Source organism: Salvelinus namaycush, chromosome 16 (genome assembly GCF_016432855.1).
Source record: "Salvelinus namaycush isolate Seneca chromosome 16, SaNama_1.0, whole genome shotgun sequence".
In the NCBI taxonomy this organism is placed as follows: Eukaryota; Metazoa; Chordata; class Actinopteri; order Salmoniformes; family Salmonidae; genus Salvelinus; species Salvelinus namaycush.
Window position 1 is genome coordinate 23,639,571 of NC_052322.1, and position 144,179 is coordinate 23,783,749.

Below are 144,179 nucleotides of genomic sequence, written 5' to 3' on the forward strand. Positions count from 1 at the left end.
CCAGATGGGCTAGTTTTAGTTTAAGAGAACTTGGCAGGTCTGAGCAGAGATGAGGGAGGTTCTCCTTGGCCCTGAGCTGTGGAGAGGTTAGGGAGAGGGGTGCTGGGGGTTTGGTTCAGCTGAGAGGGGAGGCCTTGACAGTTTGGGCTAGACATATGAGAGAATGAGGAGGTTAACAGAGAAAAAGGCCTGTGGTAACAGTGCTGACGCACGAGGGAAACATTAAGGGAGGGCAAATGGAATCCCTTGCAGGAGTCTCTAATCCCAGTGTTGACGGGGTCATGGAGCCGCTGGCGACAGCATGAATGTACTTTGCAACCCGCTGAAGGGGGAGAGAAACTAGCACTCTGATTGACGTAGGTAAGTAATTCATAGGTAACTGATAGTTATCAGCTAAGTGCCGGCCTCTACCCAAACAAAGTGTTCCTTGGACCAGGGAAAGGGATAGACTCTAGCTCTTTTTAAAGGTCTGATAACTATCAATGTCTTATGAATGATTTACCTCTGCATATGTGCTAGTGACCCTCGACCCAGAAGAGCGTTCCATGGAGGGTTTATTAAGCTGTAGCTCCAGGAAGTATGATAGGTGGCCAAGCAGCAGGAGCTAAGGAGACAGACTCAGCAGTGGAAAGCAATGGAACTTTGATTTCCGACCCCACAGCACAGCAGCCCCCCGTCCGCCTTTCCCCTCTGTAGCTTGGGGTGGCACGACGCTGCTTGGTGGAAGAGTCTCCGAGAAATTGTTCCTTTAGAGGGAAATGCTATCAGTCACACTATCGACTGTGCTCAACACTTCCTTGCTTTACTATTGTGTGTGGGAGATCCATCACATATGGGTAGATCAATTTAAATTCAATCACTTTTTTACAGCATTCCTTTTGACATGAATGAAACCTTCAATACTTATTTGCCCATTGTAAAAGTGATCAGCAAGTGACTTTTTGGACCTGAAGGCCAAAACACACAGTACCAGTCAAGTTTGGACACACCTACTCATTCAAGGGATTTTCTTTATTTTTACAATTTTCTACATTGTAGAATAATAGTGACGACATCAAAACTATGAAATGGCACATATGGAATCATGTAGTAACCAAAAAAGTTTTAAACAAATACATTTTAGATTTCAGATTCTTCAAAGTATGCACCCTTTGCCATGATGACAGCTTTGCACACTCTTGGCATTCTCTCAATCAGCTTCACCTGGGATGCTTTTCCAACAGTCTTGAAGGAGTTCCCACATACGCTGAGCACTTGTTGGCTGCTTTTCCTTCACTCTGTGGTTCAACTCGTCCCAAACCATCTCAATTGGGTTGAGGTCAGGTGATTGTGGAGGCCAGGTCATCTGATGCAGCACTCCATCACTCTCCTTCTTGGTCAAATAGCCCTTACACAGCCTGGGTGTGTTTTGGGTCATTGTCCTGTTGAAAAACAAATGATGAGCCCAAACCAGATGGGATGGCGTATTGCTGCAGAATGCTGTGGTGGCCATGCTGGTTGTGTGCCTTGAATTCTAAATAAATCACTGACAGTGTCACCAGCAAAGCACCCCCACGCCATCACACCACCTCCTCCATGCTTCACGGTGGGAACCACACATGCAGAGATCACCTACTCTGCATCTCACAAAGACACAGCGTTTGAAATCAAAAATCTTTCATTTGGACTCATCAGAACAAAGGACAGATTTCTACTGGTCTAATGTCCATTGCTTGTGTTTCTTGGCCCAAGCAAGTCTCTTCTTATTTTTGCTGTCCTTTTAGTAGTGGTTTCATTGCATGAATCAAGCCTTCATGGTCGAATTGTTGCAGTCTCCTCTGAACAGTTTGATGTTGAGATGTGTCTGTTACTTTAACTCTGAAGCATTTATTTGGGCTGCAATTTCTGAGTCTGGTAACTCTAATGAACTTATCCTCTGCAGCAGAGGTAACTCTGGGTCTTCTTTTCCTGTGGCGGTCCTCATGAGAACCCATTTCATCATAGCGCTTGATGGTTTTTGCGACTACACTTGAAGAAACGTTCAAAGTTCTTAATGTTCCGGATTGACTGACCTTCATGTCTTAATAAAGTAATAATGAACTGTCGTTTCTCTTTGCTTATTTGAGCTGTTCTTGCCGTAATATGGACTTGGCGTTTACCAAATAGGGCTATATACCACCCCTATCTTGTCACAACACAACTGATTGGCTCAAATTCATTAAGAAGGGAAGAAGGCACACCTGTTAATTGAAATGCATTCCAGGTGACTACCTCATGAAGCTGGTTGAGAGAATGCCATGAGTGTGCAAAGCTGTCAAGGCAAAGGGGTAGCTACTTTGAAGAATCCCAAATTTCAAATATATTCTGATTTTTTTTAACACTATTTTGGTTACTACATGATTCCATATGTGTTATTTCATAGTTTTGATGTCTTCACTATTATTCTACAATTTAGAAAATAGTAAAAAATAAAGAAAAACCCTTGAATGATTAGGTGTGTCCAAACTTTTGACTGGTACTGTACAAAACATAAAGGTTTTCAAAGTTGAGCCATTTTGCATACCATACCATGAGACATCCATGTCTTTGTCACTGGAAAAGATAAACCGTTGAGATTGATAGCATTTAATAGCTTACAAACAGGGTTGTCAAAGTATTTTATCATTTCTAATATATATATATATACACACACCAAAAAAGTTTTTAACCTTTTTAAAGTCACTTGTCAAAAAATGTGTAAACTCAATGTTTTTCTAAATGTATGTTGTGTTTTAGATTTTTTTTTTTTTTTTTTTTTACATCTAAGGTTTTTGTGCTCTGCCCGCCATCGGTTGAGACACAACATGCTCTTGAATACAGGGTGGGTGTCATGTTTTAGCGGATAAATGTACCAAAGTGGGAATAACATTTGAAATGGTTCCTTGAAGGTGGTTGGAGGTCCACACATCTGAGAATGTTGACTTGAATAGGAATATCAGTTTTAATTGACACTATCAATCCTCCCTAGTAAACCTATTGAAATCATAGAAATATAGATAATAGAATAGACATGACCATTTAAGTTGACATTCAACGATGTGTGGACCGGTGGTCATCTTTGTGGTAGTAATTAGAAGTAAAAATGTCAATCCAATGTAATTTTCAATGGTGTACGAGCTAAATTGCAGTAGTCTCAAGAAATGGGTCCATTCTATGAATTATATTTCTATGATTGAAATGACACACACCCTGTATTCAAAAGCATGTGTCTCGACCAATGAGGGGGACAACACAAAACCTCAGATGTGAAATTGGGTTTAAGCTACAACATATGCGAATATGAAAAAAGTCTGAGTTTGTTTTTAGATAATCCCCCCCCCCAAAAAAAACAACACTTTAAGCTTTTAAATGATCTCAAACTCAACCGTTTATCTTTTCCAAATGATGAAGACATGGGTGTCTTGTGGTGTAGTATGCAAAATGAGTCAACTTTGAGCACCTTCATCACCTGAATGTTATGGCATTTAGGTCCAAAAAGTCCCTTTCTGACCACTTCTTTCATGGGCAAACATGGAATGTTTTGTTGCTGTCAAAGTGATTAAATTCAAATGGATTTCCCCATATGTTATTGGTTTATGTTGTGCTCATGTTTTTTCTTGCTCTTTACAGCATTTGTGTTTGTGTATTCATGTGTTTGTATTGTGGAACTGATCAGTCTCTATATAGTGTTTAAGTGTGCTGGTTTACGTTGTATGTTTGTGACTGTCTGACAATGTTTGTGCGTGTACGTGCCCACTCTGGAGCGGGTCCAGTGGCTGTTATTTATAACCCTGCTGTCAGTGCCTGGCTACAGTCAGACCGTGGGAATGTGGTAAAGGATTTCTGTGGTATTTTTAATGTTTGTTATTAAATATCCCCACACGGGACCATGACCAAACCCTCTGCCCCCTTCTATCTCTCCCCCTTTGCCGCCTCCTCCCCTACACATTTTTGCGTCCCGGAGAGAAAAAGCATCCTGGATCCGATAACAGCGTGGCTCACATTACCGTGGAGATCCGGGAAGAGCAGCAGACAACTGTTGCTTCAGCTGGAGAAGTGAAGCGGCCATTGTTACTGCCAAGAGGCAGACTGACTGTACTGTATACCGACCCCACCCTAAACACAAGCTACAATATAGCTGCTATATCACTGGCTTGCAGTGGGGCGGAATATGTCTGAAAATGAACGCCCAAAAGACACCCTCTGTCTGTGTTTGTGATACCACAGTCTGTCTGTGTTTGTGATACCATAGTTTGTCTGTGTTTGTGATACCACAGTCTGTCTGTGTTTGTGATACCACAGTCTGTCTGTGTTTGTGATACCACAGTCTGTCTGTGTTTGTGATACCACAGTCTGTCTGTGTTTGTGATACCACAGTCTGTCTGTGTTTGTGATACCACAGTCTGTCTGTGTTTGTGATACCACAGTCTGTCTGTGTTTGTGATACCACAGTCTGTCTGTGTTTGTGATACCACAGTCTGTCTGTGTTTGTGATACCACAGTCTGTCTGTGTTTGTGATACCACAGTCTGTCTGTGTTTGTGATACCACAGTCTGTTATTTCAGAGATGTTTCCCAGATTACCCAGTGGCATTCTCAGTTAGATATGGAGCGACAGGTGATACTGTGTCCGTTAGCCAAAACTGAGAGAACATCATTTAACACACATCAGCAGATTAGCAAGTGAGAGCAAAACCTCCTCTGACTCTTTCTGATGGTCACAGCCAGCATATGGATTTTGTCTTTTTTTTAGGGCTGTCACACGATAAAGGTGTTAATTGCAGGATTTGCTGTGATTAATCACAAATTCTGAATTTGATCAAATTAAACTGCATTTTAAGATTTCCGTACATAAAACCTTACAAGAATATTGACGTCATTTTGTCTGAAGTAATGGTTAGCACAATTTGTTAAATTGAGAAAGCACACTAACTTCAATGTCAACTTGGTTTTACATTGCATTGTTGTTTTTGGCTGTATAGGTTATGTATTTGAATGCCTTCAGACAATGCGATTAATCACGATTAAAAGAAGTGTGCACTAAAATTCCAATAAGTTGACTCTAGTTAATTAAGTCTGACTGCCCTACGTTTCTTGCATGTGTATATTAATGACTTCTGTTTCTATCGTTTGCATCACACTTTATGATTTATGATCTTCATATGGTGGAACTTGTTACTTGGCCTTTGAGTTTTTGATTTCATTATTATAGATTTCCTTCTGGGTGATCTATGCTTTTGCAGTATTCATCCTTCCTTGCATGTTTACAATCTAAATTCCAACTCATTGTTTTCTCTGCTGACACTCAATGCCAGGAAGTCATTTACTTCATCATCCACTAACTTGTTTCTTTTCTTTCCATCGTTTCCCGTGACTGCCCCTCAACTACCAATTTGTTTAGGAAGCACAATCACAGAGACAGAAGAAAAGCTTTTCCACACAAGCTGCCAAATGTATCCTTGTGATTTTCTGTGTTTATGTTAATTTCTGGAGGGACAACATATCTGTGGAAAACCAAAAGCTCAGGGCTGGTGCTTTCCCTCTAGGGAGTGTAATGGTGGTAAAAATAGGAAATCTGTTTTTGGGACTGGAATTGCGATTGAAGTGTGTATCCCAGGGGTTTATTCTTATTGCATGATGGGGAATCAATCATTCTCCTCTCACTCCACATAATAAAAGCCCACAACAATTTCCCCCTCTTAAGAAAATAGGAACTGACACTTTGTAATTGCCCATTTGATATACCGTGTAACTGTCACATACTGTATATAACTTCAATATGGAAGTTGTGGCTCTTTTTCTCAGTTCCACACTTGCACTGCTCTCCATACCTCCAGCTGAAGACATGTTGATGGCTGTAACTGTAGGAAGTGTGTGTGGGTGGAGGAGAATTCTGTCATTGGAAAATCCTCCTCTGCTCTGACTTTTGGTTTGAACTACGTTAAACACAATCTGCTACATAGATCCACATGTTACTACTGCATGAAAAGGATTCATTTTAGCTCCTACTGCCTGTCATAAAATAAATCCTCTACCTCCGTACCGCCGGGAGTAGTCTTCATTCATTCTTTCATTAATTCAGTCTTCCATAGCCAATGCCACTAGGGACACAGCGGCACAACAAATACCAATTTACCCTGGCTAACTGGAAGTCTGGGACTGGCCTACTGTACCATGTGAACCTGAGTTAACAAAGGTGAATTCTATAGGAATCAGAGGCCCATTCTACTACAAGGTATTCCTAATTACAATGTCTGTAGTCAGTGTCTGTCAGTCTCTCGGTCACCCTGTCCACTCTCTGTCTAGGTCCAGATTGCAGACCTGGCCCAGCCTCCACAGCCTATCATTTCACTGCAGCAGCCTGAGGGAGTGGAGAGAGATGGCTGTCACTGCTGGACCAGTGACTGGATGTTCTGTTGAAGTCTCTCTGCTGCTCCTGGATGTGAGGAAGACCTGGCTGTGGATAAAAGGTTTGTATTTGCTCAGTGTAACATGTAAAGGCTTGTCTCCGTTAGTGACAGTAGTTCCCTCAATGACTTTTCATCTTCCTCAAAGACAGTAGTTTTCGGCAGCAGTCCGTTGTCCGTCAGGGTGCGGTTGGTCGGTCCTCTGCAGGGGCCGGCCAGATAGTGTAACTGTGACTAACAGAAAACAGGGAATCATACAGCGTGCACAAACCGAGATGTGCCTGTATGTCGCCAGCGCTGGGAATGGCCCAGATGATTAGCTACAGGAAGAAATAATTGCCACATTTGCCGCTCCATTTCATATAGAAAGGGTTTGTATGTATGTGTGTGTGTTTGTTCTGCATGCCCTTATTTTCTCCAGTTGTAGGCCTATACTGCCTATACTGCCTATACTGCCCTACCAAAAAGGCAGTAACTGCTCATTTGGTTGAAAATGAGTTAGTCATTTTTGCTACATTAAAGATATGTTTAATCATGTGGACAAGTATCCTGCCTCTATTGTGTTATAGAGAAAATTGGGGTCATGTTAGCAGTAACTGCATAAAGTTACTGTGAAACCAAGGTAAATAAAAGCCATTTTTCTCAGTTCCATTCTATGAGCAGTTACTGCCTTTTTGCTTGGTAGGGCAGTACATGTCTTTCCATTAGGTCAATTGGAGAACATTAAAAGGAAGGGGGGGGGGGGGTGCTACAGTATGGAGTACTGCAGTCATGACTGGAACCAGGCAGCAGGCTGCCAGAGAGTCAGGGCTGTGCTGTGTGTCTTAGAGGAAATGACTTCACGAGCCGCTGGGGCCTCCACACTGCCCCAGGGTTGGTCTCTCCGGGCGCCGGCCAACTCCCTCAGCCAGCCTAAGTGTGTTATTTATTTTAGTTTGCCTGTGAGAGTTAAAAATGGAATGTTTCAGCAACATAAAACGTTTCCTGTTTTGACGACTCCCCCTCGGAAAGCATTCCCTCTGCAGAAAGTTTCCTCAAAAGGGAGCGGTGATAGTCTGCGAGAAAACGTATGCACGTGTACTGTGTATTTTTGTTCTTAAAATGCCCATATCTTTGCGTGTGACAGGGTAGATTAGATTGCTTCATCAGTAGTGTCTCTATGCAGTTGCAGAATTCCTCTGACTCCAAAGAACCCACTATAATTCATTTTCTCAGAATGAGAGAGTAAAAGAGAGGTGTGAGAGAAGGAAAAAATACAGAATGCTAGAGAGGCACAGATCTAGAAGATAGTGGGAGTGAAGAGATGAGAGTTACAGCATGCACTAGAGTGACGAGAAGAGGATGGGGGTCTATGTTGACAACGTGTTGGCTTCCGGCTGTGTGCAGGTGCATTCTACCAGAACTCTAAGCCCCACCACCCCCTGCCGTCCGCCTCCGCTCACCTGACCACACACCACAAAGATCCTTAGATATGCATCCACCGCTCAATCTGAAGGTTGTTACTTTGTGATGCTCCTACCCTCTGTTTCTTTGTTATAGAGTTGTCATAATTCTGCACACATGCAACTGCGCTTAGAAATTGTGTTCATGCGGGTGGGGGTGGTGGGAAGAGAAAGGTATTAGGGTAAATGAGACAGAGGGAAGATCTCAATTGCATACTACTCACGTCCTATCTCCTCGTCTCCTTCTCAAAACCCGTTGGATGAGAAAGCCAGAGGTCCCGCTCCTCTGAACTTCTCCTCCAATGGGTTTTGAGAAGGAGATGATGCGAGAGGACGCAAGGAGTATGCAATGGAGATCTTCCCAGTGTGTAAGGCCTCATTCTACAGGCGTAATGTGCTACCTTTGTCACTCAAGGGACAGAAGCACAATATTGTCAGTGATGACTCATGGATGCACCCCCCCACTCCAAATTTCCCCCAGTGTAACACTGTAACTCACCTCCAACACCATCCTCTACCACCACTCATTCCTCAGCTCTGACCCCTCCACACCCTTTTTCCACTCTGTGATGAGTTGTTCCTCACCCCACTCAGCATATCTGTCTGCACACCCCCGGCCAGGCCCTCTGGGAGCCTGCTGCTGCTTACCTAGTGAATGGGGGACTGACTGTGTCTGGACTGAGCCTTGGTCCCTGTCTCCCTGTTCTGGGTGTGTCCCTCCGCCCTCCTCACCCTCCCTCCTCCCTGAGCTGTGCAGCTGCTCTTATTCATGCTGCTGCATACTACAGACATCCAGATCTACGCCAGGACTCTTCATCTGTGTGTGTGTGTGCGCGCATATGAGAGAGTGAGACGAGAGAGAGAGCAAGCGAGACAGGGAATATAATATAATTTGGGGGGATTGGATGGAGGTTGTTATATGCTTAGTTTGTTGGTGGTACTGTACATTATCTTTTGTGTGTTTTCATATGGCATTTACCAACTGTGCTAATCTGCCAAATCTCTTAAATATCCATGTTTGCTTGATGTTTTGATCATTATTTTTGAAAAATCTATGTTTACTTGGCTGAGGCCCTGAAATGGCTGTGTCTCTGACAGACAGGCCACAGCTGACTGGAACAGCAAATCTCCCATCAACCCCCAAACCCACGTACACTCACAAATGTCTTACTGTGTCTAAAGCACATTTCGTCTCCAATCCAAAGCCTATTCTGATGCCTTCCTAAAACCCTTCCTTTTTCCTCTATATTTAGTCATGGCTCGACCGGACGATGGGGAGAACCCTTCCCAATCAGCCACCACATTCCCTGAGACAACTGGCCTTACTGGCCCGTTGGCCTCTGTAAAACCCATCCTCTGGTTCCTGGCTGCCATGTTCCTTCCTCTATAATCCCCCGTTTCTCCCACATTCCCTCTCTCCATGGGAATTTCAGTCACAGGGAAAAGGGAATTTCTTCCTGACCAGAAGTAGCCTACAGCAATGTCTACTGGTATAAAATAATGAAAGCTGATGTGCACAGACCTAAGCAGATGATCACAATCAAGGTGAATTAATAGCGTGTTAATACATCAACGTTAGGAGGAGGATCAGAGAAGAGAATGGTGTGTTTCTGCTCTTCAGAGGGTGGTGCCCCCACCCCAATGCATCCCCGGGCGCACACTGCCTGCCCTCCAGTACCCCTACAGCACCCGATATCACAGGAAGGCCAAAAATATCATTGACATCAACCACCCTAGCCACGGCCTGTTCACCCCGCTTTCATCCAGAAGGAGAGGTCAGGTGCATCAAAGCTGCGACGATAGACTGAAAAACAGCTGCTATCTCAAGGCCATCAGACTGCTAAATAGCCATCACTAGCCAGCCTCCACCCAGTAACCTGCCCTGAACTTAGTCACTGTCACTAGCCGACAACCACCCGGTTACTCAACCCTGCACCTTAGAGAATGCTGCCCTATGTACATAGACATGGAACACCGGTCACTTTAATAATGTTTACATACTGTTTTACCCATTTCATATGTATATACTGTATCCTATATCCTATTCAACTATTGCTATATATATATATATACTATTCTATCCTATGTATTCTAGATACACTACATATTCTATCCCCCTACTGTTCATAATGTCTATACTTCCCATCACACACATATGTTCCGGACTCTGACATTGCTCATCCTAATATTTATACATTTCTTAATTCTGTTCATTTACTTTCTGGTTTGTGTGTATTGTTGTGAATTGTTAGATATTACTGCACTGTTGGAGCTAGGAACACAAGCAATTCACTATAGCCAGCAATATCTGCTTAATGTGTATGCCTCCAATAAAATGTGATTTGTACTGTGTGTGTGTGCTAGTGAGAGTATATGTGTAGACAACCATACGCTCTAGTTGAGCTCTACCCTGTAGGGGAGAGAAAAACATGACCTTTGTGGCGCACTACTCCCTGAGAGGCCAGAGTCAGTACTTAACCCCTGGGACCGACCAGTCAACATGGAGTCATTCATCACATAACGCAAGACCCAAACACTCCTCCTCCTGGTCTGTCTGAGAACTCACTCCCCCACAGCCCCTAGTCCCAACCCCTTCACATACATTATGTGCGTCATACAAATATTTTCATAGCTTCTTACATAATAATTTTGACCTTCATCAAGTGGTTATTCTAGTCTGCTCGTCCACAATTGGTCTCTTATTTATTACTGGAAACCAAGGTAACCTCGCTCATAAGACAACCTATTCGTCATTGATACAGTGACAAATGTTGAGAAACCAGAGAATTGCGCACATTCACAATCTAAAAGTAGGTCAATATTAAGTGTTTTTTAAGTCTTTTCCATAAACCTGCTGATGTAATGGTGACCTACAAAAGCAGATGGGGTTGGGGGCCCTCTGCGGTCGCCTGGCTGCTCCAGCCCAAACGCCTGGTGACTCTACAGGAGGAAAGGAGCACCGGCCCTTTAAGAGCGCCTTCTCAACACAGCTTTATGTTTTATTCAAGTTTTTTTCTTTTCTTTTTCTTCTGCTTGAGTTCCAGTTCCGGATGTGCCAAAATAAAAGTGGACGAAAAGTATTTCAGAGAAAATTCCTCCTGCTCTGTGAAACAAAGCCATAATAGAATAAAATGTGTATCCAATTGTTGTTCTTTTTTCCAACAGCAGGCAGATGTGTTCCATTTGATATAACAGGGTAGCCTCTCCTCTGAGTGAGCAGCAGCATTGTTACATTACTAAGTTCAGAGGGTAATGTTTGCTCTTACATCACGACCAGCGCTATCCGGCGTTGTCCACCATGACCTCTCAACTCGACTTTCTAAACTCTCAGGACCAGACCAGGTCGATCAGACCTGTGGTCAACCATGGTTTGACCATGTGATCCAGTTTATGACATCAGAGGCGACATTATGTACCAGATTTTAACCCAAGAAACAGTCCTGTGGAGATGTTAAACATCCTCTTGTGTGGCTCATCTATTGGGGTCTCTAATACAAGGTGCAGAACCGTTCAAGCATGCTGTTAAACCCACCACTATGTCCTTGAGCTAAGAGCTCTGTCTGATACAATCATTCGATATGGCCTCAAAGAGAGAGATTTGAACCCAGGCCCAGGCAAGCATCTGCAGCCTGGGCAAAAGGCAGGGGTGGATGGAGAGTGGGAGGTGAATTGGACATGGAGGAGGAGAGCTTGCATTCTTGCTCTGTTCTGGTTGCATGTGAAGCTGAAAGCTACATAGCATTACTGTGGGTCTGCGTGCTGTGGTGAGTTAGGCCTGTTTCCCAACAGCACCACATACAAAGCCGGACCAGACCAGACCACACAGACACCAGGACCCAGCTGGGGCCCTCAGCCCTCCTCTCACAGAACTTCACTCTCACTCCACTGCTCTATCCCTGACTCGCTTTCTCCCCCCTGTCTCTTCTCCCTTATATACCGGACTCTGTGTCTCTCCCTCTCTTCTGCTCTATCCCTGCTTCCTCTCTCTCTCCTCTGTCTCCATGTACTTCTCTGTCTCTCCTCTGTCTCCATGTACTTCTCTGCCTCCTCTCTCTCTCCTCTGTCTCCATGTACTTCTCTGTCTCTCCTCTGTCTCCATGTACTTCTCTGCCTCCTCTCTCTCTCCTCTGTCTCCATGTACTTCTCTGTCTCTCCTCTGTCTCCATGTACTTCTCTGCCTCCTCTCTCTCTCCTCTGTCTCCATGTACTTCTCTGCCTCCTCTCTCTCTCCTCTGTCTCCATGTACTTCTCTGCCTCCTCTCTCCTCTGTCTCCATGTACATCTGTCTCCTCTCTGTCTCCATGTACTTCTCTGCCTCCTCTCTGTCTCCATGTACTTCTCTGCCTCCTCTCTGTCTCCATGTACTTATCTGCCTCCTCTCTCTCTCCTCTGTCTCCATGTACTTATCTGCCTCCTCTCTCTCTCCTCTGTCTCCATGTACTTCTCTGCCTCCTCTCTCCTCTGTCTCCATGTACATCTGTCTCCTCTCTGTCTCCATGTACTTATCTGCCTCTCTGTCTCCATGTACTTCTCTGCCTCCTCTCTGTCTCCATGTACTTATCTGCCTCCTCTCTCTCCTCTGTCTCCATGTACTTATCTGCCTCCTCTCTCTCTCCTCTGTCTCCATGTACTTATCTGCCTCCTCTCTCTCTCCATGTACTTCTGTCTCCTCTCACTCTCCATGTACTTCTGTCTCCTCTCACTCTCCATGTACTTCTCTGTCTCCTCTCTCTCTCCATGTACTTCTCTCTCTCTCTCCTCTCTGTCTCCATGTACTTCTCTCTCCTCTCTGTCTCCATGTACTTCTCTGTCTCCTCTGTCTCCATGTACTTCTCTGCCTCTCCTCTGTCTCCTCTCTGTCTCCATGTACTTCTCTCTCTCTCCTCTGTCTCCATGTACTTCTCTGCCTCCTCTGTCTCCTCTCTGTCTCAATGTACTTCTCTGCCTCCTCTGTCTTCTCTCTGTCTCCATGTACTTCTCTGTCTCCTCTCTGTCTCCATGTACTTCTCTGCCTCCTCTCTGTCTCCATGTACTTCTCTGTCTCCTCTCTGTCTCCATGTACTTCTCTGCCTCCATGTACTTCTGTCTCCTCTCTGTCTCCATGTACTTCTCTGCCTCTCCTCTGTCTCTTCTCTGTCTCCATGTACTTCTCTCTCTCTCCTCTCTGTCTCCATGTACTTCTCTCTCCCTCCTCTCTGTCTCCATGTACTTCTCTGTCTCTCCTCTCTGTCTCCATGTACTTCTCTCTCTCTCCTCTCTGTCTCCATGTACTTCTCTGCCTCTCCTCTGTCTCCTCTCTGTCTCCATGTACTTCTCTCTCTCTCCTCTGTCTCCATGTACTTATCTCTCTCCTCTCTGTCTCCATGTACTTCTCTGCCTCCTCTGTCTCCTCTCTGTCTCCATGTACTTCTCTGCCTCCTCTGTCTCCATGTACTTCTCTGTCTCTCCTCTGTCTCCATGTACTTCTCTCTCTCTCTCCTCTGTCTCCATGTACTTCTCTCTCTCTCTCTCCTCTGTCTCCATGTACTTCTCTCTCTCTCTCCTCTGTCTCCATGTACTTCTCTCTCTCTCTCTCCTCTGTCTCCATGTACTTCTCTCTCTCTCTCCTCTGTCTCCATGTACTTCTCTCTCTCTCTCTCCTCTGTCTCCATGTACTTCTCTGTCTCTCCTCTGTCTCCATGTACTTCTCTCTCTCTCTCCTCTGTCTCCATGTACTTCTCTCTCTCTCTCTCCTCTGTCTCCATGTACTTCTCTCTCTCTCCTCTCTGTCTCCATGTACTTCTCTCTCTCTCCTCTCTGTCTCCATGTACTTCTCTCTCTCTCCTCTCTGTCTCCATGTACTTCTCTCTCTCTCCTCTCTGTCTCCATGTACTTCTCTCTCTCTCCTCTCTGTCTCCATGTACTTCTCTGCCTCCTCTCTGTCTCCATGTACTTCTCTGTCTCCTCTCTGTCTCCATGTACTTCTCTGCCTCCTCTCTGTCTCCATGTACTTCTCTGCCTCTCCTCTGTCTCCATGTACTTCTCTCTCTCTCTCCTCTGTCTCCATGTACTTCTCTCTCTCTCTCCTCTGTCTCCATGTACTTCTCTCTCTCTCTCTCCTCTGTCTCCATGTACTTCTCTCTCTCTCCTCTCTGTCTCCATGTACTTCTCTCTCTCTCCTCTCTGTCTCCATGTACTTCTCTCTCTCTCCTCTCTGTCTCCATGTACTTCTCTCTCTCTCCTCTCTGTCTCCATGTACTTCTCTCTCTCTCCTCTCTGTCTCCATGTACTTCTCTCTCTCTCCTCTCTGTCTCCATGTACTTCTCTCTCTCTCCTCTCTGTCTCCATGTACTTCTCTGCCTCTCCTCTGTCTCCATGTACTTCTCTCTCTCTCCTGTCTCCATGTACTTCTCTCTCTCTCCTCTGTCTCCATGTACTTCTCTCTCTCTCCTCTGTCTCCATGTACTTCTCTGTCTCTCCTCTGTCTCCATGTACTTCTCTGTCTCTCCTCTGTCTCCATGTACTTCTCTGTCTCTCCTCTGTCTCCATGTACTTCTCTCTCTCTCTCCTCTCTGTCTCCATGTACTTCTCTCTCTCTCTTCTCTCTGTCTCCATGTACTTCTCTCTCTGTCTCTCCTCTGTCTCCATGTACTTCTCTCTCTGTCTCTCCTCTGTCTCCATGTACTTCTCTGTCTCTCCTCTGTCTCCATGTACTTCTCTCTCTCTCCTGTCTCCATGTACTTCTCTCTCTCTCCTCTGTCTCCATGTACTTCTCTCTCTCTCCTCTGTCTCCATGTACTTCTCTGTCTCTCCTCTGTCTCCATGTACTTCTCTGTCTCTCCTCTGTCTCCATGTACTTCTCTGTCTCTCCTCTGTCTCCATGTACTTCTCTCTCTCTCTCCTCTCTGTCTCCATGTACTTCTCTCTCTCTCTTCTCTCTGTCTCCATGTACTTCTCTCTCTGTCTCTCCTCTGTCTCCATGTACTTCTCTCTCTCTCCTCTGTCTCCATGTACTTCTCTGCCTCCTCTGTCTCCTCTCTGTCTCCATGTACTTCTCTGTCTCTCCTCTGTCTCCATGTACTTCTCTCTCTCTCTCCTCTCTGTCTCCATGTACTTCTCTCTCTCTCCTCTGTCTCCATGTACTTCTCTGCCTCCTCTGTCTCCTCTCTGTCTCCATGTACTTCTCTGCCTCCTCTGTCTCCTCTCTGTCTCCATGTACTTCTCTGCCTCTCCTCTGTCTCCATGTACTTCTCTCTCTCATCTGTCTCCATGTACTTCTCTCTCTCTCTCCTCTGTCTCCATGTACTTCTCTCTCTCTCTCTCCTCTGTCTCCATGTACTTCTCTCTGTCTCTCCTCTCTGTCTCCATGTACTTCTCTCTCTCTCCTCTCTGTCTCCATGTACTTCTCTGTCTCTCCTCTGTCTCCATGTACTTCTCTCTCTCTCCTCTGTCTCCATGTACTTCTCTCTCTCTCCTCTGTCTCCATGTACTTCTCTCTCTCTCTCCTCTGTCTCCATGTACTTCTCTCTCTCTCTCCTCTCTGTCTCCATGTACTTCTCTCTCTGTCTCTCCTCTGTCTCCATGTACTTATCTCTCTCTCTCCTCTGTCTCCATGTACTTCTCTCTCTCTCCTCTGTCTCCATGTACTTCTCTGCCTCCTCTGTCTCCATGTACTTCTCTGTCTCTCCTCTGTCTCCATGTACTTCTCTGTCTCTCCTCTGTCTCCATGTACTTCTCTGCCTCTCCTCTGTCTCCATGTACTTCTCTCTCTCTCTCCTCTCTGTCTCCATGTACTTCTCTCTCTCTCTCCTCTTTGTCTCCATGTACTTCTCTCTCTCTCTCCTCTCTGTCTCCATGTACTTCTCTCTCTCTCCTCTCTGTCTCCATGTACTTCTCTCTCTGTCTCTCCTCTGTCTCCATGTACTTCTCTCTCTCTCCTCTGTCTCCATGTACTTCTCTCTCTCCTCTCTGTCTCCATGTACTTCTCTGCCTCCTCTGTCTCCTCTCTGTCTCCATGTACTTCTCTGCCTCCTCTGTCTCCATGTACTTCTCTGTCTCTCCTCTGTCTCCATGTACTTCTCTCTCTCTCTCCTGTCTCCATGTACTTCTCTCTCTCTCTCTCCTCTGTCTCCATGTACTTCTCTCTCTCTCCTCTCTGTCTCCATGTACTTCTCTCTCTCTCCTCTCTGTCTCCATGTACTTCTCTCTCTCTCCTCTCTGTCTCCATGTACTTCTCTCTCTCTCCTCTCTGTCTCCATGTACTTCTCTGCCTCTCCTCTGTCTCCATGTACTTCTCTCTCTCTCCTCTCTGTCTCCATGTACTTCTCTGCCTCCTCTGTCTCCATGTACTTCTCTCTCTCCTCTCTGTCTCCATGTACTTCTCTGCCTCCTCTGTCTCCTCTCTGTCTCCATGTACTTCTCTGCCTCCTCTGTCTCCATGTACTTCTCTGTCTCTCCTCTGTCTCCATGTACTTCTCTCTCTCTCTCCTGTCTCCATGTACTTCTCTCTCTCTCTCTCCTCTGTCTCCATGTACTTCTCTCTCTCTCCTCTCTGTCTCCATGTACTTCTCTCTCTCTCCTCTCTGTCTCCATGTACTTCTCTCTCTCTCCTCTCTGTCTCCATGTACTTCTCTCTCTCTCCTCTCTGTCTCCATGTACTTCTCTGACTCTCCTCTGTCTCCATGTACTTCTCTGACTCTCCTCTGTCTCCATGTACTTCTCTGCCTCTCCTCTGTCTCCATGTACTTCTCTGCCTCTCCTCTGTCTCCATGTACTTCTCTGCCTCTCCTCTGTCTCCATGTACTTCTCTGTCTCTCTCCTCTCTGTCTCCATGTACTTCTCTCTCTCTCTCCTCTCTGTCTCCATGTACTTCTCTCTCTGTCTCTCCTCTGTCTCCATGTACTTCTCTGTCTCTCCTCTGTCTCCATGTACTTCTCTCTCTCTCCTCTTTCTCCATGTACTTCTCTGCCTCCTCTGTCTCCTCTCTGTCTCCATGTACTTCTCTGCCTCCTCTGTCTCCTCTCTGTCTCCATGTACTTCTCTGTCTCCTCTCTGTCTCCATGAACTTCTCTGCCTCCTCTCTGTCTCCATGTACTTCTCTCTCTCTCCTCTCTGTCTCCATGTACTTCTCTGCCTCTCCTCTGTCTCCATGTACTTCTCTCTCTCTCCTCTGTCTCCATGTACTTCTCTCTCTCTCCTCTGTCTCCATGTACTTCTCTCTCTCTCCTCTGTCTCCATGTACTTCTCTCTCTCTCCTCTGTCTCCATGTACTTCTCTCTCTCTCCTCTGTCTCCATGTACTTCTCTCTCTCTCCTCTGTCTCCATGTACTTCTCTGCCTCCTCTGTCTCCATGTACTTCTCTGTCTCTCCTCTGTCTCCATGTACTTCTCTGTCTCTCCTCTGTCTCCATGTACTTCTCTGTCTCTCCTCTGTCTCCATGTACTTCTCTGTCTCTCCTCTGTCTCCATGTACTTCTCTCTCTGTCTCTCCTCTCTGTCTCCATGTACTTCTCTCTCTCTCCTCTTTCTCCATGTACTTCTCTGTCTCCTCTCTGTCTCCATGTACTTCTCTGTCTCCTCTCTGTCTCCATGTACTTCTCTGCCTCCTCTCTGTCTCCATGTACTTCTCTGCCTCTCTGTCTCCGTGTACTTCTCTGTCTCTCTCTCTCCTCTGTCTCCATGTACTTCTCTCTCTCTCCACTGTCTCCATGTATTTCTCTCTCTCTCCTCTGTCTCCATGTTCTTCTCTGTCTCTTCTCTGTCTCCATGTACTTCTCTGTCTCTTCTCTGTCTCCATGTACTTCTGTCTCTTCTCTGTTTATTACTCCCACTGGACTGTTACTTCTGTCATTCTGTATCATCCTTCCCCACTCTATACAGTATTACTATAAACCGCTTTCAATGTTTTTCTTTCCCCGGTCTTTTTATCTAAATGTTAAGGATTCTTTGGCAGTATGTGGAAGAGGAAGCAAATATTATACTAAAACTAAATAGGAGTCTGAGGCTGAATGCAGAGCGATCCAAAAACAATCTAAGTATTGTTAACAATGGGGTAGATTTATTTGACTGGTTGTTAGGGTTGTGTACAGGCCAATATTAAACATGATGGAAGCCTTATTGAAGCAGGAGAAAGGGCGGTTGAGTTGGTTCCATCCCAGAGAATGAATTCCTCCTTCCCAATGGGGAATCATCGCATGTTGAATTTTTTTTAATTATGCATTTTACGAGCAGATCATAAGAGCTCAGTGAAGGGAATGCAAAATAAGACATCAGTGTGCTTCTTCCCCACTAGCCACTGTCATACAGATGTAGTTTTATAAATCCGTGAAGATAATAGACAATAACATCTACAGCAAAAATCCAACAGTAGTTCCAGTTAAGCATCATTCCATTGCCATGGGTTCCACTGCAGACTTCCCAGTCTGACTGATCTGTATCCATCCTGTCAGTGCCGGATTACCTAACGGGCATGTGCCCCGGGGGTCGGGGGCACCCTAAATAGCATATGAACAGCTTTAAAAAGATTACATTTTCTCTCATCCTCATTGCAAAATGTGAAGAATAGCATGAAATGAGCTAGCAAACATCAGGTTGGCATTTATTGTCATGAATGTTACCCTGGAGGTAGCTCTGCAGACTAGTCACTAGCTGGCACGGCCACTAAGTCATCAAATCTGACATCGATTTTTTTCAAGGGAAAAACTGTCTTGCTAAATAAAGGAAAACAGAGGTAGGTGCTCCAGCACCCAAAATGCGTCCGGCCCTGATCCTCTAGTGGCTTTCCCTACTACACTCATATAACAATGACCTATGACCTAGCTCAGCATCCAGCTAGAAAGTATTCATACTCATTGGCTTATTCCACATTTAGTTGTGTTACAGCCTGAAGTTGTAACAGTTGATCTCACCCATCTACATCCAATACCCCATAATGACAAAGTGAAAACATGTTTTTAGATTTTTTGTTTTTGAAAATATCTAATTTACACAAGTATTCACACCCAATTTCCTTTGAGCATCCTTGATATGTCCTTACAACTTTATTGGAGTCTATCTGTGGCCAATTCAATTGTTTGAACGTGATTTAGAAACACACCTGTCTATATAAGGTCATGTAACAGGTCCCACAGCCAATAGTGCACGTCAGAGCAGAAACTATGCTATAAGAGCAGAAACTATAAGTCCAAGGAACTGTCTGTAGATCTCTGAGATACAATTGTGATGAGACATATATCTGGGTAAGAGTATAAAACTATTTCTAGAGTGTTGAACGTTTCCAAGAGCACAGTGGTCTCCATCATTGGGAAATTGAAAAAAATATGGAACTACCCAGACTGCCTAGAGCTGGCCGTCCATCCAAACTGAGAAACCGGGCAAGAAAGACCATGGTTAGGGAGGTGACCAAGAACTCAATGACCACTCTGACAGAACTACAGAGTTCTTTGGCTGAGATGGGAGAATCTGCCAGAAGGACAACAACCTGTACAACACTTTACCAATCTGGGCTTTATGGGAGAGTGGCCAGACGGAAGACACTCCTGAGAAAAAGACACATGACAGCAAACCTGGAGTTTGCAAAAAGCCATGTGAAAGACTCTGAAAGCATTTTCATTTTATTTATTTTAGTTTAACCTTTTTTTAACTAGGAAAGTCAGTTAAAAACAAATTCTTATTTACGATGACTGCCTACCCCGGCCAAACTCTAACCCGGACGAGGCTGGGCCAATAGTGCAACGCCCTATGGGACTCCCAATCACAGCCGTTTGTGATACAGCCTGGAATCGAACCAGGGTCTGTAGTGAAGCCTCTAGCACTGAGATGCAGTGCCTTAGATCGCTGTGCCACTTGGGAGCATAAGGCAAAAGATTCTGTGGTTTGAGGAGACAAATATTTTACTCTTTGGCCTGAATGCAAAGCACTATGCCTGGAGAAAACCAGGCACAGCCCATCACCCATCTAACACCATCCTTACCGTGGAGCATGGTGGTTGCAGCATCACGCTATGGGGATGGTTTTCAGCAGCAGGAACTGGGAGACTGGTAAGAATAGAGGGAACAATGAATAGAGCCAAATACAGGCAAATCCTTGATGAGAACCTGCTTCAGAGTACAAATGACCTCAGACTGGGGTGAAGATTTACGTTCCAACAGGATAATAACCCCAAGCATACAGCCAAAGCAACACTGAAATGGCTTCTAAAGAAAGTCCTTGAGTGGCCCAGCCAAAGCCCAGACTTGAATCGCATTAATAATCTGTGGAAAGACTTGAAGATTGCTGTTTATCTCTGCTCCCCATCTAACTTAAAAGAGCTTAAGAAAATCCCCAAATCCAGATGTGCAAAGCTGATACAGATTTACCTAAGACAACTCAAAGCTGTAATCGCCACCAAAGGTGCTTCTACAAAGTATTGACTCAGGGATGTGAATACTTATGTAAATGAGATATTGCTGTATTTCATTTTCAATCCATTTGCAATTCAACACAACTAAATGTGGATTAAGTCAAAGGGTATGACTACTTGCTGAAGGCACTGTACATTCCACACCATGTACTCTAACAGCAAGAACAGATAGATCTGTCATGAAATCTGGATTCAGAAAATTATATTTTCTAATTACATCGCAACACTCAGATTCAGAGTTGGATTTAGAAATTTTGCAAATACTGTACCTTCTCCATCAACCACACGCCTGCATGGTTTCATTTTATGGTAGTAAATATGTAAATATGTCAGAAGGACATGCATGAAATGTACATTCTTTCCCCATCTCTTTCAAAGCTCTGTACATTGTTAGCAGGGCAACAGGGAGGCTAGTTATAGGCACTTAGCGCCTCCTCTCCTGACAGTTGGATAGCAGCGTTGGATTTTAGGCTTAGCAGAGGGGTTGGTAACCAAAACAGAGGAGGGGAGAGGACACAGAACAATCACTGCATACGTCACACAACCACATCTGGAGGTGTGTGTGTGTGTGTGTGTGTGTGTGTGTGTGTGTGTTACATACTCACCCTTCTGGTGGGACCTCGCCCATGTGTTTAGTCATTTAATGACAAAAACATTCACTGTGTATGCATGCCACGCCGCTCTGCCGACAGTGACACACAGCCTTGTTTTATTATTTATTCATACATAATGAAAAGCCTTCAGAATTAACCTGCAGCCAATTTCTCAACTCATATTACAGTTATGAATGTGAAGGTCTCCGACTATTGTTATTGATGTAACTACTCTCTAGTTTGACCCACAAGACCGCAGGCAAATTAGTCAATCTGACGAAGTCATCAGTTTACTAACAATCATCCATCTACTATCAGCTCTCCACAGTGTGAGGCAAGCAGCTCCACAAGGGGCCGGTTCATCCATGTCCTCCTGGTTCACCTTTTCCCCTAGAGAGGAAATTGAATTAGCATGGTGAAATCCATCCCCTTGTGTGTGCAATCAGACTGGGGACAGAATACTGTCTGTTGTGGCCCAGCAGCTGAGGCTAAACAGAGAGTACTGGGGACGCTTTTCTTATCACAAGGTATGATTACTGTGTGTGTGTGTGTGTGTGTGTGTGTGTGTGTGCACTTCTGCGTGTGTAGGAAAGTCACGGCCGGCCAGCTCATTAGGCAGGATTAGGCGGCCGCCTATGGCGGCAGATTGACAAGGGCAGCATTTTCTGAGATAAACTGTCCAAGAACCTCCAACAACAACACATAAAACTTCACTTAATTCTGCCCAAAAACAATGACATTTTCTCTCAACCAGTGGCATATGGGCTTTTTAGGTAAGTGTTGATGCCGCCATGTGATAAGCCGCGACCACTTTGCCTCTTCAGGCTGCTGTTGGACAATATGGAATGGACAATCACAACTGTTGTCCAGGAGTTTCACCCCATTGTCATGATCAGTGGTTTCAAGTTTGTATCCGTCAATTTTGACAAGCTGATCAAAGCGAAAAATAAAATATTTCTGCATTTCCCGCTGTGCAAACAAATTGCAATTAGGCTCACGATAACTCCTGATAAAGTTGGGTAGCTGATATTCAGAGCATAAATAGCTAAATTGATGAGTCACAGGAATCAGGACTAATAAAGACAATGCAACAGCCTGTTTTACAAATGGTGGGCCTAGCACATGGATGGGCATTCATAAAATTCCATTGCAGACATGGTAGGCTACACCCCATTAAGCACGAACCAAAGTATTTTGGACATCTTTTTTTGGTCCTGTCCGGACTTTGTTTTTTGGTGTTTTACAAACGGTAGGCTTACCACATAGCTGGGCATTCATAAAATGATATTTCAGGAAACACTGTAGGCTACACCTCAGTAAGCGCGGACCGACACGACGCCTTTTGGACGTCTTTTGGTGCAGTTCCGGACCGGCCTTGATTTCCACATCCACGGACATTGGTTTTTGGTCCTGTCTGGACCAAATATGAACCAATCATAGATGTCTATGTTTGGTTCAGATTTTGTTCGTTCTGGACCAGCCTTGATATGGCACAAACATTGACGTCTATAAATGGCTTATTTTCAACTTTCATTCAGAACCAAATATGAGCCTGATCTCAACATCTGAAAATACATGCAATGTCTGTAAAATATGCCTTTTCAACGTCCTGAAAAAATATGCATTTTAAACATACGGAAAATACCTTTTCACCTCTTATTCAGAACCTAAATTCAATGTCTGGAAAATATGTATTTTAGATATATTTTCAACGTCATTTTACTTACTGGGACTATTCTAGTTTTTGCTGGGGGTGGCAGTTTTTGGTCTTGTCTATGGCGGCAGAACAGCAGGGACCGGCCCTGAGGAAAGCTTGCAGTGAAACTAGGACTTTGATATGGGCCTACAGTAGGACTCAAACAGCAGGGCTAAAAATCTCTTATCTTTATCATTTTTGTTTTGTATGTCATTGTTTGCAGTCGAGGCACAGTGCATCATTTGTTTTCCATGTGGATGTCATTGTTTTTGCGCTTTAAAATTATTTTTGCAATGGTTTTTTCCCCTCCTGATAGTGTTTCCTGCCATTGTCTTTAGTAGTCTGCCTCCGGCCTCCAAGCTGTGCCTGTCCCTCCTACCTTAACCCCCCTCTCCCCAGCTCCTCTCTCTCACACACTCTCACTCTCACACACACACACACCACTGCACACACATTCTAATCCTCTTTCTTTTCCTCCACTCGCCGCTTCAGCTTCTGAGGCAACTCTGACATAAGTTACCCAAAAGTCAGTGATAGGGGGGACCAACTGTGAACAGGTTATGCGTACATGTGACTGTGTGTGTTAGAGAGAGAGAGAGTCCACCAGTTAGCTCAGAGTGGTTAATCTGTTTCTCCCTCCCTCTATGCCTTTTGTTGCGGCCCCTCACTTTTCCCCTGCTAGCCTGGATAGAGGGAGCTGACACTGTGCCTGCCTGCTCTGGACTGGATATGGCGTAGAGACACCCTGACGCTATCCTGACTGGATGTTCACCCTACCAGCTGGTAAGACCCTGCTTCAGCGCTACTCTAACTTTACAGCAGTTACGCTTTCATTAAGTGTGTTTTTATGTCTGTTATAGTATGGAAGGAGAATGTGTCTATGTGGAAATGCAACCATGTCTCAGTCCTCTTTTGTGTGTGAGCTGGCTTAAAAATCACTTGTGGATTAAGTTAATGTTCAATATACATTTTGTTTCAAAGTCAGCGCTTCAGAGATTAACATCGTACCCAGTCAAAGTGCTCTCTCACTCTTTTTCTTGCCCTTTCCCCGGTTCCTCTCCCTCTTTTCTCTTCTCCCCCGGCTCATTCTGCAGCCCCCTGCTCATGTTTCCAGCTTCCTCCTGTTGTTTTCTGCACAGGTTTTCTTCTCCTCTCCGAGCGTGCTCCCACGCTCTCTCAAAGAAAGGAAGGAAAACAGTGATAACCATTTGCGGAGCAGCAAGATGGAGCTGCTTTAGTTTTCCCTGTGTCTTTAATAGTGTGGAACATTTAAGTGTGGCTTTTTTTCTTGCTTGTTTTGTTGTTTTTGGAACAAAGTTTTATTTTTGGGGCGGAGGGGTGAGAAAATTGGAAACAGACCCACCCACACTGGAAGTGAGTTAGCCCGCATTTGTGATGTGTTGACTGCCAGAGGACAGACAAATTGTCAGAGAGGACTTTGCTAAAGGCAGAGGGAATATGTTTGGCGTATTCTGTTGTTGTCACTAAATCCCCATAGTTTACATGTGCTTAGGAACCGGAGAGGAGAGGACAGGAGAGGAGAGGTCTGGCCTCTGTCATGGGCTGTTTTGAAAGGGAGGGAGTGGCTTGTGTCCATCTGGGACAATCCCAAGTGCTGAGTGCTGAAAGCTTCCCCACCCTGCTCCCAAACCCTGTTTCCCTCTGCATACACAACTGGTAGGGTTGTAGCAATGTTAACTTGACTCTGAGTGTGGGCTGGGGGAGTCTGTGCATAGTCTCTGACAGTGTTGTGCATGTTATCATCGTAGCTAGGTCACCAGAGATGTTGGTGATACATCGGCTGTGTTTACACAGGCAGCCCAATTCTGATATTTGTTCCCAATAATTGATAGTTTGACCAATTACATCAAATCTTTCCACATCAGATCTTTTCGGTCAAAATACCAATTAGTGAAAAAAAGATCAGAATTGGGCTGCCATATTTAACCACCGTGTGATTGTTATGCATGCAGACTCCATCAATCACTTAGCCTGTTATAACAACATACTGATGCTTTCTTCACTTTTATATACTTCAAATATGTCCACCTTACAGAACAAACTTACAACTACAAGGATGCTGTCAATCTAATCTTCGCTGTGTTTGTCACAGACAGATAGCAGATACTATAATGCATTCCACTTGCCTCACTCCTCATCTACAGTAGCCTATCTTGTATCTCTCTACACCCTTTACATTCCACTCTTTCATTTGCCTCTTTATCAAATACCCTCTCACTTTCTGTCAATGTATCCCTCCTTCTTTTTCTATCTGACTGTCACTGTCTGTTACTCCATCCAGTTCTCTCTCCCCAGCCCTCTTCCTCCCAGCCTGTGTAGTCAGTGATAAGGGGCAGCAGCAGTAGCCCTTCCTGTCCTGACTGGAAGTGTTGATTTCCACTCCAGTCTCTGGACAACCCTGCCCCTGTCCTGTGTCCACTGGGAACCTCCTTCCACTCTGTGTGTGAACAGCTCTCTCTCTCTACACACACACACACACACACACACACACACACAAAAACAGCCACACGCACGCACAAACAGCACCACGTACACACAAAATAATTTTGATCAAAGTGGCTGTGTGATTTGAAGCCTCACTGAGTATCACCACATTCAGACTGGAGGCAGAGCAGTATTTTTCCTAGCCCATTGAGCCTGACTGAACAGATGGGTGAGAAAGGACTCAGTTACTGACCTTGGGTGTGGGAGAGGCCACGGGATGATTGGCTAATTACCTCCAGTGTTGTGGTATACCCACTCCGTTCATATGGGACACCAGGGGTGCCGTTGAGCTTAAATCAACACCAACGACACTCATTCATCACCTAATGGCTTCCATTTACTGTGAGTGGCCCGGGGCGGTGGGGAGGGAGGTGTTGGAGGGTGCACAGTGGCTGTAATGCTGTGGCTGTGGCTGGAGGTCAGGAATGGTTAAGAGGTCACATGGAGCCTAAGAGCAGGACTTCAGGGCAGGATATCCTGTCAGGAAGAGCCATGGTTTTCTCTCCCCTTTATTCCCAGGCATGGAGGGCTAGTGGAGTCAGAGGACACAGTGAAGGTGGGGGCAGGGTGGGTACTGGTCTGGTGTAACATTTCACTCACATCTCAAAACAAATGGAGTGACAGATCTTCCACATGTTGCCCTCCAAGGGTTGTGTATCTATGTCAAACTTGTTTGGTGTATCTAATGTTGGACAATAGACAACGGTAGGCCTGACTGTGCCTATTGAATCAATATGGAAATCATAGCCTAGTCATTGTTTTGTTGTGTTTGGTATTCCAGAGATGTTCTTACCCCTGTTGAGTCCAGATGAAGTCTTTAAGTGAAGAGGTGCTCCAGATGAAGTGGCTGAGAGACCAGGGTTGAGATTAATGAGGCGGAGTTAGAGGGGTCATGGAGAAGATGATGCTAAGGGGCAACAGATGGTTCAGAGGCAGTGGAAGCTGCTGAGGGGAGGACGTCTCATAATAATGTCTGAAAAGGAGCGAATAGAATGCCATGAAACACATGGAAACCATGTGTTTGATATATATGATACCATTCCGCTCCAGCCGTTACCACGAGTACGTCCTCCCCAATTAAGTTGCCACCAACTGTTCAGAGGAGAGATGCAGAGAAAGCACGAGTGGTTTACTACCTTACTGACCGCCCTCCTCTGGTGATACAATGTAACTACAGATGCTGCCACTTTGCTTACAAACTTCAGGCCTGATAACATGTCATAAAATGATTTAAACAATGTTGATTGTTACAATCAGAAAGTGTTTTATTTAACCTTTATTTTAACCGGGAAAACATATGGAGACCTAGGTGTCTTTTACCAATGGGCCCTGTATATACAACATAAATATACACATTATACTCAAACATATACACATTAAAATACAAAAACACAGTCATGGGAAGCATCACAAATCACCCAGAAAAACAGTTACATTCCTCCACAAAATGAGTCCCCAATCAATACTCTAAATTGCCCAAACGGAACCAGAACATCAAGATGAAATGTATTTAGAATTTTGTTCCAGGAATACGGTGCATTAAAACTAAAAGCAGATCTACCTAGCTCGGTGGAGACCCAAGGAACCTCGAGTTATCCAATCCTGTGAACTGGTTACGCAACTCTGGTGTCTATACTTCAACAGCAAAGTTAGATAAGACAGAATTTATGAAGTAGGGCCTAGTAAACAACAGGGGAGTAATGTAGAGATCTATGGGTCTTTAGCGAAGTCCAGCCAACCTTTTGATACAGGATGCAGTGATGAGGATCAAAACTGTCACCTGTCAACAAAACCAAGGGCACTATGGTAGATGGCATCCAAAGGTTTAAGCAGCTGCCCTTTTAATAAATAATATCACCATAATCAAGAACAGATTAAAAGGTTGACTGAATAATCTGCTTCCTACTGCTTAGAGAAAGGCACAATCTGTTTCTGTAGAAAAATACAACTTCTTAGCTTCTTAACCAGCTCCTCTATATGTTGTTTAAACATCAAATCCTTATCAATCCAAATGCCTAAGCATTAATATGCGGGAACACGTTCGATTGGAAAACCACCTAATCAGTGAACATGTAGTTCATCTGAAACATTCTTACGAGAGTTTGAAAACAACATGTAATTGTTTAAATCAGGAAGAGATTCTAAAATAGCTATATAATCTGACTGGTTTTGACACATCCAGATCAACAGTCAGGGCAATTGCATACATAATAGTATCATCCGTATATAGATTAAGTTAAAAAAAAAAAATGGATTGACCAATGGGGTTTATATGAGTAGTGAAGAGAAGAGGTCTCAAAATCAACCCCTGTGGTACACCTTTATGTACTTCAAGAAATTCAGACTTAACCCCATCAATCATGATGGCCTGAGTTCTGTCACTAAGATAATCATGAAACCATGAACAGGCGTCCGAGCTCAGGCCGATCAAGGAAAACTCCTTCAATAAAATAGCATGATCAACAGTATCAAAAGCTTTTGACAGTTCCACAAACAAAGCATCACATTTCATTTTAGTGTCTAAATCATTGACAAGATCATTAAAAACTACAGTGGTTTCTGTAATAGTGCTATGCCCAGGCCTTAACTTAGTACTTGTGTAACATTTTATATACATCTAGGTACATAGAATTTCTTACATTCAAGGACCAGATAGGCAGATAAGTAACTGATACTGTGTGTGCGTAAGATAGAGATGGAAAGGCAGAAAGAGATATAGAGAATGTGACAGGCTATTTTGGGCTTCTCTCCATGTCCTACGCCCACCTCGTTTGTCTTGTTGTTAGTGAGAATAGTGGGAGTTGAGATGTGAGATCTCATTCTGATCGCCGATACCGATATTGAGGTGCCCTCTGGGATTCCCCCTGGGCTGTCTTGCTCTCTTGAACCATCTACAAAAAATGCATGAAATCAGTTTCAAGTTTAATTTGAGAAGGAGATTTAGTTTCCATTGAGCTTTGACTGAAAATTGCCACATGTGGTATCTGTATGAATCAATATTAAAAATAGCAAACATAAGGTATACCATAGTTATTTCCTATAGTATTACTTTATATGAGGTATGTGCTCATGTGAAACTCATCAGACATACCACCTACTACCTAATGTTGGATTGAATAGATTATCAATCTCCATTAAATATATATATATATATATATATGATCACAGTAGAGCTTGATGACTGTTCAAGAGAGAACCTAGTGTGAGCTGTTTTCCTTTGTTTTGGAAAGTGACTGTTTGAACCTGGTGGTGTACTGAACAGAGACACTGATGATGTACAGGATAGAGAGCTCTAACCAACACTTTCCAGTTAGGCCTCTGACACAGCCAGCTGTATGTTTCAGACTCTCGCTCACACAACCACCCACCACGTTAGTGAACGAATGGACACTAAAAACCCATGGAAAATGTGCTATGAGTGTCCCTGTGTATATGTGCGTATTTTTTAGTATGACTGTGTGTGAATTGGATTCTGTACGTGCAGTTCAGGGGGTGTACGACTGATAAGCGAGGGCCAACAGACATTATGCTGGGTCGCAGATAGCCTAGTGGTTAAGAGCATTGGGCCAGTAAATGTTGTTGGTTCGAATCCCTGTGCCGACTGGGTGAAGAATCTGTCGGTGTGCCCTTGAGCAAGGCACTCAACCCTAATCGCTCTGGATAATAGCGTCTGCTAAATGACCAAAATGATCCTGTACTGTAAACCCTGTCCACGCCATCCTTCACTGCTGTTCCTTGCTTATATACAGCACTGCACACTGTTATCCCATTTCTGTCAACCTCTTTCAAACACACACACACATACACTTGCATGTGTGCACAAATACACACACGACTCCACTATTAAACATCTAAACATCCACTGATCCCATTGTAGTATTCACTCTCCAACAAACTGTCCTGTACTCAAGTCCATTCTCCATATGTCTTTCTCTATGCTCTCTCTCTCTGCCATACTGTGAGTGTTATAACGATATGACTGCTCTCTCTCCGCCATACTGTGAGTGTTATAACTATATGACTGCTCTCTCTCTCCGCCATACTGTGAGTGTTATAACTATATGACTGCTGCTCTCTCTCTCTCTCCGCCATACTGTGAGTGTTATAACTATATGACTGCTCTCTCTCCGCCATACTGTGAGTGTTATAACTATATGACTGCTCTCTCTCTCTCTCCGCCATACTGTGAGTGTTATAACTATATGACTGCTCTCTCTCTCTCTCTGCCATACTGTGAGTGTTATAACTATATGACTGCTCTCTCTCCGCCATACTGTGAGTGTTATAACTATATGACTTCTCTCTCTCTCTCTGCCATACTGTGAGTGTTATAACTATATGACTGCTCTCTCTCCGCCATACTGTGAGTGTTATAACTATATGACTGCTCTCTCTCCGCCATACTGTGAGTGTTATAACTATATGACTGCTCTCTCTCTCTCCGCCATACTGTGAGTGTTATAACTATATGACTGCTCTCTCTGCCATACTGTGAGTGTTATAACTATATGACTGCTCTCTCTCCGCCATACTGTGAGTGTTATAACTATATGACTGCTCTCTCTCCGCCATACTGTGAGTGTTATAACTATATGACTGCTCTCTCTCTCTCCGCCATACTGTGAGTGTTATAACTATATGACTGCTCTCTCTGCCATACTGTGAGTGTTATAACTATATGACTGCTCTCTCTCCGCCATACTGTGAATGTTATAACTATATGACTGCTGCTCAGTACTGATTTTTACAACTGCATACTGTCCACACATGTCCACACATGTAGCTAACATAAAGGCCAACAGCGTCTTGATATTAACAGCCTCATGAGGTTTGATTCAGTGGAAAGGTTCTCAACAGCTGGCACAATAACTGTAATCTAGTTATATCTATATTGAATTCAAATGCTCGTATTTACCAACTTTCTGCTTTAGGATGACTTAGTGCTTTGGTTCTCTTTTAATCACAAAATGGAAGTGATTCATGGCAGGAAAACATATTTCACACAAATATGCGGTTTTTAAATATAGATTAAAATGCTCAAATTGAATTTCTAAAAGCTTTATTCTATATTTTGATACTGTCACGTCCTGACCTTAGAGATCCTTTTTATGTCTCTGTTTTGGTTGGTCAGGGCGTGAGTTTGGGTGGGCATTCTTTGTCTGGTGTTCTATGTTGTCCTTGTGTTGTATTTCTGTGTGTTTGGCCTGATATGGTTCTCAATCAGAGGCAGCTGTCTATCATTGTCTCTGATTGAGAATCATATTTAGGTAGCCTTTTCCCACCTGTGTTTGTGGGTGGTTGTTTCCTGTGTTAGTGTTTGCACCATACGGGACTGTTTCGGTTGTTTGTTTGTACTTTTGTTATTTTGTTCAGTGTTCTATTGAGTTATTAAATATCTCATTATGGACACTTACCACGCTGCACATTGGTCCGATCCTTGCTATTCCTCCTCAGACGAAGAGGAAATCCGTTACAGATACAGCAAGAATACAAAATGTGTATTATTTCTTAAACCATAGATGCTGAATTATTGTGGATATTTCAGAAATTGTATCTTGATAATTTGTTGGGTGATGATGGAGTAGGCCACCAGGGTGGTACCATGCACTGTGGTGACCTGCAGGCTGTCTGCCTGATATTTTACACTCAACAACCACCACCACTGTTGGCAACTTCTGGTCTCCCGGTTAGCCCTTTCCCTTGTCATCTTGATCAGACATTATACTAGACATCGGAAAAATAAAAAGTCCCTATTTGTGAGTGTGTGTTGTAGAGTAGATGCATTGAGGTCAGGGCAGGCAGAGAGAGAGTTGTTTCATATGACTGGATTGGCTGGCTGGCAGGCATTCTGGGGCCAAGGGGTTTCAATAACAGGGACAATGACAAAGACACACTTTGTTTGTGTTGTGTGTTGCGTGCCTGATGGAACACTAGTGTACGTTTCTGTACAGTATGTTTGTGTATGACGGTATACTACAGTATATGTGCTTGAAGCTGTATGACCAGTGCTGGGGAAGCTACACTGAAAATCTAGAAGTGAGAATTAGGCAGGTCTGATGCTGAAAAATAAAGAAAATTCTTGCCTACTTCACCCATATTTTATTTTGTTTTTGCCAAAAAACTAGTGTGTAGTTCCAGTAATTAGCTACACCACTACATGGTGTGTTTGCGTGTATGTTTGCGTATGTTTGCGTGTGTGTATGCAAGTGTGCGCGTCTGACTGCCTGCTCAGAGATAATAGCCAGTACTGAGGGTTTAGGCTAGAGGCTGGGCACAGTGTTTACTCTATCCTGTGTGCCACATGGTGTCCCAGTGTGCAGCATGGTGTCCCAGTGTGCTGCATGGTGCCCCAGCGCGGAGCATGGTGCCCCAGCGGGCCAGCTGAGCCCCGTTTAGAACCCAAACAATGGCTGTCTTCATCCTGCCCTCCTCCTCCCTCCGTCCCTGTCACCGTCTGTCTGATGCCCTCCTCCCTCCGTCCCTGTCACCGTCTGTCTGATGCCCTCCTCCCTCCATCCCTGTCCCCGTCTGTCTGATGCCCTCTCTCTCTGGACCACATTGTGATCTTGGGCAGAGGTTACCAGGTCTTGTCCTGAAAGGCCTAAAATAATATCTGTATCTATCTATGTCTTATTGACTTGAGTTGGAATGTACAGCAAAGTTGCAAAAATTCTGTGTATTTTAATGTAATTAAGAGGCATCCCAGGATCTTGCCGTGGAACATGGTTTAGGTTTTGACAGTACTCATCTTGCACTTTTTGGAAGTGTTGTCTTATTTTGTGTATTGATCCTGATTATAATATGTGTGTGAAACTGAGAGTCCTTGTCAGTGAAATTGTGCAGGTGGGAGTCGGAAGTTGGAAGTTTACATACACCTCAGCCAAATACATTTAAACTTAGTTTTTCACAATTCCTGACATTTAATCCTGGTAAAAATTCCCTGTCTTAGGTCAGTTAGGATCACCACTTTATTTTAAGAATATAAAATGTCAGAATAATAGTAGAGAGAATGATTTATTTCCGCTTTAATTTCTTTCATCACATTCCCAGTGGGTCAGAAGTTTACATACACTAAATTAGTATTTGGTAGCATTGCCTTTAAATTGTTTCACTTGGGTCAAACCTTTCGGATAGCCTTCCACAAGCTTCCCACAATAAGTTGGGTGAATTTTGGCCCATTCCTCCTGACAGAGCTGGTGTAACGGAGTCAGGTTTGTAGGCCTCCTTGCTCGCACACGCTTTTTCAGTTCTGCCCACAAATTTTCTATGGGATTGAGGTCAAGGCTTTGTGATGGCCACTCCAATGCCTTGACTTTGTTGTCCTTAAGCCATTTTGCCACAACTTTGGAAGTATGCTTGGGGTTAATGTCCATTTGGAAGACCCATTTGCGACCAAGCTTTAACTTCCTGACTAACGTCTTGAGATGTTGCTTCAATATATCCACATAATTTTATTCCTCATGATGCCATCTATTTTGCAAAGTGCACCAGTCCCTCCTGCAGCAAAGCATCCCCACAACATGATGCTGCCACCCCCGTGCTTCAAGGTTGGGATGGTGTTCTTCGGCTTGCAAGCTTCCCCCTTTTTCCTCCAAACATAATGATGGTCATTATGGCCAAACAGTTCTATTTTTGTTTCATCAGACCAGAGGACATTTCACCAAAAAGTACGATCTTTGTCATCATGTGCAGTTGCAAACCGTAGTCTGGATTTTTTATGCCGGTTTTGGAGCAGTAGCTTCTCCCTTGCTGAGCGGCCTTTCAGGTTATGTCGATATAGGACTCGTTTTACTGTGGATATAAATACTTTGTACCTGTTTCCTCCATCATCTTCACAAGGTCCTTTGCTGTTGTTCTGGGATTGATTTGCACTTTTTGCACCAAAGTACGTTCATCTCTAGGAAACAGAACGCGCCTCCTTCCTGTATGACGGCTGCGTGGTCCCATGGTGTTTATACTTGCGTACTATTGTTTGTACAGATGAACGTGGTACCTTCAGGCGTTTGGAAATTGCTCCCAAGGATGAACCAGACTTCTGGAGGTCTACAATTTTTTTCTGAGGTCTTGGCTGATTTCTTTTGATTTTCCCATGATGTCAAGCAAAGAGGAACTGAGTTTGAAGGTAGGCCTTGAAATACATCCACAGGTACACCTCCAATTGACTCAAATTATGTCAATTAGCCTATCAGAAGCTTCTAAAGCCACGACATCATTTTCTGGAATTTGCCAAGCTGTTTAAAGGCACAGTCAACTTAGTGTATGTAAACTTCTGACCCACTGGAATTGTGATACAGTGAATTATAAGTGAAATAATTTGTCTGTAAACAATTGTTGGAAAAATGACTTGTGTCATGCACAAAGTAGATGTCCTAACCGACTTACCAAAATATAGTTTGTTAACAAGAAATGTGTGGAGTGGTTGAAAAATGAGTTTTTATGACTCCAACGTAAGTGTATGTAAACTTCCGACTTCAACTGTACATACATGTAGTACACAGCTGACCACATCCTGTACATACAGAACTGACATAGAGGCCTCTTCCCTCACATTAACTGACATCTGAACGCGGTAAATATTCTATAAAAATAAATTTCAACATGTTTTAACTGGGCCCTCTGTATGTCCAACCTCTGTTTAAACATTTTGGATACATTTGATTGAATTATATTCTTAGAAATTCTTAGTGTCTTACAGTCACTCTAAAAGGGTGTTTGTATGCATCAAGCCTCTGACACAGCATAATATGGGTAAAATAAAACAGTTTAACATCAGTCTAAACCAGAGCAACAGATTGGTCACTGCTGCCTGTCTTTTACATTTGGGTGTTACAGTGCAGCGTGGCTCACATAGGCCAGCAACTCGCCAATGCGCCTAAATTTCTGCCTGTGTTTGTGATCATGTGTGTGTGCCTAACTGTGGGCTGCTAGCCTGCTGTGCCGTTTCACTGTCACACACACTGTGGTCTTGTTATTTTCAGCTCATACCGGACGTGATTCAGACTGGGGGATTGTGTAATTGACAAGACAAACCACACACACATGCACACACTCATAAACACCCACACTTTGGGAGGATTTCTGGTAAGGGTGCTGGGCTCCCCCTGTGCATACGCATGTGAAGGCGAGTATAACCCACAGCACAGCCTGCATTAGGTTTCGTTCTTGGTGTGCATGAACAGTTTGTTTTACTGTTGAGCTTGAAAACTGCATCACAGAGGTTGAGTGGAAATAAAAGCAGTGCTCAAGTCGGGGAAAACAGCCTTTGAAAGATGGACTAAACTCTTTATCATAGATCACTTTCTGTCATTTCCTGTCCTCAAAACACGCACAGCACACGCAGGTGATGCTCGACTCCTACCTCAAACCCTCATATTGTGTTATTTGCTCCTCTGCAAGAGATGTACACATGTAGGATCTGATTTTGAGTCAGTTTGCTAAAGCAGGAAATGTGCATTATTATGTGGATTATAATTAATAGACATTTTTGTAGGGGTTGATAAAGTTTTCGTAAGGGAAAATCAAGTCTGAAATTCCAACGTGGAAATGACAAACTTCAGAATCCTTTTCAAACCTCAAATACACGACAAGTAAAACATGTCCTGCATTGCAAGAAAGTTTTCCTGCAACAGGGTGATCAAATTAAGATCCTACATCTGTAGACAACTGTGTCATTCGGATGTTTTAATCCAAACATCACTATTTATATTGTTACAGTTAAACAAAGCATCAGGGTCACAGGAAGAGTTAGTGGGAGGTGACAGATAAAGTGCAAAGTGCATGATATGTGCATGGGTTACCTTGTCCAACAGATAGACAGGAAGCCCTTAGTGACTATTAAGATCGCACCATTTCCTAGGAGCTACTGTACGCATTCATAGACATTTCATAGAATTTGTCTGTGAAATTGAAGATGCCCAGATAAAGCTGACAAATTACGTTTTAACTTTCATCTTTTCTCAGAGTTCCATATTTCTCTGCTGTAACCATACATGCTGCTAATTGAGAAATTGAGACATTAACTACTAGAGCACTTGTAAACTCTATATCATACTGTTAGGTTTACTTGATTGATGTCATAAGTTTACATGAAAATGCTACATTGAGAAACATATTGGAACAGAGAATATTTATTATTACACAAGTTATTACATAGCGTTGTCCAAAAAGTACGAGTAACTCTAACATAGTTATTCTCTTGTAATAAACAGTGGTTGCCATGTCAGCAGGTGGAGCTGTAGAAGCCATCTGACAAAAACTGTGAAGTTTCAGACAGTAAAAAGTATTGTGTTCGGATTGGCTACAGAGTGTACCAATAGGAAGCTCCTATGCTGAAACAATGGCAGAGAGAAGTAGTGTGATGTCAACGCTATTTTTGGTGGTACCCGCCTAGATTTCTATTTTCGTCTTCTTCAGGGGCTGGACTTACCAAGTTGCTTGCGACAACTCTTTCTTTCTCACTCTCTTGTACTACTAACGAATCTCATCCTTTGACCCTGGTCCCGTTCCCTGTAAGTCCTTTCACAAATAGCCTAGGCTTCACAGGACGAATCATATCATTGGCTTTTTTGTGGAGGAGTAGCCTGTTTAGAATGTGGAGTTATTTTGTGACTTATCCTTACAAGGTAACACCTTTTCATTCATGCCCATAACTTGCGAGATCTCAGATAATTGTTCGGTGTTATATTGCAGCAGTAGAGTACCCTATATACCTGGGAATGTATCATATTGGTGATGTTTCTGTGCACTGCAGTCAGGTCTGTCATTCTAGAAATAGGTTGGCAACATTTTTAAACAAGTCGATTTAATTGGGGCTACAATCAACCTCTCCTCGCGGGGCCGTCTTGTAAATGTAGGCATATTATTTCTCTCCTTTCTCGTTTCCATGGCATCCCCTCAGAGCAGATGTTCAGGCCAGGGCAACAGGTTTTCTCGGAGTGAGAAAATGAATTCCACTTTTGAATTGTTACAATAAAGTTCGTGATCGTGAAGCGATACTTTTGTCGGAAACAAAATGTTTCTTACTTTTTCTGAAAGCTGTGTAAGCTCCTTTGTTTTAGACAGCCTACACTTTTCATATATATGTTTGAAGTTATCACGAAGATAACATTGATAATTCATTGCTCTGATGATTGTGAATAATACACTTTCTCTCCCGGTCTGCAGATGCAATCACGGCGTCGGGACCTACCCTAGACAAAGACCAACGGGACAGCGTTTTTTCAAGAGTGGCAGGTAGGCCCCCTAAATGTGTCACTTGAGCCGTGAAATAACAATGTAACAACTCATTGCTGCATATCACCTCACGGTCTTCAGAATAGGCCTGGCCTACATATATATATCTCTTTTTCAGAATGAGACCATTTTTAGATGGGCTACATCTGTTTGCATGTCACCAACCCACCCACTATTCAAGTTTCTTTGAACAGGTCAGAAGAGTTATGCAGTTGTCAGAAACCTTCAGATCTAGCCTATTCTGTATGTCTATAACAATCTATGCACTGACAAATATGGAAATATCCTGGAGAAAACATTGTTCTGGGTTGAGCGCTGCTAATGATGACGAGCATGTCATATTTCATGATTTGTCAGAGGAAGTAAAGTATTTTCACTTTAAGCACGTGATTCTCTAGATATATTAACTTTTAGAGCATCACACGCACACACGTACGCACACCACAACACTACAGTAGGGTAGGGGATCCTATGTTGAATAGGGGATCCTATATTCTTATGTTCTCACACCACAAAGTACTCCCAGAATGACAAACACAGTACATATGAATAAGTAAAACATGTACTGTGTATGTTGTTGTTTTGAATCTGATGGGGATGAATCCTGTTTGAACTATCAATCAGTGTTCATTGTAAAGGCTGACATGCTTATTACGTGTGTGGAATAGTTGGCACTGACGGTCAGTCTGAGTGTATGTATTAGCTCTGACTGCTAGCTCTTGCTGTGCCAGGCTTATGTTCCATCCTTTCAAACGAGTCCGATTTCCTTAGAAAAACAGAGTGAGGTCATGGCCGAGGCTGCAGTGTCCAGTTTCATGTGTGTCCATCCAGGCCAACTGACAGGACCCTTCTCCTCTGTGTCCCTCTAATCTGTCGCTATTCATCAGAGGGCTGTGCGTCTCATTCTCCGCTAGCTGCTGCTGTTGCTCTGATGAGACACACAACAAGCCCCCTTAATTGAAGTTAAACCAATGAGGTAATTAAAACTAGGCTGTGGTCCATCAGCGCTGTGCTGTGGTTGTTCCTCAGATCCTCCTGTTGTGATTCTACTGCCACATGCCAGAGGAAAGATACTGTGTCTGTGATGTGTTATGTGCCCAGACGGTAGTGTATCATTCCATAGCAAGAAGCTCAATATCAGTCAAAGATATTTTCTAGCAGTTTGGATTTGGGTCATGACAGCCTATTCAGAGTCTGGAACCGAGTACGTGTCTGTGGTTTTCTGTTTGACAGGACGAGGTATTTGTTGCTTGTGAAACCACATAGTGAAGGGTTGTGATACGGAGAGTGAAGAGGATGAGAACTCACCAACCCTCAAAAAATATAGTCTTACATTTCCCTTAACATACCAGGAAAGGAGGAAAATAGAGATAACAATAGCAAGATTGTTTTGCAAGGAGCTGCAGTAAAGATCACGTTTCCTGTTTCTGGCTGAAACCCGGGTCAGCTGACTCCCTCTTCCCTCCCGTTGCTGTCTTGAGAGAAAAAGCCCAGAGGGTTGAATTGAACTTTTAGTCAGGGAGGCAGAGACTTTTAGTCCTGTATTAGTCCTATATACAACTCGACTGAAGTTGGATAGATTGATCGTTTGCTGTCCTTTAGATCCATGAAATCATTTGATACAGGTAGCGTTTCATATTCCTTGTGGGGACAGACCTTGTTATCTGTGGAACCAAACATTGTTGAATGTGAAATGTGAGTCTGGATCCCTGAGGCAGGCCTGTACATTGTGTCCATAGTCATGCTGTCCAGGAATTGGTTTAATAACGGCAGCATATACATATAGCATTTACCTCTCAGGCCAGTTGGACATGTTAAAAAGTTACCAAGTCACCTTAAGCAAACTCCCAGATCTAGTCAGTTAATGGCCTGATACTCTGCTAATGGTCTCATGCTCTACCTGTGTTAACTTTAAATGCCAGGAACCAAGAAAATAAATCTACTTATAGCTCTGAGGTTTGCTTACTGGATTTGGCCTTTCTAGGGAGTTTTTCCTAGCCACCGTGCTTCTACACCTGCATTGCTTGCTGTTTGGGGTTTTAGGCTGGGTTTCTGTACAGCACTTTGAGATATCAGCTGATGTACGAAGGGCTATATAAATAAATGTGATTTGATTTTGGAGACTGTGGGTTTTGCAGTTATGTATTCAGTGTGTGTGCGTGCGTTTGTGTGTGTGTGTGTACATGTACATGCGTGTGTGTGTTACCAAGAATTTTAATGTCCTCTTCTGTTGTTGTTCATTCAGTCAGAAAAGTGTGACTCTGCATATTCATGGTTTTCCCAGAACAGTTGTTAAAGTTTAAAAGTCTGAGAGAGTTTGCGATAGGGAGAGAGATAGAAAGAAAACATGATAACTGCAGAGGGACACAGGGACTTAAACTTGGCGAGAGACAGGAGAGAAAAACAGAGATGTACGGATGTCAGAAAGATGTCATTATCTGCATTTTTCTGTGCACTCATATGCCGTTTACCTTAACCACTGAATTATACTGTAGCCTCTCCTCTTCTCTCAGAGAGCAGTAAATGTAGCCTCTCCTCTTCTCTCAGAGAGCAGTAAATGTAGCCTCTCCTCTTCTCTCAGAGAGCAGTAAATGTAGCCTCTCCTCTTCTCTCAGAGAGCAGTAAATGTAGCCTCTCCTCTTCTCTCAGAGAGCAGTAAATGTAGCCTCTCCTCTTCTCTCAGAGAGCAGTAAATGTAGCCTCTCCTCTTCTCTCAGAGAGCAGTAAATGTAGCCTCTCCTCTTCTCTCAGAGAGCAGTAAATGTAGCCTCTCCTCTTCTCTCAGAGAGCAGTAAATGTAGCAGAAACTCTCCTCTTTCCTTTCTGTGTCTCTGCCAAGCTGGGCTGGTCATGAATGTTCTGTTTTCATAGTACCTTAGGGTTAGCAATCCAGGGGCCTTTCTTCTCTCCTCTCGTCCCTCTCTCCCCACCCAGGAGCCAGACCAGGGTTCACTACACAACGTCCCCATACTGCTGACCTCTGGGTCAAGTAGCGGAACTTTCGTTTACCTGTCTGTTCTGCTCTCAGGGTGATGCAGGAAATTGTGTTTGACTTTGTAGTCATGGTTATACAGTACAGGTTGCTCCTCCACGGTTCAGTGCAACAGGCTTGTTGAGATGCGCTATGTAGTCCTTTACTGGGTGCATCCTCTTCTTAAATAACATGACAGAGAATGAAACCGCAGTAATTGATGCATGCAAGACAAGTGCAACCTTTCATATCACACCATGTAGCCTACAGCACAGCAACACTTAACGCGACTCAACTGGCTGTCCGTAACAATGTTTGTTTTAGTTTCTTGCTAAGAGATGGTGTGGTGATACGGTGGTGGCATGGCTGAGACAGGTGTGTGTTGTTGTGAGGGTTGTTGATGTGGGTGTGTTGACGTATGTTGGGCCTGGGTGATGAGGGGGCCATGCAGAGTCTCTTTGAGAGAGTTGCTGTGTTGAGTGTCTTATCTCACTGGGGCTGTGGGGAATGTGTTTGATGTTGGAGGTGGATGGAGGGGTGGAAACACACACACACACACACACACACACACACACACACACACACACACACACACACACACACACACACACACTGGCTTTAAGGGAGTGACTAATCAAATAACCTCACCACCCAGCAAACAGGGGACGTCCTGAGGACATTCAGAGACGTTCCCTTTAGGTCCCACAATTCTATCCTCCCGATTCCTGCTTACAAGCAAAAATTACAGCAGGAAGCACCAGTGACTCGGTTTATAAAAAAGTAGTCAGGTGAAGCAGATGCTAAACTACAGGACTGTTTTGCTATCACAGACTGGAACATGTTCCGGGATTCTTTCGATGGCATTGAGGAGTACACCACATCAGTCACTGGCTTTATCAATAAGTGCATCGAGGACGTCGTCCCTACAGTGACTGTACGTACATACCCCAACCAGAAGCCATGGATTACAGGCAACATTCGCACTGAGCTAAAGGGTAGAGCTGCCGCTTTCAAGGTGCGTGACTCTAACCCGGAAGCTTATAAGAAATCCTGCTATGCCCTGCGACGAACCATCAAACAGGCCAAGCGTCAATACAGCGCTAAGATTGAATCGTACTACACCGGCTCCAACACTCGTCTTATGTGACAGGGCTTGCAAACTATTACAGACTACAAAGGGAAGCACAGTGACACGAGCCTACCAGACGAGCTACATTATTCTATGCTCGCTTCGAGGCAAGCAACACTGAGGCATGCATGAACGCATCAGCTGTTCAAGACGACAGTGTGATCACGCTCTCCGTAGCCGACGTGAGTAAGACCTTTAAACAGGTCAACATTCACAAGGCTGCGGGGCCAGACGGATTACCAGGACGTGTGCTCCAGGCATGTGCTGACCAACTGGCAGGTGTCTTCACTGACATTTTCAACATGTCCCTGATTGAGTCTGTAATACCAACATGTTTCAATCAGACCACCATAGTCCCTTGCCCAAGAACACAAAGGCAACCTGCCTAAATGACTACAGACCCGTAGCACTCACGTCTGCAGCCATGAAGTTCTTTGAAAAGCTGGTAATGGCTCACATCAACACCATTATCCCAGAAACCCTAGACCTACTCCAATTTGCATACTGCCCAAACAGATCCACAGATGATGCGATCTCTATTGCACTCCACACTGCCCTTTCCCACCTGGACAAAAGGAACACCTACGTGAGAATGCTATTTATTGATTACAGCTCAGCGTTCAACACCATAGTACCCTCAAAGCTCATCACTAAGTTAAGGATCCTGGGACTAAACACCTCCCTCTGCAACTGGATCCTGGACTTCCTGACGGGCCGCCTCCAGGTGGTGAGGGTAGGTAGCAACACATCTGCCACACTGATCCTCAACACTGGAGCCCCTCGGGGGTGCGTGCTCAGCCCCCTCCTGTACTCCCTGTTCACCCACGACTGCATGGCCAGGCACGACTCAACACCATCATTAAGTTTGCAGACGACACAACAGTGTGATCAACATGCCTGGTCACCGACAACGACGAGACAGCCTATAGGGAGGAGGTCAGAGACCAGGCCGGGGGGTGCCAGAATAACAACCTATCCCTCAAAGTAACCAAGACTAAGGAGATGATTGTGGACTACAGGAAAAGGAGGACCGAGCACGCCCCCATTCTCATCGATGGGGCTGTAGTGGACCAGGTTGAGAGCTTCAAGTTCATTGGTGTCCACATCACCAACAAACTAGAATGGGCCAAACGGCAATTGCTCGGCCTCCGATCGCAAGGCACTACAGAGGGTAGTGCGTACGGCCCAGTACATCACTGGGGCTAAGCTGCCTGCCATCCAGGACCTCTACACCAGGCAGTGTCAGAGGAAGGCCCTAAAAATTGTCTGACCCCAGCCACCCCAGTCATAGACAGTTCTCTCTACTACCGTATGGCAAGCAGAGTGCCAAGTCTAGGACAAAAAGGCTTCTCAACAGTTTTTACCCCCAAGCCATAAGACTCCTGAAAAGGTAATCAAATAGCTACCCGGACTATTTGCATTGTGTGCCCCCCCAACTCCTCTTTTACGCTGCTGCTACTCTCTGTTTATCATATATGCATAGTCACTTTAACTATACATTCATGTACATACTACCTCAATTGGCCCGACCAACCAGTGCCCCCGTACATAGGCTAACCGGGCTATCTGCATTGTGTCCTGCCACCCACCACCCGCCAACCCCTCTTACACTACTGCTACTCTCTGTTTATCATATATGCATAGTCACTTTAACCATATCTACATGTACATACTACCTCAATCAGCCTGACTAACCGGTGCCTGTATATAGCCTCGCTACTGTCATTTTCACTGGCTTTTTACTGTTGTTTTTATTTCTTTACTTACCTATTGTTCACCTAATACCTTTTTTGCACTGTTGGTTAGAGCCTGTAAGTAAGCATTTCAAGGTCTAAGGTCTACACCCGTTGTATTCTGCGCACGTGACAAATACACTTTGATTTGATTAAGTGTTTCGGCGTGACGTTATCCCTCTGACGTTCTGAGAACGTTCTAAGAATGTTGCGTGATGGTCCCAAAGGAACGTTCTCTAGTTGAGTGTCATCCGAATAGCAATGATAGGAAAGATCATGTGAGGATATGACAGAGCCAAGTAACTTGGTGTATAGAGAGAAGAGGGCGTAAAACTGAGCCCTGGGGGACACCAGTAGTGAGAGTATGTGGTGCAGACACAGATCCTCTCCACTTCACCTGCTAGGAGCGGCCTGCCAGGTAGGATGCAATCCAAGATTGTGCAGATCCTGAGACGCTGAGATGAACTCAGCATTCTTGACCGCTGATCAGCAGTTCCAAACGCTGCCAGAGAACTGGAATTCCACATGGGTTGTGTGCGCAGGGTACACTAAATTAGAAGGATTGCAGCCAAGTGGTGGGGAGCGTCTGTAAAGCCTACAGGGAGAGGTGCAAACGGGTGTAGAAAACACACACATAGTTAACAGAGCTACAAAAGACCAAAATGAGATCTGTAATAACCAGATACTCAGGGGAGAGAGTAGTGTGGAGCCTTCCTCTCTTTCCTTCCTCAAACAACTCCACAGAACAATTCGGCAGAACCGTCTTTGTTTCGGCAACGGTCTTAGTTTTACGACACGACCGCCACTGACACGACCATGGCCACCATAAAGGCCTGAATAACTAACACTAATTGCTAATTGCCTAGGAGAGGTGAAACATCTCCCCCTCCCCCAATATAGCCACTGATTACCAAAATAAGTCACAAATTGATCCTAGTTGATGTGTCAACAACTATCTGCAAATTATGAGCAGTCAGCAGTTCACACTCCAAGTAGGCTGCTGGGAAAACAGGCAGCAGTTCACACTCCAAGTAGGCTGCTGGGAAAACAGGCAGCAGTTCACACTCCAAGTAGGCTGCTGGGAAAACAGGCAGCAGTTCACACTCCAAGTAGGCTGCTGGGAAAACAGGCAGCAGTTCACACTCCAAGTAGGCTGCTGGGAAAACAGGCAGAAGTTCACACTCCAAGTAGGCTGCTGGGAAAACAGGCAGCAGTTCACACACCAAGTAGGCTGCTGGGAAAACAGGCAGCAGTTCACACACCAAGTAGGCTGCTGGGAAAACAGGCAGCAGTTCACACACCAAGTAGGCTGCTGGGAAAACAGGCAGCAGTTCACACTCCAAGTAGGCTGCTGGGAAAACAGGCAGCAGTTCACACTCCAAGTAGGCTGCTGGGAAAACAGGCAGCAGTTCACACTCCAAGTAGGCCGCTGGGAAAACAGGCAGCACTTAAAGTATATGGCCCTAGCTAGACAACAACAGATTATCACTCCTGGAGATAGCAGGAGTCCTCTAGCTATAGCATGAGGCAAAGTAATGAAATGGTATCGGAGTTTTAAGGCAAGTGGTACACTGTTCAGCTAAATTAGTGTAAAAGTCTTCAAACAATGACACTATTATTACATTTGACATAATCACTTAGTACTGACTTTTCAATATGACCCCGCCTGGGATTTGAACTCACAACCTATGGATTTGAGGTATCCTAATCTTCCTGCTGCGCTACTAAATCTGTAGAATTTCAGAAGTCTCCTACACATTCATGACCTATAATACATCTCTGTACTTAACAGAAGAGTGCCATCTGCACTGATATTTAAAACCTCTTAAGGATCGGACCCTTTTTTTAAATTTTCGCCTAAAATTACATACCCAAATCTAACTGCCTGTAGCTCAGGACCTGAAGCAAGGTTATGCATATTCTTGATACCATTTGCAAGGAAACACTTTGAAGTTTGTAGAAATGTGAAATTAATGTAGGAGATTATAACACATTAGATCTGGTAAAAGATAATACAAAGAAAAAAAACATGTATTTTTTATTTATTTGTTTGTTCCATCATCTTTGAAATGCAAGAGAAAGGCCGTAATGTACTATTCCAGGTTAGACACAATTTAGAATTTGGCCACTAGCAGTGTATGTGCAAAGTGTTAGACTGATTCAATGAACCATTGCATTTCTGTTCGAAATGTTATATCAAGACTGCCCAAATGTGCCTAATTGGTTTATTAACCTCTAAAGGATCGGTGTGTCCCCCGCGGGACTGCTGAGCTAACGTAGGCTAATGTGATTAGCATGAGGTTGTAAGTAACAAGAACATTTCCCAGGACATAGACATATCTGATATGGGCAAGCTTAAATTCTTGTTAATCTAACTGCACCTTCCAATTTACAGTAGCTATAACAGTGAAATAATACCATGCTATTGCTTGAGGAGAGTGCACTCTAATTAACTTGAAAATGTATTAAATGATCAGTTAATCTGACTATTCTCTCATTTATTTCATTTACTAATTTCAGCATTTTGAGCTTAGTTGTCTAATGTTGGTGGGGCATATTATAAATATAATACTTTTTCTTCAGTGTATTTTTAACAGTGATGAGATTTACTTTAAAGTGCAAAGTGTAGGAATAAGCCTACACGTGAAATCAGTAATTGATAGACATGGTGGAATAGCAGGGAAATCGGAATGCTGTGAACCAAGAGGTTGTGAGTTCAAATCCCAGGTGAAGACATGTTCAATTATAATTACTGTATGACTAAACATATGTAATGTGTGTCAAATATGTAAGTTGAAAACACTATGTTAAAAGCACTGTCTGTGTGTGGATGTCCCTAGCATTGTCAAAAGACAAAGTGTTGTGAGTATACCTGTGGTTCACCAATCAGAGCCTTGTGGACCTCATGCCCTAGGTAGAGGGGGAAAATGTTTATTTGAGCTCATCAGGTGACGTCCCCGGGACAAACAGGGAACTAGACAAAAACCAACAGAGGACCATGACACAATGTCCCAAGAACGTCCTAAAAATGTCCCTGGGACAAACGGGGAACTAGACAAAACCTCCAGAGGACCATGGCACAACATCCTAAAAATGTCCTCGGGGATGTCCCTGGGACAAACGGGGAACTAGACAAAACCTCCAGAGGACCATGGCACAACATCCTAAAAATGTCCTCGGGGATGTCCCTGGGACAAACGGAGAACTAGACAAAACCTCCAGGGGGACCAAGGCACAACATCCCAAGAAAGTCCTAAAAATGCGACCAACCGGGAACTAGAAAAAACCTCCAGTGGACCATGACACAATGTCCTGACGACTTTAGGCGACCATTTCTTGACGTCCTAACGACTCATTACTGTTTGCAGGGCAGCTGCTTTTGAAGCAGAGGGTCTGAAAGGCGCTGACAGCTGTGGAGTCCTTCAGACCCTCAAAAAGAAGGGGAAAAAGAGGGGTTGAGTAAAACAGAGGGAGAGAGAGAAAAAGAGAGAGCGAGAGAGATGGAACTGAGAGAAAGACAGAGAGAGAAGGGGATGTAGAAGTACTGACAGATCAGGGTATATGGGATTGCGGTCGACAGGCACTATAATTAGAGATCCTGGGTTGCACAAGGTTGATTTAGCAACGGTTAAGAGAAAAACACTATCATTGTTTAAAGGCCCAGTGCAAGCAAAAACATGATTTGCCTATGTTTTCAACACTGAGGTTGAACATTGAGGTTGAACATTATGACAATGCCTTTTTAGTTAAAACTGTTTGAAAAGTAGTGCTGAGAGATTAGTGTGTTTTGATGTCGGTTCAGTTTCGGGTTCAATTATTAAAAAATAATCACTGTTTTCGATTTTGGTTTTGATTATTTGGTTTAAATGCTGTAACAACACAGAATAAAACAATTAATTGTCACGACTTCCGCCGAAGTTGGTTCCTCTCCTTGTTCGGTCGGCGTCGCCGGTCTTCTAGCCATCATCGATCCACTTTTAATTTTCCATTTGTTTTATCTTGTCTTCCCACACACCTGGTTTCAATTCCATCATTACATGTTGTGTATTTAACCCTCTGTTCCCCCCATGTCCTTGTCCGGAATTGTTTATTGTAAGTGCACGTTTATCTGGTGTGCAACGGGTTTTGTACCCATTGATTGTTTGTTCTGATTCCGGTGGTTTTTATTATTAAACTGCTCCGTTGTAAACACCGTTTTTGCTCTCCTGCGCCTGACTTCTCTGCCGCCAGTACGCACCCCTTACATTAATAAAAGTCCTGTGATGGTAGTGACTGTCCATTAATGATTATCACTTATTAACCATTATTTATTCACATTACTTTACTTTAATAAAATATTTCAGTTGTTGTATATATTACATTTGTTTTATTTGATGAATGTATTATTTAATTTCAAGTCATCTCATCACTATATACCTGCTGCCTATGCTGTTTGACAAAATCACTATTTTGTAATTCTTCAAAGTAGGTAAGGCAGGTGACTGCTGAATACTAACTATCAATGACTTACAGCCTGTATTTTCAGGTGGAGATACCTCGCAACACAACAGCTGCTCTCTACAGTGCATTCGGAAATTATTCAGACCCCTTCCACTTTTCCACATTTTGTTACGTTACTGCCTTATTCTAAAATGGATAAAATTGTTTGTTCCCCCTCATCAATCCACACATAACACCACAGAATGACAAAGGAAAAACAGCTTTTTAGACATTTTTGCACATTTATAAAAATAATAATTTAAATATTGCATTAAAAAGATTATTCAAACCCTTTACGCAGTACTTTGTTGAAGCACCTTTGGCAGCAATAACAGCCTTGGGTATTCTTGGGTATGACGCTACAAGCTTGGCACACCTGTACCTGGGGAGTTTCTCCTATTCTTCTCTGCAGATCCTCTCAAGCATTGTCAGGTTGGATGGGGAGCGTCGCTGCACAGCTATTTTCAGGTCTCTCCAGAGATGTTCAACTCTGACTGGACCACTCAAGGACATTTTCATCAAGGATCTATCTGACTAGTCTCCCAGTCCCTGCCTCTGAAAAACATCCCCACAGCATGATGCTGCCACCACCCAACTTCACTGTAGTGATGGTGCCAGGATTCCTCCAGTTGTGACGCTTTGCATTTAGGCAATATAGTTATATCTTGGTTTCATCAGACCAGAGAATCTTGTTTTTTCATGGTCAGAGTCCTTTAGGTGTCTTTTGGCAAACTCCAAGCGGGCGGTCATGTGCCTTTTACTGAGGAGTGGCTTCTGCCTGGCCACTCTACCATGAAGGCCTGATTGGTGGAGTTCTGCAAATGGTTGTCCTTCTGAAAGGTTCTCCCATCTCCACAGAGGAACTATGGAGCTCTGTCAGAGTGACCATCGGGTTCTTGGTCACCTCCCCGACCAAAGCCCTTCTCCCCCAATTGCTCAATTTGGCTGGGCGACCAGCTCTGAAGAGTCTTGGTGGTTCCAAACTTCTTCCATTTAAGAATGATGGAGGCCACTGTGTTCTTGGACCTTCAATGCTGCAGACATTTGTTGGTACCCTTCCCCAGATCTGTGCCTCGACACAATCCTGTCTCTGAGCTCTACGGGCAATTCCTTCGACCTCATGGCTTGGTTTTTGCTCTGACATTCACTGTCAACTGTGGGACCTTATATAGACAGTTGTGTGCCTTTCCAAATCATGTTCAATCAATTGAATTTACCATAGGTGGACTCCGATCAAGTTGTCGAAACATCTCAAAGATGATCAATGTAAACAGGATGCACCTGAGCTCAAGTTCTAGTCTCATAGCAAAGGCTCTGAATACTTATGTAAATAAGGTATTTTCTTAAAAACATTTATACATTTGCAGAAATGTGTAAAAACCTGTTTTCGCTTTGTCATTATGGGGTATTGTGTGTACATTAAGTAAAACATTTTTTAAAATCCATTTTAGAATAAGGCTGTAACGTAACAAAATGTGGAAAAAGGGAAGGGGTCTGAATACTTTCCGAATGCACTGTATATCAATCAATCAAACACATGTATTTATAAAGCCCTTTTTACATCAGCAGATGTCACAAAGTGCTTTACAGAAACCCAGCCTAAAACCCCAAACAGCAAGCAATGCAGATGTAGAGGCACGTTGGCTAGGAAAAACTCCATAGAAAGACAGGAACTTAGGAAGAAACCTAGAGAGAAACCAGGCTCTGAGGGGTGGCCAATCCTCTTCTGTCTGTACCGGGTGGAGATTATAAGAGTACATGGCCATTTAAGGCCAGATTGTTCTTCAAGATGTTCAAACGTTCATAGATGACCAGCAGGGTCAAATTATAATCAGTGGTTGTAGAGGGTGCAACAGGTCAGTGCCTGAGGAGTAAATGTCAGTTGGCTTTTCCTAGCCGAGCATTCAGAGGTCGAGACAGCAGGTGCGGTAGACAGAGAAAGTCGAAAACAGCAGGTCCGGGACAAGGTAGCACGTCTGGTGAACAGGTTCCCTAGCCGCAGACAGAACAGTTGAAACTGGAGCAGCAGCATGACCAGGTGGACTGGGGACAGCCAGGAGTCATCAGGCTAAGTAGTCTTGAGGCATGATCCTATGGCTCAAGAAGGGAGGGGGGAGAGAGAGAGAATTAGACGGATCATACTCAAATTCACACAGGACACCAGATAAGACAGTAGAATTACACCAGATATAACAGACTGACCCTAGCCCCCCGGCACATAGACTATTGCAGCATAGATACTGGAGACTGAGACAGGGGTGGGTCGAGGGACACTGTGGCCCTGCACAATGATACCCCCGGACAGGGCCAACCAGGCAGGTTATAACCCCACCCACTTTGCCAAAGCACAGCCCCCACACCACTAGAGGGATATCAACAGACCACTAACTTACTACCCTGAGACGAGGCTGAGTATAGCCCACGAAGATCTCCTCCACGGCACGAGCCCGATCACGCATTATTTGTCTCTTCCGTAGCAGGCGTAAAAGAAACACAGACCTTACAAGTAGATGCGCAATGGATTATGGTCATTGTAGTTAATTACCACTTTTTATGCGCTAAACTATGTAGAATATCGGCCTGTTGGAAACTACAACTCCTTACTACATTGCACAGTTCAGGCTGGATCTGATTTATCTCCAAAGAAGCTGTGCATTGAGCACAAAAAAAAAATTATGAAATTCAAATAATTGAACCGATGTCAGTCAATTAGTTGTTTATAAACTGAAAAAACCCCAGACATTTCGGTTAATCACTCAGCACTATTGAAAAGACAGCCTGAAATGTCAGCCTGCTTTGGTGGGATGGAGTTTTGGCCTGCCTGATGACATCACCGGGCGGTAAATTAGTTAATAGACCAATAAGAAGGAGTTCCAAACCTCTCTGCCAATAACAGCTAGTTTTCTGTTTTCCCCTTCCAACTCAGACCACTCCCAGACAGTCTGAGCAAAATTCTTGCTTGAGAAATTGCTCTTTGCTAAAAACCTATTTTTGTTTCTTTTTGACCATGTTAATTGAAAACGTAAATCTTGCCCAGATATTATTTGATATTGAGATCAAAATGGCTGCATTGGTAACAACAAAATACTAGCCCCATTCAGTTTTCTAGGAGTCAATGACCTGGTTTTTACTTTCAATCCCTTACTAACCTTTCCATCTCTCCTCTCTCTGTTGCTGTTGGTTAATTAGTTTGATGTCCTCAGGGCCTATGGAGTGAGAGTTAGACATTAATCAACTCAGTTGAATGGGTAGCAGCTCCCCTTCAGCCATTTACTGGCTGGGCTATGGGCTGGAGAGGGGAGAGGGGGAGAGGGGAGAGGGGGAGAGGGGACTCCTGCTGGCCCCTGGTCTTTCAGCTCAAATGTAATGTGAGGAAGAAAATATAGCTTGGTCTTGAATAGCTTGGTCTTGAAAATACTGAGCTAGCAGCACATGCATTTGACTGAGCCTGTCTGAATAGTTGTAGAGCTATAGCTTTACACTCATGGTTTATTAGTAGAGACATCTGGTGTACATTCTGTTTACTACTGTTCATCTAAGAACAGTAGTAAAGTGTACATTTAGCATATGTTCTATATTTGATCTGGCGTGTGTATTTGTGTTAATTTGGCCACCGTGAGCTTCGCTTTGGTTATAGCTTTACGGTTCATAAATACCATCTCAACAGAAGTGACTGGCTCAGAAGAAGCTAAACTCTGCAAACAGGAAGTGTCTCTTTCTCTCTCATTGTTGTGTTTTTATCAACTGTGCTTCCTTTTGCCTGCCGTGGTTACTATGGTTACACCAGCCCCCTGATCTCTAGCGGTGTTATAGGATGGCCCAGGGCAAAGCAGAGCTAGGCCATGTCTGTCTGTGAGAGCTGAGACTGAATACAGCCAGTAAGAGCGAGAGAAGAAGAAGGAGTTAAAAGAGGATGTGGTCTGTTCAAAGATGAGTAAAGAGGGGGGTAGCACTTCTGACTAATTATAGCTCACAGAGAGAAGAAGCACTGCTGTGTGTGTTTTCATATCTTTCAGATAGTTTTTGAAGCGTGGTTGGCTTGTTGTTTTGGGCCTGTCTCTGTCCGTGTCTCTTTCTGTCCCTGTCTCTGTCCCTGTCTCTCTGTTCCTGTCTCTGTCCCTGCCCATGTCCATGTCTCTCTGTCCCTGTCTCTGTCCCTGCCCATGTCCATGTCTCTCTGTCCCTGTCTCTCTGTTCCTGTCTCTGTCCCTGCCCATGTCCATGTCTCTCTGTCCCTGTCTCTCTGTTCCTGTCTCTGTCCCTGCCCATGTCCATGTCTCTCTGTCCCTGTCTCTCTGTCCCTGTCTCTCTGTCCCTGCCTATGTCTCTGTCCCTGTCTCTTAGTCCCTGTCTCCCTGTCCATGGCTGGAACCTGAGTTCTAATCACTAGGGCTTCCTTGCCTGAGCAGGAAACCAAACAATAGACTACTTTAAAAAATGATCTCAGGAGGGCAGCTGGTGGGGAAAGCTGTGTGTGTGTGTGTGTGTGTGTGTGTGTGTGTGTGTGTGTGTGTGTGTGTGTGTGTGTGTGTGTGTGTGTGTGTGTGTGTGTGTGTGTGTGTGTGTGTGTGTGTGTGTGTGTGTGTGTGTGTGTGTGTGTGTGTGATTAATTAAAATGTCTGAGAGCTCTTCTGGTGTTGATTAAAGCTCTCTGCATTCTCCCTGCTCTCTGGGGCTCGTATTTGCGCTGCTCCTTCCACAAAACAGAAAGAGAGAGAGAGACAGGCAGAGAGAGAGAAATTGAGGGAACATAGGAACTGGAGAACTGCAGAGGGACTCAAACAGTTAGTCGGGCCACTTTAAGATTGTAGAAGGAGATTTGAGAAGGACCCAGTTCTTAGAGCTTTTGCTCACTTTTTTTATGCTAACCAATCTCACCCAATTTATTCCAGTAGTATTCCAATCACCCATGTTACGTTAATGGAATCTTTCTAATGTTCCGTAGTAACATATACCATATGGAGAGACGTCACAGTGAGGCCTTGGTAATAAATCTCACATTGTGTTGTTTTATCTCGGCACCCCCTGACCCCACTAAAGGAAACCTGAGTTGTTTTGGAAACCCAGGTAAGGACAGTGGAAACTTTAGCCTGGACAGAATGTATAATACATAAACCTCTGCTCCACTGTCAATCCACTGGCCCACAAAGAAAGAGGTAGTCACACACACAAATGCCAAGTTATCTTTACTCATTGTGTATTTATTCCTCGTTAATATTTGTATATTCTTATTTTTTTAAATCATAAAAAGTCTACACCTATTTATGAAACATGTGACAAATAACGTTTGTCACACCGTTTACGAATAGCAAGATGTACTTGGCTTAGCTGAGGAGTTACAGAGATAGTCTCTGTTTTTATTCCGTATTTAAACGGGTCCCTGTATTTCCTTGGAGCAGTCAGCCACTGTGGACAGGTCTACTTCACTTCACTGTGTATGCTGAGCATGTTATACAAGCTGCCATGTGGGCACAATTTTCCATGCTGATTCTCTCTCTCTCTCTCTCTCTCTCTCTCTGTCTAGCAGTCTATCTACTCTCCTATACTAATTCATCAACTGTATAAGTTATTATACATGAACCTTGGACCTCTTTCAGTAACTCTAGGCTTGATGACGTGAAGCTCTATTTGGAATGCTATAAGTAGTTACTTCCACTTGAGAGGACTAGGCCCTGGGAAAGCAGGTCTGACTGACTGAGGAATTGAAGACTAGTGAAGGAGGTAAGGAAGCACATGATATTGAACCAGCACCATGGAAGGAGGAAGATCTCAGTCCACAGGCACGTCATTATGGTCGGCTTCAATTAGGCAACACACACGCGCATACACACTGAGGCACCCATGCACACACATGCAGGCACACACACACACACACACACACACACACACACACACACACACACACACACACACACACACACACACACACACACAGAGAGAGAGAGGTAGGTCTCAGGTGATTTCCATAACGATGAGGGCTGGAAGCACACCTTCCATTGGTAGTCCATAGATAGCTCTCTGGCACATCTGTCCTCCCACACAAACAAATGAGCTGGCCGGATAGGATCACATCACACTATACCAGTCACACGCCACACACACACACAAACGTGTGCGCACACATGCCAGCCTGAGATAAACCATTCACAGGGAGGGCCACATACAATGTCTCTGTTATTCCACAGCTGGTTATTTTGGGCTTGTTTATATTGTTTTTCTATGGGAAAATGTTATTTCACAGTACATACAGTACTTATCTCTGGTGCTTTATCAATCTGGAATTGTTTCTCTTGATTCTGCCTCGAACCATATCACAAAAGTCAACTTTTCATTTTGACCCCAGATTCGAATTCCATGAAAACACAACTCATATCTTTATATTAGCAACACTCTATTTTCCAAGCTCCCTATGTGCTCACATTGTTTTGGAGGTATGTTCTACACATTTTTATTAGTGACAGGTTGATAGATATGCTGGGCCATGATTAACATTCCTGCTGTAATTCCAGACATATTTACCCAGCAGAGGAAGTCTACATACTGCTACTCTGCTCTGCTGTTCTGCTCTCTGTCAACCTTTGTCTTATCTTACCTGTCTGTCTGTTTCTGTCTGTCTGTCCTACTGCTACAGCTCATAGAGATGGGAGGGGAGGAGAGGAGAGGTGAAGAGATAAAGGAAGAGAATGGAGGAGAGGGGAAGAGAATGGAGGAGAGGGGAAGAGAATGGAGGAGAGGGGAAGAGGGGAAGAGAATGGAGGAGAGGGGAAGAGAATGGAGGAGAGGACTGACAGGACATGGAGGAGACTAGTGACTAGTCTGGAACCAACAGGACCCTGAACAGCTTCTACCCCCAAGCCATAAGACTGTTAAATAGTTAGTCCGGGTAGCTATTGGTTAACTATTTAACGATCCGCTTGACCCTTTTTGCACCTTTTGTTTTTACTCATCACATACGCTGCTGCTACTGTTTATTATCTGTCACTTTATTCCTAGTTATATGTACATATCTACCTCAATTACCTTGTACCCTGTGTATATAGCCAAGTTAATCTTTACTCATTGTGTATTTATTATAACTTTTTACTTTTTAGATGATTTCTCTATTTTCTTTCTCTCTGCAATGCTGGGAAAGGCCCATCAGCAAGCATTTCACTATTAGTCTAAACCTGTTGTTAACGAAGCATGTGACAAATATTATTTTATTTTACTTTATTTGACTACCTACCCTGACTGACCTATCCACCTCATTTTTGAACGTTGCTATGGGCACAGCCAAACAACGGAAGTGATGGATTCGACTTCCGCTTTACTTTCCCACTGCAGCACGCTGGTGGCAAACTTGCCAGTGTAAATTATTTGAAAGAGTACATTTACAGAGTATAAAAGTAAAGTAAACATGTATACTGTAAGTGTATAAGTCTAATTTTATATTTATTTAATTCAAGTTAGTTGGGTTGTGTCAGTGTTAAGGCCCGGGTCTTCAACCAAGCCAATAACTATAACGATGATGATAAACAATAGGCTACATAACTATAAAACGTTGGTGAGCATCCACACTAGAAGAAAGTTAATAGTATATCGTTATACAGTCCTACACCTGTTAATCAACTGATCAACGCACCGTACATGCTGCTATTAGGTAACACAAGACCATTCATGAGGTCTCTAACGCACAGATAGTGGTTCAGACCGTTCAGTGCTTTCAAGGTGTGTTCATTGTCATAGTGACAACTGCAAATAATACTTCAATGTACATGTAGGCATAATGAAAATAATATAGTAACTCGTTTTTAAATGTAGCAATTCGACAACAAACACTGTTTACTCTGCTCATCTTTTAGGCCTACATAATGCCATTGCCTCATTGCTCAAGTGGTTTGCAAGTGATTTCCATTTTTCTAATGGTTGTCAATTTCTTTGGGTCTTCTTTTTTTTACAGTGCTCACCTCTGTCTGTCCTGTGCAACTATTTGCAATGCATCAGTGCAACAATGTTATCATAACGGGCCAAAAGGGATCACACCAATGCACTTTCTCTCCTTAACTTTCCCCGACATGCATTTCCTATGCTGTAGGCCTGTTTTACATTCAGCAATTAGCAAGAGCAAGCCTTCTCATTTCCCCGAATAGGCTATTAGGTCTAGAATAAAACACGATCAAAATAAATGTCCTATAGCTTTTGTAGTCTATATCTTTCCCTGGGATTTTATGAGAAGAGGAATGCCCGGCCTATTGCGGAGTGGCTTGCGCACGGGAACAGCTGGAAGAGAGAGGCTAGTGATGTGTAGCCGAAGTAAGAAGCTAAATATTAGCTAGATATTAGGCCATTCAGTAGCTAAATATTAGAGCTATAGGCAAAATATTTGCCTGTCAAAGTGCAAGAAAAATAAGTAACCAGATTATGAAATGGCAGATCTCAAATCAAATTTTAATTGTCACATGTTTCGTAAAACGGGTGTAGACTAACAGTGAAATTCTTTCTTACGAGCCCTTCTCAACAATGAAGAATACAATAAATAAAAAATCATATTTAAAAAAATAGTAACACGAGCAATGATAGCTTGACTATATACATTGGGTACTAGTACCGAGTCGATGTGCAGGGGTATTAGGAAATTGAGGTAGATATGTACAGTACATATAGGTATTAGGTAGGGGTAAAGTGACTAGGCAACAGGATAGGCCTAGGCCAAGGTTTGTAGACAAAATTATTATTCATGTGCTACAACAACACAGTTCAATGAGGAATGTATTATTGTTATCAAGTGAATACACAATTATTGTCCATAGACAGTAAACTTCAGTGATGTGGGCTAATTGGAATAACTGCTCATAAATAAATGTTTCATGCCGAAATAACTGCATAGGCCAATAGACTAGACCTGATCATGCAACCATTTGGTTCAGTTTGGGTCTATTCTCAACAGTTCACAAGGTCCAGAAAGGTGCATTAGTAGGCCACTCACATGGTGTATGTCTATTTTGTCAGGATGTAGCCCCGTGTTAAGATAGGCCTAATATAGGAACATATGGTCTTCTCCTTTCCAACTCCCCCTGCCTGTTAAAGCCTATTTTACATTCAGCAAACAAGCATTCATCGCTCGTCCAATAGGCTGTTAGTAGGCTAAAGAAAATACGTCAAAATAAGTGTCAAACAAGCTTTTGTTGTCTGGCTTTTCATGCCCCTCGACAAGATTTAAAAGGAATAGCTGTGGCAGCGGAGAGGACAGGTGCGTAAATGCACAACAGAACAATTAAGACACACAGGCTCGAAATGTAGCCTATAGCCTAAGTTCGAAGCGTATGCATGTTAGCCCATAATTCATAAGCTCAATGTTAGGCTTAATATTGCAGTGAAAATATCCAGTCAATTTACACCGCGAGAGAAAAAAAGGTTTAGGCTGTCAGATCATAGTTAGCCTACACTATGTGTGCTCCTGAAGCTGCGCTCCTTCCTAGTCCCAGTCCCTGCGGGTACGCAGCACGAAAAGCTACCCTATTGTTTTAGTTTTTTAGGGACAAGAAATGTATCCTACCTAGACTACAATAACAACACAATGTAATGAAGAATGTTATTATTGTTTTTAAGTGAGTACAAAACACTAGTCTAGCCTGTAAACTGCAGTGAATAGCCTATGACATCTGAATAACCGTTCAAAAGCCTGGCATTTTGAATGCATATTCATTTCAAAATAACTGCATCTAGCCTTCCTGATTGGGCAACCATTTGAATCAATTATGGGGGTTTTCTCGGATGTTTAGCCTACAAGGTCCAGGCACATTAGCAGGACAGTAATATGGTGTATTTTGTCATGGTGTATCAGTTAACAGAAACATGCTAATGCAGGGATTTCTGGTGGCTCGCATATGAAGTATGATAATGCGCAAGCATGGAGGAAGTTGTATCCATAGTTTCCACGTTTGGCTTCCGTGTTTTAAAAGCGTTCGAAAATGAGGTGGATAGGCCTGACTAATGAGGCCTGATACAGGCTTCTGTTATCAACAACTGCATTTCATTACAATTATAAAGAATGCCGCTATTTTGTATGAATATTTCGTATGCGTTAAGTCCTCAAGCATTTCTGCAGAGCTATGTTACCTGATGTACCAACATGTGATGTGGTATCCTAGAAATTGAATAGAGGTGACCTTTGTATATGGCAGGAACAACTCCGTTATGTATCCACATGTTGGAAACGGGCAGCTCCTAGAAGTACATAGAGCACAGCTAACTGCAGGCAATCCTATACTGCAGGCAATCCTATACTGCAGACAGGAATGGCAAGCCATGCTGCGCAGCAGGGTTGACCTCGCGCACTAAACACACACACGCTCAGCGACAGGAGGGCCTGCAGGAAGAGGGAAGGAGGTGTTGAGTTGCACTTGTACTGAGAGATGGTGAAAGACTCCTCCTCAGGAGTGGAACACACACACATATAGAGGTTGGGATCATAATGGGATCATAATAACACTGTGGCATGTCGCCTTTTAGGAGGGAGGGAGGGAGTTTGAGATGCCTCAGTGGAGGCTCAGAGAGGGGGGGGCGGGGGGGCTCCCGTGACTTTCTCAGGGGTGTCAGGTTGTCATAACAATCCCCCTGCTCTGACCTCTTTCCCCTTTCCTCTCCTCTCATTTCTTCTCTGTTTAATTATGTCTCAGGAAGTTCAAAGGGAATACTTTAAGCTCCTGGCAGTCTTGCAGAGACTGGTTGTGTCTGAAATCTGTCTTGTATACTACTTACTGAAACTGCATACATACTTTGTACTAATCGTACTACATACTATTTAAAACGTACTGTTTAGTAAAACCGAATGCAGTAAGCACCAAATATCAACATACTAGGCTACTGAGAATGCATCATCTAATGCGTAATTGCGTTTATTCCCGCCATTGGTTAATTTTTCTACAGCCCGTCACCATATCTGATTATCAGCTGTTGTCAAACACGTGAGTCTGAAAAACAATTATCTTCCTCAGTTGGGTGCAGCGAATTCTACTAGATGAAAAGCTGAAATGAGTAGGCATTTAAAGCATACTCAAGTTTTGACATTTTCATGTAGTATAAAACTTTCTTTTCGCATACCCAAAATGCCTTCTATTTATAATGCAAGTATTCAGACACGGTCACAGAATGTAAAGGAACTGAACCTGCATGACTAGGAAATTGCTCATAATGTAGGTGAACCTTTCCACTAAGTAACTTGACTTGTGTTTTAAGCTTGGCCAAGTGTGGGGCTTTTGTAGTGCCTTCATGGAATAAATTCTTTATTAATTTTTTTGGGGAAAAGAGACGGTTGGAGAATTGATGCAGACTGAATGTAGACCAGAGGATACAGTGGTGATAGATAGTGTGTTGTAGATAGGGTTGCACATTTTGGGGAATATTCAGAGGTGGGAACTTTTCGTGGGAATTAAAGGAATATATGGGAATTAACGGAAATATATGCAAATTAATATTAATACCATTTAAATGTAGATATGTTTTGCATTGGATATATTTACCATATCATATGGAGACTGAAATATAATTTTTTTTACCTTATCATAAGTAGACATAATTGCAAATGATTAAATCCTTCCAATGGAAATTTTAAAAACTATTTAGTTACAAATTTAACTTTAATTCAATTAGTTGACTCTTCACATGGGATGATTTCACTGTACAACAAAAGAAAGGAAATATTGAATGATCCCCAATGATCCATCGCATCTCCCAAAAACATTTTCAACATACATCTGTAAAATGATAGTCTAGAAACTAAAGATTTGGTTGTCTTCCTCTCAGGCTTCCATGTCTTCTTCCTGGACCTCCTCAATGTCCACCTCTTGAACATCAGACTCTGAGGCCTCATCTTCACTGTCACTTTCCAACCTTGTTGAGGATGGCTCGTTGTCAGGCTCAAAGAGACTCAAATTTTCCCGGATGGCCACCAATTTTTCAACCCTTGTATTGGTCAGCCTGTTGTGTGCTTTGGTGTGTGTGTGTTCCCAAACAAAGACCAGGTGCGCTCTGAGGCAGCTGATGTTGGTGGGATTTGGAGGATGATGGAGGCAACAGGGGAAAGAGCCTCAGATCCACAAAGTCCCTTCCACCAGGTGGCTGATTAGATATGTTGGCACAACTGCCATATTGCATCCATCCCAAAGCCCTTGCTTGGAAGTGTACTTCGCCAGACTGCCAAGAACCTTGCCCTCATCCAGGCCAAGGTGGCGAGACACAGTAGTGATGACCCCATAGGCCCTGTTGATCTCTGCACCAGACAGGATGCTCTTGCCAGCATTCTTGGGGTCCAACATGTACACTGCGGTGTGTATGGGCTTCAAGCAGAAGTCTTCACGCTTTTTGATGTATTTCAGAACTGCAGTTTTCTCTGCTTGGAGCAACAGTGAAGTGGGCAGGGCAGTACGGATTTCTTCTCTTACATCTGCAAGCAGAGTCTGAACATCAAACAGGATGGCATTGTCTCCCTCAATCTGTGCAATTGCTACTGCTATAGGTTTCAGCAGTTTCAGGCTGCTTACCACTCTCTCCCAAAATACATCATCCAGGAGGATCCTCTTGATGGGGCTGTCCATATCGGCAGAAAAAAAACCATCTGATTCCAGGAGGACCATGAGCTGTCGCTATCTTTAAGGTGTCTGATTCCTCATTTTCACCTCGAATAGAAGTAGAGGGACTTTTGTCAGAGGTTGCTTGTTGTGAGCACTGAGGGAACTTTATGCACTTGGCCAGATGATTCTGCATCTTTGTTGCATTCTTCACATGTGATTTGGCACAGTATTTGCAAATGTACACAGCTTTTCCTTCTACATTAGCTGCAGTGAAATGTCTCCACACATCAGATAGTGCCCGTGGCATTTTCCTGTAAAGATTAGAGAAAAAAAAGACTAAAAATACAAATAAATACAGATAAAGAGTTAAGCAGTTAGATTAAACAACTCCTTTTTAAGACAAATGTTTTAAAATGAAACATGTATGGAAACAGGTGAATTAACACTCCTCAGTTAGCAGGCTCAAGCAAGCTAAAACCCACATGGTAGCAAAAACTAACTAGCAGAAAGTGTTAACAAGTTATAAATGATTTAAACACACTTTGCTGTAGGCTACTTTTTACTAATTAACAAAAAATCATGCATGCATCGTCATATAAAATATATTCACCCCACCCAGTATTGTAATCAAAACTAATCAGAAAGCATGTAGTCCTTGGCTCAGACAGTGTAGTGGTGTGGGCTCAATAGTGTGCAAGATCTTGAGAATCAGCTGTACATGTGATGGAGGAATGCACTGTGCATGGGATAGTTTATCCAAAATATGCTACAAGACCTAGAATTGCCATATGTATATCCCACAAAAAAAGGTTAATTGTTATAAGCTAACTTTTTTAGATGAATTTAAGCAAAATTCCCCAAATTCCTGGGACATTAACCGGAAACTTTCCGACCCTTTGCAACCCTAGTTGCAGACAGTTGTTGTATTCCTGGGTGTCACCACTGGCACCATTCTGTGGACTGTCATCAATCTTTTAGTGTATGCAGAGTGACAAGGCTTATCTACAGGCCCTAAAGGACTGTTTGCACACTCAGACACACACACACACACACACACACACACACACACACACATACATACATACATACATACATACACACACACACATACACATACACACCTTTGCATTAACAAATACATTTATATTTTCAGAATGGTTCCTTTTTTAAAAACTTTATACACATTATGTGCATACATATTCAATACATTTTCCTTGGAGGATGTTGTTTGTGCTACATATCCTCTCGGCCGATGGACAGGACCTCTGATGAGGAGGAAAAACAAAAGTCACCATAGAAATTAGCAGAAGAGCCTGAAAAAAAACATTCCTCCCACCCCAAAATAGATGTAGACATGCCAATTAGAGCCTCCAGTCCAGTCAGCATAAACAAAAGGAGGGGGAGGGAGGAAGGGGGGGGATGGAGGGGAGGGAGGGAGGGGGAGGTGTCTGACCAAAGTGGAGCAGATGTCACTTGGTCAACACTTCCTGTTTTGTTGGCCTTTTTATTTTGAGACGCCTAATTTAGAGGCCCAGCCGGTCTGCCCCTCTCTCTCTGTGGAGCTGGGCCTGAGATTTACACTGACACTTTGGCTCCCATTGTTCCAGTTTCCTTTCTCTCCTAGCAGACCTGACCACAGAGGACGTCACTCAGCTCCAACTCAGCCTCCATCAACACAGACTATAGTGTTGATAGTGTCACCACTGTCTGTTCCCCACGCTTTTCCCCTTTTTCTAACCTTATTCAGAGGATACAAATGTCAGCAGTTGACATGTTTTTTTGGGGGGGTGGGGTGTGTGTACTTACTCCAACTTCATACTACAGTTATGGTACTGTACACATAAGTTATCCGTGCAGAATGTTCATGTCAACTGATGAGTGGAGTGGTAGAGGTTATAAGAGGTAAAGTGTGTCTAGTTACAGAAAGGCTTGGTTTCATACTTACTCAATCAGTCATTCTGTGTTCTGCCTAATCTGGAGGAGGGACCAGAGGGAGAGAGGTTCCCGTACACACTGGCCATACTGGTATAACCGGTCCAGAGCGGAGAACAATATTCTGGGGAAGGCGAGAGGAGGAGGAGGAGGAGAGACTCATTGTCTTCTGTCTGTTCATTGTTCAGTTGGACTCATTATCCCTCAGGCCAGCATGGAACCAGGCTTCAATAACCACATCTCATCATCATCACATCACAGCCAATCAGAGCACAGAGACCATGACTTCATCATCACATCACAGCCTATCAGAGCACAGAGACCATGATTTCATCATCACATCACAGCCTATCAGAGCACAGAGAAGATGACTTCATCATCACATCACAGCCTATCAGAGCACAGAGACCATGATTTCATCATCACATCATAGCACAGAGACCATGACTTCTTCACATCACAGCCTATCAGAGCACAGAGACCATGATTTCATCATCACATCACAGCCTATCAGAGCACAGAGAAGATGACTTCATCATCACGTCACAGTCTATCAGATCACAGAGACCACGACTTCACAGCCTATCAGATCACAGAGAGCATGACTTAGGCTGTAATGTGATGATATAGTGCACTACTTTTGAGCCAGGGATTTGGGTGCCATTCAGGACACTGCCTCTGTCTGTTGTACTGTAATGGTTATTGTATTGTTCTTCCACTGAGTGTTCCTCAGACAGACAAAAAAAACAGACCATCAGGCAGACAGTGCATTTCTATGTGCAGTCCTGCTCACATTTGCTTGACATTTTTATGAGTTTGTCCATCAGCCAGTTTCATATTTCAGACATTCTCAGATGCATAGTTTACCTTTGAGAGGGTCAGACAAACAGGGTATCTTTCTCACAACACAGACAGGCAAACACACACACACACACACACACACACACACACACACACACACACACACACACACACACACACACACACACACACACACACACACACACACAGGCAAACACACACACACACAGGCAAACACTCTCACTCACATACTCATCCCCTTTCCCAGTGGGTTCCATTACTGTGGAAACTAAAGGTGAGGGACAGTCTGGTGAAAAACAAAAGGCTTGTATAGGTAAATGTTGTCTCTAAATATAGCTGGCGGTGGGAGAGGGATGCAAACAGAAAAGGCGCTTGTGTTTTCTGCTGATGAGTGGCCCCCTTTGTTTCCTTTTATGAGTCGCTGATGTTACGTTCCTGGAATAATCCACTTGTTCCTCCTTATTTGTCAGACTCTAGTCAGTGTCTCCTAAATAGTACACTAGTCCCTATATTATGCACAAAAGTAGTGCACTATATAGGGAGTAGGGTGTCATTTGGGATGCACACAGAGAGCCTGTTGATTCCTCGTCAAGAAGGATTTTAATAATTCCAAACATTGATGGCATTCATGCAGCCTCTGTCAAGGTTTTCGCCTTTCTCTTCTCCAGCCTCCTAATATGGAGGCCTTAAGCAGAGGGCTGTGTCAGTACATGTTATGGCCCGGTTGTTACAGCTGCATTTATACACAAACACCAACTGGACTTTAAAAGACAAAAATGTCCGTCAGAAGGCTTCACCCCCATCGCGTCTGCAATGCATGCATTCATTTTTACACAGAAAAACACACTGCCACATGCACACACACACACACACACACACACACACACACACACACACACACACACACACACACACACACACACACACACACACACACACACACACACACACACACACACCTCATCAGCCCGTTTTTAGTCCTACATTAGGATTGTGAAAAGCTCATCTTTCATTCCTAGATAAACACACTTTTGTTGGTTCTCTCTCATTAGCAGTAGGGAGTGATTGATTTAGTTAAACAGTAATAATGCTAGTCGGGTGAACAATGAAGTGTTTGTGTAATGATACAGTATATGTTGACACTGTCCCCAGCTGGCTGTGCACTGTGAGGGCCTGCAAACAGCCCTTGGATTTCCATGGGCGTCCAAACTAAAGCATGAATCACATCATCTGTTGTTCCCATTCGGGATGTGAGAGTACACAGCTGGCTATATCAGTGTGTATGAAAGAGGCTTTTCTCCTCACACACAGGCACTGCACACTACACACCACAGCAGTGTTGTAGGCTATAGAATATATCTATCTTACCCTCAGTCACTCCACATGCTCCTCAACCCAGCTGTGAGATACAGTTCTACTGCCTGCAGGTCCTGACACAAGACAGAAACATTCTCGCTGGTGCTGCTTGGAATTTGGAAGCAGGCCAAGTCAAACTTCATGAAATGTACAGTACATCATTTCACTTTACAAAGCCTCAGACAATTGAGACTTTGTGTGTGTAGTTATCAACTCAACCAAAGACTTGGCAATTATGTCAATAATTGTTTTGAGTCTGTGTCCGTATCCGTGTGTGAGAGTGTGAATGCATGTGTGTGTGTCAGTACTGTGCAGTAAAACCCGCAGCTCTTTCCCAACCCCGTCCTGGATCCTGTTGTAGAGCGCGGCAAGGCAATCTTTCCCACTGACTCACCCATGCAATGCAAATGTCCTGGATTATCATGCAAATCAGACATTTATGTCAGTGAATAATCTATAGTGAGGAGAGACAGTGGAGGGGAGAGGGAAAGGCTGTGAGAGTGGAGGGGAGAGGGAAAGGCTGTGAGAGTGGAGGGGAGAGGGAAAGGCTGTGAGAGTGGAGGGGAGAGGGAAAGGCTGTGAGACAGTGGAGGGGAGAGGGAAAGGCTGTGAGAGTGGAGGGGAGAGGGAAAGGCTGTGAGACAGTGGAGGGGAGAGGGAAAGGCTATGAGAGTGGAGGGGAGAGGGAAAGGCTGTGAGACAGTGGAGGGGAGAGGGAAAGGCTGTGAGAGTGGAGGGGAGAGGGAAAGGCTGTGAGACAGTGGAGGGGAGAGGGAAAGGCTGTGAGAGTGGAGGGGAGAGGGAAAGGCTGTGAGAGTGGAGGGGAGAGGGAAAGGCTGTGAGAGTGGAGGGGAGAGGGAAAGGCTGTGAGAGTGGAGGGGAGAGGGAAAGGCTGTGAGACAGTGGAGGGGAGAGGGAAAGGCTGTGAGACAGTGGAGGGGAGAGGGAAAGGCTGTGAGACAGTGGAGGGGAGAGGGAAAGGCTGTGAGACAGTGGAGGGGAGAGGGAAAGGCTGTGAGACAGTGGAGGGGAGAGGGAAAGGCTGTGAGACAGTGGAGGGGAGAGGGAAAGGCTGTGAGACAGTGGAGGGGAGAGGGAAAGGCTGTGAGACAGTGGAGGGGAGAGGGAAAGGCTGTGAGACAGTGGAGGGGAGAGGGAAAGGCTGTGAGAGTGGAGGGGAGAGGGAAAGGCTGTGAGACAGTGGAGGGGAGAGGGAAAGGCTGTGAGAGTGGAGGGGAGAGGGAAAGGCTGTGAGAGTGGAGGGGAGAGGGAATGGCTGTGAGACAGTGGAGGGGAGAGGGAAAGGCTGTGAGAGTGGAGGGGAGAGGGAAAGGCTGTGAGACAGTGGAGGGGAGAGGGAAAGGCTGTGAGACAGTGGAGGGGAGAGGGAAAGGCTGTGAGACAGTGGAGGGGAGAGGGAAAGGCTGTGAGACAGTGGAGGGGAGAGGGAAAGGCTGTGAGACGGTGGAGGGGAGAGGGAAAGGCTGTGAGAGTGGAGGGGAGAGGGAAAGGCTGTGAGAGTGGAGGGGAGAGGGAAAGGCTGTGAGACAGTGGAGGGGAGAGGGAAAGGCTGTGAGACAGTGGAGGGGAGAGGGAAAGGCTGTGAGAGTGGAGGGGAGAGGGAAAGGCTGTGAGACAGTGGAGGGGAGAGGGAAAGGCTGTGAGACAGTGGAGGGGAGAGGGAAAGGCTGTGAGACAGTGGAGGGGAGAGGGAAAGGCTGTGAGACAGTGGAGGGGAGAGGGAAAGGCTGTGAGACAGTGTTGTATATGTACAGCAGACATTCTTTTTGTATGTGTCGTGTCCAGTGTGGGATCGCCGCTCACATTCATCTAGCCCACATCTATACACTGAGTGGGCTGTGCCTCTGGTCTATTTATCTCCCTCTCTGTCACATCTCTCTTTCTCTCTCTCTTCTCTTTACTCAACAGTACCTCTCTCTCCTATACGGTTAGTTTCTGGGAGTTAAGTGTTACTGCCGTACAATAATTAAACACTTGATCTGAAGTCAAGAGGTTGGAAGTAAGAAATGGATTTTCTGAGAAACTCAACTCTCTCCCCTCCCTCCACTAGAGCCCTCAGTGTCGGCGCCCCTGGGGTCAGTCCCAATGGACCTGCGTGTGACGGAGCGTGTGATGCGGCCGGGTTCGGACACGGCCCTGCTGACGCCCCTGCACCCTCCTCTGCTCCACAGCCCCTTCTCCCACCAGCCCTGCACTACCTTCTCACAGCACCAGCTGCACCAACACATACGGGTACGTACTGCATCGTTAGGCCTGCTCTCAGCACACATTGTTGCCAAACACCGACACACACACTGATGTGAAAGGAACCCATAAATTGCATTACATGTCTGTAATGTTTAATGTGTAATGTTTCTTATACATTTTAGCTCGTATTAATAATGACTTTCATGCCCCATTTACACTCATTAGCCCAAGTCTTTCTGTCACCCATATGTCACACATTCCCAGATCAGAGCGGCACTTTTCCCTGTTTCCACACATACTTTAATGAGTGTCTCGTCGGGTTTCAGTTTAACATGGAACAACGGAGACGTGAGCAGGAGCAGGAGCAGGAGAAACAACAAGAGCTGCAGCAGCTGTGGCACAAGGACAAGAGCCAACAGAGTGAGTTTTACTGTGTGTGTGTGCTTGCGTAGGTATGCCTGTATGCTTGTACACTGTAGTAGGAGAGAGGGTTAAGTTGAGCCAGTGGGTCAAGTTGAGCCAATGGTTAGTTGAGCCACCCCTTGTTTCTAGGAAACCATACACACAATGAATCATGTGACCAAATAGTTTGGAATAGGTCATGGTTTCATGGAGTCTGTGAAGCATGGAAAAAGTGGTAAGCAAGTTAGGTACATTTACTTATATTTTTACCAAGTCAAGTAAATGTATTGTGTTAAAGGTTTCATGATGCTTGTATCTAAACCAAAGTAGATCGTTTTAAGATTGTTCTGTACATCAGTTGGGGTCTCTATCAGCTTCAATAGGAGGTCCTAAACCTAGCATGAAAGTTCATCCTTGTAGCTGTGTGGGCTAATAGAGTCAAACTGTTTGCCTCAGGGTAAGTTGAGCCAATGGCCAGCGTATCCCATACAAATGATGATGACATTTTCTCAGTTTTATTCATAATATGCATTGTATTTTTGCATATGAACTCAAGATCAACGTCAAACAAGCAGAGGTCTAGCCCCCCTTGAAGTTCTTGAGGGAGCAGCCAAGTTAGTGAAAGAAGGGAAGAAGTCCATTTGGGATGAAAAAATAGACTGAATGACACTGAAGAAGTACAACAACGAAACGAACGTGTACCTGTGCAGGAGAGAGGCTATGATAGAGTAGCAGAGGCACACAAGGTCTTATCTGATGACTTGGAGTCTGAGCTTGCTAAACATATCAAGAATATTGTAGACCAGTTTCATAAGCTTTAGTAACCTCAAGTGCAGAGAACTTGCCTACGAATTGGCAGAGCGAAACAACATCTCTGTCCCAGACAACTGGTCAAGACATGGAAGGGTAATATTGAGCAGAGAGATCTATATCTGAATGTACATTTAAGATATAAAATATACCACTCCCATTCCATGAATTAAACTTTGACATACAGGTAACTGCCAAAATAAAGGAAACACCAACATAGAGAGTCTTAATAGGGTGTTGGTCACCACGAGCCAGAACAGCTTCAGTGTACCTCAACATAGATTCTACAAGTGTCTGGAACTCTATTGGAGGGATGAAATACCATTATTCCACAAAACAAATCCAGAATTTGGTGTTTTGTTGATGGTGGTGGAAAACGCTGTCTCAGGCACCACTCCAGAATCTCCCATAAGTGTTCAATTGGGTTGAGATCTGGTGACTGAGACGGCCATGGCATATGGTTTACATCGTTTTCATGCCCATCAAACCATTCAGTGACCACTCGTGCCCTGTGGATGTCATCCTATGGGGACATAGACATGGTAGCCAAAATAATGGCCTGCCCAGTGTTTTCATACATGACCCTAAGCATGATGGGATGTTCTTTGTTATAATGAATACTATATTTCCCGTTGATGTAGTGCTGATTTTCAAAAAATTGCTCAACATACCCCGCTCTCCCCTATCGTTATCCTCATTAGTTGGTGTTCTGCACAATGTTGTGTAAAGTGAAACAGATCCATCAATGTCAAGACAAACATTCTACACACACACACACACACACACACACACACACACACACACACACACACACACACACACACACATAAATGTACATACACTCTACAAATGTAAATATTCTCACCAAACAGCCAAAGAATGCCTTGGGCAAAAACCGACAGGGACACCGATTTGAGAGGCATTTCTTTTTGTCTATTCCCAACAGACTGAGTCATCATAAATAGCACCTAGACACAAATAACACCAAATATCTTGTCTCTTACAACAAGCAGAGGAAAACAGTAATTTAGTGTTCTGTCTTTGCATGTCCATAAATACATCTGTGAGGTCTCTGAGTATTCCTCCAGTCAGACAGTATCTGGTAGGGCCCTGGAGAGAAGGGGAGAGGACAAGAGAAGAGAGGACAAGAGAGGAGAAGAGAGGAGAAGAGAGGAAGGATGAGCTGTAGAGTGCTGTTGTTTTGACCCCTGCCGTGTGGGTCCCAAACCCGGTTCTCTGTGAGTGGCTGTCAATGGACCATTGTGGCTCTGCTCAGAGCAGCTCATCTCTGTGTGTTGTGGGCTGAGGCATGCTGGGAGGGCTGTGGTAGTAGACATCCCGTGTTGCTTCCTCCTCACACAGAGCCCACTGTTCCTGTTGCCTTTCACACACACACACACACACACACACACACACACACACACACACACACACACACACACACACACACACACACACACACACACACACACACACACACACACACACGCACACCACCAGATTATATATAGATCCTCATCCTACTACCATCCAAGACAATATGGGGTTTCACTGTCAGTCATGAACACTGGATATTACTGAATACTATCATGCTACTGTAGGAGGGAGTTTCTGGGCCGGTATTGACTTTTAGAGCAGAACAGACAGAGCTGAGCCGCTCATTTTGGAGAGAGAGAAAGAAGCTCCTCTAAAACCGTGGTTAAAAAATAGCCGAGCTGTGCAAACAGCACCGGTGTCAATATTGACCGTATCAATAGTGACACCTCCTGCCACCTCCCCCTGTCCCCCACGCCCTCCCTAGTCCCCTCCACACACACACACACACACACACACACACACACACACACACACACTGGGACGGCATGGTCACAGCTTCCTAGCATGGGAGCACAGAGGGAGACTGAAATAGAAAGGGATTTTCCCAAATGTTGCCATCTCATCTTGATTCTCTGGCTACAATGTCATGCTCTGGGCATAAAAGGAGTCGTTCTTTCACTTTAGTTACAATGATGCAGTTGATAGGTGGAACACTCTACTAAGCAGTTGTAGGGATTGGTCTGATGGTCTCTATATCTGTGTTGATTGACAGGTGCTGTGGCCAGTTCTCTGGTGAAGCAGAAGCTCCAGGAGGTGATTCTGAAGAAGCAGAAACAACAAGCCCTGGGAAGAACCAGCTCCAACCCTCTCAGTGGTCCCCCTGTGGGCTACAGGTGAGAACTCTTTACACCTTCAGTAGCATGTGGGCTACAGGTGAGAACTCTTTACACCTTCAGTAGCATGTGGGCTACAGGTGAGAACTCTTTACACCTTCAGTAGCATGTGGGCTACAGGTGAGAACTCTTTACACCTTTTGTTGCATGTGGGCTACAGGTGAGAACCTTTTACACCTTCAGCAGCATGTGGGCTACAGGTGAGAACTCTTTACACATTCAGTAGCATGTGGGCTACAGGTGAGAAGTCTTTACACCTTCAGTAGCATGTGGGCTACAGGTGAGAACCTTTTACACCTTCAGCAGCATGTGGGCTACAGGTGAGAACTCTTTACACCTTCAGTAGCATGTGGGCTACAGGTGAGAACTCTTTACACCTTCAGTAGCATGTGGGCTACAGGTGAGAACTCTTTACACCTTCAGTAGCATGTGGGCTACAGGTGAGAACTCTTTACACCTTCAGTAGCATGTGGGCTACAGGTGAGAACTCTTTACACCTTTTGTTGCATTACATCATGTTTCAGTATGTGTGCTGTGCTCAGTCATTTCACCTTGATATCTGTATAGAATTGATTTTCCAACTCTGACTGTGTTGTGTGTTTTGTTTCTGTAGGGAGCTGGCTCCAGACCCTAGTGGGACACCCCAGCCTCTGGTGTCCCCCCCCCCACAGGGTTCCAGAGAGGGCTCAGATGACACCCCTCTACGCAGGGCAGGTGAGACACACAAACGCACAAAGACACAGATAGACAGACAGACACACTAATCCAGGTATTTGCCATGCAAAGTGTATAGTTCTCAGCGCCACGCCTTGTGCCTCTGTGCCTGAAGCTATGAGGATACCATCTACAATTAGCCCATTACATAAGATCCTTGTTTCAGAGTGGTAGAGCTGTCAGCTGTGGCGCGGTTCCCAGCCCGCGCACACATACGCACGCACACACACATACATACGCACGCACACAAACATAGGTACAAACATACACACACACACAGCAAAGAGAGGTGACTGACTGACAGAGTACTGCTTTTAACACAGTTTTGACAGACTGTTATTGTAATTAGCCATGTGGCAGCACACTACTTCATCACTGTCAGCTTGTTCATTATACCTGTTTGAAATCGGATCTTGGCTTCACAGTGCCTGTAGAATCTGTTTTAAAGAGGCTAACAGTAAATCCAAACGTGTTCTAGTACATGATGTACTTCAGCAGAATATACACCTGCTGAAAATGTATGATTGGAGAGGAAGATGTATCTTATAAAGGTGCTGATTCTGATTTCACTTGCCTGGATTTAACATTGTACTCTACTACTAACTTTATTTTGGTTTGGATAGTTTTCTTAGACTGTGAATTTATACTGATGATACTTTCTCTGTCGCTGATCAGCCTCAGAGCCCAACCTGAAGGTGAAACACAAGCTGAAGAAACACCTGAACACTCGTAAGAGTCCTCTGACCCGCAAGGAGAGTGCCCCGTCCCCCATCAAACACCGGGTGCCCGACACTCTGGGTAAGTCCCTCACTTCCCCGAACAGAACACTGCTGCCCACTAGGCTCTGTGGTGCCAGGGCTAATAGAAAATACAAATGTTGTTATGGAATCATTCTCTCTCTCTCTCTCTCTCTCTCTCTCTCTCTCTCTCTCTCTCTCTCTCTCTCTCTCTCTCTCGCTCTCTCTCTCTCGCTCTCTCTCTCTCTCTCTCTCCCATCCTCCCTCTCTCTCTCTCCCTCTTTCGCTCTCCCATCCTCCCTCTCTCTCTATCTCCCTCTCTCTCTCTCCCATCCTCCCTATCTCTCTCTCTCTCTCTCTCTCTCTCTCTCTCTCTCTCTCTCTCTCTTTCTCTCTCTCTCTCTCTCTCTCATCCTCCCTCTCTCTCTCTCTCATCCTCCCTCTCTCTCTCTCTCTCTCTCTCTCTCTCTCTCTCTCTCTCTCTCTCTCTCTCTCTCTCCCATCCTCCCTCTCTCTCCCATCCTCTCTCTCTCTCTCTCTCTCTCTCTCTCTCTCCCATCCTCTCTCTCTCTCTCTCTCTCTCTCTCTCTCCCATCCTCCCTCTCTATCCCTCTCTCTCTCTCTCTCCCATCCTCCCTCTCTCTCTCTCCCATCCTCCCTCTCTCTCCCATCCTCTCTCTCTCTCTCTCTCTCTCTCTCTCCCATCCTCCCTCTCTCTCTCGCTCTCTCTTTCTCTTTCTCTCTCTCTCTCTCTCCCATACTCCCTCTCTCTCTCTCTGCAGACTCATCTCCCAGCAGCAGTAGCACCCCAGTGTCTGGCTGCAGCTCCCCCAATGACAGTCTACCCAATGAGAATGGAGTCCTGCCCTCTGTTGACGGGCTGTCCCATGAGGTTATTATCCGATTGGTATTTACCCACCCTCCCTTACCCCTCCACACACATACACTTATACATTACAAATGCATGAGATAAGGACAGAGGCTTCTTTGTCCTCTCTGGTGGGTTTGTGTGGAAATGGGAGCCGTAAAGCCCTAGTTTCTAGACAGTTGATTTGGTGTGTTTCTCTCAGTTGTTCCTGTCTGGGTAATGAAATGTTTAAAGCAGTGATATTGGAGAAGGACATCTGGCTATAGCCCTGTAGCCGAACGCAGCACCAGATCTGATCATCAAATTCAACTCTCTCCACCTCGTCGTCTTGTCTTGGCTAATCAGCAGAATAAAAAGGCTGTCTCACATGCATTTTGAAAGACTCAAACACTACACAAACATGCAGACACGCAAACAACGCACACTCACTATTTATTTATGCACTTACAAAAAATCACTTAAACACATACACTACATGACCAAAAGTATGTGGACACCTGCTTGTTGAACATCTCATTCCAAAATCATGAGCATTAATATGGAGTTGGTCCCCCATTTGCTGCTATAACAGCCTCCTCTCTTCTGGGAAGGCTTTCCACTAGAAGATGTTGGAACATTTCTACTGGGACTACAAGAGCATTAGTGAGGTCGGGCACTGATGTTGGGCGATTAGGCCTGGCTTGCTGTCAGCCTTCCAATTCATCCCAAAGGTGATCGATGAGGTTAAGGGAAGGGGCTCTGTGCAGGCCAGTCAAGTTCTTCCACACGAACCATTAGTGTATGGACCTTGCTTTGTGCATGGGGGCATTAACATGCTGAAACAGAAAAGTGCCTTTTCCAAACTGTTGCCACAAAGTTGTAAGCACAGAATCATCTAGAATGTCATTGTATGCTGTAGCGTTAAGATTTCCCTTCACTAGAACTAAGGGGCTTAGCCCGAACCATGTAAAACAGCCCCAAACCATTATTTATCCTCCACCAAACTTTACAGTTGGCAATATGCATTCAGGCAGGTAGCGTTCTCCTGGCATCCGCCAAACCCAGATTCATCCATTGGACTGCCAGACGGTGAAACATGATTAATCACTCCAGAGAATGTGTTTCCACTGCTCCAGAGTCCAATGGGGATGAGCTTTACACCACTCCAGCCGATGCTTGGCATTGCACATGGTGATCTTAGGCTTGTGTGTGGCTGTTCGGCCATGTAAACCCATTTCATGAAGCTCCCGATGAACAGTTATTGTGCTGACTTTGCTTCCAGAGGCAGTTTGGAACTCGGTAGTGAGTGTTGCAACCGAGGACAGATCATTTTTACGTGCTATGCGCTTCAGCACTCGGCGTTCCCGTTCTGTGAGTTCGTGTGGCCAACCACTTCTCAGCTGGGCCGTTGTGCCTCTTAGACGTTTCCACTTTACAATAACGCCACTTACAGTTGACAAACTGACTTGTTGGAAAGGTTCACATGACGGTGCCACATTGAAAGTCACTGAGCTCTTCCTTCAGTAAGGCCATTCTATTGCCAATGTTTGTCTATGGAGATTGCATGGCTGTGTGCTCGATTTTATACGGCTGTGGCTGAAATAGCCGAATCCCAAAATGTAAAGGGGTTGTCCACATACTTTAGTATATATAGTGTACATATATATATACAGTACACACAAGGCCTGTGCCTGCTGAGGTACCTATCAGCTTTGAGAGTAAACAGTCTAGTCAATGTAGTTGAATTCATGTTGTGTGTGTCCTCAGGCCCAGAGACTACTGCTCCAGGATGGGTCTCTAGCCCACTTCACCATCCAGAGTTCCTCTGCTCTACCCACCATCACCCTGGGCCTGCCAGCCAATGCCAGGGTAAGCATATCACACAACTTTATGAAAATGACTATGTTATGAATTCAAGCTTTTGTTATTATTATTATATTGCGACAGAGACATGGAAAAAACACTAAGACTCGTCTTTGATAGCAACAAGATCATTTATCGCCACTTTATATGTGTGTATGTGTGCAGAGTGATGGAGACTTGTCCCCTCTGAAGGTGGGCCGGGTGCCTATGGTGGCGGGAGGCCAGTCTGTCTACCTTCCTCTGGGGATGGAGGAGCAGAGTGGGTCGCTGTCGCCCCACCTCCAGCCTGTCCTCATCCTAGAGCCCTCCAGACTGGTCCATACCCCCATGCTCACTGGTGAGACACACCATCGCATTCACATACAATGCTGGCTGGCTTGCAATATGTTTGACTTCCAATAAACATTTGCCTTTGTATACAGCAGTTAAAATTCATTTTGCATGTAATTTGACATAGAACAGGAGAAGTTCTTGCCAGGAATGTGTTCCTTATAAATGTATTACACAATACACAATTGCTAAGCTGGATTCTGTAGGCATTATCACTTTTCTCTTGCCTCATGTGAAAGAGCTAAGAAAAGGTTTATTCTGACACCAGAGGAAATGTGGTACCGCCACCTAGTGGCCTTGACAAATAGTCAGATTTACAGCCATACTCTCCCTGTCTCCTCCTGTCTCAGTTCCAGGCCTGGGCACCGTGCCACTACAGTTTGCCCCCCAGATGGATCGTCTGGCCCCAGGTGGGGGCCCTCACAAGCCTCTGAGCCGAACCCGCTCAGAGCCGCTGCCCCAGAGCCTCAGATCCCTACACCCCCTGCTGCAACAGCACCACAACAGCCAACTACTGGAGAGACTTAAACAGCAGACACACCTGGGCAAGGTGAGTGACTTACACACCTTCACAAATCCCACATTTTCTCACACATACTCTCATACTCACTCATACTCTGTTGTAATGGATTATTGATTTTTGTACAATCCAAGGATGGTTTCCTCTGTCAGCAGCTGTCTTTTTCGAAAATAATTCATTGATTTGAATGGAGTTGGATGAATCTAAATTGATCAATAATTTTGTGTGTGTGTTCCAGCTGATGTCTAAATCCAGTGAGAAGCCTCGGCTCAGACAGATCCCCTCAGAAGACATGGACTCTGAGGAGGTGGGGCCAACGCCCAGCGACACCTATCACGGCCGAGCACGGGTGGAGTCACTGAGGGAAGCGGAGCCTGTGTCTGATTTGGACAGCCAGGGAGAACAGATCAATCTGCAACACACACTCATACTCAACCAGGTAAGATAAAGACACAGATGATAGAGGACCACTAATAAAATATGCCTTCCTTGAACTTCCAGCAGAGGGCAGCAACGTTTTTTTTTTTTTCGTGCTTCATGCAGGATTGACTTTACTTTACTTTCTGCGTGTATAGATTTCTGTGGGTTGAAAATCACGACAGCACTAAACATCTCTCTCTCTCTCTCTCTCTCTCTCTCTCTCTCTCTCTCTCTCTCTCTCTCTCTCTCTCTCTCTGTCTCTCTCTCTCTGGCTCTCTCTCTGGCTCTCTCTCTGGCTCTCTGGCTCTCTGGCTCTGGCTCTGGCTCTCTGGCTCTGGCGCTCTGGCTCTCTGGCTCTCTGGCTCTGGCTCTCTGGCTCTCTGGCTCTCTCTCTCTCTCTCTCTCTCTCTCTCTCTATATATCTCTCTCTCTCTGGCTCTTTCTCTGGCTCTGGCTCTATCTCTCTCTCTATATCTATCTCTCTCTCTGGCTCTTTCTCTGGCTCTCTCTGGCTCTTTCTCTGGCTCTCTCTCTCTGGCTCTCTCTCTGGCTCTCTGGCTCTCTCTCTCTCTCTGGCTCTCTCTCTCTCTGGCTCTCTGGCTCTCTCTCTCTCTCTGGCTCTCTGGCTCTCTCTCTGGCTCTCTCTCTCTCTGGCTCTCTCTCTCTCTGGCTCTCTCTCTCTCTCTCTCTTTCTCTCTCTCTCTGTCTCTCTCTGTCTCTCTCTGTCTCTCTCTCTGTCTCTCTCTCTGTCTCTCTCTCTGTCTCTCTCTCTGTCTCTCTCTCTCTCTCTCTCTCTCTCTCTCTCTCTCTCTCTCTCTCTCTCTCTCTCTCTCTCTCTCTCTGGCTCTCTCTCTCTCTGGCTCTCTCATTTTCTATCTTGCTCCCTCTCTCGCTCTAGTCATTGCTATGGGAGAAACAGAAACAGCTGCAGCAGTTGCGTCGGCAGACAGCCCACATGGAGACGCTGGCGGTACCCATGATGCTTGGCAGTGCCCACCGGCCCCTCTTCCGTACTCAGTCCTCACCAGCCTCCACCTCCCTCACGCTGCCAGACAAGCCCCTGCCAATACCCGCCCCAGAACCACATAGCAAACCACGCTTCACCACCGGTAAGAAATGAACCACACACACCCAGGCACACTGCCACAAGGTAATCTGTTTAGGTGTAGGTTATTATCCCTACTGTGGCTGTAATTCAATTGATCCAATCTGAGGCCTGGTCAAGGACTCTCTGATAAGATATGGGTAGTAAGCAGTTTATATGCTTATATTGCATTTGTTTCATTATCTCTCTTGCTGTGGTTAGATCTGTGTTACAGCTGTTGATTCACCGGAAATACTAACGTTAATGTGTGGCTCTGTTTGGTTGCAGGTCTGGTTTATGACTCTCAGATGCTGAAGCACCAGTGCACATGTGGTGACAACAGCAGCCACCCAGAGCATGCTGGGAGGATCCAGAGTATCTGGTCACGTCTCCAGGAGAGAGGTCTCAGGGGCCAGTGTGAGGTACATAGACCACCGTTTTTACCTCCTTTTTCTTTACCTACCCCCTCGGCACACTGGTTAAATCAACGTTATTTCCACGTCATTTCAATGAAATCATGTTGGACCAACATGGAATAGACGTTTAATTGACGTCTGTGCCCTGTGGGTAGACTCAAGGGACAAACATGACCTTTTCATGTGTAGCCATATTCAATATTGATGTGGGTAGTTGTATCTTACTAAATGGTCCAGTGTCTGCTCTAAGTCTGGTCCATTTTCCCCCATACAGACTATCCGGGGACGAAAGGCCACTCTGGAGGAGCTGCAGTCGGTCCATTCAGAGCGTCATGTCCTGCTGTACGGCACCAACCCACTCAACCGCCTCAAACTGGACAACCGCAAGCTGGCCGGTACGTCCTCACTAAAGATTTGATGATGTTTTCATATAATCTGTCATGCCAATGACAGTTATGCCAGGGCCCCTTGCATAACTGGCAATAGTTTGGCAACAGTAAAGTAAAGCTACTCTCTCTGGTGTCTCTAATAAATAGAGATTTGCCTTTGGTTAATGAATCTAACGATACTTTATTGATAGCACTTTGGAATCTCTTACGTTTAGAAGATAACTCATTCGTGTATTTACAGTTTTTCTCAATCACATACAAGCATTTTTTGGAACAATTTTGTCGATTTTCAAAACAGAGTCCACAATACACAGAACTCTGTACAGTACATAACAATGAACACCGTTTCACACATTTCTCTTCTGATGAAAACCTCGTGTTAATATTCTGGGAATAAAAATGTTGTATTCACTGATGATTTGTATTTAAAGTTTTGCAAAAGCGGTTCTAAGATTTGCGAGGCAGGTAAGCGGTTCTAAGATTTGCGAGGCAGGTACGACGGCAATAAAATGATCAGAAGTTCTGTATTTCAGAATTTGATCATTGCTATTCTGCTATAGATACATTTCAATACAGATCCAAAAATTGCTTCTATGCGATTGAGAAAAACTGTGAGATGTAATTTCACTGATGGTACACAGACAAACGTAATGTCATATGCTAATAAAATGATATGAAAATAAGCTGTTAACACTGATTATTTGTGATGAATAATACCACTCATTGTTCTCCCTCAGGCATTCTCTCTCAAAGGATGTTTGTGATGCTCCCATGTGGAGGAGTGGGGGTAAGTGAGAGGCCCGACACACACACACATATGCATGCACGCACACATGCACATACACACATTTTTCCCCAGCTCTCTCTCTTGTTCACAACACACACCTCTCGATTTCAGTTAGAAATTCTTCCCTCCAAGTCCTTACCAACATGTATATGATATGGTCCATTCAGAGTGATTAGTGATGGGAGTTGTTGATGTTGTTTCACAGAGAGGACCATGAGAAGATGAGGAGGGGATATGAAAAAAGAAAGCATGAGTGGGTTGAGACAATAAATTGCCTGACGATCTCTGTTGGACCAGGAGATTTCAAACTAATAGAAACATGATGCTCATGACAGGGGATTAAAGAAATGCCTCCAATTTCATTGTCTGAGCCAGACAGCTAGAAATACAAGTTTGTGAACAAACGGGAAAAAATGATGAAAGGAAGAAAGGATATGTAGAATGGAGTGGCCAGAAGCATGTTTAAGTCCCTGAGGGAATTCCCTCGTGTGCATGTATGCATTTTCCTCTCCCTGGAAATGTTTGCATTTTCCTCTTCCATGTATGCACCATGTATGCATTTTCACCACGTATGCATTTTCAACATTTATGCATTTTCCTCTCCCTGGAAACAAGTCCTGTTTTTCCCTCTTGTATTTCTCTGTTGCTTGGGTAGCAAATCTCTATGGCACCGGGTGTGTCTGTGTACTGTAAGTATGGTAATATATCAGACAGCTGTTTTATAGTCCCATAAATGATTGAGGTGAGGTCTGTGTGCCTCCAAACTGGTGTACCTGTAGTAATACTTAGTGCCAAACTGGTGTACCTGTAGTAATACTTAGTGCCATTGAAACCATGAAAAGAAAAACACTAGACCTGATCCATATAGCATGTTAGCAGATTCTCAACACATACTAATGACTGGTTCCTTCAAGCTTGGCAGTTGTGCTGTCCTGTCACTCACCCTTGTGTTGTTTTTGATTGGCAGGTGGACAATGACACAATCTGGAACGAGTCTCATACGTCCACGGCATCGCGCATGGCTGCAGGCAGTGTCACAGAGCTGGCCTTCAGAGTGGCCAAGGGAGAGCTCAAGGTAAGACACAGAGATCTGTAATCCCCATCAAATCACACTCCAGACTATCTCTCCAACTGCCTCAGGCAACTTGAGAAAGAATAGTGAATGATCATGTTTTGTTTTGTTTCTCTCCAGAATGGCTTTGCAGTGGTGAGGCCCCCAGGCCACCATGCTGACCCTTCCAACCCAATGTAAGTCTGTCTCATATCGAATGTGTGTGTGTGTGTTTTTGTTTGTGTGTAGTTTTTCGTGTGTACTATACTCCTTGTGGTAGTGCGTGCCCAGGCTAACCACAGCGGCCTCTGCTGAGCGTTGCAGTGTCAGCACGCTGTCTGATGAAAGATATTTATGGGCTGATAGTGAAGCTGGGAAGGAAAAGAACAGAGAGAAGATTTATGCCTCTCCTATTGGTGTGCTGAATCGGCTTTTAGGAATTCCACCATTTTTCTTCCTATCTTAACCACTATCATCTTGTATTGCTAATGTCTGTTTCTCTACCTTTCTTTCACCCCCTCCCTCCCTCCAGGGGTTTCTGCTATTTCAACTCGGTGGCCATCGCAGCCAAGCAGCTCCAACAGAAACTGAGTGCCAACAAGATCCTCATCGTTGACTGGGTAAGGGACTACAGTTGCAGTGATTGTAGCAATAACAGTAGCAACACTATTTTTGTTGGTGGTATCCTCGTCTCAGTTGACCTACTGTTTTGACAATAACTACAGTATTTAGTATGACCCTTATGATATACTGTGTACACATGAAAACATGTATGTATACACAAGTAAACACATGTGAGTTCTGTCTCACATTGCTTTATTTGTTACTATTGGCCAGGTCTAGGATATGACTAAAATAAGCCAGCAGTTATGTGATTTAATGTAACCAAATCTTCTCTTCCATCTCTGTCCTGTTGCCAGGATGTTCACCATGGTAATGGAACCCAGGAAGTGTTTTACAATGATCCCAGTGTGCTGTATATCTCACTGCATCGCTATGACGACGGCAACTTCTTCCCTGGCAGCGGGGGGCCAGCTGAGGTAAGTGACATCATTGGGTCAGCTCTACACCGGGCATTCTGCCAGTAGGACAATGGGCATGACATCAAGAGAAGCTAGAGCAACTAGCTAGGTTCCAAAGTAACAGTGGACAGATGTTTGCTCAAGGGTCTTAGTGTGTTTAGGAGACATTCTATTACACGTGTTGTGCCTCTAGCACCTCTATGTTATTGACCGCATCTCCATGGAGAAAGCATTGTCTCAGTAGGGCTCTCTGTGTTGTAGGTGGGATCTGGTGCTGGAGAAGGGTTCAATGTCAACGTTGCCTGGACTGGAGGTCTGGACCCCCCTATGAGTGATGCTGAGTACATCGCTGCTTTTAGGTACGACAGCTCTGACCATGATCCTTTCTGGTTTAAACATGAATGTCCACCCGTCCCCATTTCTGTAACTATGCAAAAACGAAGGTCTTACCTTGTCACTTTCTAGAAAGGACCCCCTTCTCCCCTCATACGGTATTGACTGTAATTTGCAAAAGTGCAAAAACTCTTGACACTTTTCTGAATCGGAGTCATTTGAAGTGCATGTGTACGGTCCCAATTTTCAATGTTTTATGTGTGAGATTAAATTGTCTCCAGGTTTGGTGGTTGTTGTATTAAACAGACATTTCACTGCCACTTCCTCCATAGCACTTAATTGCCACCGGTGGGTGGTTCAGGTTCTAATGAAGTTTCTGTATTTTGGTTAGGTCGGCTGTCTGGTGGCAACCGTAGGAAACTGTGGCGACCACAGACAGTTGTGGGTGGGCCCCACCTCTAAGCCAGCGTAACAAAATGAGAATGACAACATAGTCCTGGAAAAGTTTCAACAAAAGTTTTTAACTTCAACGTAATAAGAAACCAGGGTTTAATATTCCTATTACACCTCTCTTTTCCACACAGTAGTACACCACCCTTGGAAATAATAATAAAGCCTCTGTTTTTGAATCTGAAAAGACACCACCATTTTGTTGCCACACATGTCTGTCCCACACAGATTTAAAATGTCTAACAAGTTTGTTGGTGAAATGTTCTCAGTCAGTTTCTCTAAACTCCAGGGGCAAGGAATGCACCCCCACCACCTCCTTGTCTCCTCTGTCTCATTCCTGTTCTCCTCCTCTCCTCTCCTCTCTCCTTCCCTTGCTCTGATTGATCTTTAATGAGCCCTCTCCCTCTCTCTCTTGTTCTCCCTGTAGTCTGTCTATAGCTGGGCTCACAGGGGAGTAGGGGAGGTTTTATTGGTCTGCAGGGGAGGCAAGGTTGGTTAGTGTGGTGGGGAGTGGGGGGGGTCTGGGCTGGAGGAATCCAAACGCAGGATAATGAACCCAAATGGATCCCAGATGGCAGGCTGTCAGTGACGTGAGGAGAGTGACAAGCTCCAAATGGGAACCAGACGTGCTTATGGAGGCTTTGAACTCGGGCGGCAGCAGAGATGCCTGCGTTAGCTCCCTCGCTAGCTAGTGGCCCTGCTCAGTTCTGTGCTGTGCTGGTTGACTCTCTATCAGAGAGAGGTGGCTGACGCCAGTCCAGAAAACAACAGGAGGCCCCTGCAGCTCGACCTCAACCCTGCTCTCTTCACTGTCATTAACAGCCAGACAGGGCTGTTTGTGGAGTAAATATTGTTGAGGTGTTGTTGAAATTCTGTTGTTTCTCCCTGCAGGACGGTGGTGATGCCCATAGCTCAGGAGTTCTCCCCTGATGTGGTCCTGGTCTCCTCAGGGTTTGATGCAGCAGAGGGACACCCTGCACCTCTAGGGGGTTACAACGTCACCGCCAAATGTAAGCAAGGCTTTCCTCAAACAGTACATGTTAGACCATGAGCTAGCTTGTACAGTGGTTTCAGAGCTTTGCTAGTTAGTTCTTGATAAATAGAAGGTAAGACATTTATAAGCCTTGACTTCGTACACGCTGACCTGGTTGCATCACTGTTGTAAATCTGTGTGTCTTTATTGATTTATATGAATCTGTGCTGTAAATGTCATTAAGATTGGTACATGCACTGTAGTACAGTGCCTTCAGAAAGTATTCATACTCATTGGCTTATTCCACATTTAGTTGTGTTACAGCCTGAATTCAAAATGGATTACATAGATTTTTTTATCTCACCTATATACACAACATACCCCATAATGACAAAGTGAAAACATGTTTTTAGACATTTTTGCAATTGTATTGAAAATGAAATACAGAAATATCTAATTTGCAAAAGTATTCACACCCCTGAGTCAATACAATGTTAGAATCACCTTTGGCAGCGATTACAGCTGTGAGTCTTTCTGGTTAAGTTTCTAAGAGCTTTGTACACCTGGATTGTACAGTATAAAAAATTAATCTTCAAGCTCTGTCAAGGTGGTTGTTTTTTCATGTCTTGTCATAGATTTTCAAGGCGATTTTAGTCTAAAATGTAACTACACCACTCAGGAACATAACATATCCTCTTGGTAAGCAACTCCTTGTGTTTTAGGTTATTGTCCTGCTGAAAGGGGAATTTGTGTCCCAGTGTCTATTGGAAAACAGATTGAACCAGGTTTTCCTTTAGAATTGTGCCTGTGCTTAACTCTATTCCGTTTCTTTTTATCCTGAAAAACTCCCTAGACCTTGCCGATGACAAACATACCTATAACATGATGCAGCCACCACCATTCTTGAAAATATGAAGAGTGGTACTTAGTGATGTGTTGTGTTGGATTTTCCCCAAACATAACACTTCGTATTTAGGACATACAGTTAATTTCTTTGCCACAATTTGTGCAGTTTTACTTTAGTGCCTTATTGCAAACAGGATGCATGTTTTGGAATATTTGTATTCTATACAGGCTTCCTTATTTTCACTCTGTCATTTAGGTTAGTATTCTAGAGTAATTGAAATGTTGTTGATCCTCAGTCTTCTCCTATCACAGCCATTAAACTCTGTAATTGTTTTAAAGTCACCATTGACATCATGGTGAAATCCCTGAGCGGTTTCCTTCCCCTCTTGAAATTGAGTTAGGAAGGATTCCTCATTATTGTTATTTTATTGTGTTACTTTTTAAATGTTTTACTTTAGTTTATTTAGTAAATATTTTCTGTTGTATTCGGCGCATGAGACAAATACATTTGATTTGATTCTATTGTTTTATTTGTATCTGTAGTAAATGGGTGTATTGATACACCATCTAACGTGTAATTAATAACTTCGCCATGCTCAAAGAGATATTCAATGTCTGCTTTTTGTATTTTTACCCATCTACCCATCTTTGCGAGGCATTGGAAAACCTCCCTGGTATTTGTGGTTGAATCTGTGTTTGAAATTCACCGCTCTTCTGAGGGACCTTACAAATAGTTGTATGTGTGGGGTACAGAGATGAGGTAGTCATTCAAAAAATCATGTTAAACACTATTATTGCACACAGTGAGTCCATTCAATTTATTATGTGGCTTGTTAAGCAAATATCTACCCCTGAACTTATTTAGGCTTGCCATAACAAAGGGGTTGAATACTTATTGACTCAATACTTATTGACTCTTCATTTTAAATTAATTAGTAAAAAAATCCACTTTGACATTATGGGGTAATGTGTGTAGGCCAGTGACACAAAATCTCTATTTAATACATTTTAAATTCTGGCTATAACAACAAAATGTGGAAAATGTCAAGGGGTGTGAGTACATTCTGAAGGCACTGTATATGGCCATGTTGTCAGTCTAGAAAAGGAGTTGGCACACATGCCTCATTGAACATGATTTAGGCTAGTTTATTGACTGTGTTGTTTTTGATGTGTCCATCAGGTTTTGGGTTCCTTACCCGGCAGCTGATGGGTCTGGCTGGAGGCCGGGTGATCATGGCCCTGGAGGGAGGTCACGACCTCACGGCCATCTGTGACGCCTCCGAGGCCTGCGTCAGCGCTCTCCTGGGCATTAAGGTGAGAGACTGGTTTAAGGTACATTAAAGCAGTTTATGAACTACTTTTAAACCCCTTCATAAATCATGTTAAGTATACCACAAAGGAATGTGAAGTCTATAGGAATATTCAATCATATACAGTGCATCCGGAAAGTAATCAGACCCCTTGAATTTTTCCACATTTCGTTACATTACAGCCTTTTTTCTTATCTATCTACACACAATAGCCCATAATGACAAAGCGAAAACAGGTTTTTAGAAATACCTTATTTAAATAAGTATTCAGACCCTTTGCGATGAGACTCAAAAATGAGCTCAGGTGCATCCTGTTTCCATTGATCATCCTTGATGTTTCTACAACTTGATTGGAGTCCACCTGTGGTAAAATCAATTAATTGGCACATGACAGCCCGCTTGAAGTTTGGACTCTGGAGGAGTCTGACCATGAGAGGACTCTGACCATGAGAAACAAGATTTTCTGGTCTGATGAAACCAAGATTGAACTCTTTGGCCTGAATGCCAAGCGTCACGTCTGGAGGAAACCTGGCACCATCCCTACGGTGAAGCATGGTGGTGGCAGCATCATGCTGTGGGGATGTTTTTCAGTGCAGGGACTGGGAGACAAGTCAGGATTCAGGGAAAGATGAACAGAGCAAAGTATAGAGAGATCCTTGATGAAAACCTGCTCCAGATCGCTCAGGACCTCAGACTGGGGCAAAGTCTGTGAATGTACCTGAGTGGCCCAGCCAGAGCCCGGACGTGAACCCGATCAAATATCTCTGGAGAGACCTGATAATAGCTGTGCAGCGACGCTCCCCATCCTACCTGACAGAGCTTGAGAGGATCTGTAGAGAAGAATGGGAGAAACTCCCCAGATACAGGTGTGCCAAGCTTGTAGCGTCATACCCAAGAAGACTCGAGGCTGTAATCGCTGCCAAGGGTGCTTCAACAAAGTACTGAGTGAAGGGTCTGAATACTTAATGTAAATATGACGTTTCAGTTATTTATTTATTTTTGTGCAAAAAAATTATGTTTTTTGCTTTGTCATTATTGTGTATTGTGTGTAGATTAATGAGGAAGAAAAACACTTTAATACATTTTAGAATTAGGCTGTAACATAACATAATGTGGAAAAAGTCAAGGGGTCTGAATACTTTCAAAATGCACTGTAAATAATAGGAACGATATTGATGGCTGGAAAGGAGGATGTTGTTGGTTAGTGGCCTGATGGTTTCCTCTCCCACTGTGTTGTCCATACAGGAGCCTCTGTCGGAGGAGGTGCTGCTGCAGAAGCCCAATGCTAACAGTGTTTGCTCGCTACAGAGAGTCATACAGATACATGGTGGGTAAACAGTCGTTCTACTCCTTATGTCTCTTTCTCATACAGTACACCACTGTCCCTATGTTCCCTCTGTCTCTCTATTCTATTTTTGTCTATCCCTTTATTCTGGTCTGATCCTAATTATTGTGAAATGCAGACTTCCTGAGTACACACAATGATTTAATACATTAGGCTACAAGGCTATTAACAATATTGATATTTCACCATATGGGCCCATACAGTATGAGGGACTAGCTTTTATATCAGTTGGACGATTAGACCTTCTGACTGCAGCAAAAGTGCTCACTGCTCATTCAAGTGTGTGTGCTTACTGGCTCTGGTTTAGGCAACAAAACACACAGAATAAACACACATAATGTAGGGCAGAGTGGGGTAAGTTGAGCCATGTTTTACATTCAGCTTCACTCCGTCAAGGGAAATATAGTATTCTTTTAACAAAGGTATCTACATATATTTCAGGATGTTGTGTATACAGTGGCTTGCAAAAGTATTCACCCCCCTTGGCATTTTTCTTATTTTGTTGCCTTTTAACCTGGGATTAAAATAGATTTTTGGGGGGTTTGTATCATTTGATTTACACAACATGCCTACCACTTAGAAAATGCAAATATTTTTTATTGTGAAACAAACAAGAAATAAGACAAAAAAACTGAAAACTTGAGCGTGCATAACTATTCACCCCCCAAAGTCAATACTTTGTAGAGCCACCTTTTGCAGCAATTACAGCTGCAAGTCTCTTGGGGTATGTTCCTATAAGCTTGGCACATCTAGCCACTGGGATTTTTGCCCATTCTTCAAGGCAAAACTGCTCCAGCTCCTTGAAGTTGGATGGGTTCCGCTTGTGTACAGCAATCTTTAAGTCATACCACAGATTCTCAATTGGATTGAGGTCTGGGCTTTGACTAGGCCATTCCAAGACATTTAGATGTTTCTCCTTAAACCACACGAGTGTTGCTTTAACAGTATGCTTAGGGTCATTGTCCTGCTGGAAGGTGAACCTCCGTCCCAGTCTCAAATCTCTGGAAGACTGAAACAGGTCTCCCTCAAGAATTTCCTTGTATTTAGCGCCATCCAACATTCCTTCAATTCTGACCAGTTTCCCAGTTCCTGCCGATGAAAAACATCCCCACAGCTTGATGCTGCCACCACCATGCTTCACTTTGGGGATGGTGTTCTCTGGGTAATGAGAGGTGTTGTGTTTGTGCCAGACATAGGGTTTTCCTTGATCGCCTTAAAAGCTTAATTTTAGTCTCATCTGACCAGAGTACCTTCTTCCATATGTTTGGGGAGTCTCCCACATGCCTTTTGGTGAACACCAAACGTGTTTGCCTATTTTTTTCTTTAAGCAATGGCTTTATCTTCTGTCCACTCTTCCGTAAAGCCCAGCTCTGTAGAGTGTACGGCTTTAAGTGGTCCTATGGACAGATACTCCAATCTCCGCTGTGGAGCTTTGCAGCTCCTTCAGGGTTATCTTTGGTCTCTTTGTTGCCTCTCTGATTAATGCCCTCCTTGCCTGGTCCGTGGGTTTTGGTGGGTGGCCCTCTCTTGGCAGGTTTGTTGTGGTGCCATATTCTTTCCATTTTTTAATAATGGATTTAATGGTGCTCCGTGGGATGTTCAAAGTTTGTATATTTTTTTATAAGCCAACCCTGATCTGTACTTCTCCACAACTTTGTCCCTGACCTGTTTGGAGAGCTCCTTGGTCGTAATGGTGCCGCTTGCTTGGTGGTGTCCCTTGCTTAGTGGTGTTGCAGACTCTGGGGCCTTTCAGAACAGGTGTGTATATACTGAGATCATGTGACAGATCATGTGACACACAGGTTGACTTTATTTAACTAATTATGTGACTTCTGAAGGTAATTGGTTGCACCAGATCTTATTTAGGGGCTTCATAGCAAAGGGGGTGAATACATATGCACACACCACTTTTCCGTTTTTTATTGTTGTTGAATTTTTTTAAACAAGTGTTTTTTTTCATTTCACTTCACCAATTTGGACTATTTTGTGTATGTCCATTACATGAAATCCAAATAAAAATCGATTTAAATTACAGGTTGTAATGCAACAAAATAGGAGAAACGCCAAGGGGGATGAATACTTTTGAAAGGCACTGACTGAATATATGTAAAAATATAGTTTTGAAAACATAGCTTGCCCCAAAAACGTGGTCTCTTGACATGTCTTACACCGGGTATGGGGTATGTTGAGCCACAGGACAGGGTAAGTTAAGCCCCTACTGAATGAAATATTACCGCTATCTTTTTAAAACCATGTCTATCTTTATTTCCCAAACACAGATCAATCACTTTTAATTAAAAAGCATGACTTAACACCCAACAAACACTTTGTACCTTCTTTAACACTTTTAACATAGGCCCTGTTGTTACCTGATAATGCCTTGCATTAGAAACACTTCAATTTGCTCAACTTCCTCCAATGGCCATTGGCTCAATTACCCCACTCTCTCCTACTGTAGAGCCCAAAATATTCTTTGTCTGTTTTTCAGGTCAGTATTGGCAGTCCCTGAAGACGTTCAGTAGCTCCGTGGGACTGTCCTTCCTGGGTGCTCAGAGAAGAGACTGTGAGGAGACTGATGCTGTCAATGCTCTGGCCTCTCTCTCTGTGGGGGTCCTGACCAGCAAGAGGTACGACAGGAGCACATATACCCAAACACTCTCAAACACTCCTTAACACTCTCACAGTAAAGGGCAGGCTCCCCTGTACAGTACTGTACAAATATGATGCTTTTCCTAACCATCTTCTCTATGTGTTTGCCCCCCCAGCCTCCTCGACGAGCCTATGGAGCATGACGACGATTCCATGTAAAAGATGCTGACTTTTGACCTCAGAGACCTCTCCTTCAGGACGTCCCAATAGCCTTGGAGATCCTGCGCTGTCACACGACGAGGGGGAAGAGTGTAGATTGTGGAACTCTGCCTTAACCAATGAGACCTTAAAGCCACACAGTGCCTCAAAGACCACCGTTCATTCTCCTAAGACTGTATGCAGTGCAACTTAACACAGCGAAGAGTGAACTCAACACAGTGGAACTAATGTAGCCTGCTAAGCCACACCAAAGACCTGTCAGTGTATATGTGAGATAAAAGATGTTCTCTCAAACAACTGATTATTTTACTCTGTCTGTGGTCTAGCCCTAGCAAGACAGAGTCATTTATATTGTGTGTATTCAGAAGGACACGTCCATACCAGCCCTGTGCCGTCATATTGACCACTCTTTGGCCTTTAAAACATGTACAGACATAAAGGTCTTATGGAGGCACTTACAGTAAAGAAATACTTCCCAGCCGTTGTCTTATTTCCCCAGTGTCTGTGAGTAATACAGGCCATAGAGACGAAAGGAAGATGTGCCCTTGAAGGAGGGAATACTTAGCACCAGGTCTGTGGGTGTCTGTTGTTGTGTCAGTGAGCAGAGCAGACCCCAGTCAGTCTGAGGAAGGCCCTGGACAGACAGAGGGAGAGAGAGAGAGCCTAGAGGGGACCAGCCAGCACCTGGCAACTGTTGAATGGCTCAGTCGGTCCTCGATGATGTCATTAATAGTTTAACCACTAAAAAAATACAAAAAATAAGAAGAAAATGAAGATAAGGATGACTGTGGTTTTATCTGTTGTTTTTGTTTTTGCACTGTGCATTCCGTAATGTGAACCGTTGAAAATTCCAAACCTCGGGGAAACTCAAGTTCTAGATTATTTAATTATCTGTTAAACTTTGAAGATTGGAAGATATTGTTGTCCTCTAAAATCCACTCTCACATTCTAAAAAGAAGACTTATGCATTCTACATTTCTACCGGCATGTATACACATTGAGTATTTATACGAAGTGCATTTGCAAAAAAAATCCTGTTTGGCCAGATTGTATTACGAATACTTTCAACTGCTGTTCATAGACAAGTGTCTTTATATATTGTTGGCAGAGACACACACAAACACACACACTCAGAAAGGCATTGTAGACATGCACGCTATTTCCCTTTATGTCTTACCACTGACATGATGAGGACCAAAATTTTACCTCCTGTCTCGAGGATATATAGTATACAAACTGTATGAACAGGAACAATTAAACCAATGAATCTTATGAAGAGCTGAAGACCTACCACTGTCTGGAAGGAAATACTAGTTCTATGTTCATTCCTATGCCATTGTAATGTTTATGATGCTAGTCAAAGGCTCTAATGCACTTCATGGAGATCTCCCAAAGAAATCAGTCTTCAATATGGCTGCAGTGGGACTGTATTACTGCAGATGGACCAGTGTGGTTACGGTGTTACTGTACGTTGATGTTTGTTTTTGCAGGACCAGAATTTTGACCTGTGGATAGACATTTATTGTGTACATTCATTTGACAGTTCAGTTCCCTTGATATTATCCACGGACAGTAATATCAAGCAGAGTTGAATACAGTTAAACTGAGCGTATTATTTTATGTGAAAACTTTCTTTATGGTGTTGCTCTGTACTATTACTGTTAGCGCTATGGAGGTCAGTGGCGGTCGGTGCCATTTAAAATGAGGGAGGACGATTTCTTTTTTTATGAGCATGGCCTTATTTCTATTACATCATATTGGATGACTGTCATTCATTTTCCATTCACACAGTTCACTGTAACAGCGATAGGTTTAGGCTACTACATGATACTCAAATGTTACCTATACCCATCATGTTGCTACAACCTAGCATATGAATGAAAGTTTACAACGTAGGTGCACACAGGTCGAGAGAAACATTTGAGGTGACAGACCGTGACACATGGACACACAGTGACACATTCAATATCGCCTTGCACACTCTTGTCTGCATCTAGCTGATCTAGGGTGTAATCATTAGTCCAACAGTTGCAAACAAGTTTCTATTGGACAAATTCAGGTATGTTTATCCCCATTTCGTTCTGTTTGCTTCCGTTTAAGAAACGTTTTACAGCAGAATGAATACACCCCTGATCACGCGTAAATACAGTTCACTTTCATAGCAGCCACGTTGTATTCCTTCTCGCATCTATGCGCTCTCCTCCTCTCACCTTTTGCTTGTGGACTTCAATGCACAACACATCAGCTGAATGTGACCAGGCAAAAAAAAAAAATCCAAGCCAAACTATCATAACCGCTACACACAGCCTACATCGTTGTCACCATATTAGCTAAAGTAACGTCATAGTCAACATAGCTAATATAACTAATGCTTTAGTAAACCCGCTACAATCATGCAGTAACGTTACAGTGTACAGTCAGTAAGCAGTTTAGCACCTGCACCGGCGGGCCCCGGGGGCAATACATTTGTAAAACCAAAATCTTACCTTACCTTGGAAGAGTTCCAGTGTTTTGTTGGATAGTCATAGCCAGCTAGCTAACATAGCATCCCTCTGTTCGAGAAGAGTATTTAAGCAGGCTAAACTAGCTAGCTGCATAGGCTAGCTAAGTAAGTGAAAGTGAAAAAAATGACTCTCTTGCTTCTCCTATATTTTGGAAGAAATTAATTTGTTCAAAACTGTTCAACTATTGTCTTTCTCTCTTTGAGTCAACTACTCACCACATGTTATGCACTGCAGTGCTAGCTAGCTGTAGCTTATGCGTTCAGTACTAAATTAATTCTCTGATCCTTTGATTGGGTGGCCAACATGTCAGTTCATGCTGCAAGAGCTCAGATAGGTTGGAGGACAAGTCAATGTACCCAGAGGAGGATGAACCATGGTGCTACCCTACAGAGTGCTGTTGAGGCTACTGTAGACTTTCATTGCAAAACAGTGTGTTTTAATTCATTATTTGGTGACGTGAATAGTATAGTTTTATCTAATTCATTAAATTTTATGAAATTCACTGAGGATGGTCCTCCCCTTCCTCCTCTGAGGAGCCTCCACTGATGGAGATGTGGCTTTACTATGATGGTGCATACTTCTCCCTTAGGCCTTGTGTAGGAAGTCTCTCTTGTACTCCAGTTGTATGTATGATGCAGTACTTGACATCATGCTGATTATAGATTTTCAGATATACTGTATCTGCACACATCCAAACTGAAACTAGTTTGTTAACATGTCCTGAGACCTTTTTTGTGTGTTCATGACGTCCAGTGTAGATTGTTGTTGTTGTGAATTGAAATGTGTAGCACATTCCACTTTCGTTTTCTATATTCATTCTGGGGTTATGTAGTTTGTCTTAATGAGCATTTCATCTAGATTGCACTTGTTTTTAGAGGTTCTTCAGTGGATGGGAAAAAACTGCCCACCATCAAATTGAGAAATTGACATTTGTTTTCAGATTCACAATATTATTTTGTATATGACCCCATACTTCTATGGAATGTGGCTAAATGTCTAAATGTATCATAAGCTCTCTATTAATGTGTATTACTGTGTTTTCTCTGTTGAAAATCGAAGAGGAGAGTGAGAGAGAGCATCCACTTCTGACTAACCACTGCAGAAAGAAAGCATTTACAAGGCATATTTTTCAGGAACATACTTTCTCTGCTGGTGCGCCAGTACAGTGGCATGTACGCTGGTGATGCACGTCAATCTTGTCTTAAATAAACATTCTTCTCTAACCTTCGCTTCATCCTCTGCCCTAGTTGTCGTTGAGAGAGAGATAACGATAACCATGCTAACAAGTCTTATAGTCTTTTCTTACTATACTCTGTACCAACCACTGTGAATGGCTACAGATGTAGGATTGTAATTTGATCACCCTGTTACCGGAGAACTTTCCTGAAATGCAGGAAATTTAAACCTTGTAGTGTATTTGAGGAAAGAAAATGAAAAAAGTCTACTTTTAAACAACAAAAAAAAAGTATCAATCTCTACAATACTGTCCGTTAATTATAATCCACATAATTCACATTTCCTGTTGCTGCAGGACTACTTTTGTGCTGTAGCAACTGGTTCAAATAATGTGTGGAGGAGGCCATTGCCCGTTTTCAATATTCATTATTGTTTGTACTAACTATTTGTTTTGGGGTGGTTGTTTTCAAGACTCTGGGCAATGTTTGCCCGTAAGATCCCCTCAAAGACTTGTATAAAAAGAAATAGAATTAACCACCATTATTCATATTCTCGTAGAACAGTGCCTGTGCTCTCTGTTTCGTAGTACACCGGTGGGTATCTGTTGTCTATGAAGTGATGTTGGATACTGTACATTACCTCTCCTGTAAAGACTTCCAGGGGCCTATGGGCAACACTCTTATTGTTTTAGTGACAAGTGGGCCACTCCTCTTGATTTCCTTTAATATTGTCCTTTTTATGCTCTGTTTCTTAAAGTCACTGTAAATAGATACTCAAGACCAAAATACATCACGCATGTGCCTTGAGTCAAGTATTGGTAGCCTTCACTAACTGGAGTTAAGAATAACAGTCTTTTTTTCATACTTTTTATTTACCTTGTGCTCATTTTTTCCTACATATTTCCTATGTATGTATAGAAAGAATGTCTATTTTGTACTGTTTTTCTCTTAATTAAAAAAAATGTATTGTCATTTTTGTGTGTACAGAATTGTAGGTGTGACAACATGTTGGATATACGGTGTACTTTCCTGGTCCTCTAATACATGTATCCACATGTGCTTCTGTGGTTGGGCATATCATAGGATTTCTTTCCAACCAGACAACCAATAAATATTTTAGAGGCCTTATTTTCCCCAAAAGAACAACAGCTTTATGGGCAATTATACCCTGGTCTGCCTGAGCAGACACTTGGCCCTCATTAAGGAAGTCTGTGCTATAGAGCACTAATTTATGCTGACAGGGTAACACGTAGATTATCTGATAACCCAGGTTCTTTTACACACAAACTCAAAGAAGGATAATCGCTGTATTTCTTATGTATTTGGCGTTTAGAAATGTTATTGTGTCATCATCCATCTCCAAATGTTTTGTCATTCATTTTGGATGCTGATGGTGGACTTGTCCATTCTGGTGTAGTGCAGTACAGGGTGTATGCTTTAAGGTGAGATTGGCAATAAGATGGGGCTGAGAAAGATGCTTCAGATGCTCAAATACTCATTTTATTATCTTACACCAACTGATTCCCTTTTAATGAGGAATTGTATGTTGGTTTACAAACAGTTCTGTACTACATCTAGTTACACTACAATAGGAATATTCCCATTAATATCTGCAACTTACATTTGTTTACCAAATTGTTTCCAAGTCACAAGTTGCAATTTCCAGGTCCTAAAACTCTATAGTTGTCCCTCTTCTAGACCTGCTAGTAGCTCTGAATCATTGTCCCATAGATTCTGTGTGGGCTCGAGGAAGCTGAGTCTCTCTACAGTACCTCTCCAGAGTGAGGCCAGGCTCATATCTTTGATTTAGTTGGTCCAGAGGTGTAGGTCCAAACCAGTAAACAAAGGGATTGCAGACCAACAGGTGGAGGCTTCTCAGTCGCCTAGGTGCGGTGCTGGGGAGACAGACACAAGATTCTGTAAGTGCTACGTGCTTCAAACATTCTGCAAGTGTTACGTAATGAAAAATATGCCATTTCCTTTTGTGTTGAAGAAAGCACAAATTATTAGTCCATGATGCCTAACAAAACCCCTCTGCACTCTCTAACAGTTAAACTGGTTCAACTCCTAGGGGAAAAAGTCATGGGCATAAAAACTCCCTTCAGTGTTGAGCTGTTTATGTCCATTTTCCCTGCCCCTGTTTTGTTTGGAGGTCAGGGCTGGGTGTTTTGTTGACCATGTCCTTATAAAATGTGGTATTTCTATTAAATGTAACTGGATAATATCAATGAACATGCATATAAAAGTACAAAAGTAACCTCAAATATAAGTATAAACTTAGAACTGACGGTTGTGTGTGGCAATAAGTTTAGAAACGAGACCAAAGCAGGCTAAAACACCAATGTGTATTTGATCTCCTTAATTAATAAGGAAGCCATTTGACAGCGGTGTAACAACTGGTGAGCTGTAGCGGCCATCTTGAAAGACACGGATAAACATTGATGCCTAAAAAAATCTGTATTTATGTGGCATACACACACACATACCAAAGCAACCACACGGAATAGCAGGGAGAACATGTGTATACTGTATTCACATGTATATGAATACAAAGATGAACAGAAAGGGCTAAGCAGACTAACTGGAGAATACTGCAGGACCCTAATGAGAAAGGAGCAAAGAATGTCTTCCTTCAGAGTCAGCTTGAAGACTGAACCATAACAATGACCATCCCAACAAACACTGTCTGAGAATGCATTTCTCATATCTAGCCGCCTATACAGGCCACTTTCATTTCACATGGTATTAAGTAAGAGATTAAAGGGTATGTAGCTTTCATTCACCTCAAACACAATTTCTAGAGGACAGTATTATTTGTGAATGTCACAGAAAATAACTTGTCAATGTGGGCTAGGTTGTAGGAACACACTGTGCTGAATGTACTATGAAAAATACTTCCCTCAGAAGCATGGTAATGGTACATCTTGTGGACAGTTTAATGATACGTTCTGGGGGTTTTCCTGCATTGGGAATGAAGTGGGTAAAGCAGTGGTTTCAAATGGCAAAAGCCAAATGTGTGGCTACTGGTGAAGGGAGGTACAGCCACTGATGAGGCGTCTGACAGCCGTCTTTAACATGGATCGGTGGAACTGGACGAATCAATGACACCACTTTCATCAAACTCTGTGGTTTGTGGGAGTGCAGTAGACAGCCATCACTTCTCCTTTGATAGCTAACTGCTGCATGGTTTCTCACAACCAGTTTGTTTTTGTTGAGCCTTGTCAAGAACTATCTAATTTTCGTGCAACGTAGCAAGTTTAAGCCAAAATGAAAGGAAAGTATTTCAAAGGAAAGTTTTTGCACCAAAATAAATAAATGGAATTGTTTTTTTGTTGGAAAGTGAAACGTGTAATGTTACTTTTTCCACAATAATTTGGCTTCTAATGTAGATTATTATGAATAGGTCAGTGTCTAGGAAATGTATGAGACTATGGGATACAATGAGTTATGTATGAGACTATGGGATACAATGAGTTATGTATGAGACTATGGGATACAATGAGTTATGTATGATACTATGGGATACAATGAGTTATGTATGAGACTATGGGATACAATGAGTTATGTATGAGACTATGGGATACAATGAGTTATGTATGAGACTATGGGATACAATGAGTTATGTATGAGACTATGGGATACAATGAGTTATGTATGAGACTATGGGATACAATGAGTTATGTATGAGACTATGGGATACAATGAGTTATGTATGAGACTATGGGATACAATGAGTTATGTATGAGACTATGGGATACAATGAGTTATGTATGAGACTATGGGATACAATGAGTTATGTATGAGACTATGGGATAATAACAACATCAAGTCTATGAAGAAGTTGCATATGATTATGTTCATGATTTCTGGTCTAAATTAAATTTGTATGTGTATAGATAATAAAAAGAAGATACCTACTGTATGGAGCGATTTGTCAGAGTTCAACGCTATTTGTTACAAAATGTATGAAATAACAGCTCTACATCTTCCTATTAGGTCCATAGTCCTGATGATAATCATGGGATACATCAAACTACTATTTTATATACATGTTCAATATAAACTGATCTTGTAGAATAGTTACTGTATACCTTGAATGTAAAAAGAGAATTGTGTTAACCTAAGATGTGCTGTCCTATGTACCTCCCTTGTGATTCACTTACTTGGTAATAGTTACTGCGTTTCATTCTGACAAATGTCCAGCATGGCATTCAATACTCCAATAAAACACCAGGTGTTGTCCTATGTTTATATCTGATCACCTCCAGCAGATCTGTTCAATTATTACTTATTTGCATGCAATATAAAACAGTAAGATTTTGCTTTGGAAAGATAATATTGAGTATGTACTGTATGGTTTGTATCTCGGCAGACGGAGTGCATACCTGGTGTAGAATGATAAGAGGAGTTAGATGATGTGAGGATGAGGGTCAGAGAGCAGGGGTCAGAGATCATGGGAGATTGGCTTGGGGAGGGCGAGGGGGCAGGAGAGGAGGGAGGGGGTGTTAGAGAGGTAGGTGACAGGGCTAGTGGGTAGCGGACATGGACCAGGCCCCCTCCATCCTCCACACTGAGAATGCATAGCTGAGTCTCTCGTGGGCTAGGTAGTTACAGCTGGCCAGCTTGGCATCCATCTCGTCGCTCTGCAGGACCTGGTAGAGGAAGTCAATGTAACGCGAGGCCAGCTTTAGGATCTGGATCTTGCTCAGCTTGTCCGAGGGGAGCGTGGGGATGATCTTACGCAGCGAGGCAAAAGCGTCGTTCAGGGACTGCGTCCGTTGGCGCTCCCGTACATTGGCAATCACCCGTTGGTGCTGAGGGTCCTCCAGGGGCTGGCCTGGGATGGGGAGAGGAGACAGGGAGGGCTGGCCTGGGATGGGGAGAGGAGACAGAGAGGGCTGGAGACTCTTCTTAGGCCTCTTAGGTCCTGATGGGATCAAACTGGGAGGCCCTCCTGTTGTTGACTTGTTGTCCTCTGTTGGCGATAAAATGTTGTCTGTCCTGGTGACACTCTTGCGCCCGCCGGCCCCTGGTGTTACCACCACCACAGGGTATTTGATTGGAGCACAGTCTGGCTCCTCCTCACTGGACACCACCCCTCCCTCAGGGTATTCACCACAGCTTGACGGATCCTCTCTCATGGCAGTCTATCTACCTAACCCTGTTTCTACAGCTACACTGTTTCTATCCCACTCCTCTGTTCTCTCCTTAAGGCCCTCTAATGTGCTATGCCCCCTTTAGTTACTCTCTTTTCTGGCAAGCCTGTATATAGAAAATACCCGAAGTGATCTGCCAGGTCTGCTAGCAAGAGAAAGCGAATGGAAAAATAATAAATTCTCAGTATTGGAAATCCATATGTTGCCTATACCTAGACATGACAACAATCTAATACTACAATCTGCTCACTACATTCAGAACAGCAGTTGCATCTAGTATCCTAGATCAATGTAAGACAGCAGCCAACCTGCATCTGGCTTTTTAAAGAAGAAAGAGGATGGAACTTGTAAGTTCCCACCCATCTGTTCCACAGATTGGTCCAGCTGGGTTCTAAGGCACAGCCAGGCCAAGCATAACAGGAAGAGAATGTGTTTGGTGATTGGTAAGGGTAAAGGGATGAGGCGGAGACAAAGGCACACGGGTTGACCAATCAGATGGGGATATTCTGGCGTTTTTTCCCTCATAGAAGTTGTCCAAGTTTATAGGTTCCAGATTTCTTTCAAAACAAGTCGTTCCCCTCCCCTCCCACACACCCTTTTTCCCTTCTAAAGTCTCCACAACTCAACACCATCATCAATTCTTTTGGATTTTGGAACGTAGGAAATACTTGAAAGTCAAAAGAGAGAGGCTTCAAAAGTGCTTCCCTTTACTGTTTGAAACCAAGACAATATTCTGCTTACATGATATACTATAACTCCTCATCAGTGTGCCCAGTTTTCTTAGAATAATTAAAGACTTTGTAGTTTCAGTAGTTTTAGGTGGATAGATACTATGGTACTAGGTTATTGTTATCTTTCATCTGTAGCCTACATAACCGAATCCTCTGCCCATACTCTGGATGGAATATACAACAAATGCACAGTTTGACTGGATTCAGTTCCACAGTTTGACTGGATTCAGTTCCACAGTTTGACTGGATTCAGTTCCACAGTTTGACTGGATTCAGTTCCACAGTTTGACTGGATTCAGTTCCACAGTTTCACTGGATTCAGTTCCACAGTTTCACTGGATTCAGTTCCACAGTTTCATTCGTTTTGTAAATCAGAACAAGCATCAGAGACAGTGTTTTCAGATTGGTTTTATTTTACTGGAGTCTTGGCGCAGTGTTCTGAGCAGTAGGCTAAAGGGGAAACTGGCATACCAGAGTAGCAGTGAAGTCTAATAGCAAAATTAGCTCAAGCAAAGGAAAGAATGAGCGGTTCTGAATCCAAGGGGTGCCTCTGGGAACCTTTGTTTCATCCTCTGTGCCAGAACAAGAACACAGCCTTCAGTTCTACCACCATCAGTAGGTTCTCAAATATGGCAGACATCCACAACAAAGAACAAAATCTATTGTTTGATTTTCAGAGATTAGATTCGAACATGCCTCAGTCCAAAACAGTTCAATGAACGCCCTCCAACTTAAAAGTGCACTTAATATACGTCAGGAATATTGAATTGTGTCGCACTACAGATGCAATGTTATTAAGACATTAAATCACTTGAGTGCATTTAGTATGAGGTTTGGGTTATTCTCTGAAGAAATGTGGAATTCTGCAAAAAGAGACTTCTTGTCTATATACTTACAATAAACAAACAGAAGTCACCTACTACTGTCTTACCTATAAATATATCATTAACATGTGTCAGACTTCCACTGTCCAGCCCAGATGGGCGGTAAAGGCTGTGGATTTTAAATAATTCCATTGGTGTCATCAGGAAACTGACCTCCTGAATGCATACCCAACACTGGTCAATGTATAAGCCTAGTATAACAAACAACATTACCTTCAAAGGGTGTAGATGCACAGCATCTGGACAATTGGGTGTCATTGTTAGGAGGCAGAATGCATTCATTATGTTGTGTATACCATTCAGGAATGTAAAGGTCAATTTCAAATGTAGCTCTTTAAACAAATCAGCTTGTGTGTCCTTTCCGGAGTCATCAAGACACCTGTGAATGATCAAACTATTTATAAATTACAATCCCATTGAACACCCTCACCATAAAAATACATATCTCAGAGCTAATGAAATAATGGAAAATTGATATCAGGGTTGATATAAACACACATATACACAGCACATTTCTAGAGAGGGGCCAAGCATGCTCACAATGGTCTGTGTTGTATGGAAGCCCCCCCCGGAGATAGCCGACGTCTGGAAAAGGGAAGAAATCTCTGCCTTCTTCTGTTTGAACTGCACGCTCAAACGAGGACTTAGCCTAAATATTTCCACTGAGAGAGACGGCAAAATATATTATCCCATGATGAGGTTATATACACACCCTGGCGCATATGCACACACACACATACACACCTACATGCCCTTACACACACACACACACACACATACACACACACACACACACACACACACACACACACACACACACACACACACATGCACCACATGCATAGACAGACATGCATATATACACCAACATCCCAGTAACACAAACATTACTTCATCGTTTGATATATAGATGTGATGACAGGGCATGACTATAACTGATACCTTTATTCAATCAGAGAAACAGTGAATAATCTTCAGTTCAGATTTAAAAGGAGAGGTGTTTAAGAACAGGCAGATATCGTCCTCTGGCTGGTTCTACCTCGCGTGTCACTATGTCATTGTCTCTGTAACATGGAGGAATGCCTGACAGGAAAAACAAGAAGGACCCACGCTCAGAGAAGAAAAAGGGAACGAACGAAGGAGAGAGGCAGGGAGAGAAAAGTCTCCCCAAACAGAACCAGATGGAGTGTGTGGGGCGCTCTTTGATCTCTACTCTGCCTGATTGATGTTGCACATTTCATTTCCTCGTCAGGGATGTGACATAATGTTTCGGCCACTATTTTCTCTTTTTTACTCTCTCTCTCTCTCTTTTCTTTGCAGTGGTCAACACACCAAACAATGAAAAGACATCAAAACTGTGACCATCGAAACCAAAAATGTTGGAAAAGACAACTTGACTGGAAATAGTTCTGAACCCACCAGTTCTGCTAAATCTACTTATAAACGGACTGAAGCAGCTCGCGTATCAGAGTAAGACACAGTGGAACTGCTGTGAGTGAGGGAACATGTCTATATTATAGCATGGCTGACATCCACAGGAATGTCTAATACTTTAGCTGTGACCTCAGTCTACATCTAATTCAACAAAAGAAATGAGCAGTCGTAAAGCAGAGATCTCCAAAGTGTAACCTACTAAGATTTAATGATGACTGCAAACACACTGCTTTGATATCTCATTTCCTGAGAACTAATTTTGCAGTCAGATTCCCTATTTAATATATATTGTGGAAGGTGGTGAGTGAGATATGACTCAACATAGGGAGTTTTCAATTATTCTTGCAACATTTTGTGTGTGAAATGTTGGCAGCCTTGAAGCAAAACTCTATTGCAAGATCAATTATTGTTTGTTTTCCACATGCCAGCTACCTTTAAATAACACTCAAACCAATCCCAAAGAATAGAAGCTAACAAAGTGATGAATTGCACATATTCCAACAGGGACACTATCCTCTCCCTCCTGTCACACAGGCACTGTTCACCCCACTGCCCAAAGCTGTGGGACACCCCCACATCTGGCCTCCATTTCCTCCAGTAAAGAGACACTTCCTGTGGGCAGGCTTTGAGGGGGAAGGGGGCTGCACGTCTAAAGTTTGGGTATGCTGAGCGGGTGCAGCAGGGGCAGAGGTGATATAGATTTGGACACAGGTCAGGGTCAGAGGGGTATCCACTAATGTTATGGTTAGAGCAGGAATGGGCATGGCTTGGATAACAGACAGTTGCAGTAAATAAGCTTTATTGTCTGTGTTTCTGAACAACTGAAATCTCATTGTCTCCTTAACATACTGTATCTAAAAGTTTCAAAATGACAGACAGTTAATTGGCTGCATTCTCGTGATTCCTTAGGAAATGTAGATAGATGTTTGATAGAAATAGGTCTAAAAGGTGTGTTAAGTAAACTACTGTATAGCAAACAGTATGTACAGTATCAGTATGTACAGTAACAGTATGTACAGTATCAGTATGTACAGTATCAGTATATACAGTAACAGTATGTACAGTAACAGTATGTACAGTATCAGTATGTACAGTAACAATATGTACAGTATCAGTATGTACAGTAACAGTATGTACAGTATCAGTATATACAGTATCAGTATGTACAGTAACAGTATGTACAGTATCAGTATGTACAGTAACAATATGTACAGTATCAGTATGTACAGTAACAGTATGTACAGTATCAGTATGTACAGTAACAGTATGTACAGTAACAGTATGTACAGTATCAGTATATACAGTAACAGTATGTACAGTATCAGTATGTACAGTAACGGTATGTACAGTAACAATATGTACAGTATCAGTATGTACAGTAACGTATGTACAGTAACAATATGTACAGTATCAGTATTTTCAGTATCAGTATGTAGAGTAACAGTATGTACAGTATCAGTATGTACAGTAACAGTATGTACAGTAACAGTATGTACAGTATCAGTATGTACAGTAACAATATGTACAGTATCAGTATGTACAGTAACGGTATGTACAGTATCAGTATGTACAGTATCAGTATATACAGTAACAGTATGTACAGTAACAGTATGTACAGTATCAGTATGTACAGTATCAGTATTTTCAGTATCAGTATGTAGAGTAACAGTATGTAGAGTATCAGTATGTACAGTAACAGTATGTACAGTATCAGTATATACAGTAACAATATGTACAGTATCAGTATGTACAGTAACAGTATGTACAGTAACAATATGTACAGTATCAGTATGTACAGTATCAGTATGTACAGTATCAGTATGTAGAGTAACAGTATGTACAGTATCAGTATTTTCAGTATCAGTATGTAGAGTAACAGTATGTAGAGTATCAGTATGTACAGTAACAGTATGTACAGTAACAGTATGTACAGTAACAGTATGTACAGTATCAGTATGTACAGTAACAGTATGTACAGTAACAGTATGTACAGTAACAGTATGTACAGTATCAGTATGTACAGTAACAGTATGTAGAGTAACAGTATGTACAGTATCAGTATGTACAGTAACAGTATGTAGAGTATCAGTATGTACAGTAACAGTATGTACAGTAACAGTATGTACAGTATCAGTATGTACAGTAACAGTATGTAGAGTATCAGTATGTACAGTAACAGTATGTACAGTAACAGTATGTACAGTATCAGTATGTACAGTAACAGTATGTACAGTAACAGTATGTACAGTATCAGTATGTACAGTAACAGTATGTAGAGTAACAGTATGTAGAGTATCAGTATGTACAGTAACAATATGTACAGTATCAGTATGTACAGTATCAGTATGTACAGTAACAGTATGTACAGTAACAGTATGTACAGTATCAGTATGTACAGTATCAGTATGTACAGTAACAGTATGTAGAGTAACAGTATGTACAGTATCAGTATGTACAGTATCAGTATGTAGAGTAACAGTATGTAGAGTAACAGTATGTACAGTATCAGTATGTACAGTAACAGTATGTACAGTAACAGTATGTACAGTATCAGTATGTACAGTAACAGTATGTACAGTATCAGTATGTACAGTAACAGTATGTACAGTAACAGTATGTACAGTATCAGTATGTACAGTAACAGTATGTACAGTAACAGTATGTACAGTAACAGTATGTACAGTATCAGTATGTACAGTAACAGTATGTACAGTAACGGTATGTACAGTATCAGTATGTACAGTAACAGTATGTACAGTAACAGTATGTACAGTATCAGTATGTACAGTATCAGTATGTAGAGTAACAGTATGTACAGTAACAGTATGTACAGTATCAGTATGTACAGGTAGGAGGAATTAAAGTGGTGTGTTCTTTATAATTGACGTTGCTTGAATAGCTGTGGGAAATGTTCCACATTTGAGGAACTTGAAGTTGGCTTTTGTAAAATCCCTCTTAATGTTAGAAAAAACATCTGTTTCTTTACTGTTCCAAGATGGGGGCTTCAGAATCCACTTTTATGGATAAAGTTTATAAACCAAAAAAATATGCATGCCTTACTGATTCTTTCCAAGGATTTCCGACAAATTTCTCTCTCTCTCTCTCTCTCTCTGGAGAAAGGGGTGCAATGAAATTAATAAAGAAAGTGGTGCCACTTCAAAGCTCAGCTTATTTACCAGGAGCTTGGTACCTGTGGTACCACTTCAAAGCCCAGCTTATTACCAGGAGCTTGGTACCTGTGGTGCCACTTCAAAGCCCAGCTTATTACCAGGAGTTAGGTACCTGTGGAGCCACTTCAAAGCCCGGCTTATTACCAGGAGCTTGGTACCTGTGGAGCCACTTCAAAGCCCGGCTTATTACCAGGAGCTTGGTACCTGTGGAGCCAATTCAAAGCCCGGCTTATTACCAGGAGCTTGGTACCTGTGGTGCCATAGGAGTTTTAATATGCACTGGGAAATGGCACATGCCCTCGCAAATCAGGTTTTTCCTTTGTTCTTACAGTAAACTATCAGCCTCTTACTACCTAAATGACAATTTATAAATTACAACTCAAACCTCTGCCATTATAGCACCGCACTATTCTCTTCAAACCACTGTAGCACAGTCAAAGTCAAGTCTGGGCCAGACATCCAGCAGAGGACGCCAATGTCACTCTAACTGTGGATTAGTGGTGGGATGGATGGATAGTGATCCTGGAATGTATTTTTGATACTCTCCCTAACATACTGTCAACATCCAAGATACAATGTATGAAAATTAGTCTGTTTATTGTTTATTGTTGTTATTTTGTGCAGAAACACTTAAACTGCACAATTCCATGATATGAATATACTAAAAAAGATAGGCCTAATGTTTAATTTGTTTCATCAGTCTGCTTGTTGTTTGTTATCTAGGCCATAGGTATTTTGTAATGATGTATGCCATTTTTCATGACCACCAGGAGGGCCACCAGGAGGGCCAACTGACAAGCCCCTGTATGTTATGTGTATATGACAAATAAACAAAATTGAACTTGCTGGGCTTTTTGACCTTTTTTTACTTCCCCTGTTTAGTCTTTAACCCGGGACTGAATTTTCTGTTTGCTTATTTTTAGCGTGCTAAATAAATAAACAAAAAATAGAGACCTCTTCTTATCGACCTCAATTAAACCTTGTAACTTCTGTACAAACATAAAACAAAACACCCATTTTACCAAGAGCTGGGAGACATTTAGAGTGAGGTGTTTACAGTAAACACAGTGCGATTGGACACGTGTTTATACAGTATGTACAATACTGAGTTCCCCCATCTCACTTTGCAGTTTCCTCAATGTGACGGAGCGGTTTCAATCATTGTGACTGACTTATATTTTTGAAAGACTTTTGGTTATTGGATTCAGAACATATTTTAATAACGATGTGTACTGGCAGCTTACTGTCAAGGACTGCCCCTATGGCAGGAATCTTGGGACAATCACCTCTCGGAATGTTGCTCAGCACACATTTCAACTTTGGACAAATATCAAAGCTTACTTCCTTGACTTGCTCTCATTCCCTCTGTCTCTTCAGTGTGTGTTGAGTCCAGTGTGGAGAATTAAACTGAATAAGGAAGGACCATGCCTCTGTCTAAACCAAAGGAGCTGTTAGAACATGAGCTCAGCTGCCCCATCTGCCTGCAGCTCTACACGAATCCCGTGTATCTGCCCTGTGGCCATAACTACTGCCTGGCCTGCATTCAGAAGGCTACAGATGTCAACGGTGGAGAGAAGAGCCTTCCTCAATGCCCTGAGTGCAGAGAAGAGTACGGCGGTACAGAGACACTGCAAAGGAACTTCAAGCTCTGCGGCATCATAGAAAGCTACAGGGCCGTTGCGCCAGCCGACCACCTGAAGAGAGAGCCGCTGAAGGTGCGCTGTGACCACTGCCTGGACATAGAGACACTGGCCATCAAGACCTGCCTAAAGTGTGAGGTGTCCCTGTGTGCCAGGCACCTGCAGCACCACACTGAGAGGGAGTCCTTCAGGACCCATGACTTGGTGGAGCCCCAGACTGAGCTGGGCCAGAGAGGTTGTGCCATCCACGGACGCCTGCTGGAGTACTTCTGCGCCAGCGACATGACCTCTCTCTGCGCCAACTGCTTCATTGAGGGCACCCACCAGAATCATGATGTCCTGGCGTTCGAGGCAGCCGAGGAGGAAATGAGGCGGGCCCTGGAGATTCAGAGCAAGGCGGTGGCCAACAGGCTGCAGCTGACCGAGACCCTGCTACAGAGGGCTGCTGAGGACCAGGGCACCTCTGAGGCTGTGGGAGACAAGCTGCTGTCCAAGTCTGTGGCTTTGATGGACAGCATTGCCGGCCTGGTGAGCAGGTACAAGGACAGGATGAGCCTGCTGCTGGAAAAAGAGAGAGGCCATCGGAGGGAGAGCTGGCAGAGTGGCCTGGGGCTTCTAGAAGAACAGCAGCAGCAGCTGATGGAGGCCCAGCAGCGCACCACTGAGGTCCTCACAGAGACAGAGAAGTGTCTGTTCATCAACAGGTTTCTGCTAATTGAGCCCCAGCTCAGGGAGGTCATGACGGGCACCGTGGCCAGAGTGCCCAACAAGGTCCCTCTGAACCCCAAGCGGCTCCAGGCCAGCCTGAGGATGGAGGACTTCAGGGCAGAGATGGCTCGGCTCCTCCAGTCTCTCCACGTCCTGCTAAACCCTCTGGAGCTGACCTTTAACCTCAGCACGGCCCACACCAGCCTGCTGCTTTCCAACGACCTGCGGACAGTCAAGTACAGCGGTACCAAGCAGGCCTACGCTGATAACCAAGAGAGGTTCAGTACCGCTCCCCAGGTCCTGTGCTCCCAGGGCTTCACCAGTGGGGAGCACATCTGGGTGGTGGAGGTGGGCGACCAGAGCATGTGGTCAGTGGGCTTGTGCTACAAGAGCATGCCCAGGAGGGGTGACCACAGCCGGCTGGGGCATAACACGGCCTCCTGGCGTTTGCAGTGGAAGAACAAGAAGCTGACTGCGTGCCATGCCTCCTCAAACGTGGCGCTGGCCGAGATGGCCAATCAGCCGCTGAGGGTGGAGGTGGCTCTGGACTATGAGGGGGGAACACTGATCTGCCACAGCACCAAGGACCGTCGGGAACATCTGCACACGTTCAGGGCTGTGTTCAGAGAGCCTGTGTACCCTGCGTTCAGCATCCTCTCCACCAAAGAACAGTCCTGGATCACGCTACAGAGTGGAGTGTAACCCTCCCTCACCCTCCACCTTAGTATGTCCACCTGGGCTTGAAATGCCTTTGCTACTGACTAACCAAAGAAATACCTTACTTATTATTATGATTATTACGGATAAATATATGGGTAAAATGGGTAAATCTAAATCTCTGTTTGAAAATATCTATGAATATTCAGAAATGTTGTCCATGCTAGTCCTTTAGTTGCTCCTTTTTGTTGCACAGTACATCATTAGTCATTGTCAGTATATATGTATCTTGTTATTCACAATGAAAGGAATGCCAGCTTCTGATTGAGTTTGTTGCATGGGTAAATTCAGTAAATAGCCATATCTATGTGGTGTTATGTTATTTAGTTGTTTTAGAGCTGATATAGTGCAAAAATAATGTGCCATAGTACATGTGAATATCAGCTACTTTATTTTCAAATTTCACAGTTGTTGACAACATGACAAGAAATGTGTGCGTTGTAATTTCATTTGACAATCAGTCCACTGTGGAATCATAATGTACAGAATAAACAGTTATATTGCTTTTGTGCTTTGCTGAATGTTTGTCTTTGATTCAAGGCTTGTATTGCTGAATCTGATATGCACAGTCCTTTGTTTGTTGTCAAAATTCCATGTCTTTGCATCCTACATGCACACAAACTTGTGCATTGGCCCAACAACCTACTATCAGGAGCTAATGCTATGAAAGATTTAACCTGTATAAATACAAATGAGCAACAGGATGTAGGTCCACAGTTCATTTTAGTTCAAGGCAATGTTCTGTTGTAACCAGACACCAAATTTTTGGCAAAGCTCTAAAACTATGCAAATGGTATTCTCCATCACTAAATACATTGTTATTGATGTAGTGGTATTGTGTTCGAATTATTGTTGATGCACTGTCTATTTAAGCAGATTATATTTGTGTACCTGTTTTTTAAAGCCCCCATGGAGTCGTAATTATTTTTTCAAATCATTACTGTATGTCAAATAAATCACAGTGTGTGCTTATTTAAGGAAAATAATGTATGTCTCTGAGCCTCCTTTGGCTTTTGAAATGGTCAGTTTCATCATGTGGGCGTTAGGAAACACATTTGAAAATATTTACATACACAGCCCTGATTGGCTGATAGGATGGTCTAAATAGTTTGACAGTTGTTTCAAAAGCTGTGCTCCCATAGTAGCTTATTTTCTTTATTTAACTAGGCAAGTCAGTTAGGAACAAATTATTATTTACAATGACGGCCTAGGAACAGTGGTTTAACTGCCTTGTTCAGGGGCAGAACGACAGATTTTTACCTTGTCAGCTCGGGGATTCGATCTACTGGCCCAACGCTCTAACCACTAGGCTACCTGTCGCCTAGCTACTGTCTATTTAGATAACATTCCACTCCTTGTACTCTGTGTCATATGCAAAAGTTGTTTGGCATGACAAGGAGTGGCATGATAGCGAAGCAGACTGGTACCCAGACCACTCCCATAGTGCCTCTTCAAGAACAATAGATGGACCTTGACAAACTGGTTTAAAAAAACATTTCTCACACTAAATTTAATACATGACTTAATGCAGTCAAAAAATAATCTCTTAGCAAAGGGACAGGTGATTGATTGTGCTAATGCGGCTACAATGTAGGGAACCTACCACAATAAAATATGATTGTTTTTAATCTATGGTTGACTAAATGTCCACATCCTCACTAATGATTTCCGAGAAGCAAAGCAGACATTCTTCTTATGATGGAGCAGTAGATGACACGCGATATGACATTGCTTCTCTCTTCCCGACCAACCTGCTTTTCCAGCCGTTCTTCTTCTTTGATATCATGGCGATCTGCAAACAAAAGTTTCAGGTGCACGCCGCCACCTACTGTGCTGGAATGTACAATCAATCATGATCTGTCCAATTCTGTACTACCATTCAAAAAAATTATAAATAAATCCCTATTAACTTATACCTCACCCTCCCCCTAAAAACACTCCCCAACCACCCATAAACCATTCAACTTTATTTATACCATGCTGAAACACTCCACCCCTTAGGATTGTTCAGCATGTCAACAACCATTTCAACAGTAACATCTGTTACCTTCAATATCTCTTTTGCCATCTCCACAATAACCTTCAAACTGGCTTTTCTGCTTTCCACAACTCTAATCGTGTTGATAACCTTACCAATAAAAGCTATGAAGTCAACTTCATTCATTATCAAAGTGTCCTTTGACAGCCCACATTTATGATCCCCGACAGTACAGTAGGTCCAGTTAATACAGTAACATCCATGTAGGCTCCATCTGTCCACACTGTAGTTCTACCAATCTGTTTTACAGTCTCTGTGTAACAGTATAACTTTAAACCGTCCCCTCGCCCCGACACGGGCGCGAACCAGGGACCCTCTGCACACATCAACAACTGACACCCACGAAGCGTCGTTACCCATCGCTCCACAAAAGCCACGGCCCTTGCAGAGCAAGGGGAAACCCTACTTCAGTCTCAGAGCAAGCGACGTAACTGATTGAAATGCTAGTAGCGCGTACCCGCTAACTAGCTAGCCATTTCACATCCGTTACACTCACCCCCCTTTCGACCTCCTCCTTTTCCGCAGCAACCAGTGATCCGGGTCAACAGCATCAATGTAACAGTATAACTTTAGTACGTCCCCTCGCCCCGACCCGGGCGCGAACCAGGGACCCTCTGCACACATCAACAACGGTCGCCCACGAAGCATCGTTACCCATCGCTCCACAAAGGCCGCGGCCCTTGCAGAGCAAGGGGAAACCCTACTTAAGTCTCAGAGCAAGCGACGTAACTGATTGAAATGCTAGTAGCGCGTACCCGCTAACTAGCTAGCCATTTCACATCCGTTACATCTGCGTATGATACATCATGACTGATGTTGATAAAGCATTTACTGGAGACAGGAGATCAAGTTGAGACATAGGACTAGGTGGATATGGTATAATAGAGGCAGTTTATTCAAAGGTAAAGATATCTGGTAAATCGTGCTGCACGGCCCCTTTCGTCTAGCTCGTATGGAACCGTCGGAGAAAGAGGCCCGAAACATATTGTGCAGATTATATATGCAGTAAATGACGTAGGTTGAATCTGGTAGTCTGGCCTTCTGATTGGTCGATCTGGGTCGTGGGTAGTCCTGTTCGGGCCTGGTGTCGACGTTCCATTGGCTCTTAACTTCTTCAGGCTGCAAGCCCGGCACCGGGCGTAATATGACAACAGCCACTTCAAGTGCAGGGCGCGAAATTCAAAATCTATTTTTGTAAAATATTTAACTTTCACACATTAACAAGTCCAATACAGCATTTGAAAGATAAACATCTTGTCAATCCAGCCAACATGTCCGATTTTTTAAATGTTTTACAGAGAAAACACCACATATATTTATGTTAGCTCACCACCAAATAAAAAAGAGGACAGACATTTTTCACAGCACAAGTAGGATGAAGTAGCATGCACAAGCCAACCTAACTAACCTAAAACCAACCTAAATAACCTAGAAAAAACTACCTCAGATGACAGTCCTATAACATGTTACACAATAAATCTATGTTTTGTTCAAAAAAAATGCATATTTTAGCTATAAATCAGTTTTACATTACTGCTACCATCATAGCTACAGTAAGAAATCGCACGGGAGTAGCCAGAGAAAATACAGACACCAACGTCAACTACCTTATTACACATCAGAAAACATTTCAGAGAAATATATGGTGGATAGCTAATGAAAGACAAAGATCTTGTGAATACAGACAATATTTCCGATTTCTGAAGTGTTTTACAGCGAAAACACCACATATATTTATGTTAGCTCACCACCAAATACAAAAGACAGACAGACATTTTTCACAGCAACGGTAGCATGCAATTAGCATGCACAAAGCTAACCAAACTAACCTAGAACCAACCTAAATAACCTAGAACCAACCTAAATAACCTAGAAAAAACTACCTCAGATGACAGTCCTATAACATGTTACACAATAAATCTATGTTTTGTTCGAAAAAGTTGAATATTTTAGCTATAAATCAGTTTTACATTACTGCTACCATCTTAGCCACCATCATAGCTACAGTCAGAAATCGCACGGCAGTAGCCAGAGAAAACAGACACCAACGTCAACTACTAATTTCACATCAGAAAAGATTTCAGAAAAATATATGGTGGATAGCTAATGAAAGAGAAAGATCTTGTGAATACAGACAATATTTCCGATTTCTGAAGTGTTTTACAGCGAAAACACAATATATCGTTATATTAGCTTACTACAATAGCTAACACACAGCAGCATTGATTCTAGTCAAACGCTAGCGATAGCACAGTTCGACAGATATATGAAAAAGCATCCCAAATTGGGTCCTTATCTTTGTTGATTTTCCATCAGAATGTTCTCCAAAGGGTCCTTTGTTCAGAACCGTGTTCATTTGGACCTAGAACGAACGATGTCCCTCTTGAATTAGCATGACACACTGGCCATGCCGTGCTAACCTCTCCGTCTTGACAAAATTCTTGCGTCGCATCACGTCTAAAGTCCAGAATAAATTTCAATAATATAATTAAAGTATATTGAAAAAACATACTTTAGGATGATATTGTGACATGTATCAAAGAAAATCGAAGCTGGAGGTCATATTCACCTATAACGAGTGTTTTCCAGGAGCGCAGTCCAGTTCCTACTTCGCGCCCAGAAAAAAAAATTAAGTGCGCACTTATCACTCAAAGATGTTCTTTTCAGTCCCTGACAGAGATAATCAAGTCATTTTTTCTCTCACTTCCGCATGACAACCAGGGGAAGATGTGTGACGTGTTTCTACAGTCCTAAGTGCCAAGGCCTTTTATAGAGAGTATCTTGAAGAGAGACATAGCTTCTTGGAAATGTCACTTTTTACAGAAAATGGGCTGTAAAAAGAGTTATGTTTCACTTAGAGAAATAATTAAACCTGTTTTAGAAACTAGAAGGTGTTTTCTATCCAAAGGTAATAATAATATGCATATTGTACAAGCAAGAATTGAGTACGAGGCCGTTTGAAATGGCCACCTCTTTCCACTGCTGATACTCACTGCTGATTTTTGAGCCATAAGAGGTTAACATAGTTCTTTGTCTTGAGTCCCAACCTTGGAAAGAATGTGTATGCCTAATGTTGTTTCAGGGGCCTGTTCTGAGTGGGGGTGTGTGTGTGTCTGTGGTTGGTATCTAATGAGACCAGCATGTGTCTAAAGAGAAAGAGGGGGTGGGTGCATGTTGTATAAAAGATAGCTTATGTTGAGAAGTTGTTATAACAAGTTTCCAGTATCTATTACAATTTCTTACAAATCCCCCTCTTCACGTCTTATAGACGTGAATAAACTAGATAAAATTTGTCAGAAGACAAATTTTTGATTCCCCCTCTTCACGTCTCACAAGAGACGTGACATAAAAGTAAAAAAAACAAATGGGTAAAATTTGTCAGAAGACAAATTTTTAATTCCCCCTCTTCACGTCTCACAAGAGACGTGACATAAAAGTAAAAAAGCAAATGGGTAAAATTTGTCAGAAGACAAATTTTTAATTCCCCCTCTTCACGTCTCACAAGAGACGTGACATAAAAGTTTCTTAGTCATCAAATAGATAGACAGGTCCAGCTTCCCCATCATCAAGCAATGGGAACATTTGGGCCCTTTCCTGATTAGGGTCTATGGCGGCAGTGATAACACGGCTAGCAAGCGTGCGCGCACATGGAATGCAACAGCATCCACAAAGTACAAGAATGCCCGCAAAAACGGAAATAGATACTAGGATAGAGGAAACCAGCGTCTTATATTTACCAAAAGCATCCATCCATGAGTCCCACATAGAAGTGTCCACTCCAGAATGCTGTTTCATCTTACCATTAAGGGTACGAAGTCCCTCCAATGCTACAGTCAGACTCCCATCCGTAGCTGTGTTGTTGGGAATGAAAGTACAACACTGCTCACCAAACATGGCACAGACCCCCCCACGTTCAGCCAATAACATATCAACCGCGATTCTATTTTGAAATGCCATCAGGGATGTAGCTGCCAATTGTCCATGGACCGCCTCGAAGCCTTGTTGAGTCCAATTGCCCAGTTTCTGGACATTAAAATGAATGTAATTAATTCTGTCCACATTTTTATTACGTGTACACCACCACCAAAATGATGATTCAAAACCCGCGGCTACTTGGTCAACCAATTTATACTCATCTGGTACCCCCCTGGGGACGCCAATTGCATCAATGTAAGTTGGGTCCCCAGCAGAAGGGCCCACCGTGCGCTTGGTCCTGTTAGGCCAATATTCAGGACCCAGGGCTTGTATACGGGTGAGCAGATCTTGGACGCCTATGGGGTAAACAGAGATGGGCAACAGAAGAGTTACAAGTGCACAGGTACCAGTGGCATTGTGGGGAAGTCTGTCAAACAGACTAGTTCCCCCACACCACCACCACACATCAGCTCTAGACACTGGTTTAAAGATTGCCGTGAGCATGTGAGTGTACAAACACCAACTAACAGGGAGCTTACCCAACAATGTCCCTCCACCTGTCATGGTTATGCATGTGAAGTTAGCTCTAGCCACACTGGAGGAGAATATCGGTTTCTTGACCACCGTGGTGACTACCGGATAAACAGCGTCCCACTGTGAACACTTCTCAGGTGGGTTGTCTTTGTCCATAAGGGGCATTAGACAGTCTCCCCTAATGGCGGCTGGGACTATGCGGAGCAATGGTCTAGCTCCCATGCAAACGACGCAGCTTTGCAGGGTCGTGTTAGCTGCTTGTTCGGTCAATAGGAGCCAATTGTTAGAGAAACCTGAGATTCCGGTGGCAGTAAGAATGGTATCATCAGGGGTGTTAGGAGTGGTGACCATACTAATAGGACCCCAATCACCCTTCCCTTTAGATGATAAAACAGTAAACCGGTCAGAAATAGCAGAGGGCTGAGCCTGTTGTGTAATGCAGATTTTTAATGGCCAGTAGAGTAGATCCTTGCTAGAATCTACATGTGGTGCTAGTATAAAATCCTGACAACCCGTCCCAGTACCTGGTCGGATAATTAGTGATAGTCCCCAATTATGCAATCCAGTCCTAGTCAGTGACAATCTTTGTCGCCAGATAAGAACTGCTTGCCCTGATGAATAACTGGACCAGTCAGGACCAGTCTCAGCGACCAGGCTCTTCCATGACCACTCCTGAAACCCCCCTTTTGTCATATACCAGTTAAATCTGGTGTACTCCAGAGCATGCCCTCCCAGGCCATTCCTAGCTTTTCCCAATACCCCCCAAGGCAGCGTAATGGTGGTGGTCACATTGGTGGGTACACATAAGGTGGTGCTTCTGACCTCTGGTGGAGTGCATGGTTGGTCTGTGGTTGTAGTGCTACGTTTGTGTATAGCGGGACTGGTGAGATCGAGGGTAATGTTAGACGTGACATTAGTAGTTGTATGATGTGAGAGGGGTGGATGTGTGAGCTGTTGTATAAGCCATGTGAAAGTTCCTAGGGACACTCCAGTAATGATTATGAAAATAACAAACAAGGGACCTGAAATTCCCAGTTTCTCCCAGGGATTGAGATATCCCGGTCCTAAGCGAGTAGCCTTAGTTCGTGGAAACTGGGGCTGGCGTCCCATTTTCACCAACTAAGGTTTGTTTGGTTGGAGTCGAATTGAGATTGGCCAAATCGGCCCTGACTTCAGTCAGAGTTCTGGAAGGCGTTGGGGCTGGTGTGCAATGTGTAAGGTGATGCCAAGGTGCGCCCGATTTACCTTTGACCTGGACTGAGTGTGAAGTAACCTCCTTCACTTCGTACGGTCCAGTCCACCTGGGTTCCTGCCACTTTCTCTTGTGGACCTTAACCCTCACCCAGTCCCCAACTTTTACCTTCAATTGCGGCGGATCTCCCGTCAGCTCCCCCTCTTGGACCTTGTGAATCTGTTTGGAGAGAGCTGCAGAAAGTTCCGTCAGTTTTCTCATATATTCAGACATTACAATTTGTTGTACATCAAGGGCGGGCATATGACCTCCCTCCCTTGGTGGACCAGGCATGACTCTACCAGTCATTATCTCATGAGGAGAGAGATGGGTGCCTGCACCTGGCGAGGCTCTCATGGCCATCAACGCCAGGGGCAGGGCTTCGACCCATGTCAACTTCGAACCTGCACATACCTTAGCTATCTTAGCCTTAAGGGTCTGATTTGAGCGTTCCACGAGGCCCTGAGATTGGGGCTTGTACACTGACCCAAATTTGTGTACAATGCCAAATCTTTCCTCCACCTGTCTCAGGTGTTTGTTACTGAAATGGGATCCGTTGTCGGATCGGATTTGCCTGGGGACTCCATACCTTGGTATGAGTTCGGTTTGCAGCCACTTAATGACCGATTTTGCATCCTCCCTTGCTGTTGGTATTGCCTCAACCCATTTAGAGAACCTGTCTACCATAACTAACAGGTACCTTTTTCCATTTGTCACATTGTCTGGCCCCATATCTGTGTAATCTATGCTGATGTCCTGAAAACAAGCGTTAGGGACTGGGTATGAACCCATGGGCGTTTGATATGGTTTCTTTGGATTGTGGCTACCACAAATGCTACACTCGTCACAAAACAAATCTGTCATGTCTTTCATGTGGGGGTGCCACCAGATGTGGGACACCTTCTGTAAAGTCTTTAGTTTTCCTTCGTGTGTGGGCCCATGAGCTTCCCGTATTAGTTCTGGACAGAGGTTTGCAGGGGCCACTAGTCTGCCATCATGGCATCTCCACAGTTCATCAGGTCCTTTGGTGGCCCCTTTCTGTCCCCATACTGAGTGTTCATAGGGTCCTGCTGAGAACTGGAGTTCTTTTATGTGTTGCTCTGTGAGCTCAGTCCGAGCTGGTTGGGTCTGTAGTATCATTTGTCTCGGGGTGTATCCACCAGCTTTCTTGGCTGCTTTGTCAGCTGCATCATTTCCCTCGCTGACTCTGTTTTTCAGTTGTTGATGTCCTTTACACTTCATGATGGCCACCTTCTTAGGTAGTGAGACTGATTTAATCAGTTTTTCCATCTGTGTCTTGTGTTTGATTGGCAGGTTTCCTGTGGTGGTGAAGTTGCGTCTAACCCATTGTGGTCCATCAGTATGGACTGCTCCATGAGCATACGCTGAGTCGGTGTAGATGTTTACAGTCTTTCCTTCAGCCTTTTCCAAAGCTTGTGTTAAACCTATGATTTCTGCCAGTTGGGCCGATGCAGGTTGTGGGATGATGGCAGATTCCAAGGTCACGTGTGACCCGTCTGGAAGCTGTTGTACCACTGCGTATGCTGCTATGTTCCCTTCCTCTCCTCTATAGCAGCATCCATCTGTGTATAACCATAGGTCCGGGTTAGTGAGTGGTTCGTTCCCCAGGTCAGGTCTCAGTTTCAGTTCTTGTGCAGCTCTTTCTGCACAGGAGTGGGGTAGACCTTCTTCAGCATTGAGTGCGTCTGCCATGTTTTTGTCAGTGTTGACAAATGTGATGTGTGATTGTGTGCATTTATTCTGGATTTTCGTTTTTCTTTCAGCGCTGAACGTGAATTCTTTGCTCATCAGATATGCTGCAACCCCATGGTGGGTGTGGATTTCCAATGGATGGCACATTACCAGGTGGGCTGTTTTTTCAATAGCTTTTGCCACTGCAGCTACATACCTGGAACATGTGGTTTGTCCTACTTCGATGTGGTCCAATTTGGAGGAGTGATACATCAACACTCTTCTCTCCCCCTCTTGTTTCTGAAAAAGGATGGATGATGTGAATCCTTCTTTTTCAGAAACATCCAGATGGAATTTGTTTTTGTAGTCAGGTGATGTCAAGGCTGCTGCCACTGAGAGATCTGTTTTCAAGAGTGCAAAAGCCTTTGATGCTTCAGTGGTCCATGTCAATGACGAGTGTAGGTTCCTTGGTCCCGCCTCTCGCACTATTTCTCTCAGTGGCTCAGTTCTGGCAGTGTAGTCTGGGATGTGTGTTCGGCTGTACCCTGTCAAGCCAAGGAAAGACAACATTCCCGACACAGTGATGGGGCGTGGATGATGAAGTATAGAGTCTCTGTGGGTTTTGGAGAGTCCTGCTCCTTCTCCCGAGATTTCTCTGCCAAGGAAAAGGACAGTTCTGCGACAGGACTGGACTTTGCTCATTTTGACTTTGTATCCTTTGACGGCCAGGAAGTCCAGTAATGTTTTTGTCATCTGTAGGCAGAGATCAGAAGTGGGAGCCCCCAGCAAAAGGTCATCTACATATTGGATCAATATCACACCTTCTGGGATTTTCAACTCTGCCAGGTGTGTTTTAAGGATGTGGTTGAAAATTCCGGGAGAACACCTGTAACCCTGTGGGAGAACCGAATAAGTGTACTGTTGATGTTCGTACGTGAAAGCAAAGAGTGGCTGTGAGGCTTCATCAAGTGGGATGCTGAAGAAAGCATTAGCCAGATCCACCACCGTGAAGTATTGGTGTTTTGGAGACAGATTGCTCAGAGTGATGTGAGGGTCAGGGACAGGTAGGTCTATAGGTGCAGTAACGTCATTTACTGCTCGGAAGTCTTGAACCATCCGGTATGTTTCTCCTCCAGCTTTCAGCACTGGTAGGATCGGCGTGTTCCATGGAGATACAGTTCGATAGATAACCTGTGCTCTCAGTACCCATCAATGGTCGGTTTGATCCCCATGGTCTGTTCGGGTTTCAAACGGTATTGAGTTCGGTAAACAGGTATTTGATCTGGGTTCAGTAGGGTGATGGTGACCGGTGCCACCTGTAGTTGGCCCACATCAAAAGGGGTGTGAGTCCATATCCTTTCATCTATGGTGGAGATCAATGCTTTGGTGGATGGGTGGTCGGTGTATGGCTTACCATGGTGTCTTGGCAGGGTCAGTCGTTCTGGAAGACAGTGTTCTTCAGTGTCAACAGTCATGAACCTCCACATGTTTTCAGTGGTGGCCTTGTGTATTCCCGGTGTTTGGGTGGGTTCCCACTGAAGTTTGGATGCTCGTCTGATCATAGGGCCCAGGCTCCTTGCTTCGAAACCGTTTCCCACTGCCAGTGTAACATGGGGAGCTGACTCCTCCCCTAGTAGGTACCAGGATTTCAGATGAGGTGGTAGGATGACTGGTGCTGCCACCCCCTCTTGTCCACACACAATGGTGCAACACCTGATGGATGGCGTTAGGTGCATCATGTTCTCATCCCAGTCATCGGTGTATGTGTTCACGTCATTGTCTGTCACATTCAGTGTACAGTGGATTTCAGCTTGCGGGGTCTTGTATGGGTGTAATGCATAGATCTGTGATTTCAGTTGATTGAACTTAAACTGGACCTCCGGGGTCCCTGGACCTGTTTCAATGCATTTCAGCCAATAGATTTCTTGCGTTGCTGACAACACAGGGGTTGGAATGATGGGTAGCATTAGTATTTTGACGGGATGATCTGGTGTTGAGGGAATAGGATCAATGGAGACCTCAACGCCATTTTCTGTAAGGTATATCGAACATTGCAGTTTACACAAGAGATCCCTTCCAAGAAGATTGATGGGACAGTTGGGGCAGTATAGGAACTGATGCTTCAGATTAGATGGGCCCCAAGAGAAGAGCAACGGAATGGTTTTCTTTTGTGCTTCGGGTGTTCCTGATACCCCCACCACCTGTATGGATTCCGAAGAGAGTTGTTGACGGGATCTGATAGCAGAGTATGTACACCCTGTGTCTACTAGAAATTGGTGGGTCACTCCTTCCACCTCACACATGACTGTTGGCTCTGTGTGGAGAGGAAAATGCTGCCCCCCTCTCCCGTCTGGTGGTGGTGGGCAACTTCAGGACCATGGGGCATATTCGTCAGACATGCCCTGGAAAGGAGGAGGTGGTTGCTGATTTGGGTCTGGGTTTGGAGTGGAAGAAAACTGAATCAGATCTTTGTCCTCTCTCTTCAAAGGGCCTGGTTGAGACCCACCACCCCTTTCTTGTGGGTAGGTTGGTAGAGAGACACCATGTCCCTGTAGTGAGGCTGGTTTCGAACCCTCACCACGTCCTTGTGTGTGAGATCTATCCCTTTCCTCCCTTTCTCGATAATCAGTTCTCTCTTCACACATGAGTTGCCCTTCTTGGATCCCCAAAGTCATGTTACCTTTTAGGTGTCCTCCATGCACCACAAATACCGGTGCCTGTATCACAGCAGGGGTCAGAGAAGGGTTTTGAGGGAGGTGGGTAAATGGATTTTGGGAATAGGGAGGTGGTGTCCTTTTCTCTCCCTGTGGCAGTTCCGGGTATAGATGGGTTGGGGCCGATGGGGCGGCTGTGGTGGCAGGTGGGGTGTCATTATTGTTGGACATACCCTCTTTGGTGTCAGTTGGGGCTTCAGTGACCACCCCCATCATGTCAGGTTTTTTGTATGGGAGTGCCCTTCTTATTTCTTCAATTGCCCACGTTCCTATTCTGAGTTCTACCTCTGCTCTTTCCCTATGTTTTGTACCTTCCTTTTCGAATAAGTGGTTCTTATTCCTTTCAACTTCCCTTTCTATCCCTTTCTTCACTGCTTCCTCTAATTCTTTCTCCATAGTGAGGAGTTGCCCTTTTGATGGGGCAGCTCCACTAAGGTAACCTGCCTGTGTCCATTTTAGCCTCACTTCCTCCCACACCTTCTTTATTGTTTTATACTGTATTTTTCCCCCTGCTCTGTCCTTTATTCTCTGATCTAAATATTCATTGAATTTGTGTTTGGGGACGGTGGTCGTGGCCATTTTGTCGTTAAGCTATGTCTGGGTCTATTACTATCTTGGTATACTTTAGCCCGTCACTGGTCGAAACCAGCGAAGTATCCTTGGCGCTGACACAGACCTATCTCTTGTGTCACACCCTCGTACCCAAATAATTTTTATTTGGTTATGGTTTTTAATTAATTTGGTACTTTTCTATAAATGTCTAAATTATTTCCTTTTGGGATAGTATATCAGTAAGTTCAAGCGCTCCTAAAATAATTATCAATTTAATTTTAGGAATAATTTCCCAAAAGTTATTATTGTTAATCACTTTTTTAATTGTTTGATTATTTTCCCAACAGTTTTCAGAAATGCCCTTTCGGGACAATATATTAATAGCCTCGAGCGCTTCTATAACAATTGTCAAATTAATTCTAGTCCTTAAGGAAATACCAACATCACAAGAGGGAAAAAATCAAGTCACATCGCCCAGCACGGCGGCTGCAAAACGGCCCAGACTTTTGACTCGGCGGTCACTCGCAACACAGCCTTAATTTAGAATATCAGTCTCGTGAAACGGTCAATCTGTTACATTTATTATTAATACTGAAATGTCAAGTTCAGACTTAATGCTGATGCTGCTAGTGGGGTGCCATACCCGCTAGGCCTCAGTTCAACTTGTACATACAATATCACATTAGATTCCTCACGGTAACACCTAGCTGATCAACTATTGCCCGACTATATGAACCTTATTTTTATTTTTATTTTATGGGTCCTCACGGTAACACCTAATTGATCAAGAAATCAACTATTGCCCGACTATATGGACCTTTTCTTTTAATTATGGAATCCTCACGGTAACCCCTAACTGATCAACAAATCAACTATGGCCCGACTATATGAATCCTTATATTTATTTTTATTTTATGGGTCCTCACGGTAACACCTAATTGATCAAGAAATCAACTATTGCCCGACTATATGGACCTTTTCTTTTAATTATGGAATCCTCACGGTAACCCCTAGCTGATCAACTATCAACTATGGCCCGACTATATGAATCCTTATAAAGCTTATTCCTTACTGTACATCTAGTCGATCAAATATCGACTAGTGCCAGACTATGTGAACAAGTCTTGACCTATTATTACTCAGATATCTTTACACAATGCCTTCGGTTACGGACAGTTTTCACATAAAATTTAACAGTAATCCATACTCACGCTCAGAAACACTGATCTTAATTTGGGTATTGACTATAATATAATATGCAGATTTCGATTTAACAGGTTCTGCTTACCTTTTATTTGTCGAGCTCTTTGATCAGTATCCTGAGGCGAGTTGAATCACCGAATTGCTCCTGATTACAGGTCACCCCTCCTTCTGGAATCTTTCTCCAACTCGTCTCTTCTCTTATCAACTTTCTATGGACCGAATTCAAAGGTTTTAACAAACCATCCTCTGCTACCAAGTTTTGTTGATAAAGCATTTACTGGAGACAGGAGATCAAGTTGAGACATAGGACTAGGTGGATATGGTATAATAGAGGCAGTTTATTCAAAGGTAAAGATATCTGGTAAATCGTGCTGCACGGCCCCTTTCGTCTAGCTCGTATGGAACCGTCGGAGAAAGAGGCCCGAAACATATTGTGCAGATTATATATGCAGTAAATGACGTAGGTTGAATCTGGTAGTCTGGCCTTCTGATTGGTCGATCTGGGTCGTGGGTAGTCCTGTTCGGGCCTGGTGTCGACGTTCCATTGGCTCTTAACATAGTTCTTTGTCTTGAGTCCCAACCTTGGAAAGAATGTGTATGCCTAATGTTGTTTCAGGGGCCTGTTCTGAGTGGGGGTGTGTGTGTGTCTGTGGTTGGTATCTAATGAGACCAGCATGTGTCTAAAGAGAAAGAGGGGGTGGGTGCATGTTGTATAAAAGATAGCTTATGTTGAGAAGTTGTTATAACAAGTTTCCAGTATCTATTACAATTTCTTACACTGATCATATTTCTCTCTACTTCTTTCTCTATCTCTCTGTCTCTCTGCCTCTCTACTTATTTTTCTGTCTCTCTACGTCTTTCTATCTCTGAGCGTCTCTCTGCACCTGTCATCCACCAAATGCTTTCCCCCACAATTACAGCACTTAACTTTCACATTGCTGACACATTCACCATAATCATGTTCCCCTCCACATTTGACACATATGTTCTTTCCTTTACATTGAGCAGCTACGTGTCCCATTCTTTGGCATTTAAAACACTGTAATGCATATGGGACATATTCTCTGACATTGAAACTAAGGAATCCTATCTGTACTTTTCCAGGGAAAACTTGATCAAACCTGATAAGCTTTCACTTCTTTGACTTTCTTTCCTACTGATCAACCTTTTGGCCAAAACGTTGTACACAGTACCCTCTAGTGACAAAATGACGTTGGAAATCGCATTAACCGAAATTAAACTACACTTCCCATCAACCTTTTTGTAGCACTTTTAACGAAGATATTAACATCTTTAAATCCCATTGGATCCTATCATTTTATTCTCCTATGGCGTTCGAGAAAACTAACCCATCATTTACATTGAATTCGTATGATTTGTTCGCGTCTTCCCCCCAACGAGGTTAGCAAAAAACGCGCCCCCTTTCAGCTAGTAGTTCCAGCCTAGTACGTCCACGTCAACAGCATAATAGCAGTGAGGCGCGTTCAGTAAAAAGATAGGATAAAATCAGGCGGGTGCCGTGACTGTTGTCAAAATACAGAAGAAAATGCAATTGAACGAATTAAAGTACCCACATTTTTGTTCATGAGATGTTTTAGCTTTTAATTTTATTGTTGGGGAATGTACAAACATAATTCATGCGTGGTAACTGTTCATTACTGGCTTGAAAAACTTCCTTGCAAAACTTGCTTTAAGTATAGCAGCTTGCCAAATTTGCTCTCAAAACTTGATTTTAGCAAGCCATGGATGATTCAAACACTGTACTGTCAGATAAGATTATTTATTAATAAAAGCTATTATAGTTAGTTATTATTATAGCTATTATAGTTAGTTAGCTGGCAGGCTAAGTTAGATTTTATGCATGATTTGTGTTAAACTTTGATTGTATTATAATAATAATAGTGTGGTGGGTGCTTATATTTGTCATATTTTTTTTATTTTTTATTATTATTATTATTATTAATATATATATATATATTTTTTTAAACAAACTTACAAACAGAAATTAAACAGAAAAGCTCAGTTTAAACCAAGAATTTAGGTTCCACACATGGAACGTACAGTGTAATTCTGAAATACATAGGTCACCACCATTCTAAGAGAATCCTTGCAGCATAATAGCTGATACCTCAGGTTCTAGGAAATTTAGATAAGGTTCCCATATTTTGTAGAACTGATCTGTTTTAGAATGCAATGTACATGTCAGATATTCCAGAGGCACCCATTCAAATAGTATCTTATGCCAATCTTTAATAGAAGGAACCTTATCACTAATCCACTGTAAAAGGATGTTTTTCCTCGCTGCGAAGGTAAGGATGTTGTAAAGCCTCCTCTTACCCACAGAAGTAACATGCCTACTAGGGAGACCTAACAGTAAAGAAACTGGGTCCAATTCTAGATCAACCCCTAGGATCTTTTCAATTTCTTTCAGAACACCAGACCAGTATCTTTGTATTTCGGTACATGACCATAAACAATGTGTTAGAGTGCCTGTATCAGTTTTGCATTTAAGACACTGAGGAGAAGAGGAAGAGGGGCTAAAAGCATGTCTGCGATTTGGGGATATATGCAATCTGTGTATTATTCTTAATTGGATTGCTCTAGTACGATTACATATAGATATTGTTTTTGCATATCTCCAAATGTCCTCCCACATCTCTTCGTCAATAGTAACAGACAATTCTTTCTCCCACACTTGTTTCACCCTGTGTGTCGACAGCAGAAAAGGACCTTAAAGCATCATAAAACAGACTTACAGACATTTTCCTTTGTGGGAAAAAAAGCATTCTTTCAATGACAGACATATCAGGGTTACCAATTAAGGTGGTGCTCTTCACAATATAATGTCTTACTTGTAGGAAGCGGAAAAAGTCCTGCTTTGGGAGTCGATATTTCTCGACCATCTGCTCAAATGACAATAAAATCTTATCAGCAAATAAGTCATTTAGTCTGCGTATGCCCTTATTAAGCCAAAAGTTAAAGCCAGCATCCAGCAATCCTGGACCAACATCTGGGTTGTTAAGAATTGGGGTAAGAGCAGAGGTTAGTTTGGACCTTCCCAGGAAGCGTTGAACTGACCTCCATACTTTGAGTGTGTTAAATGTAATAGGATTATTGCAGTGATCTTCTACGGACTTAACTTCTGAAAAATAAAAGATCCTGTAAGGGGTATTTTTAAAGAGAAGTCTCAATGTCTAACCAAATAGAGGAGTCATCGTTTGTGATCCAGTCAGAAATATAACATAGGTGGGCACACCACTGATAGAACCTGATATTGGGCAGATCCAAGCCACCCATAGAACTTGGCAGCTGGAATATTGTCATCTTAAGTCTTGGCTTGCGTTTACTCCATATAAAGGAACTTAGCCATCCATTTACATCCTTTATTACCTTATTGGAGAGTAATACTGGGATCATTTGGATTGGGTAAAGTAGTCTAGGTAAAATGTTCATTTTCAAGAGGGATATTCTACCCAACCAAGAAATCGGGAGAGAGTTCCAGCGCTCCAGATCCTGTCTTATTGTATCAAACAAGGGAACAAAATTGGCTTTGTACATTTGCTGGAATTTAGGAGTTACAAATATACCCAGATACTTAAAACCTGAGGGAGACCATTTAAAAGGGAAGGGGGAGAAGTATTAGGTACAGAGTGAAGGTTACCAAGTGGCATAGCCTCTGATTTAGTTCAGTTATTCTTGTAGCCTGAGAATTCGCTGAATAATTCAATAATATTAATAAGAGATGTAATTGAAGTCTCGGGACTAGAGATGAATATCAGGACATCATCAGCATACAAGCTTATTTTATGGTGCACATTACCAATGAGGAGCCCCTGTATAGCAGGCGTTACCCTGATGGCCTCGGCCAGTGGTTCCATAACGAGTGCAAATATGAGAGGGGACAAAGGACAGCCCTGTCTGGTACCTCTGTATATAGAGAAGCTATTTGACCTTAGCCCATTAGTAAGGACAGCAGCCTGAGGATCATCATATAAAACTTTCACCCATTTTATAAAGTTGTCCCCGAGACCAAATTTATTTAGAGCAAAGAATAGTGCCCAATTTAAACGGCCTCGTACTCAATTCTTGCTCGTACAATATGCATATTATTATTACTATTGGATAGAAAACACTCTCTAGTTTCTAAAACCGTTTGAATTATATCTGTGAGTAAAACAGAACTCCTTTTGCAGCAAACTTCCTGACAGGAAGTGGAAAATCTGAAATCGATGCACTGTTCTAGGGCCTGCCTATTAATGTCCTTGATATTTATTAGAATACATGCACTTCATACGTCTTCCACTAGATGTCGACAAGCAGTGAGAGAAGAAATGGAGTGTGTAACATGATCTGGGGTCGAATAATAGCTCTCGGCATGACGTGTCACCAGTTTCCTGTTTTCTGGAGAGCGCGTGAAGGGACCTGGTATTGCCTTCTGTAAAGCTGTCGTTATGGACGACTAATATCTCCGGCTTTGATTTTATTTGATACATGTGACAATATCATCGTAAAGTATGTTTTTTCAATATAGTTTTATTAGATTATTGAAATTTATTCGGGACGTTAGGCGTGTTGCGTTGTGTGCCTTTGTTCAGGAAGGAGAGCTTAGCGCCACTTTGCTAGCTTTCCATGCTAATTGACTGGAGAAGAGGACACTCTAAATCCAAACAACGATTGTTCCCGACAAAGGACCCCTTGTACAACATTCTGATGAAAGATCATCAAAAGTAGGACCCATTTTATGATGCTATTTCATATATCTGTCGAACATGTGAAATAGTCGTTTGCGCCCAGAGTTTGGGCACTCTCTCGCTATACCTAAGCTGGATGTCGTAATGAAGTTATTTTTAGAATTCTAACACGGCGATTGCATTAAGAACTAGTGTATCTATCATTTCCTATACAACATGTATTTTCTAGTAACGTTTATGAATAGTTATTTGGTCAGAATAGTTGGAGTGTCATAAAAATATCCGCACATTCTGGGAAAAAGATGCTACGTTAGCACAATGTATAACCACTGATTTCAGCTCTAAATATGCACATTTTCGAACAAAACATAAGTGTATGTATAACCTGATATTATAGGACTGTCATCTGATGAAGGTTTATGAAGGTTAGTGAAAATTAATATATTTTGCTGGTTTATTCCCTATCGCTAACGTGCCTATTGCTATCGCTAACGTGCCTTGATGAATGAATGCGGTAGTGTGGTAGGCTATTGTAGTAAGCTAATATAATGCTATATTGTGTTTTCGCTGTAAAACACTTAAAAAATCGGAAATATTGGCTGGATTCACAAGATGTTTGTCTTTAATTTGCTGTACACCATCGATTTTTCAGAAATGTTTTATGATGAGTATTTAGGTATTTGACGTTGGTGTCTGTAATTACTCTGGCTGCTTCGGTTCTATTTCTGACGGTAGCTGTGATGGTAGCTGCAATGTAAAACTGATTTATACCTCAAATATGCAAATTTTTCGAACAAAACATAGATTTATTGTATAACATGTTATAAGACTGTCATCTGATGAAGTTGTTTCTTGGTTAGTTTGGTTGGTTCTTGGTTAGTTAGGTTGGCTTTGTGCATGCTACCTGTACTGTGAAAAATGTCAATATAGTATAGCATTATATTAGCTTACCACAATAGCCAGAAACACAAGCCATTTACCAGCAGCAAAAGTTAGCGATCGTAACAAACCAGCAAAAGATATATAATTTTTGACTAACCTTGATAAGCTTCATCAGATGACAGTCCTATAACATCAGGTTATACATACACTTATGTTTAGAGCTGAAATCAGTGGTTATACATTGTGCTAACGTAGCATCTTTTTCCCAGAATGTGCGGATATTTTTATGACACTCAACTATTCTGACCAAATAACTATTCATAAACGTTACTAAAAAATACATGTTGTATAGGAAATGATAGATACACTAGTTCTTAATGCAATCGCCGTGTTAGAATTCTAAAAATAACTTCATTACGACATCCAGCTTAGTTATAGCGAGAGAGTGCCCAAAATCTGGGCGCAAACTACTAGTACACATGTTCGACAGATATATGAAATAGCATCATAAAATGGGTCCTACTTTTGATGATCTTCCATCAGAATGTTGTACAAGGGGTCCTTTGTCGGGAACAATCGTTGTTTGGTTTTAGAATGTCCTCTTCTCCAGTCAATTAGCACGGAAAGCTAGCAAAGTGGCGCGAAGGTCTCCTTCGTGAACAAACGCAGACAAAGCAACACGCCTAACGTCCCGAATAAATTTCAATAATCTAATAAAACTATATTGAAAAAACATACTTTACGATGATATTGTCACATTTATCAAATAAAATCAAAGCCGGAGATATTAGTCGTCTATAATGACAGCTTTACAGAAGGCAATACCAGGTCCCTTCTCGCGCGTTCCAGAAAACAGGAAATTGTGGTCACGTCATGCCAAGAGCTTTTATTCAACCTCAGATCATGTTATACACTCCATTTCTTCTCTCACTGCCTGTTGACATCTAGTGGAAGGCGTATGAAGTGCATGTATACTAATAAATATCAAGCACATTTATAGGCAGGCCCTAGAACAGAGCATCGATTTCAGATTTTCCACTTCCTGTCAGGAAGTTTGCTGCAAAATGAGTTCTGTTTTACTCACAGATATAATTCAAACGGTTTTAGAAACTAGAGAGTGTTTTCTATCCAATAGTAATAATAATATGCATATTGTACGAGCAAGAATTGAGTACGAGGCCGTTTGAAATGGGCACCTTTTATCCAGGCTACTCAATACTGCCCCTGCAGCCCAAACAGGTTAACCTGTTAGGGCTGCAAGCCCGATATCGGTACACCTCTGACAACATCCAGCTCAAGTGCAGGGCGCGAAATTCAAAATCTATTTTTTTTAAATATTTAACTTTCACACATTAACAAGTCCAATACAGCATTTGAAAGATAAACATCTTGTCAATCCAGCCAACATGTCCGATTTTTTAAATGTTTTACAGAGAAAACACCACATATATTTATGTTAGCTCACCACCAAATAAAAAAGAGGACAGACATTTTTCACAGCACAAGTAGGATGAAGTAGCATGCACAAGCCAACCTAACTAACCTAAAACCAACCTAAATAACCTAGAAAAAACTACATCAGATGACAGTCCTATAACATGTTACACAATAAATCTATGTTTTGTTCAAAAAAATTGCATATTTTAGCTATAAATCAGTTTTACATTACTGCTACCATCAAAGCTACAGTCAGAAATCGCACGGCAGTAGCCAGAGAAAATACAGACACCAACGTCAACTACTAATTACACATCAGAAAACATTTCAGAAAAATATATGGTGGATAGCTAATGAAAGAGAAAGATCTTGTGAATACAGACAATATTTCCGATTTCTGAAGTGTTTTACAGCGAAAACACAATATATCGTTATATTAGCTTACTACAATAGCTAACACACAGCAGCATTGATTCTAGTCAAACGCTAGCGATAGCACAGTTCGACAGATATATGAAAAAGCATCCCAAATTGGGTCCTTATCTTTGTTGATTTTCCATCAGAATGTTCTCCAAAGGGTCCTTTGTTCAGAACCGTCTTCATTTGGACCCAGAACGAACGATGTCCCTCTTGAATTAGCATGGCACACTGGCCATGCCGTGCTAACCTCTCCGTCTTGACAAAATTCTTACGTCGCATCACGTCTAAAGTCCAGAATAAATTTCAATAATATAATTAAAGTATATTGAAAAAACATACTTTAGGATGATATTGTGACATGTATCAAATAATATCGAAGTCGGAGGTCATATTCACCTATAACGAGGGTTTTCCAGGAGCGCAGTCCAGTTCCTACTTCGCGCCCAGAAAAAAAAATAAAGTGCGCACTTCTCACTCCAAGATGTTGTTTTCAGTCCCTGACAGAGATAATCAAGTCATTTTTTCTCTCACTTCCGCATGACACCCAGGGGAAGGCGTGTGACGTGTTTCTACAGTCCTAAGTGCCAAGGCCTTTTATAGAGAGTATCTTGAAGAGAGACATAGCTTCTTGGAAATTTCACTTCCGGATAGAAAATGGGCTGTAAAAAGAGTTATGTTTCACTTAGAGAAATAATTAAACCTGTTTTAGAAACTAGACAGTGTTTTCTATCCAATTGTAATAATAATATGCATATTGTAAGAGCAAAAATTGATTAAGAGGCCGTTTGAAAATGGGCACATATTTTTCCAGTTTTTCAATACGCCCCCTGCAGCCATTTAACATCCCTTCTTGACCTGGCCTATTCAAACTGGTCCTTGTGTGCAACTTGGTGCATTATCTAGGGGAACAACATCACACTGCTACATTCACCCCCACTGTTTTACACTAGATTATAGGCACAAAACAAAACACATTACCTCGAAGGTAACAAAGCGAAGAAAAAAAAACATTTCACACCCACAGGGCGACAGAGTAACCCAGTGTAGTCCCTTAATTGTAGACCCACAAATGGTCGCCCAGCTGAAAAGCTATCCCGTGAAGGATTAGGAAAAATAAGGGGTTGCTAATCCCTTATTCAACTATATACGAAAAATGCCATATACATTTTATGCTGATGGACTACACACAAAGTTACATGAATTGTCAAATATATTGAACAAACCCACAAATCATTCTAAGACATGCTTAGATTACTACATATATATAAAAAAGAAAAGGTAGGCAATATCCTACCATCACTGAGAAACCAAGAACTGTTTCATTTCCTGTGTAGACATAGTTTGGATTAGCCTATTCACTGGCTTAATAAGTCTACCTAGTCTAGTCCAAACACCCTCATCCAAAAACCTAGCAGGAATGTCACGGACAGCACTAACCGTGCTCAGAGGTCTAACCTCAAGATGGGGAGTACTACAGATCGGCATATCCGGAACCAGCACACTTTCAGTTCCAGACTCAACGCTAGTAGTGTCAGACGACTGATCAAAATCCTGGTAGATTGTCACAGACCACACTGACGAAGCATCTTCAACCAAGGTAGCATCATCTGTCACAGCATCATCCACACTGAATGGAGTTTCTCTATCAGAACTCTTGTAGGCTTCGGGGATATCTCTCTGGTCCACTTCTGCTGAGCACACCTCACTTAAGGGGGCTTCATACAGTTGTTCCACTTCACTTCCATCAGCTGGGACTTCACCATCCTCTTGGAGTATCCTCCCAGAAGACTCAGGAAGGCCTGCTACCCAGTGGACAATCCTGGCGTCACTCCCATCCATTTGGCTGGACTGTGCAGACATCTCAGAGATCACGTCACCGCTCGATAGAGATCCGCGACCCTCAGGTTCCTCCCATGAAGGCAAAGGCAGAAAGTTGACTGGCATAATCAGGTTCCTATGCACAGTTTTGATGCGTCCAGTGGTAGGGTGTTGGATACGATATGTGTTCAGTGAGCTGTTCTTTGCAACCACTATGTACACCACACTCTCCCAGCGATCAGCCAGTTTCTTCTTGCCCCTCTCCCCCTTGTTAGCAAGTAGAACTCTATCTCCCTTCTGCACCGAGTGACCCTTAGACCGTCTGTTGTAGACCTCGGCTTGTCTCTTTTGTTGCTTACTGGCATGCTGCTGGGCCAATGTCATGGCCTCTCTCAGATCCTCACCCAGAGACTGGACATACTTATCCACATCTACTGTGTCCCCATCCAACAGCACACTTTCAAACATAACATCTACCGGCAACCTAGGGTTGCGTCCAAACATCAAGAAGAAGGGCGGAAACCCAGTAGTCTCGTGAACAGTGCAGTTATAGGAGAATGTCTATGTGTTCAACATCTGAGGCCATTTAGCCTTGGACCTAGCTGGCAGAGCTCTAATCATCTCACCCAGTGTGCGATTCAGACGTTCTGCTTGACCATTACCCATGGGATGATAAGGTGTGGTGTGGGACTTTTCAACACCGGATAACTGAAGTAATTCTGCAATAAGTGAAATCTCAAAGTTAGCACCCCTGTCAGAAAGGATACAATCAGCCAACCCATAAATGCATAAGAAATTAATCCAGAGAACACAAGCAACAGTCTTAGCAGACTGGTTTGGACATGGATACGCACAGGCCAGCTTAGTAAAGTGATCAGTCACTACTAACACATCAATAGACTTGTTGTTTGAATCTTCTGCAGTCCAGAAATCAATACACATGAGTTCGAAAGGTGCCGTTGTCACAATGGAGACAAGTGGAGCTCTTGCTTCAGGCTCAGGTGCTTTACTCAACACACATCTCTTACAGTGGGCCACGTATTCCTTGACATCCTTTTCCATAGATTCTCAGTAAAACCGCTGTCTCGTGAGCCACAATGTGCGCTGCTGACCCTGATGACCAGCATCATCATGAACTCCCTTCAACACAAGGCCTCTCAAAGACACAGGTACAACATACTGGAATATTTTCTTCTTACTCACTGGGTGTTTTGAGACACGATACAGAATCTCTAACCGCGTGGTGAGTTTTCCCCACTGTCTTAGAGTATAAACTGTTTCTTTAGCTTCAAGCACTCGCTCTCTCCTAGATGGGCGCCGGCCTCTATCTACAAAGAACATGACTCTGCTGATGACAGGATCCAGTGACTGGTTATCATACAGCTCCTTGTGTGTAAGGACAGGTAAAGGGCTCTGACCCATGGACATCAACTTCTCAAGGTGCTGCACATGTGAAACGGCCCTCACTGTGGCACCATCATCCCATCAGCGATGGGCATGGAGGACAGCAGACACCTCTTCACAGGAAACCAACCCACTGACATCGTCTCCAGCTCTACTCAACTCACTCCCAGGAGCCATAGACGTTCTACAGCCAGCCTCGGGCTGCTCACAGGAGAGGCGGAACATGTCTTGAACATCATCCATTCGAAGACCTCTGGTTTCCTCCGGCATGACATCATATGGAATTCTTGTCAGTCGGTGCAGAACTTTGGAGCGGACAAATGGCTCTCTGCTCAAAGCATCAGCAACGACATTCTTGGGCCCTGGTATGTACTGGATATCAAAATCAAAGAGTGCCAGCTTTGCAACCCATCTCTGCTCGCATGCATCAAGTCTCGGCTTTGTAAGAATATATTTGAGTGGATTGTTGTCGGTCCACACAGTAAACTTATGCCACAGCCAATGGCTGAATTTATCATGAATGGCCCATTTCATGGTTAGAAATTCCAGCCGGTGAGCAGGATACTTGGATTGTACATGATTAAGAGATTTACTAGCAAAAGCTATTGGCCTGGCCTATTCAAACTGGTCCTTGTGTGCAACTTTGTGCATAATCTAGGGGAACAACATCACACTGCTACATATACACTTGATATTAATATCAAGAACCCTAATGGCTAAGAAAAGGGAGCTAGTAAAGGTAGAGGAGCTACAGTAGATAAGGATGAAAGAGGAATGGAAAGGAGGAAAGGGAGATGGCAAAGGAAGGAAGAAAGGGAGCTAGGATATGAGGAAAGGAAATTATGCAAGGGAACAGGGAAAGGAGAAAAGGAAGCAAAGAAAGGATAGAGGAAAGGAAACGAAGAAAGGAAGCTAGGAAAATGAATAGTAGAGGAAAGGGAGTTAATAGGGTATGTGGGACGTAGCGTCCCACCTCATCAAAAGCCAGTGATACTGCAGGGCGCCAAATTCAAAACAACAGAAATCCCATAATTTAAATTCCTCAAACATACAAGTATTTTACACCACTTTAAAGCTACACTTGTTGTAAATCCAGCCAAAGTGCCCGATTTCAAAAAGGTTTTACGACGAAAGCACACCAAACGATTATGTAAGGTATGAGCCAAGTCACAGACAGACAGCCATTTTTCCAGCTAAAGAGAGCATTAACAAAAAGCAGAAATAGAGATAAAATTAATCACTAACCTTTGATAATCTTCATCAGATGACACTCATAGGACTTCATGTTACACAATACATGTATTTTATGTTCGGTAAAGTTCATATTTATATCCAAAATTCTGAGTTTAGGCAAGACGCTACTGTATCACTTGGCAAAAAGCCTGAGAAAATGCATAGCGCCACATTAAAATGAATGACTACGAAAATTACTATAAAATCAAACTTTCATTAAATCAGACATGAAAGATATCAAATTAAAGCTACACTGGTTGTGAATCCAGCCAACATGTCAGAATTCAAATAGGCTTTTCAGGGAAAGCATACGATGCTATTATCTGAGCATAGCACCATTGTAAACAAAAGAGAGAAAACATTTCAACCCTGCAGGAGCGACACAAAACGCAGAATAAAAATATAATTCATGCCTTACCTTTGACGAGCTTCTGTTGTTGGCACTCCAATATGTCCCATAAACATCACAAATGGTCCTTTTGTTCGATTAATTCCGTCGATATATGTCCAAAATGTCCATTTATTTGGTGCGTTTGATCCAGAAAAACACTGGTTCCAACGTGCTCAAACATGACGACAAAATATATCAAAGGTTACCTGTAAACTTTGCCAAAAAATGTCAAACTACTTATGTAATACAACTTTAGGTATTTTGTAACGTTAATGATCAATAAAATTGAAGAGGGAATGATATGTGTTCAATACAGGATTAAAACGATATGTAGCATGCCTTCTGTTTGATTGAAACGCATGTCTAGGACACCAGGAGTGCCTCGACTTCAAGATGGCCGTATTTCTTCATTACACAAAGGAATAACCTCAACCTATTTCTCACGACTGTTGACATCCAGTGGGTAGGAACTGCAAGCAAGTTGCTTAGAAATCTGGTTTCCCAATGAAAACTCATTGAAAAGACAGTGACCTCAAAAAAGAAAAAAATCTGAATGGTTTGTCCTCGGGGTTTCGCCTGCTAAATAAGTTCTGTTATACTCACAGACATGATTCAAACAGTTTTAGAAACTTCAGAGTGTTTTCTATCCAAATATACTAATGATATACATATCTTATCTCCTGGCGATGAGTAACTGGTAGTTGAATTTGGGTATGTTTTTCATCCAAACGTGAAAATGCTGCCCCCTACCCTAGAGAAGTTAAGAACAAAACGGAACTGAACATTGTAACAGTATCTTGTAACATTATGGCAATATTTTGCTATTGATCAGCTGTCACATTGTGCCGAAACATCACAAAATAATGTATGTGATAAAATCAAGTTCAACTTTGACTCTGCAATTCTTTGGGTTTTTCGAGCAAGGATAGATTGGCCAATATCGTCAACTATTTTGCCAAGTTATAAAGAGTTTAAGTATCTTATAGACTGTTAGTAGAAGTCTAATTAATGTATAGATTGTTTATAAATCAGTTAGGCTAAACAGTTATAACTCATTCTGAAAAATTATGTGACGTGTAACTACTTATAAACCCTTTAGAAACACTTCAGAAATTGTCAACAAGTAGAGGCCACTGGTAAGTTGTTTATAGAGAAAGAAAACTTAGGGGCTCCTGGTTTTGGGCGCTAAGTTCGCCTCAAAACGAACCTATGTTGTGTTCAGTTTTCAGAGGGTGAGGGGTGCAGGTCCTGTCAACCAAACAGCAGACTCACCACTGCCCCCCACCAGCCTCAAGAAAGATGCAAGTAAGCTAAACTTATACTTCCACATTCTCTGTATGACCCAGACTCATCAGAAAATGTGAAATAAAGTGTAAGTGTCTTGTTCACCCTTCTAAACATCATGTAAGAGGGGGTTTTGAGACTGGATGGTAAAGCCTCATACTGCAGTGTATGTGACACACCTAGTAGGATGTACTGCACAGCATAATACTGTATAATAATATGCTGATAATTGTCCAATAATAACTACTTTGTGTGATTAATGTTTTTGTTTGCAGGTCCCCCACCCTCTCTCCATCCACAGCCCAGTCCCATGACCGTAATGTTGGTTTAATCAGCCCCAAACATGCATTTTGCAGAGGAAACGAGCACTAGTGTATGCAAAAATTTTTTTTCTGGTATTAAGTGTACTATTTCTCACTTCACAGGTACTATAAGACAAGGTGTGTGAACATTATTCCTATCTGAATGTTAAGAACATGAACATGTTTTGGACGATGGTCTTCCATTGTGATTCTCTATCCTTTTGTCCATGCTCCATTCTGGTTGTTCATCACCCTCTGTTTCTGTACTCTTCCAGGTCATACATGTGGTATTTGCTGCCCCCTTGAGGAATGTTTGGACTAGCACAGTTTACACCGAAATGCATTGCTGTGAGGTGTGATAGTGGACATTGTTCCAGTGCTGCAGGAGGGGGACAAGGCCAAACTACTAGTTAACACTGTCTCTCTATCGCTCTCTTTCTCTCTAGCTCTCTCTGCCTCTCTCTCTCTCTCTCTCTCTCTCTCTTCATCTTCCTCTCTTTCTAGCTTTCTAGCTTTTGCTTTCTCTGTGTTTTTCTTTCTCTGTTTCTCTGTTTCTCTGTCTCTCTCTCTCACTCCCTCTGTTGTTTTTGTATTCCCCTCTATGTCACGGCTCTCTCTCTCTCTCATCTTGGAGAGCAACAGTGTGTTCAGTTTGTTGGACTAATGTATAATCACACCTCTTGAGTATTTGTCAATGGTAACATTATTTTTCCTTCCAGTGGACTTTGCAGTATCTTTCTCTGTTGCTATATGTATCTGAGAGGGACATTAACTGAAACCACAATCATTACAGTAAGCAGCAAGGTCATTGATATAGATTAGGAATAACACAGGTCCAATCATCCAACCCTGTGACACACCACAGGATATCTTGGTCCTGGTAGATGCACAGCCGTTTGCATAAACACATTGTTCTCTGTCATAAACACGCCTAAATAACCAATTATATGTATAATCATCAAAACCGTAATAATGCAATTTAGAAAGTACTATTCCATGATCAACCGTGTCAAAAGCTTTGGATAAATCTAAAAAGATGCCAAGAGCGTATTCATTGTTGTTAAGGGCTTTAAAGATTTTATCCACAAGTTGCAAAAGAGACATATCTGTGGAGTAGTTTTTACGAAAACGATGTTGGTGTTCATAAAGAATACAGTGTTGATTTAAATATTTCAACATTCTCTTATACACTAACTTTTCTAGGATTTAAAAAAAGCAAGTTACAGATATTTGTCACGACTTCCTCCGAAGTCGGTCCCTCTCCTTGTTCGGGCGACGTTCGGTGGTCGACGTCACCGGTCTTCTATCCATCGCCAATCCATCTTTCATTTTCCATTTGTCTTGTCTTGTCTTCCCACACACCTGGTTTCAATTCCATCAATTACATGTTGTGTATCTAACCCTCTGTTCCCCACATGTCCTTGTCCGGTATTGTTTTTTGGAAGTGCACATTATGTCTGGGGTTTTGTCCCATTGGTATATATGGTTTTCGTTCCACGGTGATTTTTCTCATTAAACTCCGCCATTGTAACACAGTCTTTGCTCTCCTGCGCCTGACTTCTCTACCGTCAGTACGCACGCCTTACAATATTGGGCGATAATTTGTAAAAGATCTTGGATTCCCAGATTTATAGAGGGGAATAACTTTGGAAATGTTCTAATCTTTAGGAACAATACCAGTTTGCATAGATTTGGTGAAGATATATATATATACGTTAGAGGCTCAGTAATCGAGGAAGACACTGATTTCACCAAAGAAGCACCTTTCTCATCATGATCTGCTGCTGATATCTTTAAATTGCCGATTACCTCCATCACCTCCATTACATCAAGAGGATCAAACTGAAGCAGAGAAGGGAAATGTCCCTTAATGTAATCAAAGGGATTTCCATCAGTTGTCTAAGTTTTCTTTGACAAAGTGGAACCCACACTAACAAAAAAGTTTAAAAAATTACATGAAATAACATCAGGATCACTTTACAGTAGGTCTTATTTCCAACAATATATTGAGATGGAATAGCTGTAGATGCCTTTTTCTTATTCAACATTTGATTAATGATTTTCCAAGTTGACTTTATATTATTTAAGGATCCTTGGAATTTGTTATTAAAATGTACATTTTTAGATATCCAAAGTAGATGAGTAGATATATTTGTTCTTATACTTCTTGTACTTTGCAGAATTCAGGGGAGAGGGATTTGTGAGAAACTTTTTAATACAACCAAGATTTCCAAAACCCTTCTGCTGCTCTCTTACGTGGTTTAACTAAGGGAAAGCAGTGGTGAAATACAGAATTGAAAGATGTGAGAAAAGTCTGGTAAGCAGACTCCACATCGGCCTGATTATAAACATTTTACCATTAAATATCAATCAACATCTTAAAGCGCTCACAATTACTTTTGTTAAATATTCTATGTTTAATGCTACTAATCATTCCCATCTGTTAATTTCCAGCTGCCAAAGAGAAGTGGAAAATTGGAAAGTGATCAGAAATGTCAGTATAACGCAAACCTGTATTAGCCACATTATTCAAAGAATTCGTAAAAATATGATCAATAAGGGTGTCAGATGAACTGGTCAGTCTTGTGGGCTTATAGATGAGGGGAAACAGATAGCTGGAGGATAAAGTATTCAACAAGTCAGATGTCAGTGAGTGGTTCTCACTTTTAAATAGGTTTATGTTGTAATCACACAATAGAAAACTAATTTTATCTTCATTATTAATTAAATCCAAGGTTGATGCATGGATATCAATGAAACTACCAATGTCAGAATTGGGTGGCCGATAGATGCATCCAATTACCCCTTTTTTTACCACCCAAAAATTTACAGGAGGGAGGTTCTATGAAAAGAGATTCAACATCAATGTTATTAGACGTAAGTGAGAGGTCATCTCTTACGATTAATCTAAAATGTTTATGAACAAAAATGGACACTCCTCCCATTCTTGATGTTCTACAGTGGTGAGCAGCATTATAAGGAGACATGTCAAAAAGCATGCTTGTCTCTTCAGTCAAACATGTTTCTGAAAGGGCACAATGGAAAATTCATGACTGAGAGAAGACTGATAATGAACAAGTTGGTCATGATTTTTAGGAAGGCTGCGACCGTTTAAGTGAAAGGTAGAAAATAAGCTTGTCTTGAAATGAGTTAAACTGCTATACAGGTTGTTAAATTGCTTAACATTATAGTCATCACAAGTGAGAGACTTATTTCTGGTAAACTATATTGATAGTTGGCTTTATTAATATCTAATGGGTTAAAGACCATGTTATCAGATTGATATCCTGCCCATGGTGGTAGTTGAACTAGATTCAAATCGAGGTTGTGTTTTCACTAGTTAATTACTTTCTTGCCATGTAGTGGTGTAGCTAACTACTGGAACTACACACTGCTTTTTATAAAATATAAAATATAATTGAAGTAAGCAATCATGTTCTTTATTTTTTGACATCAGACCTGCCTAATTTTCACTTTAAACATATTTTTTGTGTTTAATAGGCATAATTACACATTCTGTTAACCAGTGCTTGACTTGGACTTAAATAGTTGCCGGTACTCATTTTGGGTGCCAGTACTGTTTATACAGTATTTAGGGGCAGGAGCTCCACCATATTTTTGAGATAATATTCTAAAAGAGGAAGAGGAGCTCAAGCAGTAGAACATTTGAGGTGCCGGTAATCAGCTCTGGTGAGCTCCTGCCCAAGTCAAGCACTGCTGTTAGCATTTGACCCCAAAGTAATCTGTCCAGCAATTTGTGGTCTATGACATTTCAGATTTACGTATGCACAACAGTAAAGTAAAGTACAAATACCCCAAAACCTACTTAAGTAGAAATTTAAAGTATTTTTACCTAAGTACTTTACACCACTGAAAATGTGCATACGTAAATCTGAAAACTTTTACTTCACTACATTCCTAAAGAAAATGTTGTACTTTTTACTCCATTCATTTTCCCTGACACCCAAAAGTACTCGTTACATTTTGAATGCTTAGCAGGACAATTGTCAAATTCACGCACTTATCAAGAGAACTTCCCTGGTCATCCCTACTGCCTATGATCTGGCAGACTCACAAAACACACATGCTTTATTTGTAAATGACGTCTGAGTGTTGGAGTGTGCCCCTGGTTATACCTACAGTGAATTAAAAAAAACAGAAAATAGTGCGGTCTGGTTTGCTTAATATTAAGAATTTGAAATAATTTATACTTTTACTTGTACTTTTGTACTTAAGTATATTTGAGCAATTACATTTACTTTTGATACTAAAGTATATTTTAAACCAAAAACTTTGACTTTTACCCAAGTAGTATTCTACTGGGTGATTTTCACTTTTACTTGATTCGTTTTCGATGAAGGGATCTTTACTTTTACTCAAGTATGACAATTGGGTACTTTTTCCACTGCTGCAAATTGTTCACGAAGTAGTTTGGATGTAGTCAACTACTTTTTCAAAGTAACTTTAGCTAAGTAAAGTATATTTGTAGAGCTTTTTTTTATTGAATTTATTTTGGGCAACAGACATCTACAACAAAATGTACAATATGGACCCAGAGGATATCACTTGAAAGTATTAATTAAAACGCTTATTTCCAAAGTGGTCCTCGATGGTAAATAACAATAACACATATAATGATTTAAAAGGCAAGACAAAATTACAAACAACCATAAACACATTCATTTATATTGACATCCTAAAAAGTGGCACTATTCACTGCACTTCTCCCTAACCTTAAAAATCAACCATATTCATTTCTCATTAAAACAACCTATTAATTGCACATCATACTGATCCTTCAAATAAATACACCTGACCAGCAGTAGGGGGCACAAGGGGCAGTGGAGAGGTTTCCCTTAGACAACCATGTCCTGCTTTTTAAAGCTATTTTTACTTTTATTTGCTTGATCTCCAAGGGAAGGCTATTCCATAGACAAATGCCTGTATAGAGAAACGTGCTCCTAGCAGTACTGTTTACTCATGGGATTTTACAAGACATAACACTAGCTCTGGTATTGTGACTGTGTTGGTTATAGACCATATCAATGTGGTTTTTCATGTAACCTGTGGCACGATCATTTAAGATGTCAAACATATGATTACGTTTCAGTTGGTCCACTCTGGACTCCAAAGGCAACAAGCCAACCTCCCGGAACTCCTGTACCCCTATGTGGGTCCTAGGGGGGACATTCAGCATATACCTGATAACATTATTTTGCAGGACCTGCATTCTCTTTTTCAGCTTTTTTGATAGCCTACTATACCAAGCAGAGCAGGCATAATCAAAATGACACTGAATCCAAGTTGAGACAAGGAGTTTCTTAACTTTAATGTTAAAATATCTAGTGTTACAAAAATTCTATTTGTTTGCCATTTTAGAAAGAATTTTAGCAGCAATCAGGTCTCCAGAAATGGATTGATCAAGGGACACACCAAGGTAAGATACACTTGTTTTAGATTCAATCTCCTTGCCTGCACAGTTTACCGTTATCTTGTCACCACTAAGCAATCTACGTTTTGTTCCAAACAAAATCAATTAAGTTTTTCCCAAATGTAGTGACAATTTGTTGTCAGACAACCAATCTCTAACAAAATGCAATTCCTTACTCAGGGTCTCCTCTATGTAAACTGCATCCTTCCCTGATACCAGTATGGCTCAATCCTCAGCATAAAGCAAGAGTTTGCACTTTACTGTATCTGGCATATCATTAACGTATATAAGAAATAAGAGAGGCCCTAAAATGGATCCCTGCGGTACTCCACAGAATATTTCTTTGGCCTCTGACAGAACATCACCAACATTACATACTTGTGTTCTGTTGGTCAGAACCTAAACCAATTCCCTGCTACATAATTTAGACCCGTGCATTTCAGTTTCATCAGGAGAATATCATGGTCCACAGTGTCAAAAGCGTTCTGCAAGTCTAACATGACCATCCCTGTATAGTTCCCCTTCTCACTTTCCTGCTTAATGTGGTCAAAAAGGTGGATAAGGCAAGTATCAGTGGAATGAGCTGTTCTAAAGCCAGATTGTAGTTCATAAAGAAGTTTATGCTCACGAAGTTATCCCTCAAGTTGATTAAAAACAAATCTCTCGACAACTTTGGATAAGATGCTTAGGATCGACACAGGCCTGTAGTTTCCTACATTTGTTTTACTGCTCTTCTTGTAGAGTGGAACCACCCAGGCTGTTTTGAGATCCTTGGGAAATACTACTAATAGAAAGGTTTACAATATGCGTTATCATTTTAGCAGTGACACAAGCACTATCCTTTATGAATCTTGCAGCTTAACTTTTTCCAGTGTGAAGTAATTGTTAGCTTGGTAAACTATATTTTCAGAGTAGCTTCCTCAACACTGTAGGGTTGTCCTTAAAATGAGGGACAGGCGTTAATGATTCACAAATCACATGAAATAAATAATAAAGTGGCTTTAGATCTTCCTTGACGTCACAGAGTGCATTTTGTCACTTTAGGAAGCCAGATTTATTGAATTCTCTCTTAAGAGCACTTCATTTAATATAACAGGCTTTTAAAATGCAATATTGGTGTACAATTTCTACTTAAAAAATCAAAAGGATGTAAGTGGCACTCTTTTCGTGGAACAGAGCTCAAATTGCATATTTTTGATTGGACTAATAATTTTCATAATAATAATAATAACCCACCCCCACACACCGCTCTACCAATTCTTGATGGATTGTATTTCTCCCCTAACCCCTCCCCTCCCTCACTCATCACCCACAGGGCTGCGTTATCTTGTGTGTGAGCGGTAAATTGAACTCAGAGAGTTTCTTGGGGCTTTAGATAGGAGGGGAGCGTGTGTTTTACACGTAGCCCCTTTCAGTAAGCCTGCAAAGAGACGTGTTGTGGAGGCTCTTATCTTCGCTCAGACACACGCCGGACACTAATAGAAATTCTTTGGAGAGGGAGCGTGTGGGGAATGCTCAATGAGCCACCAGAGCCCGGGCCTCTGATATGAGAGGAGGGGTAACTGGTAATTGCAGTTCACCCCCCATCTCCCTCAAGGCCGTCCCCTCGCTGCCTCCTGATTAGTCAGGACACTAATGTCAGTGATTGTAACCATGTCGACCCTTAACCTTGGTTGATCTGCAGCTGTATTAGTAGACCATCCTCTATCACCCTCCTCAAATGTGAAAGGGGCCATGATTTGCATGGAGTGTCCTAATTGAGTACGGTACCAATGGTCTTTTTAGTTTGCTTTACCGTAGAGATGTTGATGTAGGCTGGCCCTAGACGTCACTGAGGGGATGGAAGCTAAGCTTCAGATTCTGGTTTTATGGTTTGACACTATGCGGTGGTTGGGTATTCATCCAGGATTAACTGGAGCCCCGCCCTGCTTTCCTAGGCCCTGCATGGGCTTGAGTGTCTCTGTGAATGGCCTCCGCTCCATAGAGATCCGGTCAGTGAGCAGGATAAACTGGAGTTCTGGCAACCCATAACCACACCACTCTGCATCCCTAACTGCTACTGATTAAAGGGCCCGTACACATAAAATCAATGATTAGGATAAGGAAGTAATGAAGCATCATTTGACTACTAGGCTAATTTGCTGGGTTGACTATTGTTGGTGTTAGTGATGCTTCAGTATTTGACCATGGACCAGCTGGTCTAACCAATACCTCCCCTCCTGTGTCTCAGTGATTCACTATCTCTGACAAACCCTGGTATTTCTCCAAAGGTCTCTCTCTGCATCAACTCAATTCATTAGCGCACTATTATGCTCATTGTCCAGCCCCTCCTGTGACCTTTGTCAGACGGGGTAAGAGAATAGCAATGTTATTAGCAGAGGGAAGGTGATAAAAGCGTTTCTCTTGTCTTTCTCGGGGTTGGCGCCGTGCGACAGCCGGGGTCACTTAAAGCCAAATCACTAGAGGATGTGAAGCGGAGCGTCAGCGCCCTCCTTTTATTTCATCCCTCGCCCAGCCTTTTGTCTTCATGCAACTAACCGCTGGACTCCCCCCTCCTCCTCCTCTTCATCTCCTCATCCCTCTCTCCTCCTCTTCATCTCCTCATCCCTCTCCCCTCCTCTTCATCTCCTCCCCCTCCTCCTCCTCTTAATCTCCTCATCCCTCTCTCCTCCTCTTCATCTCCTCCCCCCTCCTCCTCCTCTTCATCTCCTCATCCCTCTCTCCTCCTCTTCATCTCCTCCCCCCTCCTCCTCCTCTTCATCTCCTCATCCCTCTCTCCTCCTCTTCATCTCCTCCCCCCTCCTCCTCCTCTTCATCTCCTCATCCCTCTCTCCTCCTCTTCATCTCCTCATCCCTCTCTCCTCCTCTTCATCTCCTCCCCCCTCCTCCTCCTCTTCATCTCCTCATCCCTCTCTCCTCCTCTTCATCTCCTCATCCCTCTCTCCTCCTCTTCATCTCCTCCCCCCTCCTCCTCCTCTTCATCTCCTCCCCCCTCCTCCTCCTCTTCATCTCCTCATCCCTCTCTCCTCCTGCCAAGGCCCTTGCTGCTCTGTGCCCTATGAATAGTCCTTGTTAATTCTTCAGAAGATTAATTTCAGAGAGAAAGAGGGAAGAAAAAGGGCTGAAGGGATTTTGTATTTTAAAATGTATTAATGCCCTTTTGCAGTATGTCGGCAGAAATAGGTGATAAGTCACATTAGCATACCCCCTCCCTGCTCTGTACAATTAAAAAGCTCATTTCATTAGCAGCCTCCCTGCTTCGCCTCTTATACTGTTTCACACCAAATGCCATCTATGGTTTCTCAGGGTTGTTTGCACATTGTGACTCACTACATTAATCACAGTGAATCCTCAGTAAATACAACATGAATACACATGTAAACAGTCCGTATTTGTATGGCTCTATATCTTACCCCTCTCTTACAGCAAATCATTTTTGGCTCTGTTTTCAGATTAATGTCATTTTAGTGGCTGTGAACTTGGTTACCATGACATTAGCATGTAGTTAACCTGCTGATTTTGTCAATGTATGACACGGTTAACTTCAGGCAGTGTTCCTTATCCCAGCCAGCCAAGATGTCCTTAAGACACTTCCTCATCTCAACACTGGATGGCAGTAGAAGTCTTCTGTATCCCAGCTCTGGGTCCATCTATGTGCTGCATGAAGTTCTACAGTAGGCTACTCTTCTACCTACCTTACTGTACTGTAAGTGTGTAATTTCCCTCTCCTAGGAAAGCTAGAGACAAATGTTATGATATCACCCCAGATAATCTAATAGGCCCTAATCGCTCACATTTTCATAAGGATTTCAGTCCAGCAGCAGCCTGAGCCATTTACCTCCATTATAATATGAATGGTAGAGTGGCACACTGCACTACCGTGATCGTAGTAAGCGCTCCTCTAGTGAAGATGGATAGGGGGTTTAAAGTGGCAAGCTGCTGTGTGATCCAACAGATGTTTAGTTTGATTGGAAATTCTTACGTTTCCGTTTACATTACTCACATTTCCTCAATGTGGAGCCAATTGTCTCTAAAACTAGCGTCTTACACACTCAGACCACATCACTTTATTGGTTTTCCTCGAAATTGCAACAGCTGTGTGCTCAGCCCTTCTAGAAAGATCCCCTCTACTTAGGCATATGGCAGCATGCTTCATTACTGTGGCTCAGATGCATACAAATCCAGCTATATTGTTAGCATTGACGTTTTTTTGCTTTCATATAAACCGTGTTAATGGTTGAAGCAGACGGCTGAGAGGAGCAGAGCAGCGAAGAGTCTTCTGTGATGCAATAGGTTAAGAACGTGCCAGTTGAGGGTTAATATGAAATCGATCAGACCAGAATGAGGGGACGTCGACTGGCAAAAGTCCCAGGTGACACTTTTGGCTGTCCTTTCGTTGTCATGACCTGTCGTGTGAAAGATTGGGTAGCCCTGGGTTCTTCTCTGAGATGGCAGACAGAGCCACGTTATCATGTCTTCAGATGCTCTGTATTGAGAGCTATCCCATGCAGCCCTCTGAAGCACAATCACTATAATTCTGTTCACGCACAAACTACCTGCTGATGGACTGCTCAGTATGGATGCTACAGAACTTCAAAGTTAGATAGTATATTTGTATATTTTTTGCCGTTTTGTTGTAGGATGCTCACACCTCTTAGGGTGATTCAATTAATACATACCCTTTGCACTCTTGTCTGGTACTGTACTCTTTCTCTCTCTAATTTTCTCTCTCCCTCTCTCTCTCCATCTCTCTCTTTCTCTCTCTGGTTTATCAGAGAGATAGTAGTAGCAGCAGTAATCGGGGCTGTGCGGAGAGAGTGAACAGCAGAGTAAACAGGGCTTGCACAGATAACCCAGCTCTATCGGTAATTGTAATCTCAGAGCTGACATCTTTCTGCATGTAAAGCTATTAAGGCTCCGCTAGCTGCCTCTCACAAGCAGCCCAGAATGCCAGTAATTGCAGACGTAACAGCAGGTGGAGGAGAGAGAGAGATGTTATCCTTCACACTCTGAACAGGCGCACCACGACAAGCAACATATCCGCTGCTCAGTGCTCTCCTCTCAGAGATGTGCAGGAGGAACTTGTGGAGTGAAAGAGAATTAGTCAGTTGGATAAAGCTGCATCAGGTGATATAAAACAAAGAGTACAGACAGAACACTGTGTGTGATTATGTATCTGTGTGTCTGTTTAGTTTAACATGTGACCAGACTGTGGCCGGTAGGCTTGGCGATATACAGTTAACACCGTATACTGGGGTGGTTCGGGAAAAAAACATTTTGGGGCCTTCCGGGGGTGCGTGCTATGCTACAGCTTATAACTAACTATATGTTAAGTATAACTTTAAGACATCAAAGATCTGTCAAATAAATGATATCTAGCTCAGGGCTCCAGCTATGCATTTGGTTTGCTAACTTGCTAGCTAAGTGGGTAAATGTCAAGATCAAGTTTCTTGGTTACAGCAGAGACATCAAGATCCCTGTTGCTTAAATTGTTTTGTGCGTCAATTTTTGTAAAAACATTTTTAAATAGAGCCACTTGTGTGTACTTCCGGTAATACCGTATACCCAGGTATGGTACAGAAACGGTATGACAGTGTGAACATATGGATACCACCCAACGCTATTGGCCATACTGTCTGTGTTTTGTTCAGTCAGTAGTAATGGATTTGACTGATAACCGTGGTCTGAAAGATGCATAATGAGACTGTCTGTGTTTTGTTCAGTCAGTAGTAATGGATTTGACTGATAACCGTGGTCTGAAAGATGCATAATGAGACTGTCTGTGTTTTGT

The 144,179-nt window shown here is 43.1% G+C and overlaps 3 protein-coding genes across 3 annotated transcripts; 2 read left to right on the top strand and 1 right to left on the bottom strand.

Annotated features, from left to right (window-relative positions):
* The first annotated feature begins 22,995 nt into the window (after window positions 1-22,995).
* On the top strand, window positions 22,996-88,992 carry LOC120061206 (histone deacetylase 7-like). Its single transcript, XM_039010831.1, has 26 exons — window positions 22,996-23,295; window positions 36,181-36,249; window positions 65,294-65,475; window positions 65,757-65,850; window positions 68,732-68,852; window positions 69,466-69,566; window positions 70,242-70,364; window positions 71,086-71,195; window positions 72,918-73,019; window positions 73,179-73,350; window positions 73,694-73,893; window positions 74,102-74,302; window positions 75,182-75,392; window positions 75,656-75,789; window positions 76,058-76,178; window positions 76,910-76,959; window positions 77,927-78,034; window positions 78,152-78,207; window positions 78,543-78,630; window positions 78,931-79,050; window positions 79,294-79,391; window positions 80,707-80,825; window positions 82,815-82,948; window positions 84,190-84,271; window positions 86,778-86,916; window positions 87,055-88,992. The coding sequence occupies exons 1-26, from the start codon at window positions 23,277-23,279 to the stop codon at window positions 87,095-87,097; spliced, it is 2,997 nt and encodes a 998-aa protein (XP_038866759.1). The 5' UTR covers window positions 22,996-23,276; the 3' UTR covers window positions 87,098-88,992.
* Window positions 88,993-95,302: 6,310 nt separating this feature from the next.
* Window positions 95,303-95,917, bottom strand: LOC120060708 (twist-related protein 2-like). Its single transcript, XM_039010111.1, has one exon. It carries the CDS (start codon window positions 95,915-95,917, stop codon window positions 95,303-95,305), a length of 615 nt encoding a protein of 204 aa, XP_038866039.1.
* Window positions 95,918-103,575: 7,658 nt separating this feature from the next.
* On the top strand, window positions 103,576-105,201 carry LOC120061576 (E3 ubiquitin/ISG15 ligase TRIM25-like). The gene has a single exon (XM_039011485.1). It carries the CDS (start codon window positions 103,576-103,578, stop codon window positions 105,199-105,201), a length of 1,626 nt encoding a protein of 541 aa, XP_038867413.1.
* Window positions 105,202-144,179: the final 38,978 nt, after the last annotated feature.

Coding starts and splice junctions, on each gene's coding strand:
- LOC120061576 (XM_039011485.1), top strand. CDS start 103,576: ATGCCTCTGTCTAAACCAAAGGAGCTGTTAGAACATGAGCTCAGCTGC.
- LOC120061206 (XM_039010831.1), top strand. Junction 70,365..71,085: donor CCGGGTGCCCGACACTCTGG/GTAAGTCCCTCA, acceptor CTCTCTCTGCAG/ACTCATCTCCCAGCAGCAGT. Junction 75,393..75,655: donor CAAACCACGCTTCACCACCG/GTAAGAAATGAA, acceptor GTTTGGTTGCAG/GTCTGGTTTATGACTCTCAG.
- LOC120060708 (XM_039010111.1), bottom strand. CDS start 95,917: ATGAGAGAGGATCCGTCAAGCTGTGGTGAATACCCTGAGGGAGGGGTG.